The sequence below is a fragment of the Jaculus jaculus genome, chromosome 4, assembly GCF_020740685.1.
Source record: "Jaculus jaculus isolate mJacJac1 chromosome 4, mJacJac1.mat.Y.cur, whole genome shotgun sequence".
In the NCBI taxonomy this organism is placed as follows: Eukaryota; Metazoa; Chordata; class Mammalia; order Rodentia; family Dipodidae; genus Jaculus; species Jaculus jaculus.
In genome coordinates this window covers 121,863,725-122,007,903 of record NC_059105.1, presented here as the reverse complement: position 1 = coordinate 122,007,903, position 144,179 = coordinate 121,863,725, and the positions used below count along the sequence as shown (strand labels likewise).

General features: G+C 40.1%; 2 protein-coding genes and 1 non-coding gene across 4 annotated transcripts; 2 read left to right on the top strand and 1 right to left on the bottom strand.

Moving 5' to 3' along the window:
- Nucleotides 1-38,365: 38,365 nt before the first annotated feature.
- Nucleotides 38,366-47,077, top strand: Il1a (interleukin 1 alpha). The gene is made up of 6 exons (XM_004669769.1): nucleotides 38,366-38,412; nucleotides 40,238-40,286; nucleotides 40,587-40,815; nucleotides 42,221-42,388; nucleotides 43,966-44,087; nucleotides 46,889-47,077. The coding sequence occupies exons 1-6, from the start codon at nucleotides 38,366-38,368 to the stop codon at nucleotides 47,075-47,077; spliced, it is 804 nt and encodes a 267-aa protein (XP_004669826.1).
- A 31,684-nt stretch (nucleotides 47,078-78,761) lies between these two features.
- Nucleotides 78,762-142,638, top strand: Ckap2l (cytoskeleton associated protein 2 like). Of its 2 annotated transcripts, XM_004669770.2 has the most exons (9): nucleotides 78,762-78,865; nucleotides 80,927-80,990; nucleotides 82,563-82,614; nucleotides 94,482-95,671; nucleotides 101,358-101,565; nucleotides 112,455-112,610; nucleotides 116,719-116,782; nucleotides 140,580-140,766; nucleotides 142,123-142,638. In XM_004669770.2, exons 1-9 carry the CDS (start codon nucleotides 78,829-78,831, stop codon nucleotides 142,343-142,345), a joined length of 2,181 nt encoding a protein of 726 aa, XP_004669827.2. In that variant the 5' UTR covers nucleotides 78,762-78,828; the 3' UTR covers nucleotides 142,346-142,638. The 2 variants fall into 2 exon arrangements, with proteins under 2 accessions (XP_004669827.2, XP_045004040.1); XM_045148105.1 differs by lacking the exon at nucleotides 78,762-78,865 and having other exon boundaries at nucleotides 80,969-81,093.
- LOC123460351 lies at nucleotides 84,527-84,633 on the bottom strand. The gene has a single exon (XR_006636916.1). It is a non-coding gene; the product is annotated as a U6 spliceosomal RNA (small nuclear RNA).
- Nucleotides 142,639-144,179: the final 1,541 nt, after the last annotated feature.

The window sequence follows — 144,179 nt, the reverse complement described above, 5'->3', positions numbered from 1 at the left end:
AACACAGGAAACCAGCTTAATGAAATAAAGAGATCATTACAAGACATGAGTAAGGAAATAGAAATACTGAAGAAAAAATAGGCTGAAATCCTGGCTCTGAAGAATACAGTCAATGAAATTAAAAAGAAAAAAAAAAAAAACTCTGGAAAGTATCTCCAGCAGAATGGATGAAGGAGAGAACAGAATATGTAAACTAGAAGACCAGGTGGCAGATCTAATATAGTCCAACAAAGAGAAAGACAAACTAATAAGAAGTTATGAATGTGTGAATTTCAAGATATCCAGGACACTATGAAAAGATCAAACATAAGAATTCAGGGTATAATAGGAGAAGAATTTCAATCCAGAGGCTTAGTGGGTGTTCTCAACAAAATCACAGAAGAAATTTTTCCCCAAATTGGGAAAGAAATGACAGTGCAGAAAGAAGAAGGTTTTAGAACACCAAACAGACAAAATCTGAAAAGAACCTCTCCTCACCATGTTATAATTAAACTACTAAACATACAAACCAAAGAAAATATATTGAAAGCAGTTAGAGAGAAAAAGCAAATCACCTACAAAGGCCAGCCCATCAGAATAACTGCAGATTCCTCAATGCAAACTTTAAAAGCCAAAAGGGCTTGGAATGATGTATTCCAAGTTCTGAAAGATAACAACTGTCAACCAAAATTACTTTATTTTGCAAAGCCATCTATCCAAATTGATGGAGAAATAAGGATATTCCACAACAAAAACAGGCTAAAGGAATTTATAACAACTAAACCAGCTCTACAGAAAATACTTGAAGGAATTCTTTTTTTTTTTCCTTCAGAATTTTTTTTTTATTTTTCCTCAATTTTTATTAACATTTTCCATGATTATTGAAGGAATTCTTAATCCCAAAGATAAAGCAAAACATTCAAGAGGAAATAGAAAAAAAAAATAAACCACATTCAAATAATAGTTAAAACAAACAAGTGAAATGAAAACAGGAAACACTACAAAATAAGAATGGTGAGAAAAAATGCATACCTTTCAATAATAACTCTTTATATCAATGGCCTCAATAAACTATCCAAAAGACACAGGCTTGCAGACTGGATTAAGGCAGGATCCTGCTATTTGTTGCCTCCAGGAAACTCATCTCTCAATGAAAGATAGCTACAGCCTTAGGATGAAAAGATGGAAATGGTATTTCAAGCAAATGGGCCTAGAAAACCAGCAAGGGTAGCTATCCTAATATTTTACAGGAAAGACTTCAAACCAACATAAGTGAGGAAAGATGAGAAGGTCATTTTACACCGATTAAAGGAACACTCCAGCAGGAGGACATTACAATCCTAAGCATATATGCCTAACATGGGGGTTTCCAGTTTCATCAAACAGACACTATTAGACTTAAGATCACAGATAACATCAAACACGATTGTAATGGGAGACTTCAATACCCCACTCTCATCAATTGACAGGTCACCCTGGCAAAAAATAAACAGAGACATCTGAATTAAATGATGTCATGAAAAAAATGGACCCAACAGATAACATAACATTCTATCCAAATGCTAAAGAATATACATATTTCTCAGCAACACATGTAACATTCTCTAAAATAGGCCATATATTAGGACACAAAGCAAAGCTCAACAAATATAGGAAAAGAAATAATCCCTTATACTCTATCTGACCACAGTGGTATTAAACTGCAAATCAGCAACAAGAAAAGCTACAGAGCATACAGAAATTCATGGAGACTAAACAGTACACTATTGAATGATGAATGGCTCATTGAAGAAATAAAAAAGGAAATCAATAAATTCATACAATCAAATGATGATAAAATACAACATAACAAAACCTTTAGGACACAATGAAGACAGTCCTAAGAAGGAAATTTATAGCTCTAAGTGACTATATTAAGAAATTAGGGACTTCACAAATAAACGATTTAATGCTCCTCCTTAAGGCCTTGGAAAAAGAACAAGGCAAACCAAAAATCAATAGACAAGAAGAAATCATAAAGATTAGGGCAGAAATTAATGGAATAGAACCCCCCCCCAAAAATAAAACCAATCCAAAGATCAATGAAACAAAGACTTGATTCTTTGAAAGGATAAACAAAATTGATGAACCCTTAGGAAATTTGACCAGAAGAAAGAGAGAAAAGACAAAAATTAATAAAATTAGAGATGAAAAAGGCACCATTACAACAGATATCAAAGAAATTCAGATGATTTTAAGGACATATTTTAAGGATATATATGCCTCTAAGTTTGAAAATCTGAAAAAGTCTATAAGGGAGGGAGGAGAGGAAAGGTCTTAAGAAGATGGTATTGTATATATGTAAGTAGAAGAACAGGGAGGGAAAGGCATAAGAGAGGTCAGGGGAAGAGATTGTATAAAAGAAGAACAGGGTGGGAAAGGCATAAGAGAGGTCAGGGGAAGAGATTGTATAAAAGAAAGGTGGGGTCAGAGGGTCAATCAAAAGTCAAGATGTTCTTAATAAGATATATGAAAATCTACTTTCTTAAATAATGGCACATCCAGAAGCCATAGATTGTTATTAGAAAATTTCCAGTGAGTTGGCCAAGGAGGTTCCTATTGCCTCCAAAACATTATAGGCTATTGCCAAGGCCCTTGGCTTCCCATGAAAAAGAGACAGTAAGACCCTATTGCTGAAGACTTCTAAGTGGCAAAGTCAAGTTGGTGCTAAGAAAAAACTTTCTCCCTGTAGACCAGCCAACTGAAAGCTTCAAAAAACTGCACTGTATGCAGTCTTATGGGAGACAGAAGTCACCAGTGGTTACAATAGTGGACATTGGAAACCTAAAGTTTGGCCAGACAGGACAAATGACTGAACAAGTGCGATAGTGGCATGTCTGCTCTCGGGGAAACCAACTACTCTCTAATTGGACTGAAGGCCCACTCTATAGAAGGGAATACATGCCTGGTACTGAAAACCTAATCAAAAGCCTATGGCAGAGGATGTCATAAGCCTTAGGGGTATAAAGCCTGTTCTTGTCTGGATAAATACATATATTATTCTCACCAAATTTCCCTGAAAGCACTACACTTAATGTTCATACTCATATATTAGTGCTATCCTCACTTATGGTTACAAAAGCTTCTCTTTTCAGATGGCGATGACCACTGGGATGACCCAAAAGGCAACACAGTGCTGAGAAGAAGGGATGGAGGAGTGTCCAACACTGAAACACCTCACACCCTCCAAGGCTCAGGTTCCATTTCAGAAGAGATGGAGGAAAGAATGTAAGAGCCAAAGGAAGTGGACCACTCCTTACATACAACTGTCTGGACAGAATTTGGCCTCGATATTCAAGACCTCACAGTGCCTAGCAATATGCACACAAGACCCTCATAATAGGTGAAAAAGATTATGACATCCAGTTAAAAGAGAGACTAATAGAGAAAAGGAAGGTATATGACAGAGTGAAGAGTTTTGAAGGGGAAAGTGAGTGAAGGGAGGGAAATCTGTTGTCTGTAAGTATATATACACACACACACATATATATATATGTATATGTATATACACATATATATGTATATGTATATACACATATATGTATATGAATGTGTGTATATATATATGGAGAAAACAAATTTAAATAAATGCTGATGAGGATGCAGATAAAGGGAACCCTTATACACTGTTGGTGGGAATGTAATCTGGCACAGCTATTGTGGAAATCAGTGAAGTTTCCTGAGAAAGCTAAATATAAACTTATCATATTACCCAGATAAATCACTCCTAGGCATATATTCTGAAGATCCATCACATTACTTTGGAGATATTTGCACATCTTTGTTTATTGCTGCTCTATTCACAATAGCTAGGAATGGAACCAGCCTAGATGCCCCTCAACTGATGAATGGATAATGAAGATGTGGTACATTTATACAATGGAGTTATAGTCAGCAGTAAAAAGAATGAATTTATAAAATTTGCAGGGAAATGGGTGGACTTGGAAAGGATTATACTGAGTGAGGTAACCCAGTCCCAGAAAGCCAAGCACCACATCTTCTATCTCATGTGAATCCTACCTACATATGTTTGGATTTATATGTGAGCTGGAATACATCTCAGTAACAGAGACCAGCAAGCTAGAAAGGAGCTAAGAGGGAGGAAGGAGAGGGGTGGACTTAAGGAGATAGTATTGTATATATGTAAGTAAAAGAAGAGATTGCTGGGGTGGAAAGGCCTAAGTGAGGTCAAAGGAAGAGATTGAGTAAAGGTAGGGTGGGGGAGGGTTAACCAAAATCTAAGAGGGTATGAATAAGTCATTTGGAAATCTACTTTTTCAGACAATGCTGTAGCCAGAAGCCATAAACTTTTACCAGAAAATTTTCAGTGCCAAGTGTGGAATACCTTTCAATGATTTTTTTTTTTTTTGGCCAGGGAGGTCCCTGATGTCCCAAAACATTACAGACCATTTCCAAGGCTCTTGGTTTCCCACCAAGAGTAGACATTAAGACCCTATTGCTGAAGACCACATGATTGTGCTGAAAGGTCACTGAGAAATCAAGCTGGAGCTAAGCTGAAGACCTCCTACATAGCTAGAAAAATCTATGCTGCATGCAGCTCCATGAGAGAGAGAGAGAGAAGTAATTAGTGAAGATAACAGTGCACACTGCAAGTCTTAAGTTTAGCCAGCTACATCAAATGAGCTGAGTGCAATAATGACCTAGGTATTATGGTGGAAACCAACTGCTCTCTAATTGGACTGGAGGCACACTCCACAGAAGGTAATACATGTCTGATAATGAAAACCTATGACAGGGGAAGTCATGAGCCCAGGGGTGTAATGCCTGCTGGTGTCTATCAATATTATGCTCACCAAACTGCCTGGTAAGCACTTCTATTAATGTTCATACCCTCATATTAATGCCACTCTCACTTTTGGCTAAAGAAGCTTCTCTTTTCAGATGTCAGTAACCTCTGGGGTGATGCAAAAGTCACCAAAGCACTGAGAAGAAGTGACAGAGGAGTGTTCAGCCCTGAAACATCTCTATCACACCTTCCAAGACTTAGGTTCCATTGAAGAAGAGGTGGAAAGAAAAATGGAAGACCCAAAGGAAGAGTAGGACTTTTTACAATGCACTCTTTCAGACCCAAGATGACCTCACAGTGCCTGGTACTACCTACACAAGACCCCCATAATAGGAGGAAAAGATAATGACATCAAAATAATAGAGAGACTGATTGAAAGGGGGAGGGGATACAATGGAGAGTGGAGTTGTGAAGGGGAAAGTGTATGTGGGGAGGGTAATTATCATGGTTTATTGTCTACAGTTATAGAAGTTGTCAATAATGAAAAATTTTAATAATAAATAATTCTGGAAATTTTAAGTAGCTTTCTACATCATATCAGATCACAATGCTTTAAAGCTAGAAATTAATAACAAGAGACACATCAGACACCAGCTCCTGGGGACTGAATAACACATTTTTGAACAATGAATGGGTTGTGGAAGAAATCAAAAAAGAAATTGTAAAATTTCTATAAATGAGTGATAATGAAGACACAACTTACTAAAGCTTATGGGACATAATGAAGGCAGTCTTTAGGGTAAAATTAATACAGTAAATACCTTCATAATAAAGATGGGGAGATCCCAGATTAATAACCCAACTGTCTACTTAATGACATTGGAAAAACAAAAAGAATCCAACTCTAAGAGCTCCAGATGGAAATAAATAATCAAGATCAGTGCAGAAATTAATGAATTGGAAACTAAGAATAAATTCAGAAAATCCAAACGAAGGGCTGGGTCATCAAGGAAATTAACAAGGTTGATAAACCCTTGGCCAATTTGATCAAGAAAAAAATGGGAATTCTCAAATTAACAAAATTAGAAATTAAAAAGGAGAGGTCTCAACAGACATCAATGTAATTGAAAAAATCATCAAGACATACTGATAAAACCTCTACTCCACATAATTGGATAATCTGGAAGAAATGGATGAATTCCTAGCTACATATCACCTACCAAAACTAAACTCATGGGGCTAGAGAGATGGCTTAGCAGTTAAGTGTTTGCTTGTGAAGCCTAAGGACCCTGGTTTGAGGCTCATTTCCCCAGGACCCACGTTAGCCAGATGCACAAGGGGGCGCACACGTCTGGAGATCGTTTGCAGTGGCTGGAAGCCCTGGAGTGCCCATTCTCTCCCTCTCTCTCTCTCTCTCTCTCTCTCTCTCTCTCTCTCTCTCTCTCTCTCTTCCTGCCTCTTTCTCTGTGTCTGTCACTTTCAAATAAACAAACAAACAAAACTAAAGTCAGAGCATATTAATGTCCTAAACAACCCTATCACATGCATTGAGATTGAAAAGGTATTAAAAAACCTCCCCCCCCCCAAAAAAAAAGTCCAGAACTGGATGGCTTCTTGGCTGAATTCTTTCAAACCTTCATTGAAGAACTGAAACCAATTTTTCTCAGACTGTTTCACATAATCAGAGAGGAGGGAATGCTCCCCAACTCCTTTTATGAAGCTAGCATCACTCTAATGCCAGAATCAGACAGAGATACAACAAGAAAACTATAGGCCTACATCTCTGATGAATTTAGATGCAAAGATCCTGAACAAACTCCTCACAATCCAAATTCAACAACATATCAAAAACATTATCCACCTTGATCAATGAGGCTTCATCTCAGAGATGTAGGGATGGTTCAACATACAGAAGTCAGTCAACATAATACACCACACAAATAAAATTAACCATAAGAACCACATGATTATCTCAACCAATGCAGAGAAGGCCTTTGACAAAATACAACACTACTTCATAATCAAAACCCTGAAGAGAATAGGTATCCAGGGTTTACATCTCAATACAATAAAGGCTATAAATAAAGTACGAATAGCCCAAATAATATTTAGTGAGGAAAACTCAAGGAGTTCTCATTGAGATTGGGAATAAGATAGGAGTATCCACTCTTACCACTGCTCTTCAACACAGTAGTAGAAGTCCTAGCCCAAGCAACACAACAGGAGAAAGAAATAAAATGGATACAAATTTGAAAGGAAGAAGTCAAGTTAGTCCTATTTGTAGATGACATGATCCTTTACATAAGTGCCCCAAAAGTCTCCAGGTCAAACTTCTGATGGTGATTAGTTCCTTCAGTAAAGTGCAGGATACAAAATCGACACACAAAAATCAGTAGCCTTTCTATATGCAAAGGACAAATATGCAGAGACAGAAAGTAGCAAGACTGTTCCAGTTTCAAGAGCAATATACAGATTTAATGCAAAACCAATAAAAATTCCATCATCATTCTTCACAGAGATAGAACAAAAATGATCTCAAAATTCATAGGATCTCAAAATTCAAAGGAGAAAGTGGGGATGGAGGGAGGGAATTAACATGGGATTTTTTTATAATCATGGAAAATGCTAATAAAAATTTTAAAAAAATTCATATGAAATGGCAACAGGCCTCAAATATCCAAACATATTTTCAGCCAAAGAAATAACTCTGGGGCCTGGAGGGATTGCTTAGTGGCTAAGGCGTTTGCCTGCAAAGCCAAAGGACCCAGGTTCGATCTCCCAGGACCCATATTAACCAGATGCACAAAGGGGCACATGTGTCTAGAGTTTGTTTACAGTGGCTGAAAGCCCTGGAACACCTATTCTCTCTCTTTTTCTCTCTCCCTCTTTCTCTGTCAAATAAATAAATAAAAATATTTTTTAGAAAAAGAAACACCTCTGTATCACCATATCCAATCTAAAGCTGTATTACAAATCCATAGTAACAAAAACTGCATGGTACTGGCATAAAAACAGAAATACAGTCCAACTGAAAAGAACTGAATACCTAGACCTTAGGTCAAAGGTTCAAGTAACACAGACTGGATAAAAGACATACAACAAATGGCATGTGACAAATTGGATAACTACATGTAGAAAAATGAAACTAGACTCACCATACCAAAATTCAAAGCCAAATGGATTAAAGACATCAAATATAAGACCTGAAACTCTTCTACTGGAACTAAAAATAGGAGGAACTCTCAATATAGGAGTACGGAAAGACTTTCTGAACAAAACCCCAGTAACCCAGAAAATTAATCACTCAACCAATAGGATCTCATGAAGCTAAAAAGCTTTTGTACAGACGAACATACCATAAGCAGAACCAATAGACTGCCTGCAAAATGAGAAAAAAAATGTTTGCCAGCTATACCACTGAAAGAGGACTAATATCTAGAATGTACAAAGAATTCAAAAAACCCACTCCAAAAATGGGTACCAACACATGATGTATCCATACAAAATATGTTGTTAATAATAATTTTTTAAAAAGAAAAGAAAATGGAAATAGAGATACAGAACAGGGCAGTGTCTCTTCCTACCACACTAAGATTTGGAAACAAAACATACAAAAGTTCATGCTCAAAAATTCTGACGTGGTCACCTTTCCTGGCTAGTATATCTATGCAGCCATAGTAAACTACCTTGAAGGTAAGATATACCAATACCAGTGTTTCCTTTTTCCTTCCCCAGAAATGAAAATTAGCCACAGGGCATGAAGCTAAGAGCACTAGACTGGGAATCTCAGCTTTTATGCAGACTTGCTGACTGACCTATAACCACTCTTTACTTTTCCTTCCTGTAAAAATGATGGATATGGAATACTTGTAAAAAACAGATGATCTCCTGTCCTGTATCGTATCTATTGCTATTGAAGTCGAGTGTGTCCATTGCTCTGATCTAGTCCTTTAGCCCTTTCCCTAGTGGAATCCAGCACTGAGCTCCTCTCTTTTCCTTTCAAAGTGTCTGCTTTCTTGGTTATTTAAGAAACAAGACAGGTCCTAGGTCACTGGCCCAGAATGACCTGGAGCAATATAAAACAAGTAAACTAGACAGTTACAGTACTAATAACCAATAGTGGAAGGTTGTTTATCTCCCTGTTTATTCTCCCTAAAGATAAATAATTAAAGCACCTTATAATACATCCCACATAGTCACTGTCTAGCTACATTTGTATAGCACTTCACTGCTATTTTTTACACACTTTACATACTAGCCACAGAAGAACCCCCAAGAGTGAGTTCAATTTTTATTCCAGCACCTGAGCTCAGTTCCTGGGAAAGAGCTTAATGAATGTCCCATGAATACATGATCCCAGTTTTAGATTAAGAAATTTAGATCCATGGCTGGGTGTGATAATGCATGCCTTTAACACCAGCACTTGGGAGGCAAAGGTAGGAGGATCACCATGAGTTCAAGGCTACCCTGAGACTACAGAGTGAATTCTAGGTCAGCCTGAGCTAAAGAGAGACTGTACCTCAAGCACCCCCCCCCCCACTCCCAAAAAAGAAAAGAAATTGAGATCTAGGGAGAATAAGCAATATAACTTCTCCTTCCTGGTCAGCTATCTTCTTTTTATCCACAGAATGTGGTAATCTTCTGTGCCCTGAACTTTGCCCTCCTTTTCTTTTGGGGCAGCTTCCTCTGATCCCACCCTGATTCACCACATTGCCTCTCTTGCCTAAGACCTTTATGTTTTAAAGCAGAGTATGTTGAAATAATACACTAGCTCCCTCATTTCCCCAAAATACATTACTGTGGCAGAAATAGTTCATGCTTGTCAAGGAATTCTGTTCCAATAGACAGGTCTCAGCCTTGGACCTCAGCACACAACTGTTCACATGGACAAATGTTGAGTAACATCTGGGAATCAGCATGCAACTCTCCTGGGCTCTAGAACAGGTGCATTATTCAGAGATGGCCTCTAACCACTGCCATCCATCCACAGAAAGTAAGGAATGGTACTCCCCAACACCAATTACATTCCGTGCCCACTGATAAGAAGCTGTGGGATGGTATTATTACAGTCTGTGGAATGTCTATACACTTGGAAGTCATCTGTTTCTAGTGATAATGGCATAAAATAGTCCCATTCCCTACCCTTTCCCAGTGGTGACACCAGGAACACTTAAAGAGACACAGGGCATCAGGGCAGACAATGGATTGAGGACAGTGTCTGAATTCTTTCACCCACAGCTATTTTTTTCTATTGAAATCATAAAAGACGAGTTGACAAATGCATGGAAATTCTGGTTTCTGCTGTTGCGACTGCTAATTGCTACTGAGTAATCAGTGTGAATTTACTTTGTGTCCACAGAACTCTGCCTCCACTTCCTTGGGAATTCCCCAGCATAGAGAATTTTTAATGCTTTGCTAAGCTACTTTGCAATTCCTAAGGCTGGATATGGAATAGTTATAGAACTTCCTTTGTAAGAGGAAATGGTGACTTTAAATTTTTATCAAAAGAGAAGGTAGATGCTATATTAAGGTCCTCTCCACCAGTGTCATCTAGCAGGACTAGGAACCTCCCACATTTAAAGTGACCTCAGCAGAGTCCCTCAGAAACAGCTAGGCAGTGGCTTTGTGGCTGTCTTAGAACACAGCTCCATCCTTCCTTCTCCTTGTACCCATTCTGTCAAGAAACCTTGGACTCCAGTTTTGGAGATCAGTAACCAAAATGACTCATTAATAAAAACTCCGTACTCTTGATCTGAGCCTGCTCCTTAAATATCTCAAGGATGTCACTCCATGTCCCCCAGCTCATTAGCCAAATATTTGTGCCTCCAGCATGAGAAAGGAACATTGTACCTTGCCGCCAAAATGTCTTCCCTGGACTGGAGGCTGCTTCTGGTCAACTGAGGCCCTCCAGCTTCGAATCTGTGTGGTCTATCATTGCTTCCCTTCCACTTCCCCTCCCCTATTCCCTGCCAGTAAGGTCACATCAGAGATCTGTCCACTGACCTCTATATATGAGCTACCTAGTCTCTTTTAATTTTTACAAGATATATGCCCCTCACCCTTGAGCTGGCACATTCTCCTCTGGAGAAGTTTCCCAAGGCAGCTGCTGTAGGTATGATATGGAATTTTGGGGTGTCTTTGAGAGAGAAGGATCATTTCTCAGCTCCTGGTTGGTCTGTAACTCTGAAATTAGGTTACTGGATATTCATGGCCACACAAATCCTCCACTGAGTCAGTGGCCTCCAGGTTTTTCACTTAGGAGTTTTAACTAATGATATCCACTTAAGAGAAAGAGTGAAAGAAAGAAAGAAAGGAAAGAAGGAAGGAAGGGAAAGAGAGAGAGAAAAAGAAGAGAAAGAAAGGAAGGAAGAGTGAGCTCCTGCTATAAGGCAGGAGAGGGCTCCCAGAAATGGGAAAGCTCACCAGGTGACTCTGATTAGGGTCTTTTATGGGAATTTACTGGGTAGGGGCTGAGATGGTCATTCTAGTTCCCATAACAGGTGTCCAGGTGCTTTGTAATCTTATTCATCTCCATACTAATAAGTTGATAGAACTACAAAATAAGAACAAAGTGCTATGGATGGAAAGCAGACAAATTCAAACAACAAAATATATTAAAACTCAGTAAAATAATTAAAAGACAAAAGCTTAGTAAAGTTCCCAGAGAGTAAAGCAAAAGAATCAAGACTTGTTACATAAGTGTATTGACAAGAATATTAGAGGTAAGGTTCTGGAGAGATAGCTCAGTCAGTAAAGTATTGGCTAAACAAGCCCACGGACCTGAGCTCCATTCCCAGAATCCATGTAAAAAAATACTACTCATGATAGCGTGCTCTTCTAATCCCAGCACTGGGGAGGCAAAACAGGTAGATCCCTGGGACTTCCTGCCCAACAAGACCTGCCTACTCCAAGCCAATGAGAGCTCTTATCTAATATTCTTTAGGAAGAATAACACCTGAGGTTGTCCTTTGTCCTCATAAACATAAACATGTGCACCTACACACACATGAAAACACACACAAAAAAGAAGAGTAGAGGCAAGAGTGAAATACACAAAATATTATAATCAATTAATATTTTTCAAAACTTAAAGAAAATCAGAGGTTTTCCAGATTAAGTGGCCTAGTAAAATGAATGAAAAATATATTTATTTTATAATTTAAGAATACTGACAATAATGAAACAAACCTACAACATTTCAGACAGAAAAATAATAGTCACCTAGAAGAATTAGACATGTGAATGGTGTCAGATTTCTCCACAGCCATACCAAAGGTTAGAATGAATGGAGCTATGTCTTCAAAATCATGAAGCAAAATTGTTTCCAACCTAGAATTACATACATTGTCACATACAAGTCCCTTAACAAATGTTTACTTATATGTCTTTTCCTAAGAAGGCACTGAAATAAAGTAGATAAGAATGCATGGAAAGCATGACCCAAGGCAGAGGTTCCCAAAGGAAGAGTCAGGACAAAGATAAGAACAGGAACAAAAAGTCACATTCCAAATTGTGTGAGGTACAAAGCTCTAGGAATTTCCCTAAGATAGAAATAAGGTGCATCATCCAGAAGTCATAGATTGTTAGTAGAAAATTTTCAGTGCCAGTGATAGGATACCTTCCAGTGAGTAACAACCAAATAACTGAATGAGTACAATAGTGGCATGTCTTCTCTGGGGGAGCCAACTGCTCTTTAACTGGGCTGAAGTCCCACTCTATAGGATGGAATACATGCCTAATACTGCAAACATAATCAAAAGCCTATGGCAGGGGAGGTCATGAGCCTTAGGGGTATACAGCCTGCTCTTGTCTGGATAAATACATATATTATTCTCACCAAATTACCCTAAAAGCACTTAATGTTCATATTCATATATTAATGCTACTCTCACTTCTGGTTAGGGAAGCTTCTCTTTTCAGATGGCAATGACCATTGGGATGAACCAAAAAACAACATAGTTCTGAGAAGAAAGGACAGAGGAGTGTCCGGCACTGAAACATCTCACACTCTCCAAGGCTCAGGTTCCATTGCAGAAGAGGTGGAGGAAAGAATGTAAGAGCCAAAGGAAGGGTACCACTCCTTATATACAATTGTCTGGACAGAAATTGGCCTCTATATCCATGACTGCACAGTGCCTAGCAATACCTACACAAGACCTCATAGTAGGAGAAAAAAATAATGACAGCAAATTAAAAGAGAAACTAATAGAGAGAGGGAGGAATATGAAGGAAGCAGAGTAATGAAGGGGAAAGCAATGGAAGGGAGGGAAATACCACGGTTTGTTGTCTGTAGGTGTAGAAATTGTCAATAAATTATATATGTATATTAGATATATAAATATATATATATTATATATATAAATATATTATATATATTTTATTTATTTATGTATATATAATATATATTTTTATATACAAAAATATATTTGTCCCATATAAATTTTGAGATCATTTTTTCTATCTCTGTAAAGAACAATGTTGAAATTTTGATTGGAATTGCATTAAATCTGTATATTGCCTTTACTAGGCTTGCCATTTTCAAAATGTTGATTCTGCCTATTTAGGATCATGGGAGGTCTTAACATTTTCTCAAGTACTCCTCAACTTCTTTTTTCAGTGTTTTTATGTTTTCATTGTATAGCTCTTTCACTTCCTTGGTTATTGTTATTCCAAGGTATTTTATTTTTTTGTGGTTGCTATTGAAAATGGGTCAATGTCACTTATTTCTTTCTCTGTATCTTTGTCATTTGCATATAGTAAGGCTACTGATTTTTGTGCATTGATTTTGTATCCTGCTACTTTGCTATAGGAGTTAATCACCTTCAAAAGTTTTGGGATGGAGGCTCTTGGGTGTCTTAATCATGTCATCTGTGAATAAAGTTAACTTCTTCCTTTCCAAAAGTTATCCCTTTAATTTCTTTCTCCAGTCTTATTGCTTGAGCTAGGACTTCCAGTTCTATATTAAAGAGCAAAGGTGAGAGTGGTCACCCCTTTCTTGTTCCTGATCTCAATGGGAATTCCTTCAATCTCTCTCCATTAAGTATTATTTAGGCTTTAGGAACTTTATTATGTTGTGTTAAGATATAAATAGATCATGCTGATTCTCTCCAATGTTTTGATCATAAAGTGATGTTGTATTTTGTCAAAGGCCTTTTCTGCATCTATCAAAATGATCATGTGGTTTTTGTGTTTAACCTTGTTTATGTGGTGTTTTAAATTGACAGATTTCCATATGTTGAACCACCCCTGCATTCCTGGGATGAATCCCACTTGATAAAGGTGAATAATGGATTTGATGTGTTGTCAGATTCAGTTTTTTCAAGATCTTTGCATCTAAGTTCATCAGGGAAATAGGCTTATAGTTTTCTTTCTTGTGACATCTCTGCCTGGTTTTGGAATTAGTGTGATTCTAGCTTCATAGAAGGAGTTGGGGAGCTTTCCCTGTTCTCCATGTGTGGCACAGTTTGAGAAAGATTTGTTTTGGTTCTTCCATGAAGGTTTGATAGAATTCAGCTGATAAGCCATCTGGTCCTGGACTCTTCTTTTGGGGGAGATTTTTTTGTATTACATTTTTAATTTCATTGGGTGTGATAGGTTTGTTTAGGAGATTAATCTGCTCTGAGTTTAGCCTTGGTAGATCATATGTGTCTAAGAATTTATCCATTTTCTTCATATTATACAGTTTTGTGGAGTAGAGGCTTTTGATGTAATACCTGATGATTCTTCCAATTTCACTTAAGTCCATTGTGATCTCTCCTTTTTCACTTCTAATTTTGTTAATTTGAAATGTCTCTTGTTTCCACTTAATCAAATTGGCCAGGTATTTGTCAATCTTGTTTATTTTTTCAAAGAACTAACTCTTTGTTTCATCAGTTTTCTCAATTGTTCTCTTAGTTTCCAATTCATTAATTTCTGCCGTGCTCTTAATTATTTCTTTCCTTCTGGAGCTTTTTGGGTTGGATTCTTCTTACTTTTCCACTGCTTTTAGGTTCATGGTTAGGTTATTGATTTGGGATCTCTCTGTATTTGATATGAAGGCATTTAGTGCTATGAATTTTCCCTTAAGGACCACATTCATTGTGTCTCATAAGTTTTTGTACAATGTTTTCTCATTGTCATTCATTTCTAGAAAATACGCAATTTCATTTTTCATTTCATCCACTACCCATTTATTGTTTGAAAGTGTGCTGTTCAGTTTCCAAGGGCTGATAAGATTCTTGGTGAGTCTTTTGATGTTAATTTCTAGCAATATATATTGTGATCTTATATCATGCAGGGGGTTATATCAATCTTCCTAAATATATGGAGGCAGGCTTTGTGACCCAGTATAGGATCTATTTTAGAGAAACTTCCATGGCTGAGAAGAATGTGTAGTTTGTGGATTTGAGGTGGAATGTTCTGCTCACACCAGTCTATTTCTTTCTTTTTTTTTTTTTTTTTTTTTTTTTTTGGTTTTTCGAGGTAGGGTCTCACTCTGGTCCAGGCTGACCTGGAATTAACTCTGTCATCTCAGGGTGGCCTTGAACTCATGGCAATCTTCCTACCTCTGCCTCCCAAGTGCTGGGATTAAAGGCGTGCGCCACCACGCCCGGCTATTTCTATGCAATGCAAACCTGCACAAGTTCTCAAAACATGGGCATAACTGCAAGCCTCTCACACAAATTGCTTCTAGCCCAGTCCAGGTGAAGCTCTTTCTTTCCCTAATAAGCCAAACCTCAAGTCCTTAGTTCTTACTGCATTAAGGTCTTTCAACTCTGACCAAAATAGTCTATCAAGCTGTACTTACAGCACTGCAATGCATCTTTTAGGCCAAGGTTTCAAAATACGTTCACATTCCTCCCTCAAATCAGTTCCAATTGGTCAAAGCCACAGTCAGGTTTCCAGCAATATTGGCCCCATTCCTCTGGCACCATATGTTGCATGTATTATTAATCCATTACTTTTTATTGCTGCATATTATCACATTATATGGCTGGGCACTATTTGTTGAAGACTTAAAGAGCTCTTTCCATTTTTAGCAGTGATAAATAACATTGCTATGAATATTCCTATGAAGGTATTTATATAAACATATATGTATACTTTCATTTATTTTCTTTTTTTTTCCCTTGGTTTTACAAAGTAGGGTCTCACTCTAGCTTAGGCTGACCTGGAATTCACTATGAAGTCTCATTGTGGCCTCAAACTCAGGGCAATCCTCCTACCTCTGCCTCCCAAGAGCTGGAATTAAAGGTGTGTGTCACCATGCCTGGCTTCCTTTCATTTCTTTTTAATAAAGACCTTGGAGTAGAAGAGTTGAACACATGGCAGATGTATGTTTAACTTTTTAAGAAACTATCTAGTTGTTTCTCAAGGTTATTGAACCATTTTATATTCCAACCAAAACTGTGAGAAAGAACTGGGTGTGGTGGTGCACACATACTCTTTAGGGCTGGTCAGTCTCAAAATATAATTTGATACAAACTGGTCTCTCTTCATTAGGCTCAAGTGTGCCATGTGTCAGGGAGTTTACACACAAATGTAAAAATAGATTCAAAAACAAAACAAAACATTGAAAAGTAGTTTACAGGAGCTCCTGTTCTGGACCAGCATGTTGTAAATATTAGCTAAGTATCTATGGGAAATTCACTTAACTTCCCAGGGGTTCTGTTCTCTTATCTACATAATGGGAACACTGGGTAGCTAATTTGTTAGAATTGCATAGGTCAATGACATTTCCATAAGAGCACTAAATTTCCAAATATTTTAAAAAATATATGAGATACAAAGAAGCTTAAAGTTTAGCTAATACTGCCTTTCTTACCAAGAAATTGATGTTTGGTTTAAATTTTTTCAACTATCTTGTAAAGAAGATAGAACTATCCCCATTCAGGATGAAAGAAAACTGTAATCTATCTTCCTATGAAGTCTTGGGTTAGTCTTTCTATAATGAGAAATGAAACGAGTTCCCAACAGATGCAATAACCAGCAGGGTCCCACATATGGTTATGCTCCCAAAACTATACGGGATTATTGTCTTTTGTTTGTTTTGTTGGTTGTCTGAGTTTGAGACAGGGTCTTGCAAGGCAACCAAGGATAATCTTAAGCCCTAGATTCTCCTGCCTTGGTCTCCCAAGTGCTGGGATTTCAGGCATGTACCACCATGCTTAGCATGAGTGGTAGCTTGATAATAATCTTGTTTTTATCCTTGATCCACTCTTTAATAACAATGGTGTGGCCAGACTTTGCTTCTGGAGGTAAATATTTATTTTGTGGTAAGTTTCTCTTTCTTTCTTTTTAATATTTTATTTATTTTTCTATTTATTTAAGAAAGGGAGAGAGAGTGAGAATGGGCACCCCAGGGCCTCTACCACTGCAAATCAACTCCAGACACATTCAACGTCTTGTGCACAGGGCTTTAAGTGGGTACTGTGGAATCAAACCTGGGTCCTTTGGTTTTACAGGCAAGTGCCTTAATTGCTAGGCTATCACTCCAGCCCTAGAGGTAAATTATTGAAAATTTAAAGAAAAACAAAATGTATCTCACTCTGGGAGTCACTTTTACTTCATTGGAGAGTAACTAAAATGACATATAGAAAGGCTACCCCATGCTGTTATTCACACCACATTTCATGAGGGCCTTGGAAAACTGAACCTGTCCTGGGGAGAACAACCAAATTCATGAGAGGTCAAAGAAAAGCTCTGTAAGGGGAAGTTTGAGAGGACTCTTGGAGCACAAAGAAATGCCATGAATTTCTAAGGGCTCTCTTGACCTTCTGTGAATCTTTAAGGGTATACCTAGGACAAATAGATGATAGTCACTGAGGACCTCACAGACAATGATTGTGCCAGGAGGAAGAATATTCTATCTAGTACCAGAGCTATCCAGCTGCAGAGTGGGCTGTTTCTCAAAGTAAGATGTTCCCAGCTCTTGAGATACCACCATCTTCAGAAGAACACAGCAGATGTTATTCACTCCTCTGAGGAAGAGGTTGGACTAAGGAAACAGGTTCAAAGTTCTATGAGAAACTATAGACACATACTAGAAGTTTTCCCATGTCTTTGTTTAATGAAGTTTAATATAGGCAAAGTAGGACCCAGTTTTAGAAAGCCCTCTAAACTCAGCATCTGGACTTTGCTTTATCAAGAGTGAGGGACACCTTGGTTGCTGAAGCAAAGCCATAATGTGACACAGAAGCATCTACAGTGATGATCATGACAGATTAACACAAGAAGTGAGTGAAAACTGTGAGATAATCTGCCTTCCAAGAACACAGTGAGGAAAGAGTGGGCAAGGGAAAGCACTGGTGGAACTAGTCACTGGTGCAAAAGAGAATTAGAAGGAATGGATAGTATAGAAGAAGGAACTGATGTGAGGTCACCACAGGATAGCAGAAGCCTCCAAGATGACATCAAGATCTTGAGTTTGGACAGCAGAAATGGAGAAGTCTGGAAGAAAATGATGATTTCTTTTTGGACAATCTGAGTCATCCCCATATAAGTTTAACTGAATAAATGAACACTCCTCACATTTCCCCATTAATTACTTCTGCTTTGCCTGCAGCCTCTGGGAATTTCTGAACCAAACTAGTGACCTTGCAGAGTACAGACAGAAAGAATTCATAGAAACATAGTTGAGAGGGGAAATGGCATACATTCCTCTGAGGAAGGAAATCTGCCCAGATTTCTAACTCACCATCTCTGATTGCCTCAAAGGTTGCCTGAAAAGCAGAAGATCTTATTTCAATGCTAAACTTCCAGAATTTCAAACGAAACCAGATGAAATTATAAGTACATGAAGAGCTTAAGCACAAAAAGTTAAATTGTACAGTCATAAGGAAGCAAAGACAAATCTACAGATAATATTGAGGATGAATTTTTGTAAGTGAATTGCTAAGAGTCTACAGGTATTTTGAATGATTAGAGATTTGGTATCCTATTGACACACTGCCCTGCCTGCCTCCTCAGCCATGTTGCATGCTATGTTGTTCCCTCCACTCTCATTTTCTCTAACACACATGGGTTTCTAGCTTCAGAGCTCTGCATAACTGTTCATGTCACCCAGAATGTGAAAATGTAAATCTCTTTCCCTACATCTATTTGCACCTTCATCTAGCTAGCTCCTTCGCTTGCCCAACATTATATCACATTTTAGGGAGACTTGCTCTGTTCTTTCAGAGAAAAATCAACTTCTCACTACATGTATGTCCCTAGCATCTCATCAATGATCACCTGCTATTGACCAAATGTTTGTATACCCTCAAAATATTCATATATCGGGGCTAAAGAGATGGCTTAGCAGTTAAGGCACTTGCCTGTGAAGCGTTATCAGGTATCATGTAAGCCAGATGTACAGTGATACAAGCATTCAAGGTCACATATGCAGGCAAGGGGCTCATATAGCTGGAGTTTGATTGCAGTGGCTAGAGACCCTGTCACACCAATTCTATCTATCAATCTATCTATCACTCTCACTCTCCATCTCATAAAAAAGGCCAGTCCAGGGGCTAGAGAAATGGCTTAGTGGTTTAAGAGATTCTGAAAAGCCAAATGATCCAGTTTCAATTCCCCAGGACCCAGGTAAGCCAGATGCACAAGGGGGCACATGCATCTAGAGTTTGTTTGCAGTGGCTGAAGGCCCTGGCACACCTATTCATTATTCATTCATTCATATTCCCTCTCTCTCTCTCTCTCTCTCTCTCTCTCTCTCTCTCTCCCTTATTTTAAAAAATAAAGGACAATCCAGAGGCTGGTGAAATACTGCTTAAGGCTCTTGCCTGCAAAGTCAAAGGATCCAGGTTCAATTCCCCAGGATCCTCATTTGCCAGATGCACAAGGGAGTGCATGCATCTATAGTTCATTTGCAGCAACTGGAGGCCCTGGCATATCCACCTCCCCCCCCACCTTTCTCACCCTATTTCTCTCTCTCAAATAAATAAAGGAAAATAAGAAATTTTTAAAAGTCCAGTCCATTGGGCTTGCCTCAAAAAAAATTATAAATTGAATCAAAATCCCAAATTAAGATTTTGATGTAGGTAGGACTCTGAGGGAGATGATCTCTTTCATAAAGACATTACCTCATGTCCTTATAGAAGAAATGCCCAGAGAGCTCTTTTGCACCTTCAACCATGTAAAACTACAAGTGGACTTTCATCAAATATGTCATCAGTTTGTTCTAGAACTGAAAGAAATACATTTCTGTTGTTATAAGCCATCAAGTTAGTGATGTTTTCTTATAGCAGCATTAATGGATTGAGACATCACCCCACTTGTGCACATATATGCAAAATGTGGTTTCTCTGCTAGCAGAGATACTCTGCTAGTTTAGGAACCTTGTTTATTTTATTTACTAATCAGTCTTCAGCTCTAACTATGCTCTTGAATTAAGTATCCCCATCTTCTATGAATGAAGCATGAGTGAGTGAACTGACAACCTTGAATAATGATTACAGCCTATTATATTCACTGTAGACAAGCTTGCCTTCTACTTAGAGTCCCTTTGACTGTAACTTGAATTTTTGCTAGCCACATTTGGCATTGCTCACCGAAAGCCTATAAGGAAGGGTCTGGACTAATGAGTAAAGAAAGAGCTAACTATCACAGGTAGAAGAAGGAGAATAAACTCCACAGGAAAAACACATAGTACCAAGGTTAATGATGGGCAAATATGACATTTTGAGAGAAGAGAAAGGAAACTAACTCAAAATGGAACACTCTCACAAAAGTGATCTCATTTGACCCTTCCAAACCTTGTGAAGTAGGAGTTACTGTCCCAGTTTTACAGATGAGGCAAACAAAGCTCTGAAGGTTAGGCACCTTGCCCACACAGTAGGAGACTTGAAATGCATACCTTAAGCCTTTACTCATCCAATTTCATCAACCAGGAATATTCATTATCCACTATGCAAATCTAATCCTCAAACTAAATCACAGCTAAAGGCAGTCTTGCTGAAGAAGGTAAGGCTGGGTTATCTTCTGTGAGTTTACATCACTCCCTCCACCCATATCTCTGCCTCTATCTCTACTTCAGCCCTTCTAATATTCTGCCTCCATTTTCATCATCTTCGCATGTCTTCCCCACAACTTAAGTGCAAGTGGATTTCTTTGTGACTTCTCTCTCTACAGCTGACATTCAATCACTTGCTAGTAGCAGAGCTGTGAAATAAGCAGTCACCTGGCTGAGCAGATTTGCAGGAATCTGAGCTTCCCTAACCACCTGATTCCCTATCCCCAGTTCCTACTTCTGAGTCTAGCTGTTTCTTCCTCAGGGGAGCCACAACATCTTTGCATAACCTGCATAGGATAGAATGGCTGCTTATGCGCAGCAATAAGATCCCATAAAATGTGAAGAGAGCAGAGGCTGGAGAAATGGCTTAGCAGTAAAGGTGCTTGTCTACAAAGTCTAAGGACCCAGGTTTGATTCCCTAGTACCCACGTAAGCCAGATGCACAAGGTGGTATATGCATCTTGAGTTTGTTTGCAGTGGCTAGAGGCCCTGGTGCACCCATTCTCTCTGTGACTCTTTGCCTCTCTCTCTCTCTCTCCCTCTCTCTCTCTCTTTCTCTCTTTCTCTCTTTCTCTCTTTCACACACACACACACACATACACACACACACACACACAAATAAATATAATTTTAAAAAATAAAGTATAGAAGGGAGTTAAGATCATATTTCTTTCACCTTGGATGCTCATTTTCCAATAAGAACACTCCAAAATTTGTTGAGATCCAAACTTCTGTTTCTTAAGGGTTATAAAGAGTCTAGAGGGTTCTTCATGCATAACAAGCATTCTAAAAAACAAGGCTAGTTAATCAGTCACTCACAGCTGTGGCAAATGACCATTTCCTTCCAATGTATCAGCAACTACTTTATATTTCTATACTAGGAAAGGAATTTATTTCTATTTATACTCAGAGTAACAAATCAAATTTGCCATTGATGTAATTAAGGCAAAAAAGCACAAAAATGTTAGTATGTATCTATTTGAGACCTAATTGTGCATGAAACAAAGAAAAATTCTTTAAGAGTATGATAAAAAGTAAGTATAGTAACAGAACACTATGCAACCAAACACAGTATTTCAGGAGCACAGCATGACCACAGAGGAACAAGGTAATCATGAAGTCTAGAATGGACAAACAAGCCTGGAAGATTCCTCATAATCAAGTCCTATCTCCCTCTATTGATAAGTAAAACCCAGAGAAGTGTGAGATCCAAGACAAGATGAAGATGGAGGTCTTTTGCCTCTCTAGCTACACTCTATGTACACCTGTCAACATCACCCTACGCCACAATTGCTCTAATCAGAGCCAATCTTTACTTGAAGCCAACAGTGTACATCAAAATCCAGAAAAAGAGAATCATACAACTTTTGCTATTGACAGTTTCCATACATAAAAAGAAAGCCTCACATCACATTGGATGCTTATGATTATGTAAAAATCCATAGGGAACCACATAAATGTTAGATTTGTTAAAATTATGTGTCTGGCATGTTAACAGCACTAAATTTATTGTTGGATATCTTGTTTTCACAGTTCATCGGTTGTTATGTTTTTTCTTCACAGCTTATCTTTATATCTGTAATCCAAATCTAAATAAATTGTAAGCATCTTATTAGGTTTTTGATTTGTCTTACTGGAAAATTCTCCTGCCAGAGGACAGAAAATATGGTAAAAAGAATGCTAATCTAGACACAGTTCTGTACAAAAATAAATTGATTATGTGAAAAAAGGAATTTTGAGAAAATATCTATCATCCTCATCTGTGGTAAAGAAAGCAAGGAAAGGCAGACACAGCATTAGTCAGGACAGGTTTGGCTCCACCACAAACAAAACCCCAGTGACTTGCCATAGCTAAAGCTCTGCTTCTCACTCATGCAAAGTCTAATACAGGTATTCTACTCTCATATTTTTGCAGCCATGGCACCTGGAACATATGACTTCCAGAGTTGCTGCATTAGGGAAACTTGAGCATGACAAAGGCCCACACTAGCTCTGGGTTGCATCAACAGAAAAGTGTAACACATCACATATCAGTTACTTCCTGCTCCAAGTACACCATATGTCTTCAAGTCTATCTGCAAAGGAGACCAAGGAATGAAGATAGACATTCAAGCAATCCCAAAGATGAGCAGATAGATATTCAGTGAGCACTATCTACCACATATGTACTCTCCTATATTGCAGGATAACAAATATCAAAGGTTGTTGTGTATCACTATTATTCAAAAACAAATCTATGCAAGCCTTGAAAATAAAAAGAATAAAAATAAATACACAGAAAGAGTAGAAGTAAATTACCTCTAGTCACTAAATTTTTGAATTTCATTTTCTTCTTTGTTTTTAGCATTTCTCTAGCATAGCAGCAAGATTTAATAAAAAATTTTAAATCCAAAGAATATAAAAGTCATTGTTTGAAATTAAGAAACAAGTTCAAACAAGAAATAACTATGTCTCCAATGACTCAAAAGGAAAGAAAATTGATTTAAAAATGCATTTCTGATTAGATAATCACAATTATCCAGGAAGAAGAAAATTAAGAGACAGGCACAAACATGACTGTTGCTACACAGGAAGCTTACTGATGAACTCATTTGTGAAGGGCCTGCAAGGAAGGATGGTAAAGAGAAAGCAAAGCCCCATTACTCAGCATCTCAAGAGAAGAGGGAAAGGAACATTATAAACAAAAAGCTTTCATTAGGAAAAAAGAAGCTGAAGCACAGACAAGGAAGGGGTCAGTGAACTGTACCAGTTCCACAACAGGCTTTGGAATTTCCCCATTTCCTCCTAGACATGACTATCCCTCTGCTCCCAGGTTCCCAGCCCACATACAACCTTGGTCACAGGGGTTTGAGTTAAAGCAGTAAAACTGGTTTGCAAGAAGACTGAAACACTTTGTGGAAATAATTCTCATCTCTTTGTATAATCCCTGCTCTTTGTCTACTGTTTTATTACCTAAAAAAGGTTTACAAATACAGAGGTGTTCATTCAAAAGAATAAAGCTAAAGGGATTTCCCCTTTGGTGGGAAAAAGGCTATTCAAAATTTAAGATGTTTTGAGTAAGCTATATGGAAACATGTTTATTTGGATAATGGAGCACCCAGAAGCAATAGATTGTTACTAGAAAATTTTTAGTGCTGGGGATGGGATACTTTCCAGAGAGTTTGTTGGCCAGGGAGGTCCCTGATGCTCCCAAAACATCATAGGCCAATGCCAAGGCTCTTGGTTTCCCACAAAAGCTAGATGGTAAGACCTTATTACCAAAGACTCCACATGTTTGGGCTGCAGGTCACTGAGAAATCAAGCTGGAGCTAAGCTAGAAATCTCCTGCCTGTATACCAGCTGACAGAGAGCTGGGAAAAACTCTGCTGCATTCAGCCCTATGTGAGAGAGAAGTCATCAAGGGTGATAAACACCAGTAGATATTGTAAGTGTTAAGATTGCCCAGCCAGGCCAAATGTGCCAACTGGTGCAATAGTGGCATGTCTGTTATGGGGGAAAACAACTGCACTCTGATTGAACTGAAGGTCTGCTCCACAGGAGGAAATACATGTCTGATACTGAAAACCTAGTGAAAAGCCTATAGAGGGGGATATCATGAGCCCTAGGGTAGTAACACCTGCTGTTGTCTGGATAAATGTATACATTATGGCCACATAACTGCCCTGTAAGAACTTTTATTAAGGTCCATACCCATATATTAATGCTACTTTTACTTCTGGTTAGAGAAGCTTCTCTTTTCAGATGGCAGTAAACACTGAGAAGACTCAAAAGGCACCATAGAGCTGAGAAGTGACAGTGGAGTGTTCAGCACTGAGACATCTCTATCACACCTTCCAAGGTTCATGGTCCATTGTGGAAGAGGTTATGGAAAGAATATAAGAGCCAAAGGAAGGGCAGGACTGTTTACAATGTAATCTTCCAGGCACAAAATAGCCTGGATATCCATAACCTCCCAATGCCTGGCACTACCTGCACAAGACCCTCATAATAGGAGGAAAAGATGATGACATCAAAATTGAAGAGAGACTAATTGAGAGGAGGAAGGCATATGATGGAGGGTGGATTTGTGAGGGGGGGGAATAGGAGGGGATAATTATCATGATTTATTGGCTATAATTATAGAAGCTGTCAATAAAATAGTTAAGAAATAAGAATAAAGCTATACAGGGGTGCAGCTAAGTGGTAGATAATTCACAGAGTTTACATGAGGTAATGGGTTTAATTTTCAGCACTGACAAAAAAAAAGTAGAAAGCTGATAAAGTTACTAATATACAGAAAACATGAATGTATTCCCACTAATCCTTGAGCAAGTTCTTTCTGAAATCTATACAAGACCTGGCCCATCTGGCTCCTGATGTCTTCCTAGTCTTCATCATGCTAACCATCCTCCTCCACTCTTGAGTTCCAGCCTTCATAAGCTGCCACTGCTTACTTGATCCCCACAAGCATTTGCTCAGCCTTGAATACTCCCTGTGCCATCTCCATGGAAAACCCTGCCCCAGCTCAAGATTAGCACCTATTTCATATGCCTGTAGCACTCATCTCAGTTTGCAATTGACTAGTTGAAGAGAAAGGCCATAACTGTGGCTGCATGGTCAGCTTTCAGAAAAGTAGAGAACAAAATTGCTTCTGCTCAACTGATACAAAGTGAGTGACCAAAACGTCCAGAGTATCTCAATTTTCCTTCATTCTTTGTAACTCCTATTTATAAGTGAAAGGCCCAAGAGAGATTATTTCTGACCTTTGCCTCTGAGCAGTGCTTCTCTAAGCCTGTTTTCTCTTTTAGAAGAATTTAAACTAGATGGTCACCAAAATTCATCCTTCATTGCATATAATTCTAGGATCTGTAGAGACAACACTAAGACAAAGCAGAAGAAGCAAAGTTCCATTGAACAGAGAACCAGAAAAAAAGGAGAAGAGAAGGGCTTGTGCTTGAGGGCAGACTCATGTCTGAATCTCATTGCCACAGTGTGGTCACCTTGCGACTTCAGTCTGATTACTAAATTTCTATAGAACTTGACTTCCTCTTGTATAAAATGTGATAAGATTACCTGACTTATTGGTCCAATGAGAGGGTTAAATGAGATAATATATTATAATACCTAAAAGGCAACAGCTGCTATGTGAAATCCTTTCCTCCTGTCTAACTGTCCTGGAATTAAAAGGCAGATTTGAACTAAGTAGGCATGAATGGAGACAAGGCTCAATTGTCTCTCCATGTGATGATTTATGCCTTCCTGAAAAGACTTGCATTTGTCCCTCAGTGTCCACTGGGGATTAATTAATTTTAGGATACTACCCTTCTGGGCTCCCCCAGCAGGTAGTACTGAGGAAGGACCAGGCCCACTGGTTTCTCCCAAGGGGTTGAGGTGGGTGTTGACATTCAGGAACAAACCACCAAGCCAGGAACTCACTTTATTGTAACAGGCAGGTGCTTATATAGCTTTGAGAACAAGGGTGGGGATTTTAGGATGGGGTGAGATGTCAGGGCCAATAGCATACCACGGCTTTTGAGATGATTGGTTCTAAGCACGCGAGAGAGAACTCCAACTTCCTACATGGAAGTAGCAGGCCTGAGACCATTAGGTGTCCTGCTGAGTCATAGCTGGCCACAGACAGATGGCCAAACTTTAGCTAGGCTCATGAAGTGCCACTAGGCCTCACGTCTGGGCCTCTCAAGGCCCAACATCTCCCCCTTTTGTTTTTGTAAGAGCATTAGTCACCATGGCCCCTGTCTTAGGTTGTCCCCCTCTGGGGATCTTACCTGTCACTGGGTACCATGTGTTTAGCTCACTGAGAACCCACTCCATGGCCTGTCTCAGGTTGTCTCAATCAGTCTGAGATGTTACCCATCATCAGTCACATGGAGGGAAGAGGAGGTGGCAGTGGGTCATCTGAGGAACTTAATTCCTGAGTTGCCAGCCTGTGGCAATGTATCACAACCTCATGGAGTTTTATTGCCTCTAGCCACTGGTGAATGAATTGTGTAATTTTGTTAATTACACAAGGCCTGACAGTGAGGATAAGGGAAAGGAGAAGAGGTCCAAGTAGAGGGAGGAGGTAGGGTAAGAAGCCATGCAGCCCCATCCACAGTGGGTTATCCTGGAGGTCCCGCCATCTCTTTTCCAGGTCCTCTTGAAGTCTTTTGATCTTTTCTTGAATGATTCCCAATCTATCAGCATAGAAACAACATTTTTCTTTTAAAAACAAGCATATACCTCCCTTTTTGGCTATTAATAGGTCTAGTCCCCTCCTGTTTTGTAGGACTACCCCAGCCAGGGAATCTAGCCGTTGTTGGAGATCAAGGATAGTGTTGGACATGGCTTTTATGTCCCTGATCAACTGGAGAGAGAGCTTTCTGTGGAGATGGACTGCCATACCCATCCCGGCTGTTCTAGTGGCCATACCTGTGGCTATTCCCATCCCAATGAGCAATGATATCATTTGTACAGCTCTCTTAGGTCTCCCTATGATATAATCACAAGAGGGCATAGGGAGGGACTCATTTCCAGGAATGGTATCTATATCTGGGATTAAGGTGGCTGGGGCACAAAGGCCCATCCAATTGGTGGGCAGAAAGTCATAGGCCATCCCGCCTCCACAAACATAAACCATTCCAGAAGGTGGGCAGCATTGAGCACTGGGCTTAGTTGTGTTAAAAGCACAGAATGAAGGATGAATGTAACCCACATCTATACTGGAGTTATTAGAGGAAGGTGGGTCCCAAATGCAAGTTCCAGAAGGAGACATTGGGAAAAGCTGGACAAGGATGGGGAAGGTGGCTGAGCAATTTTCAGGGTCATATGGGCAACTGTAGTTGTATCATTGGTGATTACTTCAAGCAGCCAGGGAGGCCCAGATCAGAGGCAAAGCCAGTAGTCCTCCACAAGGGAAGGAGTTGTTTGGTTTAGCAGGGTGAAGACCATTTTAGGAACAGTCCTCATGGGTGGGATACTCCCTGGAGAAGTGATAATCAGTATCCCCTTGTTGGGACAAATATTTTAGGTCTCTCGCTGGTACCCAAGTGGGTCTTTCTTCATCTTGAGGGAAGACACATCCAAACCCTCTCCCTGCTGTGAGGAGTGGGTCTGGTCCTCTCCAGGCCCCAGTCAATGGGTCCCTCCATCTTACCCAAATAGAACTGTAGGTAATGGATGAGGACCAATGTTTTTGAAAAGGGGATAAATGTTTATCTTCTTTAGAAAAATTTAAAATATTTAGGGTAAACAATGCCTTTTTTAGTTGATCCTGTGGGGGTAAGGATTCCCCCTTTTGTTGTTATAATTGAGACTTGAGAGTCTGATTATATCTTTCAATGATAGCCTGGCACCAGGGATTGTATGGGATGCCTGTGGAATGTGAGATTTTCCAGGTCTGGAGAAAATCTACAAAGGCCTTGCTTACGAAGCAGGGGCCATTATCTGTCTTAACTTGGTCAGGTAGTCCAAAGGTGGCAAAGCATTGAAGCATATGACTAATGGCATTTTTAGATTTCTCCCTGGCAGATGCCCAACAGGCACAGGTAAAAAGTATCAACTGATAAGAAAATATATTTAAGTTTTCCAAAAGGGGGAATAATGAGTAACATCTATTTGCCAAAGATGGTTGGGGTGAAGGCCCCAAGGGTTACTCCCGGAAGTTTGGAGGAGGGTAACCTGGAGGAAGGGTTGGCAAGACTTGCATGTCCTAATAATCTTTTTAAGATCTTTATTTGGTATTTGGGGGAATCTTTGTTTAAGGCCTCTCCAGTTGGAGTGGGTTAGTGAATGAAATTGGATAGCCTCTGAAACAGTGTGATGGTGAGCCACAGAGGCCAATTGATTGGCCAAGCTGTTTCCTTCAGATAGGAAATTTGGTAAATTTTGATGGCCTCAAAGGTGTTGTATGAAGATAGGGTGGACTCTCTGAGTAGTGTGCGAGCCTGGATCATTAAGGGGGATATAGGGTTGGAATCAAGTCTAATGTGAGCTTCAATGAGATTGGGTAATAGATTTACCACAGAGAGGCTGTCAGAAAATAAGTTGAACAGCTCTTGAATGGTATCCAGGGCCAGAACAACTGCAAAAAGCTCTTTGTACTGTGCTGACCCCTCTATTTCCTGAGATATAGACTGGATGGGCTCAGGTTTGACCCCCAATTTAAAGGGGGGATACACAACCAGGGAAGACCCTAGGCATCCCCCATATGTACAGGCAATGAGGAAGTCAGGGTTGGGTTGAGGTAGGAAAAGCCTAGGGTGTCTCCACTCCAACCTAGAGAAGGAGCTCATCCACTTATGAGGGCCATAATGTCTGTCTATGGAGCCCAGAAACCCTTCAAGTCCCATAGCAACTCTTATATTATTTCTTTGGAGCCAAGTGAAATCAGTTATCTTATACAGGGTAATGATGGAGTGAGGCTCAGTACCAAAGAGTCTAATGGCAGTTTCCCTTCCTTTAATGAAACAATCAGCTACTTGGTTACTTAAAGAATAGACCCTGGGGGCCCCACCGATCGAGAGGTGAATCCACCAAATAGGTTTGCCCTTTTGAGCCAATGGGGCAATTATCAGGGTCACCCCAGGGAAAAGGTAGTGAGAAAGAAAAGTTAAAGGGAAAGAGGGAGATCAGGGTCAAATCATTTGAGATTGGAGTTATCTGTGGCCTCCTGGACTCTATGGAGGATTTGTCTCTGCCCAGATGTTAGGGTTACTTGGGATGAAAGATCAAGGCCCCTTAGGAGGTCAAACAAGGGGGATAATTCCTCAGTGGTTATAGGTATCCAGGGCCTCATTCAGTTAATTTCTCCCAAGAGTTTCTGAGTTGAGGTAAGGTGTAAGAATCCTGAATATAAAGTTGTGGTTTAACAGGTGAACTTGTATCTAGGGTAAGGATCAAGCCCAAGATCTTAAAGGGAGGCACAGTTTGAACTTTCTTGGGAGCTACTTTAAAGCTGTGAGTATGAAGGACAGTTAAACATTGGTGGGTAAGGTCCTGGAGTGTGGAGGAATCTAGGCACCCAAGAATAATATAATCCATATAAATATAAAACAGAATATTGGGGAGATTTGATAAAAGAAGAGAAAATGGATGACAGGTAAAATATTGACAAATGGGTGGGCTATTAGCCATGCCCTGAGGTAAGACAGTTCACTCAAATCTCCTATCTGGGCCACAAAAATTAACAGCGGGTACAGAGAATTCAAATTTTTCCATGTCTCCTGGATGGAGAGGGATAGAGAAGAAGCAATCTTTAATGTCAATGATAGTAAGATGGTATATATTGGGAATAGCTGGGATCTATGGGAGTCCCCTCTGGGGGGCTTCAAAGGGGAGCATGCATTCATTGATCCTCCTGAAATCATGTAAAAATCTCCAGGATTCATTAGGCTTGTTAATGACAAAGACAGGAGAGTTCCAGGGACTAGTGGAGGGATGGATATGTCCAGCCTCCAACTGTTGATCAATAAGTATGTGGAGTTGGTGTAACTTAGAAAAAGGGAGAGGCCACTGCTCAACCCATATAGGATCCTGCAGTCTGCACTGGATTTTAAACGGGGGGGGGGGGAGGGTTGGGCAGTGGCCCTTAGAATTGGGGGTGTTCATTGGAGTACTTTTGTCTGAGTTACTCAAACTAAGGGTCATCTCTATAATTGGGATGACATTCACTCCTTTCTTCAAACTGTTGTTGATATTTTTCTTCATCTAACAAATCATTATAAAAGGCCTTATGGTCAGTAGTGATGAAGGCCTCAGCATCTCCAAGGATGTTTTGTCCCAGTAAGTTAGCAGTGAGCCCAGTCACCACGAGAAGGCGGACTTCTCCCCTGTCCCCACCTGGATCAGTCCAAGGGAGCCACGTGGCAGTTTCCCAGGAAATGGACTGCCTGTCAACTCCCTGTAGTGGAGGGCCAGGCACAAGCTGCCAGGAGGGGGGCACTTCCTCCTTTCTCAGGACTGTTCGGTTTGCTTCAGTGCCGAGGAGAAGTTTGAATCTTTTATTGCCAATATTTAAAATAATTTTGGGGGCTGGAGAGATGGCTTAGCAGTTAAGCGCTTGCCTGTGAAGCCTAAGGACCCCGGTTCGAGGCTTGGTTCCCCAGGACCCACATTAGCCAGGTGCACAAGGGGGCGCACGCATCTGGAGTTCGTTTGCAGTGGCCTGTAATGGTTTCTTTCCCCTTATTTAACAGAGCTGGGGGGAACCCCAGGAGGAGTTGAAAGGCTTTCCCTGTATGTCAAACTGCAACCAACATTCCCTAGCCCAATGAAACCCCTTCTTGTATTTAGGGCAATGGGTGCGAGGGGTGTTGGTCATCCCCCCAGAGGGAAGAGAAGGGTTTGTTTTGTTGGGGCACTCCTTTTTAAAATGGCCCTCATCCCCACACCTGAAACATGTTAGTTTTTTAGGATTTAACTGTAATGCACAGATCATAGTAGCCAAATCTCTTTGTCTATTTTCCTGAAGGGCAGCAGCCATGGCTCTAGCCTGATGGGAGATAGTGCCAACGTCCTTGGTGGCTACAATCCATCTACTCATGGAGTTGTCCTTGAGGCCTTCACAAGCAAGGCGATAACTGGCCATCATCCCTTCCCAAACTAACATTCTAGTAAACTGATCCTATAATAACCCTGGGGGAAATTTTTTTGGAGACTTTTTTCCACCCTACCTATAAATGTAGCCAAGTCCACAGATGGTTTCTGAGTAATACCCATAAGGGGGGGGTGGTTCAGAGGGTCCCTCATCAAGCTTTTTCCATGTCGTCAAGCCCAGTGCCCTGACTTGGTCCCTATACGAATCAGGTATAGCCACCTGTTGAGTGCCTGTAGCATATTAATCAGAGTAACTAGAGAGCATCCCAAAAGTTATGGGCACAGGGTGCTATTGACTTTGGTTTCACTCTGCCTGTATACGGCACTCGTCTTGAAAAAGAGCACACCATTTAATGAATAGGAGACCCAACAAAATGGCCTTAACTAGATTTTTCCAATCTTGGGTCATACAAGGTTGATGGGCAAGTCTCTGTAACAGGGTCTCAGCCCAAGGAGCATTAGGTCCATCCTCTGAGACTGCCTTTTTAAGCTCCTTAAGTTCCTGAGCTTCCCATGGATACCAGGCAGCAGGGCGATTACCCCTAGGATTTAGATTGACAGAAAATAGAAAAGTAGTTTCATTTTCTGGCAGCTTGGTGGTCGAATAAGAACGGGGGGGGGGGGGGGGCGAAGGGGTCCAGAAAGGATTAGTCGATGGAGAAGGTGGGGGAGGACCCTGGAAGGCCAAGGAACATGCCCAAAGGGATTGAGTGAGGGGTATAAGGATCCACCCATTTCTGTGGTTTTTAAAGCTGCATCTCCAGGAGGAGTAGCCAGATCAGGCTGTATACTATCTTTTCCTTTTTCCTCTGTCTTTTGTTTTTGTTTAGTTGGTCTTGGAGGGAAGTAGCCCTTAAGGGATGAGATTGTAGGGAGGACCCCTAATAGGGGTATCTGACCCTTCTCCACATGTGCCCAATAAACAAGTGCCTCTACCCTGTCCCGAGTGTCCCAATCAAAGAGATTTCCTTCCAGCAGTCATGGCGCCACCTTAAGAAGGCAATCCCAGGTCTGTCAAGCCTGATTATCAGTCAAATCAAGCCCTCTACTCTTCAGGAGTGTCCTGAGAGATTCTAAGGCAGGATTAGATTTAGAGGTATTTAGATTTAGAGATATTTAGAGGTATTATAAAGTCAAGAGAGAAATGTCCATAAAATTAGGGCAATAGCAACACACAGACACATGAGTACAACACAAACACAAGGACCCAAAAGATAGGTAAACATGCTGTAGAATTAAGTTCAGATTTAGATCCATGATGGCCAGAGAAGTCTGTGTCCTTAGGAGACGGCTCAATGATACCAGACACAGTGCGGATGGGAGCAGGTCTCCCCAGCAGATTTGCTTCATCTTCCAGGACAGAGCCCTCACTCAAATGAGGGGGCAATACGCCTTAAGTCTCCTCCAGGTCTGCCCACATGGTGTGTCCACTAGGGACATATGACCCGTTCAGAAATACAAAAGCCACAGATGCAGCTTGCCAGCAAACTGAAAGTGAAAGGAAAGAGAAAGGGAATGAAGAGATGCTGACAAGCAAGTACAAGTTATAGAAGCAAAGTTTAGCACATTAAATATGAAGACTGCCTCATAACTTATGAGGATACACTCATGTGCACACCAATTGACCTCCTCAACGAGAATGCCTCACACGGGGCACCAGTCTGCTGGATTCCTGTAGCCTCATGTTGGACACCAGACTGCTGGGCTTCCCTGGCAGGTAGTACTGAGGAAGGACCAGGCTGGCTGGTTCCTCCCAAGGGGTTGAGAAGGAGGCCAGGAACAAACCACCAAGCTGGGAGTCTTGTCAAAGCAGGAACTCACTTTATTGTAACAGGCAGGTGCTTATATAGCTTTGAGAACAAGGGTGGAGATTTTAGGATGGGGTGAGATGTCAGGGCCAATAGCATACCACAACTTTTGAGATGACTGGTTCTAAGTGCACGAGAGAGAACTCCAACTTCCTATGCAGAAGTAGCAGGCCTGAGGCCATTAGGTGTCCTGCTGAGTCATAGCTGGCCAGAGATAAGTCGCCAAACTTTAGCTAGGCTCAGGAAATTCCATTAGGCCTCATGTCCGGGCCTCTCAAGGCCCAACAGTACCACATCCCTGAAAATACCAAAACCCACAAATGCTCAAATCCCTGTAGGGACTTGAATGTAACCTGTAAATAACCTCTTCTATACCTTAAATCTTCTCTATATCACTTATAATACTTAATGCAGAACTTGGAGATTGCTCAGTAGTTAAAGGCACTTGCTTGGAATACATGATTCCCCAACACCCAGATAAAGCCAGGTGTATAAATTAACACATGTGTCTGGAGTTCATTTGCAATGGCAAAAGGCCCTACTGCACTCATATTCATTCACTCTCTATCTGTCTCTCTCTCCCAAATAAGTAAAATGTTTAAAATAATACCAAATGCAACTTGTCAATAGTTGTTATCAGTATTGTTTATGGAATAATAAAAGAAAAATAATCTGTACATGTTCAGTACAGACACTTCTTTTTTCCTGAAAATTTATTTTTATTTTTTTTATTTACTTATTTGAGAGTGACAGACACAGAGAGAAAGACAGAGGGAGAGAGAGAGAATGGGCGCGCCAGGGCTTCCAGCCTCTGCAAACGAACTCCAGACGCGTGCACCCCCTTGTGCATCTGGCTAACGTGGGACCTGGGGAACCAAGCCTCAAACCAGGGTCCTTAGGCTTTACAGGCAAGTGCTTAACCACTAAGCCATCTCTCCAGCCCTCCTGAAATATTTTAATCTGCAATGGATTGAACCTAGGAATGCAGAGCCCATGGATCTGAAGGACTGAATTTTTCCCAGAAATTTTTCAGGGAAGAGGTGTGTTTTACTTTACCTTCAAGTGATTTCTGCCACACCCAACTATATATGATAATTTTAAAGTTATTTCCAAATATGTTTACAATTTTTTTCTGTCTTCATGGTACAATGGTATGACCATGTCGAGCTGGAATCTACTACCAACTATGTACTCAACCACATCAGCCATCTTCACTATTTTCAGTATATTACAGAATGAAAGATTTCACTGAAAGACAAGAAGGGGAGATATTTCTAATCTTTTCTCAAGTTTTTGGAATGCATGTGTGTGTAGGTACACATGTGTATGCTGATATATGTGCCTGTAGAGGCCATAGGTCAACATCAGATGGCTCCCTCAATCTCTCTCCAGCTTATTATTTGAGGAAGTATTACTGAACCTGGAGCTCACTGATTCTGCTAGACAAACTAGGCATCCCTACTGTCTCCACCTCCCCAGTGCTGGGATTACAAGCATGCACTGCCATGCTTGGCTCTACCTGAGTGATAGGGCTCTAAACTCAGACCCTCGTGCTTGTGGCAAACACTTTATTGACAAAGCTATCTCCCCAGAACCCATTTCTCATTTTTCAATTTTATTCTTTTCAAGATGCTAGAATCCCTGAATGATAGCAGGCTTGAGGTGGGAAAGACCTTAAAGAATATTCATTTTAAACTTGTCATGGGCACTAGTGGTGACAACGGACTCAAAGAAATATATGCTGGAAACAGGTTTGATGTAGAATCTGAAACCTGCACTCAAATACTGGCTGCCAATTTTTGTGAACCTAGGTTGGTCCCTTAATTTCTTCCAAAGTCTTCAGTTATAAAAGGATATAGAGATAGCTACATCTTAGATGTGCAGAGAGACGCCAAAGTGCTCTTTGTGAAACACAGATCAATTGTCACATGAAATATATCACCAAGTGTCTTTGGGTACTTGAGCTGGGCATGGAAGTACAGACTGTGACTTTGATCCTAGCATTCAAGAGGCTGAGGCATAAGGATTAAAAGCCTGAGGCCAGCCTCAGCTGCATAATGTGATCCTATTGGAAGGAAATGAGGGAGAGAGAGGGAAGGAGTGGGAGAATAGAAGGATGGAAGGAAGTAAAGTGGAAGAGGAAACAGGAATGAAGAAAAAGATTCTTTGGAGCTATAATCACTGAACTTATAAAACACATCCACATATCACTCACCCTCTAACACACATCATTTCATTTTCCACACTTAATTGTGAGTCATGAAAGAAAAATGCTTATGTGTTACAAAATCTATGGTGTAGAATATATGCACAATATTTTTTTCCTGAGCTATTTAGTAACAATGAATCAAAAAGACATTTTGCATCCTTCTCACTGAAGAGATTTCCTATCTTTAGCCAGCCGCCTACACACACACACACACACACACACACACACACACACACACACACACATCAGACTCCAGTGAAGCCCTACACATACATTTGTTTTTCCTTTCCTTAGAAGGGGTGGTCTAGTCAACCTTTGTTCATACTCACAGAAAAGTAGGTTACTCCTGATTCCCCACCCAAAGTAATGATCTCTCACTCTCTGGACCCCATCTACTGTTTTTTCCTTTAAACTAGTTTCTGAGAGGGATATGCAAAGGAATAGGTTGAGAGATATACTAGCCCAAATTGGCTATTTCTCAACCAAACTGTCCTTGAGAAATCAAACCACCACATCTGGGGAATTCTCTACAACAGAGGAATGAAGATGGAGCCAGGCTGGGTGTTGCTACAGATGGTAGAACCAAGGGTGTTTTCCTGGATTACCAAAGAGGTATTATGTATTGTTTCCAGAAACCAAGTATCTTCAGTGTTTTAATGGTGACTTTCACCTGAACACTTCTCTGTTGAAGTTTTCAAACCAGTATTTTCATAAAAACTCTTATCTTTTTTTCTTCTGTGAATTAAGGTACTACAAAGATGATTATACAGATGACTGAAACTGTTAAGAGTATTATTATTTTTTTTGTTTAGTTGCATTTCCATAGCAGCCCACATTCACAGTGTGCTTTGCAATTGTTTCTTAGTAACAGTCCTCACAAGATGTCCAGGAGGTAGAAGGGATGACCGGGATTAACATTTCTTTGCTGCCTAAAGAGGAACCAAGGTAAACAGAAATACTCTTAGCTAGCTGCCATCACTACTCATATAAAATCTGTTCTGAGACACTCAAACTCCAGTCCCAACCTGGTGCACTTTTATTTAGCATGTCAGTTACTATTTCCATGACTCTTATTTATAACTATTTAACACAAGAAGTAACAGACTGGGCAACAGAATCAGTCAGAATTTTGCATATGGCATAGACTTCAATGATCTTCTAAACAACTCCATTATCTATAGGATCACAGGAAACATTTCATGCAGTTCCCACAAAGCCACCTTACTCCTAGGACCACACTATTTTAACCCCATGGTTAGTGGTTCATTTTTCTCTTTCCTTATTTTTCTACCCTTATCTTTCTTTATTTACATGGCTCATTTAGATGGCTTAAATTCCAACCAGGAAACCCAAAATATTTATTTGCTAAGAGTCTGCTGTCCTACCACCTGAATTGCACTGGTCTCAGGATCAAAAAAAAAAAAAAAAAAAAAAAGGCACCAGTAAAAAATGACCAGCAGCATTTAAGCCATGTCATAAGTAAGAATTCACCCCATCCTGTCACCAACTCCCCTCCTGATCTCAACACTGTCTTGGCTTGAGCTTTGCTCATCACCCTTCAGGAGTGAGCAGCTATTCTCACCCAATTCTGCTTTATCCTCAAGAACAACAGGCTTGTCTTTAGATGCTTGTATAGGGCCACTATCCTATGACAAGGTTAGAACTGAGACCTGTTTCTCTAGGGACACTGTCACCTCTGTGGTAAGTATGTGGACACCATTCAAAGGATGAAAGAGGATTCAGATTTTTGTGGTCAAATGTCATTTTCCTCTCCTTTTACTCTGACCTAACCAGAAAGTTGTCACTCCAAACTCAGAAAAGTATGTCCCTTTTTCAAGTAAACTTCTGTCTTCTAGTGGCAGGGCAATCATTTTCCTTCAAATGCAACCCCTTAGCTGCCAGTGAGTGCCAACTATCCTGCCAACTCACATTCAGCCCCAGGGCACAATAAACAAATTAACCCCAAACACAAGGTACAACTACTAAGCTCCTCTCCAGTTTCCATCTATAATTTTGTTTTAGGCATTTCTTCTTTCCTCTGCCCCTAAATATTTTTAGAATTTTGATAAGCTTCCTGCTGTTCTTCCTTTTTTCTAAAACTACTTGTTTAGAATTGTATGGAGAAAGCAATAAATAAATGAGCCAAGTCAATAACTCCTGAAATCTTTGCAAGCAACAATACAACCACCTGTCATTATTCTGGCCAGTATTAAGGGGAATGAATATATAAAATACAAAACAAAATTATTTCCTGTAAATTCCCAGTGACGCACTCATGGCCACACCTCCTTGAGGGAGACTATTATAAAAGGCAGAGAAGCCTGACTCAGGCATAAGTCTCCAGGCAGAGAGGGAGTCATCTCATTGGCGCTCACATCAGCAAAGGTAATGTCCTTATCACATCTCTGGCTTTGAAAATGTATTTTGTTTGCTCCTTAACTATCTTCTCTCAAATTGCCTTCTGTAAAGCTCTGCCTATTCCTTCTTTCTTTTCTTATCCTTCCCTGATTTTGTGTGTTGGCTAGAACCACAGTCAGATTTCAGAAAAAAAAATCTCTCTTGTTATACTGATAAGGAACAGGATTCCTGTGATGGAATTCATGTGTCAGCCAAATCTTCCCCTAAAGGGGCACTCTACCACCAAAAACAATTAAGAGAAAGCTGTAGCTATCCAACTCTGTATCTCACTTGTCTCTACATGAGGTAGACACCTCATTCCTGTGGTGTTTGTATCTTAACCTATTCAATTATTTATTGACTACCTGGGAAGCATTAGGTTGGACACACAGAATACCAAGAGAAAGAAAACATTCTAAAAGAAGCCTGCAGACTAGTGGGGGAGAACAAAGCATAAAGCATATTAAAATAATGCAAGGGAGTGAGAAGAATGGCAAAACTGCTGAGTGCAGATTAAGTCACTCATTGAAGTTTCCCAAAAAGTACAAAGCAGAGGTCATTGCCCTGACAGGCTTGTATTCAGAGACAGGATGAGTGACAGCCAGTTGTTCTCTGTCACAGAAATCAAGATGGCCAAAGTTCCTGACTTGTTTGAAGATCTGAGAAACTGTTACAGGTAAGAAACAGAATCTACTTTTCATGACTAAATAATGGGCTTAAAATTCTTCAGAATTTGGCTAGTAGTTATGGTGACCAACTGGGACCAGGTTGTCAGAGGCTATGAGGATTAATGTTGGTCTTGAAGTCAGGGCAGATTCATAGGAGACCAAGCACCCAGTGTGCTGAAATGAGATTATACTGGCCATAAGTGGACATTATGGGGAAAATTTTGGTGTTTTTGAAGTAGGGTTTCCTCTAGCCCAGGCTGACTTAAAATTTACTTTGTAGTCCCAGGCTGGTCTCTAACTCCCAGCCATCTCCCTACTTTTTTCTCTTGAATGCTGAAATTAAAGGCATGTGCCACCACAACAGGCTGGAAAATTATTTTTTGAGGTGTGTTGAGTCCTACATAAGTATCAAGTATATGTTCTAATACAGAACTAGATTTTAATAGACTATTTGATAGAAAATCCATTTCCAGAAGAACTTCATCCCAGTCAGGAGGAAGAAATGGGTCTACAGCAATTTGAGCACATGAAACACACACACAGACACTGACATGTCTTTCATTCTTTCAGGTACAGAAAAAGGATAAATGAACAAAGAGTTAAACTCGTGGAACATTCTAAACTAACTTGATGTTCTCATTACCTATCATAAGTAGTACCTATAATACTAGACTACAAAATGTTTCCTGGAAATTTTGCCAAGTATAAATCATTAAATTTTAGTAAATTCATAAAAATAGCATGTGACAAAAGATCTAGGTGGTGTTTCAAAATTATTTTTAATATATTATTTATTTATTTAACAGAGAGAATGGGCATGCCATCCAGCCACTACAGACAAAGTCCAGACACATGAGCCACCTTATGTATCTGGCTTATGTGAGTACTGGGAATTCAAACCTGGGTCCTTAGGCTTTGCAAACAAGTACCTTAAATGCTAAGCCATCACTCCAGCCCCTCAAAATTATTATTATCATTTTTAACTATTTTATGTATTTATTTATTTGAGAGAGAGTTAGGGAAAGATAGAGAGAGAGAGAGAATGGGTGCATCAGAGCCTCCAGCCACTGCAAACAAACTCCAGATGCATGCACTATCTTGTGCATCTGGATTTACGTGGGTACTAGAGAGTCAAGCCCGGGTCCTCTGGCTTTGCAGGCAAGTTCCTTAACCACTAAGCCATCTCTTCCAGCCCTCAAAATATTTTTAAGAAGTCTAATGTTCTTCCTTAAATTCAATTAAAGCACTTCACTTTGTTAAACATGCCCAGTTTTTATAGATAAAGCCTAATGATTACTAATTCAAATTAGTGATATAAGAATAACTGAACATATATATACTTTTTTAAAGATAAGAGTAATGATCCCATGTGACATATTGTTTTCATGTATTCATTAAAACACATTTGATAATTTATACTTGGCAAAAATATCCATAATGCATTGTGTAGCCTCATCAGTATTGTTTGTTGTAATGGGTGCATCATATTTGTTTAAAATGTTCTATACTATACTTTTAACTTTTTTATTTGTCTCTTTTTTGTATTTGAATGATATTAGTGTGTGGGAGTGGTTGTATATACAATCATGTACTCAAGTTGCTGTATAGCCATTTCCTCCTATTAACTTCTGCCAAAAATGGATTGTCTCTGAGTCCCTTAAAACCTGTTACTGTATTAGACATGGGAAGTCAATTTTGATGTGTGTGTGTGTGTGTGTGTGTGTGTGTATGTGTTATGTATGTGTTACCCAAAAACTGATGTATTCATTAAACTGTGATGTCCAGTGATCTTAGTGAAATAACAGAATTAAAATTTCATCAACTTTTTAACAGTGAAAATGAAGAATACAGTTCTGCCATTGACCATCTCAACCTGAATCAGGTAATCACATGGCTATCATGATTATACCTCTCTTTTTCCTTTTACACAGTATGCTTTTCCACTAGAAAAGCACAGATACAAATTGAATATCTATAAGAATGAAGGAGAGAGGGAGGGAGGGAAGGAGAAAGAAGGAAAGGAGGGAGAAAGAAAGGGAGGGTGGGACTGATTAAGCATGAGTTGGTACCCAAGGCCAGAAGGGACAGCACCCTCAGTGAGTCTAAGATATAGCTCCTACTGAAAGAAGTCTCATTTCAAGGTCATAGACAGCCTCTCAGATGCCATTTTCCTTCATCACAGAAATCCTTTTATGATGCAAGCTGTGGCCCACTTCATGAGAACTGCATGAATGAATTTATGTTGCTAAACACCTCTGAAACCTCTAAGACATCCAAATTCACCTTCAAGGAGAGCCTGATGGTGGTGTCAACTACATCAAACAGTGGGAAGATTCTGAAGAAGAGACGACTGAGTTTAAATCAGGCCATTACTGATGATGACTTGGAGGCCATTGCCAATGAGCTAGAAGGTAAGGGGTCAAGTATGATTCAATCCTATGTTTTAGTTTTTAAAAAATGGGGACAATAGAGTATAGGGGAAATAAAACCTGGGGTCAGAATAACAAGAAAGCAACCAGGCATTAGTTTGACATAACAAAGAAAAAATAATTTTCATTCTTTTCCAGTTCAGGGAGATTAACAGTAACCTGAGTGTAGATATTGCTCATGGGCTTATTTCCTGAACATACTATAAAGGTTGTGGTAAGATCTTTAGGAAGAAAGTCACAATCTGCTAGCATATGACCTCTGCGTGCTTCCTTAGTCAGATTACTTAATCTCTCTGGGCTTCAGTTCCCTCTACTGTCAAAAGGAGAAGACAAGAGTTCTGCCTCACTGGTTTTCTATGAAGAGTAAATGAGTCAGTTCTTCCAATTTCTGGACTAGAATGATGTCTGGTGTGCAGTAAGCACTCAAGAAATACCAGCTGTTGTTATTGCTATATTACTTTATAAATAGTGCCAACAATAGCAACTTATTAATGGCTGCACTGTCTCTGAGCCTCAAAACAATCTCACTTAACATATGAGGAAATGAAGCTCACTGGAATAAATAGCCTGCCCAAAGGTCCACAATCCATAAGTAGGAAACTCTTAAATCTATCTAACTTGATCCACTCTGAGTATAAAGACCCTGGGTCTCCTTCTATATCTTTATGGAGAATACTTCCACATGAGGCAAAAACCAAATATTCATATTTTAAGATAACACCTAAAAAAGGTTTTAAAATATAAGAAAATATGCAAAAGAACATTTAAAAACTTAGCCATTTCTGTCACCCAGAATTTACCTCTGCCAATACTGTGACATAGTTTTAATATATTCACTCTTATCTTAGAATATATTCATCTGAAAATACTGATAGTCTCCTTAGTCACTAAGAAACTTGTTGACAAACAAAAATGTGAAAGCTGTCCAAATAGTCTGGGGGTTTTTTGTTGTTGTTGTTGTTGTTTTATTTATTTGAGAGAGAGAAAGAGGCAGAGAGAGGGGGAGAGAGAATGGGCACACTAGAGCATCCAGCTGCTCCAAACGAACTCAGATATATGCACCAACTTGTGCATCTGGCTTATATGGGTCCTGGGAAATCAAACCTGGGTCTTTTGGCTTTTCAGGCAGGCACCTTAACCAGTAAGTAATCTCTCCAGCCCTTTTTTTAATTTTTTTAAACTACTGCTTAATGAATTTGTTTAAAAGAAGCAAATAAGTAAGCAAGAAGACACTCCTAGAATCAAGTCTCCTGCTGGTGATTTCGACTCTGTTTCCTCACCCTGGATAGTGTCCTTTCCAGAGTTACTTCCTATGCTTGTATTAGTATGTGTATAGTATCTGTCCATGTGTATACATTAATCTAAATTTGTGATGCTGATTTTTCAGAAACCATCAAGCCCTGGCCAGCATCTCACATGTTCCAGAGCAATGTGAGATACAAATACATAAGGACTGTCAAACAGGAATTCACTCTGAGTGATTCCCTCAACCAAAGTATATATAAAGATGCAGAATATCTCAAAGCTGCTTCATTACCTGGGGAGAGCAATCAAGGTAACCTGCCAATTTGTCACTCTACCCTCCTTTAATTTATTTCTCTCAAGCTTCCAGTGCATAAACCTCTCTACATCCCTGGCTTTGTCCAACTCTTCTAGAGTACAATGAAGCAAACCACCCCCAGTAACAACAAAAAATTTAAAACTCCCAGGCAAAGACAAAAGTAGCATCCAAATCTGTGAGTTCCACAAAAAAAGAAGGTCCCTAACCTTTGAGAAAACTGAGGGAACCACAGAACTTGCTGATGTACTAGCTCTTTGGTTCTTCTAGCTATTCACATCCTCTAATTTTAAAGAAGAAACAGTAAATGGCTTACTCAAATTCACCCAGAAGGCAATGGGGAGCAGTCACTCTATTAGAAAATGAGCATCAGACCAAGAAAAGCTTTATTGTCTTTGATAATATAATGGTAAGGTAAAGTAGCCAAGAAACTGCAATGTGTTCTGAAGAATGAAATTCAGTGTCCAAAACTTGTCACTTGGGAATTGATTTCTGTAATGAACCTGCTTTAGCTATAAGAGACCTACATTATCAGTATAAAAATTATTTTCAAAGACCCAAAGGGACAACTATGCAATAAACAAGGAGGATTATTTCTGGTTGGAGGCAATGGACACACTTCAGTTAACTCTATGATATTCAAAAATAATTTCATATTCCAGTTCCCTACGTAATATTATCTCACAGATTTCCTTACATATTGACCTAGTATATGTATGGGAGAGTTCTCCAGAATAAAACCCAGGATCTTGTGCATGACCAGCAAGCACTATACTACCCACAGCCCCTGTGTTTGTTGAATTTTCCATTTTTAATGGCACAAGATTAGTCAATAGTTTTGCTAGTTATGCTGTTTCCATGAGTTTTCTTTTTTTGTTATTGTTTGCTTGCTTTTTGTTTTTTATTTCTTTTTTGAGGGACGGTCTCACTCTAGTCCAGGCTGACCTGGAATTCACTATGTAGTCTCAAATTGGCCTTGAACTCATGGAGATTCTCCTACCTCTGCCTCATGAGTGTTGGGATTAAAGGCGAGCACCACCACACCCCCATGAGTTTTCTTTAAGTAGTCTTCTTAAAATTAGATCATAGATGATAGATAGATAAATAGATACATAGATGATAGACACACAGAGAGATATAGCCCTTATTAAATACTGTTCTCTAAGAAAGAGTGAACTACTTTTCCAGTATCAGCTGTCTAAGTCCTTCATTTTTAGATACTATGAGCTCATAAAGTAACAAATTTCAAGGTCTTATCTCACTAATGTAACCACAAGAGATTCAACAAATATTTTTAACCTCTAAATATTCTGTCAGGATAGAAAATTCTAAAAGTGTAAGTTACCTGCCTAGAAAATGTTGTCAACATTTTAATGAAGACAGTGACATATAGAATCCATTCTTGCTCTCCATGTTTTTATTTACACCACACTTAAGGAGCTAATTTTATACACACACACACACACACACACACACACACACACACACACACGCATACATGCACACACATAGACTTTCATAAACACTTGATTATATACAATGAATTTACTTTTTTCTGGTTCTTTCTTTGACAGTGAAATTTGACATGAATGCCTACTCATCGGGAGATGATTCTAAATATCCTGTGACACTAAGAATCTCAAACACTCAACTATTTGTCAGTGCCCAAGATGAAAACCAGCCTGTGTTGCTAAAGGTCAGCTGTGTTCCATCTCTAATTTGCCCTCATTTATCTCCCATTGCTTGTAAACAATTCCAATAAGCAGATGTCCCTCATAGGAAGGGATAATCCTCTTCACTTCTTACCACCTGCCTACCTCACTGCCAACTTACCGCCAACTTACCTATCCTCAAAAGCAGTCCTAGGGCTGGAGAGATGGCTTAGCAGTTAAGCGCTTGCCTGTGAAGCCTAAGGACCCCGGTTCGAGGCTCGGTTCCCCAGGTCCCACGTTAGCCAGATGCACAAGGGGGCGCATGCGTCTGGAGTTCGTTTGCAGAGGCTGGAAGCCCTGGCGCGCCCATTCTCTCTCTCTCCCTCTATCTGTCTTTCTCTCTGTGTCTGTCGCTCTCAAATAAATAAATAAAAAATCTTAAAAAAAAAAAAAGCAGTCCTAGGAAGGATTTATGAGAAAGGACACTGAAAAGTATAGAAGAAAATAGATAAATGGCTGTCTTCCCTTTTCCTTTCTTAACTGCCCCTGTTCACTTTCCATCCCAAGACAACCATTTACTGCATTGACCTTTACAGACATCTGCTATCTGACTTCCATGATACTAGGCATTAAGGCAAAGAGGTCATTCTCCAAGAAACCTAAGATCAGAGAGGACTGGCCACCTGATGATGCTCAGGAAGCAAAAAGCTAGGGGGTCAAGGCTCAAATGCTTGACTTCTCACCTCAGTACCTCTTTAATGCTATCATTATCTTTCATCCAGGCTTCATATTCTCTTCTGTCATCCATCTGAACACACACAGCCTTGGATTTTTCTCCATTGATAGGTAGATGATTTTTATTCAGTAAATATATAATCCAATGTGTCCCACCTCCAACAAGAATTTATGTGAGTGTACCAATTTTTCCATCTGAATCAAGTAAAATCAAGTTAAATACAGAGTAGGGCAATAGCTTCATTCATAAATTCATTCAATATGGATTACTTATATAAAACCTTCAATTTTTCAAGTTTAGTGCCAATAGCAATGGAGATAGCAGTAACTCAACATCCCTAGCCTTATAAAACTTAGTGCTATGGAACCACAGACAATAGGCAAGCCAATCAAATAGAGTGTGAGTGCACAAAACACCAACAAGGATTGGGACTAGAAAGAAGGCTTAACAGTTAAAGTGTTTGTCTATAAAGCCTAATGACCTGGGTTTGATTCCCCCATACCCATATAAAGCCAGATTCACAAAGTAATGAATGCATGCAGAGTTTGTTTGCAGTGGCTGGAGGCCCTGATACACCTTGTACATATGTCTGTCTCCTTCTCTCTCTCTCTCTCTCTCTCTCTCTCTCTCTCTCTCTCTCTCTCCCTCCCTCCCTCCCTCCCTCCCTCCCTCCCTCCCTCCGTCCCTCCTTCCTTCCCTCCCTTACTCTTTCTCTCTGCTTGCAAATAAATAGATAACATTTTTTTAAACTAACAGGGATCTAAGGGAGCAAAATGGCAGTGTTATTTAGAAGGAGAGATAATAAGACCAGAGCTTCCTGAGAGATAAGAGTTGCTAATAAGAGATGGAGTAGGGCATCCTAAACAGAGGGATCTGGGTACACTCAGCCCTTAGAGCTTCATGAGCCAAAAGGCCAGCCATGAAGATGAATACTCTTGATGCTGGGGCATTATAAGGATGAAAGATAGGCACATGCTAGTGATGGTATTTATATTTCATTTGAAATGTAGTGGAAAGCCACTAAAGGGTTTCAGACACTGCAGTGTGCTGCTGGCATCACTTATATCTTAAATGGAGAGTTGACCAGAAGGAAGGTAATAGAGAAAGCAAGAAGTCCAATTGGGAGCATATGGGTGTAGCCTGACAGTATAAGGAAAAAGGGTAGAAAGAAATAAGGTTGAATTATCATTTGTACATAGAACCAGTAGGAAGAAAAGGAAATGAGAAAATCTAGAAGAAACAGGTTTTGGAGGTAAAATCCTTGATGACATTGAAAACCCAAGGAAAATGTATAAGGATACTTACTTTCAGATTTAAAAGAATAGGAAGAAGCAGGGCATGGTGGTACACACCTTTAATCTCAGCACGTGGGAAGTAGAGATAGGAGGATTGCCATGAGTTTGAGGACACCCTCAGACTACATAGTAAATTCCAGGTCAGCCTGGGCTACAGCAGGTCCCTACCAAAAAAAAAAAGAAGAAGAATACATCTCCACACAAACATGAAATTTATTTTTTATGAGAGTTTTGTTAGATTCTATCACTCTTAAAATGTTAATTTTAAAGTGTTCACCTACTAATAGATCAGGAAAGTGGGGAGGAGTTGATTTGTTTTTTGAGGGTGACGGACGCCTGTGTGTATGCTTACTTTCAACTTTTGACTTAAGAATGGAGATACATGGCATGTAAATGCTACACTGTTTTCCCAAAGATAATTTGCACACTTAGAAATCAAAATATTTAGAGATCTTAGAAGTACCAGTGTTCAGATGCAAAATGGCATATGCTAAAATTACAGACAAGACAAAGATAGTGTTTCACTCCACCTGCCTGTATACAATAAGACACTAGTGTTATTGACAATCTTCATGATTTAGATTTCTCCCTGATTAACTATGGAAATTCACTCTTATGAGTAGGCTGGACCATGCATCTAATAGGCATTCATTTAGTAAATGCTTGTTGAATGAATTAATGGAGAACTTGTATCTCATCAGAGCCATACTCCTAAAGTGCTTTTTCTCACAAAGGCCAACTGCCAAGGGGTTGTGCTGAAGTTCTCTTTTCTAACAGCCTCCTGTCCTCTAACAGAATTATCTTCCTGTCACAGGAGCTACCTGACATACCAAAAGTCATCACAGGTAGCGAGACCAACCTCATCTTCTTCTGGAAAGCTGTGGGGACTAAGAACTACTTCCTATCAGCTGCCTATCCAGAGCTGTTTATTGCCACAAAGGAACAAAGTCCAGTGCATATGGCAAGGGGGCTACCTTCTGTGACAGATTTTCAGATATCGTAAAACCAGCTTTATTTATAAAGTCTGCTTACTTGTGAAGTGCTGACAATCTGTATGTACCATGTACAGGAAGAAATTGAATTCTTTACCCTTAGTCATTTGCTGATCATGCTGAGCCTTTGTAATTGTAAATGAATGTTTACCCTCTTTGTAAGAGAAGAGTAAGGCCTAATGGGATCTACACTGACATATAGTGTCATTTGGTTTTTAAGGAACACCCTATACTTTGTACAACACCTATCATTTTAATTATTATTATTCATACTATTCTTAGGAGGACTGTGGCTACTGGCTGTGGTGATCAAAAAGACTCTACCCATAGTATAGATAGATTATCTAAAATATAAGAAAACCAAAAAGCACATATAGTAAGGACCAGAATTCCATTTCACTGTGAGCCTTCTGACTCCAAGTTGCTGATAGACTCTTAATCAAACAGGGCATGTTTCTGGGACATCAGTTTCAGCATTTTCAAAGGGAAGGGGATAATAGCTACATCTTTCCTACTTCAGTGGGTTTTTTATGCCAATCAGTGAGGCCATTTCTGGTACAATGCCTCCTAAAGCCAAACCTCAAGAAGACAGACCACAGAATGTTATTTTTAAATTATTTTATATATGTATTTATAAATATATTTATGATAATTATATTATTATATTTATGGAACCTCCTTGCATCCTCTGAGGGGAAGTAGCATCCTTAACAACAGCAGAGTTTTCTGGGCTAAGTTAGTCATAGTTACACCAGGACCCTGCACTACAAGTTGTGCTTTCACCATAGCCATGAAGCTGTGTGTTCTAATGCTTGGGAGCCCTGTACTTATTATAGTAATTTTATATTATTTACTTTGTTCACTTGAACATGTAATTGAGTCAGTCTTTCATTCTTCTACCCTTAAAGTTATCTCAGCACTCTTAAGTCATTCAACTTCATCTAACTTGTGACCACAGGATCACTGTTACCTAGTTTTTTGGGTTTTTTTCCAGAATGCAGTAAATATTTTTTTCTGAATGCTAAAACCTGTTGTATAATAATATAATATAAGAATAATGTCAACAGTCATGGCTAATATAGTATTATAATTGAATAAAACAATACGTTTGATCTTCCACAGTTAACTGTCTATTTTATTTGAGTTTTAGAGGTGGATTTTGTTCTTTATTTGTTGTATTATGAAAGAATTGTTTTGCTATTTGTTGTTTGGTTGTTTTATTCATTATTTATTGCATGGGATTAGGGACAAATAATAGAAATTCACATTAATAACTGTACTTAGTGTTACTTTACAAAGCTAATCCAAGATTTTTCTCCTTTTTGTTAGGTGCCAGTATATAAAAATAGCATTAAGAACTATAAGATTCAAGGTTCATGTAAAGCTCCCATTACACTTATATCGCAGGCATATGAATGCCCATAAAAACTCTTACATAAAAATGGGGCAATGTATGAAAAACCAAAGTGGCTTTAAGGAAACATGGCAAACTAGAAGCTGCCTCTCTGTGAGAAAAGTAAGAGTCAGAATAAGAAAAAAATAGAGTCATTCAAAGAGAGGAAAGATTTTGAAAATTCACACAGACAGTGATAGGACAACTGAACCATTTGGAGAAAAAGAGTGACACAGTGAAAAGAAGTAAGCCAAGCTGAGCAGTCTTCCAATCACGTGGTTCCCTGCCCAGAAAAAAGAAGCCTCACCCTAAAGGTAAGCCAGACTGCAGCTGGGGAGGAAGACTGCCCTAAAGACAGGATCCCCGCCCTCACAAGCCACCAATCCAAGCTTTGCTGAGACACTGACTCCTTGCATGGATGGGTCAACAGGGAACAGGAATCTCATTCTGTCACTAGATGTGACTCAGAGGACAATGGCTAGGTCACATCTTGAGAGGGAACTTATTATTTTATACTGATCTACCTGGAGGGCCTGGAACAGGGAATAACCACAAATCAGGGAGCCTGAGTTTAATCTGCCACAGCCACAGGGCAAGACACAACGTGGAAAGGTAGTTGTGAAAAGTGGGAGGGCCAGATATTAACCAGTCAGTGCAGGTGATAAGAAGTTGTGCTCACCACTGAAGTACACAGGGAAAGATGGTCCCACCCTTGATGAGTAGGAACAGACCTCATCCACTGAGAATAACCTTGAAGGCTGATCTACTTGAGCCTGAGATCAAGGATGGATCCCATATGCCATTCATGCTAACAACCCAAGAACTCTAAAGCCCCAGTGGAATGCTTAACATCCACAGCTGCATCCCTCCAGCTTGGGGATCAGCCCTTAGGGAGATTGTGGAAATGGAAAAAGGCAGATCCTCTGTCTGTAGAGATCTCAGTGCTGTTGTTATTTCTTCCACTTTCCATGCACTTAAGACAAAAGCACAGCTCAAACATTAATCAAACCAGTGATACCATCCTGGAAGTCTGATAGAAGTGGGAGAACCTGTTTAGTATGTAGACTTCAAAGTTCAGTGTGGCCAGTAGAGGTCCCTGGCATACACAAAAAGGAAGTAACTGAAAGTGAGAAAAGCTCTGGTGAACATCAGACACTTGTCCAATATAATCTTAGCACCAGCATAAACAATAGGAAAGACAAGAGTCCATAGGTGCAACTAGCACTCTTCTCCCTCCTTCCCCATCATATCGCCGGTATATGAGGACCAAGAAGCAAGCTGCTCAGCATTTCATTGCTAGCGTGTGCTCCTCTCTCATTCTCTCTCGCTCTCTCTCCTTGTTTTCTTCTAACTATACTTAGTATTATTTTTCCGTCAACATGCTTTTTTATCCTGACTAATACAATTTCAGTACCATTTGACTTTATCTTTGGTTTCTTTCTGTATGAGCTCTTGTGTGTTCATTTGTTACTCTAATTATTTATCTAATTTTGTTGTTGAACTTTCTTATTCTTGGGAAAATTTTTTGTTCTATTTTTTATAAAGTATTATTTCTTTATTTAAAAGAGATAGAGGGGCAGAGAGAATGGATGCACCATGGCCTCCAGACACATGTGCCACCTTGTGCATCTGCTTATGTAGGTCCTGAGGAATTGAACCTGGGCTTTGAGGGCAAGTGCTAAGCCATCTCTTCAACCCCTTATTCTATTTTAATCTCTTATTCTTTTCCCTTACTCTCCAAACATTCTTCACTATTCCTCGCCATTTTTTTCCTTTCATTTCATTTACTATCTGGATGTGTTTTTTAAGGCATTTCCAGAGATGATTAGACATGAGACCTCTGAATATGGTGACATCATTGGAAGCTGATGGAAAGTAAAGGTGGGGATGGTTGAATAAAGTTAATCATTGGATGTGTCATTCTGGGTTAAGTCTTATACAGACATCTTCCTCTGTTTCCTGTATGCCAGGAGATGAAGAACTGCCTCAGCCATGCATTCCCTCTTACAGTGTTCTGCCTAAGTGCAGAGAGCAAAGCAACCACAACATGAATGACCTTTGAAACCATGAACCACAGCCACATTTTCCCTTAAGTTCTTTCTGGCAGGTATTTGGTCACAGCAATGAAAAAAAAAAAAAAAACTAAGGGGACTTCCAGTCAAGATGGCATCTATCTAACCACACTGCACCTCCCCAGGCAGGGAAGGCAAGACATTTAGGGTTCATTGGTTCTTCTAGGGGTGAACAAACTCTAACAGACCTCCGGTGGGAGGGCGCGGAGGAGCAAAGCAGGGAATCCACTGATTCCCACACTCTTGGGTAGACCACCAGTCCCACAATCCTCTCAAACAGCTGTCCTGGCCATAGTCCCAGCCACAGGTTCCTCCTACATGAACTGCAAGTAAGGGAGCCCAGTCCAGCAGGCCAGCATAGTTCCATGCATGCCTCCAAGATCCTGTCCCACTCACTGCCGCCCCCTACCCCCTGTAGGGACCCAAACCAGCAGGCTAGCACTCCCCTGGGGAGACCTCCATGCTCCACCTCCATTCCACTCACCACCACCACCCAACCCAGTGCACTGACCCAGGCCAGCAGGCCAGCGTTCCCCCAGGGGACCTCCAAGCTGGAATGCATTCCCACCTGCCACCACTCCCCCATGCCAGTGTGCAGACCCATACCAGCAGGCTAGCATTCCCTGAGAATGCCTTCCCACTCACCATCCCCCCCACCTCCCTATGCAGACCATGTGTGCAGGCTAGTACTCCCACAACTACCATGGACCTCCACATGCCGCTGCCCCTCTGTATGTTGATCCAGGCCAGCAGGCTAGGATTCCCCCCTCCCTAGGCTCTCCCACCACAAGGGACCTCTACACACACACACCCCTCGCATGTCACCTGACAAATAGCAGTCCCATATCCCCACCCTGCCCTGTGTCACAAGAGCCAGAAGTCCCATCCACCCCCTGCTACAGGGTCCCAAAGGACCCACTGCCAATCCCTTTACCTTTCAGCATGGGGGAACCACCATGCATTCCCATACTTTCCCCCTTCCACAGCCCAGCTGCAACACCAATCTTCTTTGTCCCATTCCTTCCCCCAGCCCCTGCCCCTCAGACCACCTGACCATGCAGTGTCATACCCTGAATCACAGAACAAGTCCCTTCACCAGGTCCCATGGCCCCCACCAGAGCCTCACAGACCAGTTCCTTCTGAGCAGGCAGGCCCAGTTGCCTTCAGAAGCCTAGTGAAAGCAAACATAAAAGGGAATAATCACTGAAGACACTTCAAGGGTACACTTCAGCTTCCTGCTGAATTAAATAAGGTTCCTACCCTGTGATAAGTAGACCATAGTGCAAAAGGTGTAACATGAAAAATCAATGCAAGTAAATCCAATAAGATTGCCCAGTCCCACAATGGATGTCTCTAATCAAAACATAGAAGAGACAATATGATCAGAATGCCAAAATGAAGATACAAACTATGCAACCCTGACCAAGCAAATAACAGAACTTGCATAAAAGCAACATAGGGCCTATAATCATATGAATGCTTCCCTCACTAGATTAGACCTAGTAGATAAGAACCAGAAAGGGTTCCAAAGACAGTTAAATGATCTGAAGGAGAGTGAAAAAAAAGAGGACCTCAATAACCAGCTGGCTAAGCTCAATGAAGACATAAAGAAGTGCAAGGATGAATTTCAAGAAGAATTAAGAAAATCAAAAAATGATGTGAAAAGGGAATTCAACAAAGGGATGGAAACTATACATTAAAAGAAAGTAGAAAAGGGCTGGAGAGATGGCTTAGCGGTTAAGCGCTTGCCTGTGAAGCCTAAGGACCCCGGTTCGAGGCTCGGTTCCCCAGGTCCCACGTTAGCCAGATGCACAAGGGGGCGCACGCGTCTGGAGTTCGTTTGCAGAGGCTGGAAGCCCTGGCGCGCCCATTCTCTCTCTCTCCCTCTATCTGTCTTTCTCTCTGTGTCTGTCACTCTCAAGTAAATAAATAAAAATTTTAAAAAAAAATAATAAATAAATAAAAATAAAAATAAGAAAGTAGAAAATACAAAACAAATTTAACAACCCCCAAACTCTACAGAAGTTCTCAAAAATGTAAAGGATAGAAACTCAGAATTGGAAGACAAAACAGAAGAAACAGTTTGTGAGTCCAAAAGTTTTAAGAAGTTCAAAAAATTTTGTGAACAGAACATGAGGGAAATGTGGGATACCCTTAAATGTCACAATATTCAGATCATGGGAATACCAGAAGGGGAAGAAATTCAGACCAAAGGCATGGAGACCTTATTCAACAAAATTAATGAAGAAAACTTTCCCACTCTCTCAAAAGAAAGGCCCATCAAGTTACAAGAAGCTAACAGAACTCCAAATAGATGGGACCAAAGGAGAAATTCTCCAACACATAGCATTAAAACTCTAAACATCGATACCAAAGAGAAAGTCCTAAAAGCAGATAGGGAGAAACCACACAATATATATAAAGGCAACCCCATCAGAACTATTTCAGACATCTCAATGGAAACCCTGAAAGCCAGAAGGGCTTGGAATGGAACACTTCAAAGTATAAGAACCTATGGCTTCCAGCCCAAACTACGCTACTCAGCAAAAGTATCCCTCATAATAGATGGGGAAAGAAAAATTTTCCATGCCAAAACTCAGCTTTACAACTATATGAACACAAAACCACATTCTTCTCACAGCCCATGGAACCTTCTCTAAAATAGATCATATACTGGGTCACAAAGTCTGCCTCCATATATTTAGGAAGATTGACTTAATTTTCTGCATGATATCAGATCACAATGCTGTGTTTCTAGAAATTAACAAAAAAGATGCACCAGGAATTCCATCAACTCCTGGAAACTAAACAACAAACTTTTAAACAATAAATGGGTAGTGGACAAGGTAAAAAATGAAATTGCAAAATTTCTAGAAATTAATGAAATGAGAATACATTGTACAAAAACTTATGGGATACAATGAAGGTGGTCCTCAGGGGAAAATTCATAGCACTAAATGCCTTCATAACAAAGACAGAGAGATCCCAAATCATTAACCTCTAAAGGTACTGACTGGAAAAGCAAGAATGATTCAACCCAGAAAGCTCCAGAAGGAAAGAAATAATTAAGATCAGAGTAGAAATTAATGATAAGAAAACAAGAAAATTGATGAAACATAGACATAATTCTATGAAAAAATAAATAAAATTGGCAAACCTCTGCCCAATCTGATCAAGTGAAAAAAAAAGATGCTTCAAATTAACAAAATTAGAAATGAAAAAGGAGACATCACAACAGACATAAGTGAAATTGGGAGAATCATCAGGACTTGTTTCAAAAACCTCTACTCCACAAAGCTGGATAATATGGAGGAAATGTATGAATTCCTGGACATATACCACCTACCAAAGCTAAGCTCAAAGCAGATTAATCGCCTAAAGAAACCTATCACACCCATTGAGATTGAAAAGGTAATCAAAAACCTCCCCAAAAAGAAGAGTGTCTAGGACCAGATGGCTTCTCAGCTAAATTCTATGAAACCTTCATGGAGAACTGAAACTAATTTTTCTCAAACTGTGCCACACAATAGGAGAACAGGGAAAGCTCCCCAACTCCTTTTTTGAAGCTAGTTTTGCCCTAATACCAACACCAGGCAGAGAGATGCCACAAGAAAAGAAAACTATAGGCCAATTTCCCTGATGAACTTGGATGCAAAAATCCTGAACAAAATCCCTGCAAACCAAATCCAACAATACATCAAAAGCATTATCCACCTTGATCAAGTAGACTTCATCCCAGGAACACAGGAGTGGTTCAGCATATGGAAATATATCAATGTAATATAACACATAAATAAGCTTAAACACAAAAACCACATTATCATTTTGATAGATGCAGAAAAGACCTTTGACAAAATACAACATCTCTTCATGATCAAAACATTGGAGAGAATAGGCATAGACAGTTTATACCTCAACATAAAAAAGCTCCTAAATCCCAAATAGTACTTAATGGGGAGAGATTGAAGGTATTCCCATTGAGATCAGGAACAAGACAGGGGTCTCCACTCTCACCTCTTCTCTTCAACATAGTAGTGGAAGTCCTAGCTCAAGCAATAAGACAGAAGAAAGAAAAAAAAAGGATGCTTCTTCCTAGAAGTTAAGTCAGCCACATTCACAGAATACATGATTTTATACATAAGAGATGCAAGAACCTCCATCTCAAAACTCTTAAAGGTGATTAACTCCTTCAGCAAAGTAGCAGTAAACAAAATCAATGCACAAAAATCAGTAGCCTTTCTAAGCAACATTGTCCCATTTTCAATAGCAACTAAAAAAATAATAAAATGCCTTGGAATAACACAAACTAAGGATATGAAAGACCTATACAATGAAAACATTAAAACACTCAATAAAGAAATTGAGGAGAAGCCGGTCATGGTGGCGCATGCCTTTAATCCCAGCACTCAGGAGGCAGAGGTAGGAGGATTGCCATGAGTTTGAGGCCACCCTGAGACTCCATAGTGAATTCCAGGTCAGCCTGAGCTAGAGTGAGAACCTACCTCGAAAAACCAAAAGAAAAAAAAAAGAAGAAAAAAGAAATTGAGGAGGACTTGAGGAAATGGAAAGACCTCCCATGCTTCTGGATAGGCAGGATTAACATTGTGAAGATGGCAATCTTACCAAAGGCAATATACAGATTTAATGTAATACCAATCAAAATCCCAACATTTTTCTTCACAGAGATAGAATAAATGATCTCAAAATGCATATAGAATGGCAGAAGGCCTCAGATGCCCCAGCATATCCTCAGCAAAAGAAACACCTCTAGAGGCATGACCATACCTGATCTAAACCTATATTACAAAACCATTGTAATAAAAACAACATGGTACTGGAATAAAAAGAGGATTATAGACCAATGGAAAAGAATCAAGGACCCAGACAAGTAATTACAGCTACTTGATCTTTGACAAAGGCCCTCACAATGTAGACTGGAAAAAAGACAGCATCTTCAACAAATGGTACTGGACAAACTGGATAACTATATGCAATAAAATGAAACTTGATCCACACATCTTACCATGTACAAAAAAATCAAGACCAAATGGGTCAAAGACCTCACTATAAGACTAGAAACTCGGCTACTACTAGAAGAAAAACTAGGAGGCACTTTCTATGATATAGGAATGGGAAAAGACTTCCTGACCAAAACCCAAATAGTACAGTAACTTAAATAATCACTAAACCATTGGGATCGCATAAAGCTGAAAAGTTTCTTCCAGACAAACATACAATAAGCAGAGCCACAGATTACCCACAGAATAGAAGAAAATTTTTGCCAGCTATACAACTGATAGAGGCCTAACTTCTAGAATCTACAAAGAGCTCAAAAACCTCAACAATAAAAGTCAAACAACCCACTCACAAAATGAAACAAAGAACTGGACAGGGAGTTATCAGAGAAAGAATTATAAATGGATAACACACACTTAAGAAAATGTTCATCATCCCTAAATTCCTCCTTATCCCAGTAAGGACAGCAAACATGAAAAAAAAAAAAATCAAATGAAAACAAATGATGGCAAAGATGTGGAGAAACAAGAACCCTCATTCACTGTTGGTGGGACTGTAAGAAGGTACAACCACTATGGAAAGCAATATGGAGACTCATAAAAAGGTTGACTATAGAGTTACCAACAGACCCAGTTATTCCCTTACTGGACATTTATCCTAAGGTCTCTATGCCTCATGCCAGAGAGATTTGCTCAACCATGTTTATAGCTGCTCAATTTATAATAGCTAAGAGCTGGAATCAACCCAGATGTCCATCATTAGACAAATGGATAACCAAGATGTGGTATATCTACATGATGGAATTCTACAAAACAGTAAGGAAAAAATGACACAGTGAAATTTGAATAAAAATGGACAAACCTGGAACAGATCATTCTCAGTTAACTCACCCAATCACAGAAATATATAGTCACATGGTCCCACTCATCTGTAGCTCCTAACCTTAGCCTGAGATGCTGACATACCTAATAAACATCTCGAGGACCAGACAGGAGGGGAGGGTAAGGATAGGGGTGAAGACACAAAACTGGACCCAAATGGCAATGGTACCATAAAATCCTATTCCACCACCTGGCAAGAATGAGATCCTTTACCATTGTTTTAAGAAATATTTAAGAAATCTTTTAATGTGTCTTAATATTTTTAAAAAATAGAAAATATTTTTAAACACTGAACAAAGAACACAAATTAAAGAAATCTTTTTTTTTTTTTAAGTAGCTATTCAGTCTCTGATCAGTAGAAATACTGATTCATTATAGAAATGGCCTCAGAGTGGTATTCTCCCAAACTAGCTCTCTATTTCCTCTACTCCAATCTCCCTCACTGCCTAAGTACTAAGAAGGTCACCATCATAAGGTTTGACAGTCTGAGAATGAACTTCATAAAGTTGATTTCATTTATTTTATTTATTATAGTCAATTTCCAAATTTACCTGAACAAAGCCAAATCCCTACCTTTATGCTTTATTCCCATTGAGTCACCTCCCCTGACATTTCAAAATACCCACATTTGAATTTTTAGGTGTGACGGAATTGTTGGGATAGCAATAATTATTGTGATGAATATAAAAGATGTTTGTGCCTCTATAGCTATTCTTTAGTTATGTGGTGGTTTTCACCCACTCATTTGTTGAAATCATCCTAATGTGTCTTGTCCAATGCCAGTTTATCAATATCTTTTGTAAAATTTGTTGTCCAAAATTAGTATAGTACTTAAGATGTGATCAGCACAGACTTGAGTGGAATTGTCTCTTTCTTTCTCACACTAAGTACCAAGCTTTTATCCAGGCAGCCTATGCATTAGGCTTTTTGTTGGTTTTATTTTTTTAAACAAAGTCATGTTCTTGATTCATGTGGTCTTTATAAGCAACTAAAATCTATAGGCCTTCAATCTAAGTTCAAAACTTTAAGTTATCCTTATTAAATTTAATCATGTTAATTTGGTGCTAAGATTTTTCAGGATTTTTCTCAAGTTTTTGATGTTTGTTTGTTGTTTTTAAATGTTTTTATTTGAAAGAAAGTGATAGAAAGACAGATAAAGAGAACGAGTATGGGCATGCAAGGGCCTCCTGCCACTGCAAATGAATTTCAGACACATGTACCACTCTATATCTGATATACCCTTTTAACCCCAGAGTCCTCATTGGCTCTGGCCACTACATCTGGTTGTTAAGCATCCAGGGGAAAAAATGAGAATATAGAGTATGTCTGTACCTTTTGTCTTTAATAAAACAGATATTTTTTTAAAATTTTAACATTTTGTAATAACATTTAACTTCTGTTATCTCATGACATGGTAAGTCATATCTGAAACATAGAAAACATATATATTATTTAACATTTGTAAGCACAGACAAAGCATATTAACAGTCCTGGAGGCAATTTCTATTAACAAAAATATAAATATTAACTCTGACTTTCATTTAGTTTTAGTGCCCTGGTGAGAGCCATCAATTTTGTTCCTACATTGAAGGATCTAACCTTGAGTATAAGACAAATAACAATGGCTTTTGTCATTAACAGTAAACTGAACTCAAAAATTGAGGAAGTATACAGTTATCAGAAAATGGGGAGACTTCCTTGTCTCCCTAATAATAAAAGTTACAATGAATGATGTTAGGTTACATCACTTATAAAACCTGTGTTATAAATAGAATGACTATTTAGTAAAATTAGTTTTATAAAAGAAAAATCAGTAACTAATAATAAATAAATCTTAATCTTATTAAGAATCAACTTTTTTTGTAGTTAAAACTTTAACATAGAAACATTGCCAACTTAATTAATCACTTGAAAGCAGGTTTTATAACTGTTAGCATGAGCAAAACAATATCCGTGAAACAAATTTTAGACTTCATATCCTGTGGATTTGAGACTTTTCTTTTTATAATCCTATGAAACATATTTTAAAACATGGATTTATAAATGCAGGTAAAACTTGATAACTGCCATGGGGATAATATAAGACATCTGGAAATGGTTTGATTAATAATATAGCAAATTAAGGTTACCTGTTTATATTGTTAAATCACTAAAATTATAACTTACTGTAAAGCCTAGTTAGATCTGGTTGTTGCTTGTTACGTTTATTTTAGTCCTAAGAACTGTATTATAACAAGGCTTTAGTGATCTTAGACAAGAGAGAAACTGACAGAGAACCAAAATTATATGCTGCTTGATATTTTTCCCTTTCCTCAAACTGGCAATAGGCCAGTTTGCCTAAGGACAAGGTATGGATGACACATGATTTTAAATGTGCTTGGGGTCTGAGTTAATGGGGCCAACCCATTTTTCAGAATCTAGCTTACCATGAATTTAAATAGCATATCACAATTAATGTAATTTACATTACATTGAAGTAGAAACAACCATTAACAAGTGTCTCTAAATGCTAAACAAACCTACCAAACCCTAGGTCTCTGGATTTTAGCCTCTATCTGGCAGACTTTAGGACCCAACTTGTTTGAGCCTTAGTGTCTGGCTGTGCCATGGGGTCTCTCTGTCACCATCCTGTTGTTTGTCATCTAGCATGGATCACAGCCTTGTTGTGTTTGCACATCCTACACACAGCATATCTCCATATGCAGAGTGCCACATGGAGTCTCATCAGCATGACTGTGCAAGCTATTTCAATCTATGTCCCACAGCACTACAGCAGACACAAACCAGCACTGCCAGACTCTGTATATCCCCACAGATTAGCATGGTCACTAGTATCTGAAATTCAGCTTCATGTTCAATCTCACATTGACACATAATCATTCTGAGTTTAAAACATTTGTTTCCAAGTTATTCCCATTAATTTCTGTTTTATCTAAATGGGATCAGTCTCACATTGGCTAGAAGAATCTGATGAGTAGGGCAAACATAGCAGAGAGGATAGGCATGTAGAGCAAAACTGTTTACATATGGGGAGTTTTGGACACCTTGTCTGTGTAGTGGCAGAAGTCATTTAAATCAGTAAGAATTTGGAAATCAAAGTATTGTTTTCAGGCCATAATGGACCCATTGTCCAATTTATATTGAGGCCAGGCCATGTTGTAATAAAAGATTAAATGGCAAGGTTGCACACGATCTCAGGAGGGGGAGAGAGAGAAGGAAGGAGGCACGAATGTATGCATGTATGTATGTATGTAAGTATGTATGTACGTACGTACGTATGTAAAATGGTTTTGGTGGCTGCAGTCACAGCTAGGCCAGGCCAGGGGCTCACAGATCAGAGCACCTTGGGAGACCAAGCCAGGGATGTGTAAATCAGAGTGCCTCAATGCCACTAGTGGAAAAGGCAGTCGGGGGCTCAGAACAGAGGCCAGTTGCACCATGAAACAGCAGCAGAGGTGCACTCTATCAGCTAAGAGTAGTTGAGGAAGCTCAGTGGGGAGAAGGAGGAAGAGAGGTAAGAAGAACAGTATCCCAAAGCTGGAAAACCAAGCCAAAAAGAGCCCCTTGGGGCTCAGTGGATCAGACAGAGGGAAAGCCCCAAGGAGTCACAAATGTGTCTTTCTTGAGACCTGGAGAGCCCAGAAGTGGGTGAAGGGTGTGGCCTGGTGTACTGGTATGACATAGATGAGAGAGAGAGAGATTCCCTGAGAGCAGGCCAACTCATGAGGGACTGAGGAGGAGAGGATGAGGGAAGGAGAAGTAAAGCCAAATTGTGGTGAGTGAGGAGCCTGCACCTGGCAGATGGTCCAAGGTCTTCAGAGGGTCAATGGCAGCTCAGTGGTCTGGTCAGGGGGAAAAGGAGCTTCAGCCACCCAAGGATGCAACCAGGAGCCTCCTATCTGAGTCACAGCACCAAATGTAAAGGTCATGAATGACCAGACCTCACAAGCCCAAGCCCACTCTGAGGCAGGAAAAGAGCTATTTAATGGGGCCCAAGCTGCTGGTATGCCTCACAGGAGGGAGAAAGAGTACAGCAGGTGTAAATCTAGATTGCTTGGGTTTTCATAGAGTTCCCCCCCCCCCCCGCCCACTTTGGGAGGTGGTACAAAGAACAAAGGACTGAAGAATTCAAGGGACAGCAGGTACCAAAAAGAGAAGCTAATTAATCGGGGGGACAGAGACCAAACAGAGGAGGTAATTAATCAGAGAATGAGTTACTGTAAGACCCCCAAATCGAGGACCCCACGCTCTGCCCAAATATGGCGACACCCCAAATCACTCACAAGAAGCGGTCTTGATGCAAACTGCAAGAGGATTTTATTCCAAGTGCGCTGGAGCCCACAGTCGTACACCGCACAGGGGTAGAGGACTGCAGAGCCCCGAATGCAGGAATGGGACAGTTTTTATAGGGTTTCTAACAAAGCCTGTGCATTAGACCAATCAGTCTCCTATGACCTTGGTGGTCAGCATTTGTGCAGGTCCTTGGGTGGGAGTAGCAGAGTGTGGTATCAGTCTCCTATGACCTTGGAGGTCAGCATTTGCGCAGGTCCTTGGGTGGGAGTAGCAGAGTGTGGTATCAGTCTCCTATGACCTTGTTGGTCTGAGGCAGGCTGCTACAGCTTATGGTACAAGCTACTAAGGCTTACAGTATGGGCTATTAAGGCTTATGGTGCAGGCTATTTACAGAAACCAAATAAGTGGTTCACTTCATTACTCATTTCCCATCCTTGAGGGCTATCTCATGCCCTTTTTACCTAGTTTTATATTAGGAGCGGGCTCTGATATAATGAGAAGAGGGATTCTTTACTTGCTTTCAACAGAGAGTAAAGCCTGGAGTTTGAGGTATGCCGGGGCCCGCTTAAGCTCCCTTTGGAGTGTGATAGTATTTCTGGGCTTCTGAATTCTTGGGCCCTTCATTACCATCAGAAAAGGAGACAGGTGGTCTCAAAGATAAGTTTAGCGGGAAAACTGTAGCTGAGGCCATTGTTAAGTCAGGAGAATAAGGGTTAGGCAATGTAAACATCTAAAGTTGCATCAGTCAGGCTTCTGTCATTCTCTTCCTTTATCTCGATTCCATTTTGGGACTCTTCACCTACCTAACATTTATATTAAAAAAGAAGGCTATGGAAGGGTATGGACCTTATCTCTAAGTAATTGAATGATTTATAAATTTCATGATTTTCCTGATTTTTAAGCAAATACATGATGCAACGAATATGAAGAAGAAAGCATGTGGGACTTTATCTTAACAGATACTGTTTATTGAAGCACAGCAAGGGGCCACAGCCTTCCTATGGGGTGGATGCTGAAGCCCTGAGCAAGGAAGGGGTCAAGCAGTGAAATGATTGCAAACCTCTTCTCAGGCTTGAGGCTGCAATGGAACATTTATAGCTGAGCAGACTTTTATACAAAATGAGGGGTGAGAAGAGCATAAGCAAGGATGTGTGTCGGAGAAAACAAGATAGGAACAAGGCCATTTCCCTTGTTGATGAGACAGTTAACAGTGGCTTTTCATTAAAAAGGTATTTGTTTCTTTTTCAGGCCGAAAGTCTAGGAAAATGTTATTACCAAGGAATTTGACCTTCATTCCCAAGCCTCTGTTTTAGAGCGGGCTTGTCTCAGCAACTTTAGAATTTTATTAACCCTTCACATGACTCACTGACAAATGTATAATTACATTACAAATGCATCAGTTTATACAAAATCTTTGTTTAAACAGCCTCATTGAGCTATCCCTACAATACATGAATTTTAATGTATATAAGCAAAAAGAGTCTTTTTTAAAAGTTCATAAAAGAGTGAGCACACGTCCTGTGAGATAATGTTCGCCCTCTGGCTGATTCAAGGAAGTGAGCTCATTTCCTATTCCTATGGGACAAGGCTCCACCTCTGCCAGCCATTTGCGTGAATTCACCTCCTACAGGACAAGGCTCTGCCTCTATGCCAGTCCAATGAAATCATCTTCTATGTGACAAGGCCCCACCTCTGCTCACTAGTCCATTTTCTGTGGGACAAGACTGTGCCTGTGCTATTCAAGTGAGTTCATCTCCTGCGTGACCAGGGCCCTTCCTCTGCCCATCCGTGGCCCATAATGTCAGCACCCTCCCTGGGTTTCACCCCATCCACAAATAAGCTTCAATCTTCTAAGGCCGAACTTCCTGGTCCAGGGGCTCCTTCCCTAGATTACTGAAAAACAAAAATAAATGTGGAGACCTGTGGCCTGAGCAGGAGTATTGATTTTCTTCCCCTTCTTTGTTATCATTTGGTTTGTTAGTTGGTTGGTTAGATTATGTTTGCATATTTTCATTATATTTTTGTTTGATCTTCTATGGGATGCAGCACATGTTACTGCTTTTGTCTTTCTAACATTTTAGTAGCTTAATTTCTTTTTCTACTTGGCTATTTTTATAACTACTTGCAACTCTGTATGATGTTAACCCACTGTATTTGAGCCTATGCCTTATCAAAATAGACCTGCATAACTGTCTCTCACTTTTATATACCAACTGTTATAGTCAGGTTTGCATTGCTAGCAGAAATCACCCAACCAAGAGCAGCTTGTTGGGGGAAAAAAAGGTTTATTTCAGCTTATAGACTTGAGGGGAAGCTCCAGGATGGCAGGGAAAATGATGACATGAGCAGAGGATGGACATCACCTCTTGGCCAACCTAAGATAGACAATAGCAATAGGAGAGTATACCAAGCACTGACAAGGGAAAGCTGGCTATTATACCCATAAGCCTGACCCCAACAATACACTTCCTCCAGGAGGCATTACCTCCCAAATCTTCATCAGCTGAGGGAACACCTGAATCAAACCACCACACCAACTTCAATCTTCTATGCTATATTTCTATATCTAAAATAGTCTCAATACTACTTCTCATACCTCCAATCCACATATTTTCCACTTTCTACTGTACTCCCCCTTTCCTCTTTTCCTCACTCATTCCATTTTACTATTTCCCTACTGATAGTCTTTACTCTGAAAAATGCATCTTTTCCAACTGAGTCCAATACTACCGTCTTTAAAATATAAAAGTGTCACAACTATAATGCAAAGAGATCTCTTACAACTTGGCAAAGCCAAACTAATAGATAAATGAGTGGAAAGAACCACTGTGACACCCCTGACCCCTGAAAATAACTGCAGGAAATACAATGCCTAGAGAAGTGAATTGTAGGTGCACTCACAAAATAAAAAATAAATTAAATAGAGTTGGAGGAAGGATGGAGAGATGACTCAGCAGTTAAGGTGCTTGTCTGTGAAGCCTCAGGGCCCATGTTCAATTCTCCAGATCCCCTATAAGCCAGATGCACAAATGTGAGGCACACACTAGATTGCACATGCCCACTAGGTGGCATAGTGTCTTGAGTTTGACTGCAGTGGCTGAGGCCATGGCATGCCCATTCTCTCTCCCTCACTCTCTATCTTTCTCTGTCATAAAAAATAGAGTTAGAAAAAACACTAGAAGTTAAATTTGAAAAATGTATCCATTCTAACAGATGTGTAAAACTCAACAAAGAAACACAAGAAATATGAGACAATTCACTACAAAACATTCCCAACCTCTCAATTCCCCTATAATGGAAGCTGAAATCACCAAGATAGGTGAAATTTCAGAAAAAGGATTCAGAATGATACTTTTAAAAGAACAATGACCATATGGAAGACTCAAATAAGCAGATGAAATAACTAAGGAAGTATATCCAAGACTTTGACAAAACAGTCTCCAAAATGAATGAAATGGACAAATGGAAGTCAGAACATGGAAGACAAATTCAGCAAAGAAATTGACACACTGGAAAATAATCCAATGGGATCAATAAAATAAGATGCACCAGACAACATCACTGACAGACAAGACCATGCAGAAAAACAAATTTCAGGAATGGAGGACACTGGCAAGACAATACTATACATGAAATATAAAGAAAAAAAAAAAAACTCAAGGAACATGACCAACACTTCCAAGCAATGTGGAGCACATCCAAGCAACCAGTCATGGGGTAAAAGAAGGAACTGAGACAACCAAGAGGCATAAGTGATTTAGTAACATCATAGCATAAAACTTCCCAAATCTAGAAAAAGAAGTTGGCAATCATACATAAAAGGCATTTAGCACCCAAAACATACACAACCAGAAAAGGACCTGTAATAGTCAATATGTCAAGAACACAAAGTAGGGCTGGAGAGATGGCTTGGTGGTTAAGGCATTTGCCTGCAGAACCAAAGGACCCAGGTTTGATTCACCAGGACCCACATAAGCCAGATGCACAAGGGGTGCATGCTTCTGGTGTTCGTTTGCAGCTGCTGAAGGCCCTGGCATGCCCATTCTCTCTTTCTCTCTCTCTCTTCTTCTCTCTTTCCCTCTCTCTCTCTCTCTCTCTCTCTCTCTCTCTCTCTCTCTCTCTCGTGTGTGTGTGTGATATAAATAAATAAAATATAAAAAAGAATACAAAGTAAAGAAACAATATATAAAGGCAGGAATAGCAAAACGGCTTTAGATCTTTCCTTGCTAACCCTAAAAGCTGGAAAAGCTTAGGACAATATATCTCAATACCTGAAAGTAAAAAATCTGCCAATCAAGAGTGCTGAACCTGGGGCTGGAGAGATTGCTTAGTGGTTATGGCATTTGCCTGCGAGGCCAAAGGACCTAGGTTCAATTCCTCCAGGACCCACATGAGCCAGGGGCACATGCGCCTGGAAATTCCCTGGCTAGAGGCCCTGGTGTGCCAATTCTCTCTCTCTCTCTCTCTCTCTCTCTCTCTCTCTCTCTCTCTCCCTCTTCTCTCTATCTCTCTTTGCTTGAAAATAAATACATAATTTAAAAAAAGAAAAGAGTGCTGAACCCAGCAAAGTTATCTTTCAAAATTGATGGAGGGCTGGAGAGATGACTCAGTGGTTAAGGCATTTGCTTGCAATGCCTGACAAGCCAGGTTTGACTCTCCAGCACCCATGTAAGTCCAGATGTACAAAGTGACGCATTCATCTGGAGTTAATTTGCAGTGGCAAGAGGCCCTGGTGCACCCATTTGCTGTCTCTCTGTGTTTGCAAATGAATAAATGAAATATTTTTTTTAAAAAAACTGATGGAGTGGTCTGGAGAGATGACTTAGCATTAAGGTGCTTGCCTGTGAAGACAAAAGATCCAGGTTCAATTTCCCAATGATCATGTAAACCAGATGCACAAGGTGGTGCATGTGTCTGGAGTTTGTTTGCAAAATGGCTAGAGAACCTGGTATGCCCATATTCATTCATTCTCTCTCTCTCTCTCTCTCTCTCTCTCTCTCTCTCTCTCTCTCTTAAATAAATAAATGACAAAAATGTAAAAAAAGTAGAAATATTTAATATTTTTTTAAAAAAATTGATGAAAAAATAATATTTCAAGGCAAGCACAAAATAAGCAAATAATGGTAACCAAACCAGTACTACAGAAAATTCCTAAAGGACTACTATGTAGGAAAGAGGAAGAAAAACAGTCTCAGATCTAGGGAGATGGTTTAGTGCATAAATCACTTGATATACAACTTATAGATCAGAAATTTGGACCCAGCATCTGTGTAAATACTGGATGGATATGGAAGCTGCCTGTGACTCCCATACCCAGGAGGTGGAGACAGAGGACCTCCAAGCAAGCTAACTAAATAGACCGGCTCAAGTGGTGAAATTTGGGCTCAAGTGAGAGACCTTAGATAAGTAGATAAAGAGAACAATCCAGACACCCAAGGTCAACCTCTAGCTTCCACATGCATACACACACATGTGGACCCACACTTATATGAACATGCATACAGACATGTACACAAACCACACACACACACATATGTAAGAAAGAAAAAAGTCTCAACTACAAGAACACATGAGAGTATGCATCATGAAAGAAGCACATTAACAAGTAAAAACTGTAAAAGAATCATGCCCTGTTGTGTTTAACAAACTCCCAAAACTAACAAGACAGGATGAAAAGGAGTACCAACAACCTAGCCAACTACAGTATCACCTAACAAAATCATATAAAAGTCCCTTGTAATAATAACTTTAAATATAAATGGCTTTAATAAAAAGACACAGACTAACTGACTGGATCAAAATACAAAAAGTAACTATTATCTGTTGTCTCTAAGAAAAAAAACAACTACCTATCAAAGACATCCAAAATCTGAATACCAGAGGATGAAAACCCACCAAGCAAACAGAAATTGTAAATAAGTAAGTATGGCTTATTCTTATATCTGACAATGAAAACTTGAAACCAAAATTACTGAGAGGATACAGAAGGCCTGTAAATAGTAATAAAAGGAACAGTTAATCAAGAAGACATAACTATTGTAAACATTTATGAAACAAATATTGGGGCCCCAGTTTTATAAAACAAGCACTAAAAGGCACAAATGGTCACATAGGTCTTAAAACACAGTAATAGTGGGAGACTTTAATATTTCACTCACATATTTAGATATGTCCTCCAAAGTAAATATCAGCAAAGATACTTCAGAGCTACAATATATCATACACCAACTAGTATCAACAGATACAGAATATCCCAGCTAAGAGATGGGAATACACATTATTCTTAGTGGTACAAGGGACTAGCTCCAAAATTTAACATACCATGGGCCACAAACCAAGCCATAACAAACAAAAGATAGAAATGCAAAAATCTAGAAATTAGTGCAAGAGAACATTCAGAGAAACTATACAAATATTTGGAGACTAAACAATACAGTATTGAATGGATAGTATGTCAGTAGAGAAATCAGGAAGGAAAATTTTTAATTCTAGAAACAATAATACAACCTACCAGAGATACAACCAAAGTGTCCCTAAGAAGAAAGTTTATAGCCATTAATGCTCACATTTTAAAAAATGCAGAGAGATAAGAGGCTGGAGAGATTGCTTAGTGGTTAAGGTGCTTGCCTGAAAAGGCTAGGGACCCAGATCCAATTCCACAGAACCCACATAAGACAGATACACATGGTGGGACATAAAAATTGTTTGCAGTGGCTAGAGGCCATGGCATCTCCCTCTCTCTTTCTCTCTCTCTCTCTCTCTCTCTCAAATAAATTATTTAAAATTTAAAAAAGAACAGGGAAATAAATGCCACATGTTCTCTCCTATGTTTGCATCCTAATTTCAAATGTTTAGACTTTTATGTGAGTTGGAGTAAGTTAGTAGTACAGGCCAGGAAGCAAGAATGGGGCCATAAGGGAGGGAGCAGAGGGGAGGGCTTAAGGGGAGAATATAGTAAATATGTAAGCAGAGGAAAAGACTACTTGGGGTAGAAATAGTCTAAGCAGAGTCGGGAAGAAGATGGAAGAGAAAAGGGGTGGGAGGAGGGTTAATCAAAATTTTAGATGTTGGAATATAATGCTGGAACTGAAATGGAAACTGGCTCCCTCCTGGCTAGCCCTCATAGTGCTAGAGAGCCCTATTGGAACTGCTAGAGGACAATGCTTACCAACAGCATGAATAAGCAAGGGCCCTGCAGACTACAAAATCAACCAGCTGGACAAGAAGTACACATATGTGCAATAGTGTCATGTAACCTCTACAGGTAACCAACTGTTCTGTGATTGGACACTGGCCCTCTCAATGGAAGGGAACTCATCTCTGCACCTGGAAATGAAAGTCAGCATCCCATGGTTAGGAAAGAGTGGCCTGACACACCTGTGGTGGTTTGATTCAGGCATCCTGCCATAAACTTAGTAGTTCCGGATGCTAGGTTCCCAGCTGATGGAGATTTGGTAATTAACACCTTCTGGAGGTAGTGTATTGTTGGGGGCAGGCTTATGGGTGTTATAGCCAGTTCCCCTATGCCAGTGTTTAGCACACTCTCCTGTTGCTATGGTCCACCTTATGTTGGCCAGGGGGTAATGTCCGCCCTCTGCTCATGTGTTCATTTTTCCTGTCATTATGGAGCTTCCCCTTCGAGCCTGTAAGCCAAAACAAACCTCTTTTTTCCCACAAGCTGCTCTTGGTTGGGTGATTTCTACCAGCAATGCAGACCTGACAGCAACAGTAAACTGGTACTGAGGAGGGGGATTGCTGCTAGATACCTGACTATGTGGCTTTGGCCTTTTGGAGCTGATTTTCAAGAGGAATGTGGAAGGATTTGAAACCTTGGCCTAAGAGACAATTTGCAGGGCTGTAAGTACAGCTTGATAGACTATTCTGGTCAGAGTTGAAAGACCTGAACACAGTAAGAACTATGGACTGTGAGGTTTGGCTTGTGAGGGTGAGAAAGAGCTTTGCTTGGACTGGGCTAGCAGTTTGTGTGAGAAGCTTGTTGTTATGCCCATGTCCTGAGAGGTTGTGCAGGGTTGCTTTGCATAGAAATGAACTGGAGTGAGCAGAGGGATATGGCATAGAAAGAAAAATCTTTAGGTGAACTGCTGCCTGTTCAGCTGCAACTGAGAAATTACAACCTTGGAGACTGGGCCAGCTGACCTGCACTGGGGCAACAGGAAGAATGTAGACTCTTTTGAAGAGGTCTGAGTGCTCAAGGAGTGTCCTGTTCTTCAAAGTCTGCTTTATTCCGCCCTGGATTAACAAATTGGCACCCTGCCTGGTATTGTGGAGCATAAGAAATTCAGGAAAGAGAGGGTTATTGAGTTTACAACATGGTCTTGTGTTTTGGAAATGGCCATGGACAGTGTGAAGCAAGTTTGCTAGATGCCTGCATGGAGACCACATGGGGCCATAAGGATGAACTGTGATTTGCAATGGAGACCCAGTGGAGATGTTATGAATTAGCCCAATAAAAACTACTTCTTCACTAGCTAATAATATATATGTTAAAAAGAGAGAGTTTGGACAGAGGTGTCCTGTGGAAGTAGACAATATCATGTCCAGAAGCCACAGATTATTATTACAAAATTGTCAGTGCCAGGGATAGGATATGTTCCAACGGCTTGTTAGCTGATGCCCCCAAAACATTACAGGCTATTGCCAAGTCTATGGATTGCCCTCCAGAGCCAGATGGTAACACTCTATTGCTGAAGGCCACATACTTGAGTTACAGAACATTGAGAAATCAAGATGGAGCTGAGCTGCAAGCCTCCTTGCTATTGATTAGCTATTCAGGATGCTGGAAATGCTTATGCAGCCTGCTATGGCAGAAAAGTCATCAATAGTCTTAGCCAGAAGTGGACCCTACAAGCTTAATGGCTGGTTATCCAGGTCAAATGAACCCATTGGTGCAATGGTGGCATGTCTTTTATGGGGGAAACCATCTGCTTTCTGATTGGACTAGAGGCCCACTCCACTGGAGGGAAATCCTGCCTGGTACTAAAAACCTAATTAAAAGCCTATGGAAAGTACTACTGATGTTTGGCAAAATGGATGGATTACACCCACAAAACTGTTCTCTAAATAGTTGTATTTATGCCCATATATTAGTGCTAATCTCACTTTTGGTTAGTGAAGCTTCTCTTTTCAGATGGCATCAACCACTGGGGTGATTCAAACCTCACCAAAGTCCTAAGAAGTGTCATGTGTGTGTACAGCACTGAGACATCACTATCACATCTCCCAAAGTTCAGGGACCATAATGGAAGAGGTGGGAGAGAGGATGTAAGTGCCAAAGGAAGGGTAGGAGTGCTTACAATACTGTTTTGTATACACAAACTGGCCTTGATAATCATGACCTCACAATGGTTGATGGTACTGCTCAAGACCTACATAAGAGGAAGGGGGAAATTATGACATCAAAATAAAAGAGTAGTTGGAAAGAAGGGATTCAGTCGGGCATAATGGCACATGCCTTTAATCCCAGCACTCAGGAAGCAGAGATAAGAGGATCATCAGTAGTTCAAGGCCACCCTGAGACTACATAGTGAAATCCAGGTCAGCCTGAGCTACAGTGAGATCTTATCTTGAAAAACAAAAAAAGGAGGGGTGCTGGGGATTCAGCAGAGGGCAGACAGGAAGGAGAAAAGAGAAGGTAGAAGGAGAAGATTGTAATCACAGTATATTGTTTATATATATGGAGGTTATCAGGGAAGATTTTTTTTTAATTCAGGAATATCTCAAACAACCAACAACATACATTAAAACTCATGGGGCAGGGGAGAAGACAATTCCAAACCCAGTAGATGACAAAAAATAATAAAACATAGGGCAAAAAATAACTAAAAATATAGACTAAAAGAACAATCAATATACAGAATCAAAGAGCTTATTCTCTGAATAAGTTAAAAATATTGACAAACCTATAGCCAAATTAATCAAAAAAATAGAAGACCCAAATATATAAGATTTGAGATTTTTTTTAAAACAGGGATTTGATACAACAGAACCAATGAAATCTAGACAATCTTTAGGAAATGCTATGAAAACAGATTTCAAAAGGCTGGAAAATCTAGGTAAAATACATAAATTTCATTTTTTAATTTTAAAATATTTTATTTATTTATTTCTATGGAGGGGGGAGAGAGAGAGAATATAGGAACATCAGTGCTTCTAGATGCTGCAAGTGAATTCCAGATGCATGTACCACTTTGTGCACCTGGCTTTATGTGGTGTTGCAGTAAGGTTCACATTGCTGTCAGAAAATACCCAACCAAGAGCAGCTTGTGGGAAAAGGGGTTTATTTTGGCTTACAGACTCAAGGGGGAGCTTCATGATGGCAGAGGAACACAATGTCATGAGCAGAGAATGGACATCACCTCCTGGCTAACATCCATTGGACAACAACAGTAGAATATACCAAACACTGGCAAGAAGCTGGCTACAACACCCATAAGCCCACCCCCAACAATACACTGCCTCCAGGAGGATTCAATGCCCAAATTGCCATTTACTGGGACCTAGCATTCAGAACACATAAGTTTATGGGGGACACCTGAATAAAACCACCACATCCTGCCTCTAGCCACCATAAGCTGATAACAATACATGATGCAAAATGTAATGCATCCATCCAACTTTTAAAAGTTGCCATAGTTTTTATTAATCCAAATGATGTTCAAACATCCCCATAGCCCAAGGTCTTTTAACTGAGCCATAACACCAAAAAACAAATAAACCATAATGGGACAAAATAAGCAGTCTCACTGCAAAAGATATCATTGGGCATAGATAGCAAAGAAATATTCAACCAATACAAGACTTAAATAGGGAAAACATCAAACACTATAGCTCCAAGTCCAACAGCTCTAGTGAAAAGTCTCCAAGTCCAATAACTCTAACCAGTGACAAGTCTCTGGAGTTCCAGTTCACCCTACAGCTAGGCTACTTATCATCTCAAGAAAACTTCATACAGTGCTAGCAAGTCTCCCTGACAGCTATCCCATGGTCCTGGCATCTCCATTGGATCTCCACTGCAACCCATAGCTCATCCTCATGGCTCCATTGGGCTCAACATAAGCAATTCAACAAGCCTGCTTCGCACTGCCCATGCCAGTTCCAAAATACAAAACCATGTTTCAAATTAAATGACCCTCTCTTTCCTGCATGTGTTATGCTCCATAATACCAGATGGGCTACCAACTTGTTAATCCAAGGGTGCATAAAGCAGACTTTGAAGAACAAGACACTTCTTTGGCATTCAGGCCCCTTCAAAAGTTCTGTATTCTTCCTGTTGTCCCAATGCAGATTAACTGTCCCAGTCTAAAAGGTTGTAATTTCCCATACAATTGCAGCTGAAAAGGCAGAAGTTATGACCCAAAGATTTCATTTTTTTTCTGTGCCATATCCCTCTGTTCATACCAGTCCATTTCTATGCAATGCAACCCTACAAAAGTTATCAGGACATGGTCATAATAGCAACCTTCTTACACAGACTGCTTCTACCCAGTCCAGGCAAAGCTCTTTCTCACCCTCATAAGCCAAACCTCACAGTCTATAGTTTTTATTGCATTCAGGTCTTTCAACTCTGACCAGAATAGTCCACCAAGCTGTACTTATAGCACTTCAAGTAATCGCTTGGGCCAAAATTTTACATTTGTCCACATTCCTCCTGAAAAACAGTTCCAAAAGGCCAAAGCCATGGAATCAGGTTTCTAGCAGCATTGATCCCACTTCTCAGTATCAACTTTACTGTTGCAGTCAGGATTGCATTGCTGGCAGAAAACACCCAACAAAGAGCAGCTTGCGTGAAAAGGGTTTTCTTTGGCTTACAAACTCAAGGAGAACCTCCATGATGGCTGGGGTAAACAATGGCATGAACAGTGGGTGGACATCAGCTCCTGGCTAACATCTGGTGGGCAACAGCAACAGGAGAGTGTGCCAAACACTGGCAAGAGGAAGCTGACTATAACACCCATAAGCCCACCCCTGACAATACACTGCTTCCAGGAGGATTCAATTCCAAAATTACCATTAGTGGGTACTGGGGACTCAAACCTGGGTTATTAGGCTTTTTGGGCAAGTACCTTAATGGCTGAGCCAGCTTTCCAGCCTGAAATGCATAAATTTCTAAGTGCATATGTCCTATGTACATTAATGCTGGAATATATAAATAATTATTGCAGACCTATAGGGAACAATGAGACTGGAGCAATAATTAAAAGTCTCCTCATAAATAAAAGCCCAGTACCAGATAGATTCACTGTTGAATTCTGTCTAACTTTTTTTAAATTTATTTTTATTTGAGAGAGAGGGAGAATGGGGCAGAGAGAAGGAGGTCAAGAGAGAGAGAATGGGGACACCAGGGCCTCTAGCCATTGCAAATAACTCCAGACATATGCACCAGCTTGTGCATCTGGTTTATGTGGGTACTAAGGAATCAAACCTGGGTCCTTAGGATTTGCAAGCAAGCACATTAACCAGGAAGCCATCTCTCCCATCTGAATTCTGTCAAACTTTTAAGGAAGATCTAAATTCAACACTTCATAAACTGTTCCACAAAATATAATGGGAAGGAACAATGCTAAATTATTTTTATCAAGCCTATTATTCTTTTACCAAAACTGGATAAAGACAAAACAATAAAAGAAAACTACAGACCAATTTCTCTGATGAATATTGATGTAAAAATTCTCAATAAAATGCTCACAAACCCAATTCAAGAAAACATTAAAAACATCAAACATCATGACTTACAGGTTTCACACAGGGATCTGAGGTTGGTTTAAAATATAGAAATCAATAAATATAATGTTTAATATAACAAATTATATAATAATATAATACAATTGTTAAATATAATATAATAATAAATATAATATAGTATAACATAAAATAATAATAATATAATAAATATTTATAGTATAATATAAGAATATAAATAAACTTAAAGACAGAAATGACATGGTCAAGTCAGTAGATGCAGAAAAGGCATTTTACAAAGTCCAACATACCCTCATCATAAAAGTTCAACATACCCATCATAAAAGGGAAATTAGTAATAGAAGGAACTTGCCTCAAAGCAAAAGAGTTATATATGATAATAAACCTATAACCAACATTGTACTAAGTGGAAAAGCACTTGAAAGCTCAGAACAAGACAAGTGTGCCCACATCTCCATTCATATTTAATATAGGCTTGAAATCTTAGAGCAATAAGACATGAGAAAGGTCTGAAAAGGATACAAATAGAAAAGGAAGTAATGATGCTATATGTGATGCCAGTCCATTTCTATGCAATGCAACCCTGCCCAATTTCCCAGGACATAAGCAGGCAGAAGGTAGCAAGGCGTTCACACAAACTGCTTCTAGAACAATCCCAACAAAGTTCTTTCTCACCCTCATAAGCCAAACTTCATAGTCCATAGTTCTTACCGCATTCAGGTCTTTCAACTCTGACCAGAATAGTCCATCAAGCTGCACTACAGCACTGCAAGGCATCTCTTATGCCAAGGTTTCAAATTTGTCCACATTCCTCCTGCACATCAGCTTCAAAAGGCCAAAAGCTACACAGTCAAATTTCTAGCAGCAATGACCCCACTTCTCAGTACCAACTTTACTGTTGCAGTCAACTCCTTGTTGGTACTTTACTGTTGCAGTCAACTCCTTGTTGCTGGCAGAAAGCACCTATCCAAAAGCAGCTTGTAGGAGGAAAGGGTTTATTTCACCTTACAGACTCAAGGGGATGCTTCATGATGGCAAGAGAAAATATGGCATGAGCAGAGTCTGGACATCACCACCTGGCTAACATCAGGTGGACAACAGCAGAATGAGAGTGTGCCAAAATACTGGGGGAAGCTGGCTATAACACCTATAGTCCCACCCCCACCAACAGTCCTCCAGCAAGGTTCCAATTCCAAAACTGCCATCAGCTGGGGATCAAACATTCAGAACACATAAGTTTATGCAGGACACCTGAATCAAACCACTACATCAAGACATCAGGCATTGCTTCCCTCCACCCCTGCCCCCACCACCACCATTTGAGACCAAAGCGAAGACCTACTGCAGTGAGTTATGTGTTTCTGATTACCCAGCTGGTAAAGTGAACTAAAAAACAGAGATCCAAACATGATTCACATCCATTTATATTTAAGTTTGCCTCTAGTTTCAGCTATTCTTGAGTTCCAAAAAGAACTCAGAGAAATGCTCTTGGCATGAAAGGATAAGGAAAATGTAATATTTATTTATAAATGGCTATTTTTCAGCCTTAAAATGAAGAAATTCTGATAGACTATATACTACAGATGAATCTTGAAAACATTATGCTAGGTGAAGATGTAGCCAGAATACCTGAGCTTGTGCCACCTGTCCCCACTGTAGCAAGAGAGACACTTTCCCGGTACCCTAATTCAAATAACTTCACAAAAAAAGAAGATGTGGTGCACCTTGGGATTCAGGACAACTAGGCCTATCCTCTGCCATTTCAGTTGATGAGGCCAAATTAAATCCATGTTAAAAAGGAGCTACCTTACAAACAGTATGGCAGTCACTCTAAAACCTAAAAATAGAATTACCACATGATTCCACAATGACAGTGCTTGCTAAATACCCAAGTGAATTGAAGAATTGAGAGTGTTATGGTTGTGATAATAAATATCCCCACTAGCTCATCTGCTGCTTTCTTGGTCCATATTTTATGACACTATTTTGAGAGATTTTGGAAACTGTAAGAGGTAGGAGGAAGCTGGTTGTTGGAGGCATGCCTTTGAGCATTGCAACTGGCTCCCATAACCTTCCTTGTTGGAAAAATTCCTCCACAGCATGCTTCTGCCACTCTGATGTTCTACCCACATGCATGAGGCCAAGAAACCATGGGATGAACCTCTGAACCTGTAAGCAAAGTGAATCTTTCCTCCTTAGGTTGCTTTCTCAAGTATTTTGGTTTATGCATAAGTAATTATTACAGAATGTAGTTGTTTGATGTCTCCTATAGACTCGTGTTTGAATACTTAATCCCTAATTGGTGGGGCTCTTTAGGAAAGCTATGGAACCTTAAATTTACAGAGACTTGCTGGAGGAAGTGAGTCATTAGTAGAGGACCTTGAGTTGTTAGATCCCAGTGTTGATTACTCTTGCTAATTCTTCCCTGCTAGTATGAAGATAGGACAGAGGTTGTCTGCTCCTAACCTTAACCCTTCCCTGCCATGAAGAAACTTCTCAAAAACTGTAATCCAAAATAAACCCTAAGTTGCTTCTGGATGTTTGTTGTTGTTGTTGTTGCCAACAATAAGAAAGAAATTGAGGAGGACTTGAGAAAATGGAAAGATTCCCCGTGCTCCTGGATAGACAGAATTAACACTGTGAAATGGCAATCTTACCAAAAGCAATATACAGATTTAATGCAATGCCAACAGAGATAGAAACAATGATCTCAAAATTCATGTAGAATGGCAGAAGGCTTTGGACATCCAAACATATCCTCAGCCAAAGAAACACCTCTGGAGGCATCATCAGACATGATCTAAAACTATATTGAAAGTAATTGATACACTGAAGGTATATCAACAGTGGTCATACATAGTATGACTAGCCACAGGATGAAAGCAAGCTTTATGTCCATTTATATTTAAGTTTGCCTCCAGTTTCAGCTCTTCTTGAATTTCACAAAGAACTCAGAGAAATACTCTTGGCATGGAAGGATAAGGAAAATGTAGTATTTACTTACAAATGGCTATTATTCAGCCTTAAAATGAAGAAAATTCTGATAGGCTATATACCACAGATGAACCTTGGAAATATTATGCTAGGTGAAGTTGTAGCCAGAATACCTGAGCTTGTTCCACCTGTCCCCACAGTGGCAAGAGGGACTAGAATTGAATCTTTGGGCTGAAGAGATGGCTTAGCAGTTAAGGTACTTGCCTGCAAAACCTAATGACCTGAGTTCAATTCCCAATACCCATGTAAAGCCAGATGCACAAGGTGGCACATGCAGATGGAGTTCCTTTGCAGTGGCTAGAGGCCCTGGCATGCCCATTCTCTTTATCTGTCTCTCTTCTCTCTTATCTTTCTCTGCTTACAAATAAATAAATAAAAATAAAGAATTGAATCTTTGAGTTGTACTTTATTCAGAGAGATGGCACTCTGAAAAGGCAGATGATTAACACCCCCAAAATTGCCTTACAGATGACTTATGATGATTATGGGGAGGGGATGAAGACAGTTAAGTCCTACCTCTTTCTTCAGATGATCAGTCAGCCACATTTCTGAGACTTATATAGTGTTGTGATATTTGTGGTATTCCTTTCTTTAGGTGGGGAGAAGCTGTGGGAGTCTTGAGGCAGAGTATCACTCTAGCCCAGGTTGGCCTCAAACTCACCGTGATCCTCCGACCTCAGCCTCCCCAGTGCTGGGATTAAAGGCGTGCATCACCATGACTGGCTGTTTGTGCTTCTCTTGTCATCACTAGCTTCCCTCATTCTGTGGGTGTCTGGGTCCAGACACTTTTTGAAACACTGAGTTTAGTTAATTTCTGTCTGTATCTACCTTTCATTCTTCCAGGAGCATCTGAACTGGAGTGTGGGGACAGAAGTAACTCAGGATAAACAAACCATTAACAGTGGATATGTGTTTTTAATAGCATACAAATGCAGATTACTTTCCCTAACATGGAGTACAATGCGTCTTTAAATTACAGAATGTAAAAGTGCCCCTATTCACATCCTTTCTGTCCTCTATCAAAATGAACTAGTCACAAAAAGATAAAATGCTATGAAATTCCACTTATTTGAGGTACTTAGACTACTAAATTCGGAGATAGAAAGTAAAATGGTGGTTCCCAAGGGCTGCAAAATAAAGGTATAGGGAGTTATGAGTTTAATAGGGATAGTTTCAGTTTGGGGGAAAAAATGAGTTCTGGAAATAGTGGTGATGGTGGTACAGTCGAATGTACTTATTGCCATGGAATTGGACACTTTAAAACATGCAAAACTTAGGGACTGGAAAGATTACTCAGTGGTTAAGGTACTTACCTGCAAAGCCTAAAGACAGAAGAGGAGTTATTCAATTCCCCAGTACCCACGTAAAGCCAAATGCACAAACTGGTGTATGCATTTGAAGCCCTAGTAATCCCATTCGCCCTTTCCAGCTCTTGTCTTGGTGTCTCTGTCTCTATCTCTCTCCTTGGAAATAAAAACATCAAATATTTTAAAAATTACCAAAATATGTGACACTACTTAAAAATGACTAAAATCGGGCTGGAGAGATGGCTCAGTGGTTAAAGGCATTTGCTTGCAAAGCCTGAGGTCCTGGGTTCAATTCCCCAGTACCTACATAAGCCAGATGTGCATGAGTGTGGAGTTCATTTGTAATGGCAGTAACGACCTGGCACACCAATGATTTTTCTTTCTCTCTGCTTGAAAATAAATAAACAAAAATATTTTTTTAAAAAACGTCAAGATGACAAATTTCAATATTTATATTTTACCATAATTAAAATAAAAAGGAGTCACCCCCAAGTACTAAGTAACAGTCTAGATTGATAGAGTCCTTTACAAGTTGAAGCTATATGAGCACCTAGTTTATCCCATTAGGGACAGGAAGTTCTTGCTTATTTATTTATTTATTTGTTTATTTTTGGTTTGTCTGGAGACAGCCTCTGTACCTCAGGATGGCCTGGAACACGCCCGGGTTTTGAACCTGAGGGTCTGAGGAGAGGGAGTCAGGGGCGTCACCGTCAGTCTAGGAAGGCGGCCCTGACGTTTGCTGGAGCCTCCGGCCAGGATCCGAGACAACCACAGCTCAGCCGCCCTCGGGGCCTGATAGCTGAGGTGACCGCTTCCGCAGCTTCCAGGGGGCCGCAGGGGCGCGGCCCGGCAGGCCAAAGAGAGCCGCCTCCTACCCTGAGCGCGGCAAGTTTTTCCAATCAGAGGGCTCCGGGGAGGAATTCTGTGGGCCAGAACCAACCGCAAAGCGCTGATTTCCTGTTGTCCCGCCCTCCACAGCTTCCGACGGGTGCGTTTCAAACTTACAGCAGCCAATGAGAGCGCACCGGCGCGTGGCGCTGCGGCCGTGCCTCCCGGCCTTTGAAGAGAAACTGTCGCTGTGGAGTGATGGTGGGGCCAGACCACTCTACCGCCGCCGCCGCGGGTGAGTATGATCGCTGGCCTTGGCTTCTTGCAGGCGTTGGAAGTCACCGAGCGAGGCCTTCCTGCAGACTTTGCCCGTCTGCTTCCTGCCGTGGAGCCCATGCTCCGGGCCCTAGTGAGACAAATGGCCCCGGGATGGCGAAGGCTGTGCATGGGCCAAAGGCCTGACAGCATTTCCTATAAGCAGCCCTGCAAATCGATGTCCTTGTCATCACGTTGAGAAAAGCCACGACTGCTTATCCAGGGTCACACCACCATTAGGAAGGTACAGGTTTGGTACTGGCAGTACTGGATGTGGCTGTCTATACCCTGGGTCTGAATTTTAACCAGGAACCAAGGGGCGGGATCTGACCTGAATCCTAGTCTTAGGCTGAATTTTTACTCTACACCTCCAACCCCCATTCCAGACTGGAGGTTCAGTGATTAAGTCTGCTGCAGGACTAAGGATCGTGCAGTCCCTTATCCCTTAGGTATGCCTAGAGCACTTTCCTGCCCTTCAGTATGCTCCCACCCAAATGTTACCTTCACTAAGATGCACACTGTCTCCTTGACTGATAACTACGCTTGCTGATGCCTACTAGGTTCTGGGCACTGTCCTAGGCACTTTACGTAACAACCGTTCAAGATGAGCTTTGTCATTCCTGCTTTATAGGTTCGGCAGTAGCAAGGTTTGCTGCTAACTTGCTGGAAGTAAGTTACTGTTACTGCAGTCCCCCATATGTCATCATAGCCTTTGTTCTGTTCACTGCATGTTATGGACCTAAATATTGTGTTTCTCAGAACTTTCTGATAAAGACAAAGCAAAATCAAAGAGCAAAACTCAGGGTAACTCAATTTATATGTCGCTAAGGGTCGTTTTGCACACCTGTAGTTTTTTGTTTTAGTCGTTGTATAATTTTAGTCTTTTCCAATAACCTCTCCTTGCCTTTCTCCACTTATAGACACCCATAAATTTTTCCTTTGGCCTCTTCTGGCACCTAGATTTCCCATTCTTTCATTGTAAATTTTGTTTTTGTTGTTGTTTGTTTTTCGAGGTAGAGTCTCACTGTAGCTCAGACTGACCTGGAATTCACTATGTAGTCTCAGGGTGGCCCCAAACTCTTGGCTCTCCTCCTACCTCTGCCTCCCAAGTGCTGGAACTAAAGGCATGTACCTGACATGTTATGTTTGTTTTATCTACACTTCTAAATTTGCAAGACTCTCCCTTATTTGAAATACTTGTGACTAGAGGTGTTTCAAATTTCAGACTTTTTTTTTCAGATTTTGAAATATTTGTATACATCATAAGAGACTGAGGGTAAGACCTAAGTCCATACATAATATTCATTTAGATTTCGTATACATGTTATACATATAACCTGGAGGTAATTTTACACAATATTGGCAATACACTTGTATTTTGACTGTGACCAGTCACTTAAGGTCCAGGATATAATTTTCTACTTGTGCTGTGTTGACCTTCAACAAGTTTTTGAAGCTTTCTGGATTAGAGGTAGCCTACATTGACATTTCATCCTCTCACAAATGCTTTGCATAGTCACCATGTTGATGTTTGCCAATAAGCCCCTTCATTTGACCAATAGAGAAATAGGTAGGAGTTTATGGGTTAAAAATCAACCTTTTCAGGAAAAAAAAAAAATTAAAACAGATACAGTTCACCAGCTCAGGTAGACCAATAAGAATATTTTCATGTAAAGCATGGTATATAGTAGCTGAGAACAATGGCTTGATCAGAGATCTGAGAGGTTAGATAATCCTGGTTTAAATTCTGGCTTTGGTGCATATATACTTCATAATTTTAAGCATGTCATTTACTCTGTCTGAATTAAACAGCAAAATACCTCAGGATTATTTTTAAATTAAATGTACATGCAAAGAGCTTAATGTAGCACTTACCATATAAATGATAATGATGATGCTGATATTAGTTTGAAGGCAAACTTACAAGACAGGGGACTTGATCACATTATATTGCAAAGTCAGACTCAGTACATAAAAGTGTCATATATTAGGATGTAAAAAGCTTAAAATTCTGTTGTTTGTTTACTTCCATGTTGTGCAGAACGACAGAGAAAGCTCCAGGAGTACCTGGCAGCTAAAGGAAAATTGAAGGACCAAAACACCAAGTGAGTTTGTCTAACCAGTTGTGCCAGTTTTGTTGTACTCACTGCTAATAACAATGAATGTAAAGCCCACCCCTGTTTCTGCAGCCTATGCAGCCTCCATTGTGTAAGTACTGCCTGTTAGCCAATTGTACCGCTTGAGCCTACACTGGGATCCTAAAATAAAAAGAGCATATCAGTCCAGACATGACAAAAACCACTGGCCAATGCTTAGTCTGTTGTAAGAGGTTTGAGCATTATGTTTGTGACAGTCACCAAAACTAAAAAAGAAAGGATTTACAATATTGCCTGCCACACAGAAAACTTTTCTTGTCCCTTCTTTTCCTGGGAAAGTTGATGCTTGTGAAGGCATTCTTTGATCAAGGAGTTGAATACTCTGATTCTGGTGTTGCTTGCTAATGCAGGACAGCTTGTTACAGTTATTGCATAATAGTGGCACACCGGCAAACTGGCATTCTCCAGCCTGTGGATGTCCTTTGATCATTCTTTTAATATTTGCATTTTTGGTTTTTCTGCATATGTGTTTGTATATAGGCATGTGTGATTGTGAAGACCAGAAGTCAACAAGTGTCTCTTCCTCAGTCACTTGCCATCTCATTCTTTGATACAGGGTCTCTCACTGAACATAAAGCTCACAATTCAAGTAGAGTAGCTAGCCAGTGAGCCCCAGGGACTCCCTGCCTGTACCTCTCAAGAGCTGGGCTTACAAACACATGCCACCATACCCAGTGTTTTTATATGGGTACTGAGTATCCAAACTCAGGTCCGGTGTGCAAGCATTTTACCCCCTGAGCCATTTTATTTTACTTTTTACAATTTCATACATATATATAATAAATATTGATTGTAGTCATCTCCCTTTGCCCTCTCTTATCCCCCTCCCACTCGGCTAAACTTCTTTTTGTTCCCAATTAATCCTTTTCCTACTTTCATGGGTTTCTTTATGATGCACTGAGTTAAATTAGAATTACTTGCATGAGCATAGGAGGGAGGTTTTTTACTAGAGTATGGGTAATTTACTAATGGCTTTTACTTTTGAGGTGGACAGACCATAACCACTTCATGCATACCTTTGTCAATATCTTGCCAGCTTTGTACTGTCATTTCTTCCTCTTGCTTAACTATATATGTTCTTTCCTCTGAGGTTGCTCAGTTTTTGTTTAAAAGTTGATTTATACAAAGTTAATTTTCATTCTTAACTTACCTTGGGTTTTTCTTACCTCTACTTTCTTAAGTAAAGTTTCCTAAAGAAACAATTAGTTGTCTAATCCCTAGTGTCTGGCACATCAGTGTATTCAAGGATTGATGTTTGGATAAATATGAAGGAACCACATATATTTCATTAATATTGTTGGAATGTTATGTTTATGAATAAGATGCCTATGAAAGAATCACAAAAGAGCAGTTATGGTCTTTGAGGAGAAGACAGGACCAATGAAAGCATAAGAAGAAACTTTGTATTGAATATAGTTTTGAATTATTTACCCTATATAGAAATTGTATTGATTTTAAATTGTAATCATAATTTTAATCACTTCTCAAGCTTTGCTGATAATTTTGTTTTGTCTTTCATCGGCCTTATCTAAAAGCCAAGAATAACTGTCCAAATCCACCACCTGCTAGATCAGTAAGTAAATATTTTAGAAATATCCATTTTGGAGATAATTTTTGTTTTGTTTTGTTTTTATTAGGTGGGAACTTTGTATGGACATGTCATGTATTGGTACCGACTTTTCCCTCCTCCCTGTTGCTGGTATTCACCATGGGGTTGTGGGTTATGAGTTGTGAGAGCAGAAGTCAAGTCATTGGGTTATGGGAGGGACAATGCCTCTGGATAGTCCCTCCTGCTCTGTGGCTCTTACAATCTTTCCCACACCCTCTTCTGCAAACTTCCCTGAGCCATGGTGGGTGTATTTTTGTTTGTTTGCTTTTGTTTTTCAAGGTAGTGTTTCACTCTAGCCCAGGCTGACCTGGAATTCACTATAGTCTCAGGGTGGCCTCGAACTCACAGCGATCTTCCTATCTCTGCCTCCCAAGTGCTGAGATTAAAGGCATGCACCACCACGCCTGTCATGTATTTTTAAATCTACTTTAGTGTTGAGCTCTCACCAGTTTCTGGACTTCTGCTTTGGTACATTTTGACTGTCCTCAGTGTTTGTCTCCATCACCCTGGCACAAGTTGTCAGACTTGCCATGGAAGCAGCACCCTTACTCATCTGGTGCCAATTCCTCTGGTTTCACCTGGGCCCTGGCAGCAATAGGATCTTATCTTTTACCTCAGGCAAGTAATCACATGCTTTAACAGATGCTTGTCTTTTTGGAGGGACCTTGTAGGTCTCTCCAATCAACTGATGATTATAACTGATTTCGGGCACCGGGAGTGACTAGCCAGAGCCAAAATGTAATGGGGTTCTCAGAGTCCAGGAAAGTCCTTGAACCCCAAACCTTAAGTTTGTTTCTAATTTTAATCAAAGAATTTGTTTTAAAAAATGACTGAGAAAGATAATTATTAAATTACTAGTTTTTTAAGTTTTATTTATTTGAGAGAGTCAGAGATTAATAGACAGACAGAATGGGTACCCCAGGACCTCCAGCCAGTGCAAACGAACTCCAGACACATGTGCCACCTTGTGCATCTGGCTTTTGTGGGTCCTGGGGAATTGAACCAGGGTCCTTTGGTTTTGCAGGCAAATGCCTTAACTGCTAAGCCATCCCTCCAGCCTAAACTACTATATTTTTTGAGGGAAGTACAGAACCAAGGAAAGACACCCACATGGCTAGAGGAGGGCCTGGGAAAACCATGGAAAGAAAGAAAGTAAGTTCAAGGAGTTCCTGCCATATGGGGAACTGAAGGGGATAAAGAACCCATGAGGAAGCCAGGCATGGTGGCACATGCCTTTAATCCCAGCACTCAAGAGGCAGAGGTAGGAGGATCACCATGAGTTCAAGGCTGCTCTGAGACTACATAGTGAATTCCAGGTCAGCCTGGGCTAGATTAGAACCCATGTGGAGAACAAGGGCTAGGAGAAACTCCCAACTAGGCCTGGACTGAACCAGCCCAGGCTCAGCCAAGGGAAAAATTCACCCACAGCTGGAAGTTCCTAAGTGGTCAGAGAGCCTGCCCTCCCCTTGCAAATGTATTTATAACCTTATAGTGGTGGGCTCAGGTGAATCAGAGGGACAGCTGGTTGGTTACGGCTAAGGGCTGTCTCAGGAAGAGGTTAACCCTGACACCAAGTCCCAAGGGCTGAACTTGATCAACCACAATGTTTAAAATCTGATGAAAGACCTACCCCCGCCCCCTGCCCATCCTGAAAGGGTTCTGGTTGTTTGTGGAGAAACGGGTCTAGGGAACTAGACAAGAGGTAAGAAGTCAGATCATCTTTGATTTCTATCGAGTGCAGACTTTCTTGCCTTTTTTACCTTCTAGGGTATAGTCACCTTAACTGTACCCCCCTCTCAAAATCCATTTCAGGGTTAGTCTTCATCTACCCTCTCCAGGGCCCTTCTTACCAGATAATCCCTCATTTTCTTTTCTTTAAAATATGGAACGCTTCACGAATTTGCATGTCATCCTTGCGCAGGGGCCATGCTAATCTTCTCTGTATCGTTCCAATTTTAGTATATGTGCTGCCGAAGCGAGCACTGATCCCTCATTTTCTGTTGAGGGTTATAACTTTTAGCTTCCTATCCAGGAGGAATGTTTATATGGTACCAATTCATTTTGGATTTAGTTTATGTGTATCTTCCTGTCCCTTCCCCCCCCACCCCGCAAACCTTTCCATCCCTATTATTTGACCCTCAAGTTGCCTGTCAGGTATGTCTGCAATGTGTACCAGGTTAATAACCACAGATGAGGGAGAACATGTGCTGTTTGTCTTTCTGTGCTTGTGTGAGTTCACTTAGTATGATCTGTTCAAGATCCTACCATTTTCCTACAAATTTCATTATATCAATTTTTCCTTACTGCTGAGAGAAATTCCATAGCCTATGTGTACCGCATCTTCACTATCCAACTGTCAAATGATGGACATCTGGGTTGATTCCAGTTCTTAGTTATTGTGAATTGAGCTCCTATAAACATGGTTGAACAAATACTCTGCAGTGAAGAGTGGAGTCTTTAGGGTAGATGCCCAGTAGAGGAATAGCTAGCTGGGTCAGTTGGTTAGCTCTATTTTCATCTTTTTCAGGAGTTTCCATATTGACTTAACTTCCCTAATGGCTGTACAAGTTTTCACTCCCACCAGCAGTGAATGAGAGTTCCCCTTTTTCTGTATCCTCACCAATGTGGGTTCCTGGGTCCTTCCTCCAGGGCCGGCCACAGTTCCCCCTAAGGTGTCCCAGGCAACCGTGGTGGTGAGCATGGGAAACTAGTGAAAGTAAAGACTCTTGGAGACAGTTTCCATGAACAGCTCTCGGTTTATTATCAGGGAAATGGGTTTATAAGCAGTTGAGAGTGGGAAGATGGTCCTACCTAAGTAGGTTGAATGCACAATGTTTAAAAAATGTATACAAGTCAAAATTACCATGCAGTAATAAGAACAATAGGTGAGTACTTGGTTAAAATTCTACTTTGGGCAGATTGCACCAATGTAGGATGCAAGTCAGAAAAGAACACTCTGCTAAGAAGGACCCTTACTCAGAATTCCCAGAAGCTTCTCTAACAATAATGACTAGTAAATCTTAAATGAGGGTAGCACTTAACTTTATCTGCCCTATAAAGTTGTGAAGATAAAGTGGGGAAAGAAATTTCAGAATTTAGGAGAAACTAAAAAGACCTTGCAAATAACCAGGCAAGTTAGCACACATTTGTAATCCCAGTGCTTCTAAAAGTAGGAAGATTGTTAATAGTCAGAGGCCAGAAAGGGCTACATAGTGGACCCTGTTACAAACAAACAAAAGTCAGTGAAAAACAATAAATACTTGTTACATGTTTATAATACATACTTTTATATAACTTATTTAGGGGGTTGCAGAGATGGCTCAGTGGCCAACAGTTTGTAAAGTGTGGTGGCCTGGATTCAATTTCCAGTACCTATGTAAAGCCAAACACAAAGTGAAACATATATCTGGAGTTTGTTTGCAGGGGCAGGAAATCCTGACATGTCCATTCTCTTTCTTCCTCTCTCTTTCTCTCTCTCTCTCTCTCAAATAAATAAACATATTTTTAAAAGCATATTTAGAATATAATAACAGTTAACATTTGAGTGCTTACCATCATTCAAACACTTAGCAAGACTACTTTGCATTTTCTTGGTATTAAAAAAAAAAATCTTCTTGGCAGCCCATTCATCACTCATGAACCTCCAGGTTCTAGTGAGTGTTTCCCCTCATCTCAGCTCTGACCCCTACTTCCTACATGGGTTCTTTACCCCCTCCTGCCCTCCACATGTCTTGAGCTCTTTATAGTTTCTTTCTTCTTCTCTCTCTTTATATTTCTTCCAGACCTACCACATGGGCTCTCATACCACATGGCTGTATTCATTTTCCTTCTCTTGGTTTTGTACTTCCCTAAATAAATGTAATAATTTAATATTTTTTTAAATTTCATAAGAAAGTTGGTTGTGTGATTTAATGTTCAAACCAGAGCACCTGAGAGAGAAAATGAAGTCCTGGACCAAAAAGCCCAAGTCAAAATTATCTTGTGAAAACCAGGTCATATGACTAAGGCTCAGAGAGGTTAAGTACTTGGCCAAATAATACAACCAGTAGGGATCACATACTTTTTCATTCTAGCAATAAATCATATTAAATACATGAACTAATTGTGGGATATAAACTTATGGAAATTATTCTAGATGTGTATGAACACAAATGTTTGAAAACCATTCATAAAGAATGTGCTAATATCCCATACAACCCTATTTTGGTGGTTTGATTCAGCTGTCCCCCATAAACGTAGGTATTCTGAATGCTAGATTCCCAGCTGATGGAGATTTGGGAATTAATGCCTCCTGGAGGCAGTGTTATTTTGGGGGTCAGGTTTATTCGTATTATAGCCAGTTTCTCCTTGCCAGTGTTTGACATACTTTCCTGTTGCTGTTGTCCACCTGATGCTAGCAAAGAGGTGATATCCACCCTCTGCTCATGCCATCATTTTCCTCTGCCCTCATGGAGTTTTCCCTTGAGTCTGTAAGCCAAAATAAACCCTTTTTTGTCCATAAGCTGCTCTTGCGTGGTGTTTTCTGCCAGCAATGCAAACCTGACTGCAACATAAAGTTGGTATCTGAGAGTGCTGTCGTTACTGCTAGAAACCTGGTTCTGTAGGTTTTGGCCTTTTGGAGCTGATTTTAGAGAGGAATGTGGAAGGATTTGAAATCGTGGCCTGAGAGATGCCTTGCAGTGCTGTTAAATACAGCTTGATGGACTATTCTGGTAAGAGATGGAAGACTTGAATGCAGTAAGAACTATGAACTGTGAGGTTTGGCTTGTGAAAGTGAGAAAGAGCCTGGAATGGGCAAGAAGCGATTTGTGTGAGAGGCTTACTGTTATGCCTGTGTCTTGAGAATTTGTGCAGGGTTTCATTGCATAGAAATGGACTGGTGTGAGCAAACAGATGTGGCACAGAAAAAGTCTTTGGGCTGAAGCTTCTTCCCTTTCAGCTGCAATTATATGAGAGGTTACAACCATTGAGATTGGGCCAGCTGACCTACAATGGGATAACAAAAAAAAAAAAAAAAGCAGTGTTTTTTAAGGGGCTTGAATGCTGAAGGAGTGTCCTGTTCTTTAAAGTCTGCTTTATTCCCCCCTGGATTAACAAATTGGCACCCCACCTGGTATTATGGAGTATAAAAAATGTAGAAAAGAGAGGGTCATTGAATTTGCAACACAGTCTTGTGTTTTGAAAACAGCCATGGGTAGTGTGAAGCAATATTGCCTGCATGCAGACCCAATGGAACCATGAGGATGGACCGTGGGTTGCAGTGGAGACCTGCTGAAGATGCCAGGACCACCAGATGGCTGCTAAGGAGAGATGCCAGCTACAGATGAAGTTTTCCAGGACTGTGAGTTGCCTAGCTTGTGGAGTGGAATTGGAACTCCAGAGACTTGTTGCTGGTTAAGATTATTGGATTTGGAGATTTGTCACTGACTACAGTTGTTGCACTTGGAGCTACAGAGTTTGATGTTTGCCCTGTTTAAGTTGAATATTTCTTTGTTATGCCCAATGTCATCTTCTGCAGTGTAAGTGTTATTCTGTGCTATTATGGGTTTTTTGGAAGTTTGATTGTTTTTTGGTATTATGGCTCAGTTAAAAGACCTTGGATTATGAAGATGTTTGAACATCAATGGGATTGATAAAAAAAACTATGGGGACTTTTAAAGTTGGATGAATGTGTTGCATTTTATCATTTTATGGAGGCCAGGAGTGAAATGTGGTGGTTTGATTCAAGTGTTCCTCATAAACGCAGGTATTCTGAATGCTAGGTTCCCAACTGATGGAGATTTGGAAATTAACACCTCCTAGAGGCAGTGTATTGTTGGGAGCTGGCTTATGGGTGTTATAGCCAGTTTCCCCTGCAGTGTTTAACACACTCTCCTGTTGCTGTGGTCCACCTTATGTTGGTGAGGAGGTAATGTCCACTCTCTGCTCATGCCATCATTTACCCCTGTCATCATGGAGTTTCCCCTCGAGTCTGCAAACTAAAATAAACCTGTTTTTTCTTTCCCACAAACTGCTCTTGCTCTGGTGTTTTCTGCCAGCAATTCAAACCTGACTGCAACACTTATGATACCCTTGCTTCATTGTATCATTCTTTTCCTGTGCTTATATCTTTTCTACTAGAGGTCTCAGGAGCAAGTGTAATCTCATTTTTGTGCCCTCTAGTCTAGCATAGTACCTTTTATCTAGTTAGTATTCAGTAAATCTCTCTTTATTTAAATCATAGTTACAAGCTTTCTTCATATGGCCAGAATGAAAAGAGGAAATTCAGCTTGAAACAATTATTCCTTCTTATACATTCATTCCTTTTGTTTTGTTTTGTGTTTCAACTTGACCTGTCATTACAAAGGTGGGGTGAAAGAGATCAAGAGTCAGAGACTGAAGTTCTAAATCTAACCCAGCTTTTAATGCTCTGTGTGGCCTTAGGCAGCTTGAAGGACTTGAAATTTAGTAATCACTAAAATCTCTTCCTATTCTAATAGTCTGTATTTGCATATTAGTAGTTGGGCTGATAGCTCTTCTAAAGCCCAGTTTTTATTTTTCACTAGAGTGGTTGAAACGGCTTGACCAGTTCTTCCACCTATAATGTGTTAGCCAATTCAGACTGATCTATGATCAAGATTCTAGCAAAATGTACAGAGAAAATATTTGCAAGTCATATATCTGTTAAGGCTCTTGTATCCAGGACATATGATTCTTACAACTTAACAATTAAAAGACACATGACCCAATTTTAAAATGGGATGAAATCTGAATAAACATTTCTCAACAAAAAGATAAAGACATGTGCTGGGCATGGTGGCACACACCTTTAATCCCAGCACTCTGGAGGCAGAGGTAGGAAGATCACTGAGAGCTCAAGGTCACCCTGAGACTACTACAGAGTGAATTCCAGGTCAGCCTGAGCCAGAGTGAGACAAAAACAAAACAACAACAACAAAAAAAAGAGATAAAAACATGAAAAAATGCTCAGCAATATTAACATCAAAGAAATAAAATTAAAATGGCAACAAGAACCAGGCTTGGAGTTACAATGCACTAATCTCACTTGGGAGTCTGAGATGGAAGGTTGAAGAACTCAAGGCCAGCCTAGTTTAACTTAGTGAGACTCTAGCTCAATATTAAAAAAAAAAAAAAAAGCACAAATAGGTCTGGGAATATAGTTCAGTAGAAGAATGTTTGTCTAACATGCTCCAGGCCCTAGATACAATCTCCAGTACCAAAAAAAAAAAAAAAAAAAAAAAATCATACACACTCACTAGGCTATATTCAAAAGAACATTCAGAAAAGTGTTGAGGAAAATGCAAAAAAAGACAATGGGGCTGAAGAGATGGCTCAGTGGTTAAAGGCACTTACTTGCAAAGCCTGACAGCCTGAGTTTGATACCCCAATACCCATGTAAAAAGCCAGATGTACAAAGTAGCACATGTATCTGGAGTCCTTTTGCAATGACAAGAAGCCTTGGTGTGCCCATCCTTCCCCCTACTCCTACCCCTGCTGTTATTTTTTTATTTATTCATTTTTTCAAGGTAGTATTACACTCTAGCTCAGGCTGACCTGGAATTAACTATGTAGTCTCAGGGTGGCCTCGAACTCACGGCAATCCTCCTACCTCTGCCTCCCGAGTGCTTAGATTAATGGTGTGCACCACCATGCCCTGCTTCTGCTTTTAAATAAATAAAAATTGTTTTTTAAAAATTGTAAGGAGAGATGGCTTAGCAGTTAAGCGTTTGCCTGTGAAGCCTAAGGATCCCGGTTCAAGGCCTGACTCCCCAGGACCCACGTTAGCCAGATGCAGAAGAGGGCACACGCATCTGGAATTCGTTTGCAGTGGCTGGAGGCCCTGGCATGTCCATTCTCTCTCTCTCTATCTGTCTCTTTCTCTCTGTCTATCGCTCTCAAATAAATAAAAATAAGCAAAAAAATTTTTTTTTAATTTGTAACCCTCAAATATTGCAGGTAGGAATATAAACTGATGCAGCTACTTTGGTAACAGTTTGGCAGTTCCTCAAAGGTTAAATTTAGAATTTCCATATGCTGCAACAAATCTGCCTCTGGGTATATATTTTTAAAAGTTGAAATATATGCTCACATAGAAACTTGTACACAGATATTCATAGCAGCATTATTTATAAAACCTCAAATGGGAATATTTTAATTATTACTCAGATGTTCTTCAATTAATGAAAAATGGCACATATACAAATATTATGCATAAATATATGATGTAATATTGTTCAACTCTAAAATTTATTACTTGTAAACAGTACTGGGTTATTTTATTTAATTTTTATTTATTTAGTTATTTGAAAGAGAAAAGGAAAAGGCAAAGAGAGAATGGATGTACCAGGGCCTCCAGCCACTTCAAACAATCTCTAGACACAAGTGCTACCTTTTGCATCTGGCTTATGTTGGTCCTGGGGAAGGGAGCCTTAGTCCTTTGGCTTTGCAGACAAGCACTTTAACTGCTAAGCCATCTCTCCAGCCCAAGTATCATGTTTTTCTATGAGCTTAAAAACCTCTCTAAAAGATAAATTTTTCTGATTTTTTTTTTTCAAAGTTATAAAGTCAGGCTGGAGAAATGGATCCGTGATTAGAAGCTTGCTTGAAAGCTTGATGGCCTAAGTTTGATTCCCCAGGACCCACATAAAGCCAGATGCACAAAGTGATATGTGCATGTGGAGTTCATTTCCAATGCAAGAAGCATTCTTTCTCTGTTTTCTTCTCACTCTCTCGTTGCCAATAAATAATCAACATATATGGGAGGGGGTTCAAGGTAGGGTCTCACTCTTATTACAGGCTGACCCAGGACTTTGTAGTCTTAGACTGGCCTTGAACTCATGGTGATCCTTCTACCTCAGCTTCTCAAATGCTGGGATTAAAGGTATATGCCACCAAGCCCATGGGAACAAAGTATCTTTATTTGAGAAAGTTACAGAGTACTGATATATGGCACAACACGAGTGAATCTTGAAAATGTTTTGCTAACTGACAGGAGCCAGACACAAAAAAAATATAATTACAATCATTCCACTTACTCTTAACAGGTCCGTCTGCAGATAAAGAAAGAGAATGAGTCAGTGATTGCCAAGAGAAATGGAGGATAACTACTAACACGTACCAGATTTCCTTCTAGGGTGATGAAATGTTCTGATATTAGATAATAATGATTGTTGTAGACAGTCTACAGTCAACTGAATGGTGTGCCTTTAAATGATCATTTTGAGGCTTGGAGAAGATGGCTTAATAGTTAAGGCATTTGGGCTGGAGAGATGGCTTAGCGGTTAAGCGCTTGCCTGTGAAGCCTAAGGACCCCGGTTCGAGGCTCGGTTCCCCAGGTCCCACGTTAGCCAGATGCACAAGGGGGCGCACGCGTCTGGAGTTCGTTTGCAGAGGCTGGATGCCCTGGCGCGCCCATTTTCTCTCTCTCCCTCTATCTGTCTTTCTCTCTGTGTCTGTCGCTCTCAAATAAATACATTAAAAAAAAAATTAAAAAAAAAATAGTTAAGGCATTTGCCTGCAAAGCCAAAGGACCCCATTTTGATTCCTGACGTAAGCCAGATGCACAAGGAGGCGCATGCATCTGGAGTTCATTTGCAGTGGCCAGAGGCCCTGGTGTGCCCATTCTCATTTTCTCTCTTTCTCCTTCTTTCTCTCTCTCTCTCTCAAATAAATAAATAAATAAAATATATATTTTAAAAATGATCATTCTGTGGTATGAATTAGACCTCAAGTTGTTAAATGTATATGAAAAATATATAACACATATTTGGAAGTTTTCACATTAATATTCTTTTTCAGTAAACAGTGATATAGATATTTGAAGTACATGTAAATTCTGGGTTCAAATAGAAACCCAGATACAGCCATGTGAGTAACCATCCATCTCTCTGCCTCTCACTCCCAACCTTCCCTCACCCTTCCTCTAATAACACCAGATTTCTCTTTGCCCTAATGGCATGTGATTATGGTGATAGACTTTCTTTAAGTACTTGCCAAGTAAGTAACTGTTCACAGGATTGCCAAGGGAATGGTGACGAGCATTTCCATGTATTCCCTTTGGAAACATATTGTTCTTAAGTTGTTCTTTCTGAATTAATGGTTTGTTTATCCCTATTATTGATCATATTTGTTCTGCCCTGCCTCCCTAGTTTTGTTTTGTTTTTTTTTAGTTTCCTGTAATCTTGTTCTCCTTTCCTTACTAAAAATTAAATCACATGACTAAAACATTTGCTTACTAATAGAAAAAAAAAAATGACCTTACAATTCTATCCTAACTTCACAATTAGTGTTGTGCCAAGACCCCTGACCAGGAGCCAAGACCCCCCAGTCACCTAGGAGTCATCCAGAGAACCGCCAAGAAGCCAAGACACTTGAATGTAAAAGCAGCAGGTTTCTTTATTGCAAGCCTAGGCCTGGGCTCTGTCCGCACAGTCCGGCACAGCGGTAGTCGGAGAGAGAGCCCAGACCCTCAGAGGAAAGGGGTTTATAAAGGAAAAGTTACAGCATATTGTGACTTTTTAAAGTGATTGGTTCTAAGAGGGTGCGCGTGGGAACTCCAGCCTACTTATCTTAGGTAGTAACTTGTTTGCAGAACCTATTGCAAGAGCTGTTTGCAGAACTTATCTTTTGCAAGAGGCCAGAGCCTTGGTGGCTAGGTATCTCTGGAATGTCCTTGAAGTGTAGGCTTCCCAGGAATTGGGGGTGGGGGCTAGCTAAGCAAGCATGGATACAGAAGCAAAAATAGCACGTTAGTCAGCTAGTTCCTCATCTGAATCAAAATGGCTGTCTGATTTTAAATGGCAGCACCACTGTCCAGCCACTAAGCGAGGTCACAGAAGCCGGATGCAGCACATTTACTTCTCCTTGGTCTCTCATTAGGACTTTCTACCAAGATGTTAGATACTTACTAAGAACTGAACTACATTATTGCAGGCCTCCCAGCCTCTTTCACCAGTCTGTCTCCTCATTACTGATCTCCAGTGATAAGAAGTTCTTAACTGATGCTGGGATATTTACAAAAGCAGTACTTCAAAGAAAAAAATGTATAGTGTAACTGTACAAAGTACCAGGAAGAATTTGTAGAGATCCCCTCAGTTGTTTTGGTATTGTTGATGAATCTCTCCAGGGTCTGCAGGAATTCATTGGAATATAATGGGCACTTGACAAGTATTGCTTAATATAGGCAAATTCTTTTTCGAAAAAAGTGTTTTGTTTTTGGTATATTCACTGAACCTCCACTTAATTCTGTCACGCTAAAAAGACTAGTGTGTTTCTAATAGGAACCCAGGTTATAAAAGTCATGTATTGGGGGCTTGCAGAGATGGCTTAGTGGTTAAGTGCTTGCCTGTGAAGCCTAAGGTCCCCGGTTCGAGGCTCAGTTCCCCAGGACCCACATTAGACAGATGCATAAGGGGGCGCACACGTTTGGAGTTCGTTTGCAGTGGCTGGAGGCCCTGGCACGCCCATTCTCTCTCTCTGTGTCTGTCGCTCTCAAATAAATAAAAAATAAACAAAAAAATTTTAAAGTCACCTATTAGTAAAATAAGCCTTTCTCAGGCAGCTTTTCTTAAATGAAATTTTAAATATTTTTTCTAGCATGTATTGGTTATTGTTGTATTTTTAAAAATAAGCAGTTATGCCAGGTGTGATGGCACACACTTTAATCCCAGCACTTGGGATGCAGACGTAGGAGGACTTCAGTGAGGTCAAGGCCACCCTGAGAATACAAAGTGAATTCCAGGTCAGCCTAGGCTACAGTGAGACCCTAGTTCAAAAAAAAATTTTTTAAAGCAGTTGTGAACATTTAAATATATTTTTCTTTGTCTTTTCAGACTATTGGACCCAAAAAGGATGTTACCAGCCATGCTATTTTGCCTGTCAAAGTTACAAGGCCAGTGAACATTAAACTCCAGTCCAAAACAGCTAATATCACAGGGCCCCAGAAGCCAAAGTTGGAGCCAGAAAAACTTCCAGGAAAAAAATTGGCTTCAAGATCTGTTCCTTCTAACCCAAACTATAAACCACCCAACAAGAGTAGAACTGGATCGTCCACTGCAGGAACACTGTCCAGAAAACTCACAAAGTCCCCTAGTGAGACAACAGGGTGGAAGAAAGCAGATCAAGGAAATACTTTATGTACAGACTCTGTGATGAACACTCAGATTGAAAATAAACCTTCAAATGGCTTTCTAAAAGAGATAAACAAAGAAAACTTGTCCCAAACCTTGTTAGAACCTGAGAGAAAGACAGACTCTGAACTGTATACCATCAGTAAGCCAAAGACTAGCTGTTACGTTCAAACCAGGGGCAGTTTAGCTCCTAAACAAGTCTTCAGCAAAAGTTCTCTTACTATTGCTGTTCTGAAAGACAGGGGTGGAAAAACACATATCAGGACTCTACCAGTAAGGTCACAGCAACTCTCTAGAGTTGCAGATTTTGCCAGACCAAAAGAAAAAACCCCAAGAACAGTTCCTTCTCACTTTATTCAGACTGTTAGTAGGACTCAAGCATCAATGAAGCCAGTGGCCAAGGACATGAAAGTTAACAAGAATGGAAGAACAAATGAAACAAAGTTACAAACATATGCTGTCACTGAACAGAAAGTAAAACACACCAAAACTCCCCATTTGCTTCAGGAAAGCTCTAACAACAGATGTGCAGCCATCAGGCCAGATCAAAAGACTGTGCTTCCATGTCTTAGACCCCAGACATCATGTGTTTTGCAAAGATCAAGAGCCATAATCCAGAAGCCTATTTTGTCAGGTGATAGGTGCAATTCAGTCATTCCAAGCACCCCTAGGATACGAGAAATTACAACCAACAATAAGTACAATAACATCTTTCAACAAAAACCACAAACTTTGGACTCCAAGTTCAAAAAGGCTCTTCCTCACAACCATTTTCTGAACAAAACAGCTCCCAAATCTCAAGCAGGTATCACTACTATAAATAAGAAAGCACCCCCAAGTGGTACCCAGACTCACCCAAATATTAATAAGAAGACCACAGCAGAAGACCGGAGGTACATAGCTTTAAGTCCAACATTTTGTAACTTAAGATAATTAGGCAGGTTAACCATCAAGTTTACTTCACCAAGAAATAGCTCCTAAGTAAATTTTTAGCTATAACCTGGAATAACAACAAAAAAAAGTAACAAATAAAATAGTAAAGTTAATAGAGCTAGGCAACCCATCAATGTGTTATAAAGAATTCTCTGTAATTATCCATATGTAAAAATAGGTTGAAGCAAAATGGATGAGCAAAAATCAGGGTTGTAGATATAGATTAGTCTCAAGAAGTGCCCTATAGGGACTGAACAACAGAGCAGAGCAATTAGAAGGAGCCAGAATAGTGAACACATAGCTAGGAAGTTGGAAGATGCTACTTTCTTCTGGAACAGGCCAGTGAGTTTGGTAAAATTATCAGGGGGAAGAAACAGGAAGCTTCGATGAGCATGAGTGGACCAAGTTTTGGAAAGTAAGCGAAAACAGAGAAGCAGTTGTTAAATATAAAGTATAGATGGTAGGAATAAGGATCTCGTGTTTCTGTGGCTCTGTAGTATAAATGATACGTGAAGCTGAGCCAAAGGAGTTTGTATACTTTCTGCCCAGGCCCAGACACAGTTCAGAATACAGGTGAACTTCCCAAGAGGTGCACTTGTTTGTATTTCTGGTTAGAGCAAAGAATAAAGTGATTCCTGGCCAGGGTAAAAGGAGCATGTAAAATCAGGTGATAACTAGAAGGTACAAGAGGAGGAGGTGAGGCAGGATTTAGTGTCAGGATATAGCCCTAGTGCCTTCATACATGGTCAGAAAACAACTTAATGTATGATTGAGAGAATAGAGTCAGAATGGCCAATGTGGTTTTTTGTTTTAAACTTTTTGTTAAAAAAAATACACACACACACACACATATACATACATACATACACACACATATATATATATATATTATTTTATTTATTTATTTGAGAGATAAAGAGGATGAGCGCACCAGAACTTCCAACTACTGCAAACAAACTCCAGATGCATGTGCCATCTTGTGCATCTGGGTTATATGTGGGTCCTGGGGAATCAAATCTGGGTCCTTTTTAAACTTTTAATTGACAACCTCCATTCATGTACACAGTGTACCCTGATCATAATCCCCTCCCACCACTTCATTTGCCCCATCACCCTCCACTGAACCCCTTCTTTCCAACTAGTCTATCTACTATTTTGATTGGGGGTTTTTTTGTGCCCTCATATTATTCAGGTCTTCTGTAGTAACATCAGCCACTGAGAGGTCATGAATACAACAGCTACGTAGTGTCTGGAAGGGGGTATTCCAAAGAACTCCCATTCATTTGTCTGTAACATTCTCCCCTCCACCTCTTCCATAGTGGTCCCTGAGGCTTGGAGGGTATGATAGAGAGATGTCTCATTTAGTACTGAGTGCTCAACTATCACTTCTTACCAGCACTTTGATGAGTTTTGAGTCTCCTGGGTAGTCACTGACATCTGAGAAGAGAAGCTTCTCTAATCAAAAGTGAAATTAGGGGCTGGAAAGATGGCTTAGCTATTGAGGTCCTTGTCTACAAAACCTAACAACTCAGTTCAGTTCCCCAGTACTTACCTAAAGCCAGAGACACAAAGTGGCAGCTGCATCTAGTGTTTGTTTGCAGTGGCTAGATGCCCTGGCATGCCCATTCTATTCTGTCTGTCTATCTCTCTCTGCTTGCAAATAAATAAATGAAATTTTTTAGAAGAGTAGCATTAATATGTGGGCATAGCCAGGTGTGGTGGCGCATACCTTTAATCCCAGCTCTCAGGAGGCAGAGGTAGGAGGATCACCACAAGTTCAAGGCTACCCTGAGGCTACATAATGAATTCCAGGTCAGCCTGAGCTAGAGTGAGACCCTATCTCGGGGGAAAAAAAATGTGGCATGAACATTAGTATTCAGAGGACAAGTTATTTGGTGGGCATACTAATAAATACATTTAGCCAAACAATAGCAGTAGCTTCCCCTCAGGGCTTATGACCTCCTAAGCCATAGGCTTTTGATTAGGTTTTCAGTACCAGGCATGAATCCCTTCTGTGGAGTGAGTCTCAAATCCAATCATAACACAAATGCTACCATTGTACCAGTTGGCACATTTTGCCTCATGGCCATGCATGTAGCCTACAGGTCCACAGGGTTAACACCATCGATAACTTTTCTCCCCCAAAGACTACATGGGTCTTTCTAGCACTATGACAGTTAGTCAACAAGGGGGAGCCTCCAGTTTGATTTCTCAGTGTCCTGTAGCCCAAACATGTGGACTCTTCAACAACAAGGTCTTATCATGTAGTTCTAGTGGGCATCCAAGAACCAAGCAAAGCCTGGATTGATTTTGAAGGTATCAGGGCCCTCCCTGACCAACAGTTAATTGAAAAGTATCCTGTCCCTGGCACTGAAATTTTCTTGTAATAATCTATGGCTCCTGGGGATAGCATTATCTTTCTCCACAGGGTACTTCTGCCCAAACTCTCTTTTTTAACATATCATTAGCTAGCAAAGAAGTAGGTTTCCATGTGGCTTATTTGTAACATCTTAATTTTGATTAACTTCCTTCATCCCTTTCCCTGACACCACTTAGACCATTTTTCCCCCAGTATACTACCCCTCTACTTACATATCTACTATATCCTCCCCTAAAGCCCTACCCTCTCTTTCCTGCCTCTAGTACTATCTCTTACTCCAATTTACCAGGACAGCCAATTTAGATAGAAGGGTCAGAAGATGGAATTTCAACATTGATGTCTCAGTTACAACTTAAAGCTGACTAAAGGAAGGATGAGCCTTCTTAGTAGAAAGAAGGGTATAAAAACCCCCAGCTGGTGAATAGTGAATAAGGAAGTCAGGGTTACCCTAGAAATTCCAATTAGCATGAGAGCATTTGGGGCATGTTGGGCCAGTCTTATATCTACATTGTAGTTTTAGTTAAAATGGTTCAGAGTCATATACTTCAGAAAGGTAAATTTTATAGTATGTCCTTGGATGCTGTGTATGCCAGGCATTGTGCTAGGCACTGTTCATACAATTCTGTCTTTGTAGAGGTTGCATCCTAGTGGAGGAAACAGTCTACACATAGATTACAGACAGAATAGTTACAGATCACTGCTCCTTAAGGAGGGGTCATTTGAGCAGAGGACTATAGATGCAAGACCCTGAGGCAGGAAAGAGCCTGAAGGATGCCAGAGCTCCAGAGGAGTAGCAAGGAAGAAGGGAGAGTGGTATGGTATGAGGCTGGAATGGGGGTCATGGGGGAAATTATGTTGTACACTTCAGACATAAAGAACATTTTGAATTTTATTCCAACAACTATGGAAAGTAGATGCAATCTATTTTACACCAGCTACTGTGGGCAGAGTGAATTTGACAAGTGTTAGAGTGGACACAGGGAGATTAAATAGGCTGCCACAGCATTTCAAACAGATGACATGATGTGGCTCAGCGTGGTGGTTGTTTGGATAGAAGCAATCCTACATGATGATGTGTCAGGTATGAGAGAAAGTGACTACTCAAGGACCACTGTTGGTTTTAGGCCCCCAAAACTGGGTTACTATGGATGAAGATAAGGAAAATTATAAGCCAATTTAGGAGATGAAAATCAAGAGCTTTGGTTTGGACAGCATGAAGTTGAAATACTTGACAAACATCAAATGCAAGTTACAGACTAGGAAGTAGAGTCTAAATACATTGGGGTTCCAGAGGGTGATCTGGGCTGAAATGTGTACTTGCGGGTCATTAATTCATAGGTATAATTTTACAAAGCTCAAATACCTACTTTTAACGATCTTGGTGTATTCAGACTTTGCTTCCTCCAAAAAAGTATTAGGAATAGAAAACATTAACAGTGGAGGAGAGCCAGGATTAGGACTTGGCACTGTCACAGACCAGATGCTTAAGAGCCATAAAATTATTGACCTAGCTAATGAAAGAATGGGAGCCATGTGAGGGGAGAGAGCTAAGGAACTGAGTGAAGTGGTCAGTGAGCACCAAGAAAGACCCTGCTGAGGGTAGAATGCAGATTTAGTGGGTCTGATTGTATGACAGAAAGCTTCTGGTGGCAAAAATGGAGTGCTAAGTCAGTGATCTCAGAAACAGGAAAATCTGGAGCAGCTAGTGTCTAAAGTTACATGCAGAAAAATGAAACTATTTATTGTAGAGAAAAATACTGAAATGTAATGAAGTAAAGGTATGTAAGACATGTTCTCCCATGTGTAATTATTGCAATTCTCTGCCTTCTGACTCTGGGTAAGATCAACCCAGCACTGTCATTGTCCATTTATAAGGGTATTGTTGTTTTGCTTGGTGTCGTGTGGTCGTGGTGATGGTGTGGAAGGAGGGGATAGTGTGTGCCCCTGTACATGCCTTTCACTTATACATGGTGACTGGTATCGTGCTTCAGTGTTCTTCCTCCCATTCTTGTTTGAGCCAGTCCCTACTGATCCTGGAGCTTGCCACTTTTTCACAGCTCTGGCGATTCCTAAGTTCTTGCTCCCCTGTGAGATTGAGGTTACAGGTGCATAGTCATGCCCAGTTATTTTTTTTTAGTTAAAGTTTTTTGTTTATATTTTTGTATTGCCAGCTTCCATAATTATAGGCAACAGATCATGATAATTCTCCCCAGCCCCCACTTTCCCCTTCACAAATCCACTCTCCATCATATCCCCTCCCCCTCTCCATTAGTCTCTCTTTTAATTTGATGTCATCATCTGTGCCTCCTATTATGAGGTTCTTGTAAAGGTTGTGCTAAGTACTGAGAGGTCATGGACATAGAGGCCAATTTCTGTCTATAAACAATTGCATTGTAAGCAGCCCTACCCTTCCTTTTGCTCTTAAGTTCTTTCTGCACCCTCTTCTGAGCCTTGGAAGGTGTGACAGAGATATTTCAGTGCTGGATAGTCTGTCACTTCTCAGCACTGCGGTGCCCTTTGAGTCATCCCAGTAGTCACCATCATCTAAACGTTGCCCTTTGGATCATCCCAATGGTCACCACCATCTGAAAAGAGAAGCTTCTCTAACCAAAAGTAAGAGTAGCATTAATATATGGGTATGAACGTTAAGAAAAGTGCTTCCAGGGCAGTTTGGTGAACATAATATATGCATTTAGCCAGACAAGAACAGGCATTACACTCCTAGGGTTCATGGCCTCCTCCATCATAGACTTTTGATTAGGTTTTCAGTACCAGGCATGTATTCTATCCTATGGAGCAGGCCTGCAGTCCAATTAGCAGTTCCCCCAAAACAAACATGCCACTATTGCACCCATTCAGTCATTTGGCCTAACTGGCCAAACTTAAGGCTTGCAATATCCTCTGTTTTCACTGCTCATGACTTCTGTCTCCCATAGGGCTGCATGCAGTGAAGCCTTTTCCAGCTTTATGTTAGCTAGTCTACAGGGAGGAGGTTTTCCATGCCCAGTTATTTAACTAATGTGGGCTTGAGAGATTTGAACTTTGATGATCTCAGGTCCTTATGCTTGTTCAGGAAGTATACTTAACTACTGAGCCATCACTCCAGCTATCTATATTCTTTTTCAGTTCCATTCTCCTGATTTGATATCTATTGTTGAAAATTTAGTCATACCTAACCCCTACCTATGTGTCTTAGAAGCAGACTATCTCTTTTGTTTTTTGGCTTATTAGTTTTTTTAATTATTTTCCTTCTAATTGCATTACAGGAAACAACTCGAAGAATGGCAGAAATCTAAGGGGAAAATTTATAAACGACCTCCTATGGAAGTTAAAGCAAAAAGAAAAATAATAGAAGAAATGAATATTTCATTCTGGAAAAGCATTGAAAAAGAAGAAGAAGAAAAAAAAGCACAGTTGGAACTGTCCAATAAAATTAACAACACTCTGACAGAATGCTTGCAGCTCATTGAAGAGGTAAGTAAGAAAAATGAGCTCTCAGAACTTTCGTCCAGAATCTTGGGGGTTTAAAATATTTTTCTTAAATATAGTGCAGAGGAAATAACCTTCACCTAAGTAGAAATTTAGATACTCTTTCATATAGAGTAACAATAGTAAGAGTAGCAATAATAATGGTGAGATGCACTTAAAAAGTGGCTCAGAAAAATTAAGACACTGACCCATACTATCTGCCTCCAGAAAGATAAAACTTTCAATATCAGGGTCCAAAGAGTAAATATTTAGAATTTGGATATAAAATTGAAACCAATGGCAAGGTTATATCAAATTGAAATGTCCTAAGTACTGATAGTAGCTAGAAAAAATAGGATTGAAGTTGTGTCTTAGATTCTATGTATCAGGGTAAGTAAGTAGGTAGGAAGCAAAGGGTATGAGCCTTAGATTTCCCAAATACAAAATACAACAATGTGATAGACATCTATGGAAAAATCCTTCCCAAAAGCAAAAATGGCCCATTCTGGTGTGAGAGCATCAGCAGAAAAAAAAAGGCGGGGGGGGGGGGGGGCGCGGTAGGGGAACCAGCAGTTTAATATTTTCACAGCACTCAAATGTTCACATTAATGCCTATGTGGAATTAAACTAAAGAGGTTTATTTGCTTGCTTGATCTGCTTGTTTTTTTCTTTTTTTTTTTTTTTTGAGTCTTACTCTTCTTTTCATTATTTTTTTTAAATGCATGAGAGCATTTTTATTAAGATGATTTCAAACAATACTGTGGATTAATAACCAAGCCCCCACTCACACACATTTATTCATCCTAACTTGCTCCCCAAAGGTGGTGGCCAACCATTCCCAGTTATACCTTCAGCTTTTACATATGTACATACACTATAGGAACATAGAGAAATGAGCAGACTGTTTTGTGTTACAAGTTGCAATTATTTTGTCTCACCTTTTTTTTCACATTTTTATGTTTGATTGTCATCTTACATTTTCCTACTCTCAACCAATGAGTTGGGTATTGATACAGTTGCAGACAAGAGATCTCTCTGGCAAACAAAATTGTCTTTGAGCTGTGACAGGGCATAAACTCCAGGCAGAGAACCATACAGCCCAGAGGGCACTTGTCCTTTATTAGGAAAACTATATCTGTTCATTTTCAAGATTATTGGTGAAGGTTCAAAAAGCAGTAGCTAATTAAGGAACTTGAAGTGAGTATATCTCAGGAAGTACATCTCTGTCAGCTTTTATTTTCTATTTTTCTACTGTGAAGGCTATGGCAATATAATTAGGGAGCTTAAGGAAAGTAAAATTGGGGATTGTTTCTAAAAGTAATCATCGGGCTGAATAGATGGCTTAGTGTTTAAGGCACTTGCCTCCAAAGCCTAATAAGGACCTAGGTTCGACTCCCCAGAACCCGTGTCAGCCAGATGCACATGGTAGTGCATGTATCCAGAGTTCGTTTGCAGTGGTTAGAGACTGAGGCACACCCATGTTCTCTCTCTCTCTCATAAACAAGAAAATTAATCAGCAATTATAACTAAAAGCTAATCATCAAAGAAGTTTATCTTGAAAGAGAGTATGGACTTACCCTCTGTAGAGAAGGAGCAGAAAGGAGCTATGAGTTAGAGTTGTCAGTCGTATGTGCAGGGGAGACAAGAAAAATATGCAAATATGCCAGCAATGTTAAATAGAATAGAACAGCAGAGAACATATTAAGATAGCATATAAAATATTAATGAAATGTATCTATTGCTGGGGATTAGCCCTGTGCCAGCAAGACAGGTACGGAGTAGATTAGGTTAGCCTTCGAATCACAAAGGGTATTTTCCTTTTTTCCCCTGTATGCTAAATAGTTTGTATATCTTTTCGAGTTTTTCTGTGATTATTGATGTACTTAAGTTTTGTATTTCTTAAGTAACCTTGTGAATTTTTTAAAAATCGGACTTACTGCATATGGGAAGCTAAGGCAAGTATACCACAAGTTCAAGGCCAGCCTGAGGTGCATAGTAAGTTCAAAGCACATAGTTAGCTTCTTTCTCAAGAAACTGAAAGGTGGGGAGAGTCAGAATGCCAAAGACTGCCCTGTCATCTTTTTAAAATGGTAAGTTGGTATCTATTGGATTTTAATTTTTTCTACTTTTGACATCATTTTCATGCATATGATTAGTTTGATCCCCACATATAACAATTGATCTCTTATCCCTGTCTGCACCTCTCATTAACACCTTCTTCCTACTGATATTCATCTTACTTTCATGCTTTGTTTTTAACCCCCTGAATTAAATTATGGTTGCTTGCATGATCATGGATGGAAGGTTATTTATGTGGTTAAGGTTATTGCTGTGGAATGGCAACTTACCGGTCACCACACCACTGATGAGCCTGATCCCCCTCAGCAACCATTAGCTACTCTAGGGGATCTGGAGTCTCATATACCCAAACCCTATCAGTGGTGAAATATTGACAGGCTCATATCTTTTGTAGGAAAAACCATAGATGCTATGAGTTCATAGTTTTAACAACCATGTCCTATCCACAAGACAGAATTTCACAGCCCTCCTCCCTATCCTCCTGCTCCTACATTCTGTCTGTCCTCTTCCTTGAAGTTTCCTGAGCCTTGGAGGAAGCGGTCTGTATATGTCCTTGCCTGACTCTGGCCAATGGCTCCCACAGGTTGCTCCTTCTCGCAGCAGGTATCAACACAAAGAGGAATGTGGAGTCTGTCTCTGAGTTGAGTGACAGTGTTCTGAGCTTTTGCTGGGGTTTTTATACCCATTTATTCCCTCAGTCCCTTTAGCTGCCAATAGCTACCTTAGGGTGAGCTCATTTGCATATTGGCACACAGCTGGCCCTGGTTGTGGCCCCCCATTGCCATGGTGATGTCATTATTGCTGGGTGAGTGCCTCCATTTTTTACTTACTATTACTAGTGCTCCTAACATCCCACTCCCTGATGTCTCAAGCCTATGAAGGGGTAAAGGGACATCACAATTCTCAAAAAAAAAAAAAGGCCAAAACATAACTCACTGCAAATCAATTAATAGCAAAATTGAAAAACACAGCAAACAATAACATCATAACAACAATTCAAAACAACTCAATATACCATATTATGAGGGTGTGGCAACAGTCTATATTGGATAAAAGACTGTTGGTACAATTTCCAAGTCAAATTAAGCAGGAAGTTGAAACAAAACTTAGCAAAAGGTCGTACCAGTGCTCTCAGTCAATACTCCTCCAAAGATCTAACAGGAATTGCTGGGTTCTTATCAGTAGGTTTCATAGATCTTTAAGAGAAATTTAGCATAATGGCAATAGAATCAGAGTCACGTCTAATCATCTGTTGAATCATGGCAGGATACATATAATGTGTGTTACAGACGTACAAGGCTACCAAAAATCCAACCATCACAATAGGCACTTGTTTGCACCATTGGTCAATATGTATTGCCAAATTGTGGTGAAGGATATGGCACAAAAATGGAGCAAAGAAGCAATCATTTTGTTCATGCCTGATACCAATCTGACCATCTCCGTTTACAAAAGTAGCAAGTAGATGGTGGGGTGTATCCCACAAATCAATGCAATCTATGTCTAGTCTCATAGTCCAAGCAATGTCTCCAACATTCTATAAAAAAAATCTGTCTCCCAAATGGATAGGGTAAAACCTGCATTTGGAAAGATATTTCATATTAGGCATGTTCCAGTGGGGGTTTTATAGACCAGCTGGTTTTATCAGTGGTGTTGCACTATACCCTCTGCAAAAGAAAAACAATACTCAAAAACAAACAATTAGCATACCAATGCAAGCGCACGCATAGAGAAGTTGTTTGAACCAGTGAAGTGGGTTTCTAGTCCAAATACATGTTATGTCCAGATGTGCCAATCTTCTAAGTGTGTCCAAAAAGGTACACACTGTAGAGATCCAAGCCAGAGTGTTGGTCTGTAAAACATGCCCAAATGACACACATGATTGACCTGTTTGTCATATTTGTGGAAGTATTGTTTGATACTATTGTCCATGTTGATAATCAGCTTCTGGTTGTGCTGTAGAAGGTCTGTTAACTTTTGTATAGAGGCTTCTGCTTCCCTGTAGTACCTGGTGGCATTGAATTTGCTAGTTTTGTATGTTGTGGAGTCAAAGACATAAGATTGTGGTATTATTATTGTGGAAATTTGAGTCATGGAATTGGCTGAGAAGTTGGCGATCACCTTATATGTGTTAGAAGCCAAATAGCATCCTTCAGGTAACTGCCATAAGGATGATAAGTATTCTCAAGATATAATGTTGAAACAATAAGTGGTAAGGTTAAATGACATAGTTCCATAAATTGAGAATACAAAGTTACCTAGATGATTCCCGGTGTCATAAAAAATGGTCAACGAGACTCCTGAAATCTGTACTTCAGTAAACAGAGGTTTAGTGGCTATGTAGATGCAAAGTATCATCAAAAGGATAGTACTGGGGTTTGTTAGAAATGTTTGCCCAGAGGTTTGATTGTATAGGTTGGAATAACACGTTACCTAGCTTCCATGGTAATGGTACACTCAGGTATGCAGGTACTGCTCTGTCCAAAAAGACCTGTAGGTAATTGATTTCACATATACCATTTTCTCAATATGAAGTTTTGTGGCCATCCAAAATAGTTTTGAATGTTGGTGTTTCTGCACCCATTCCAGTAGCAAACGAAGTGTTCAATTCCATTTCTAGCCTATTCATAAGTAATTGAAATTGCATGCATTGTTGCATGGATCTGGTGTCTTTAATGAGTGTCAATAAGTGTCTAGGGAATCATGAGTGGACTTCACATATGACTTCATAGATTCCTGTAATAGTTGTACCTCGTTCTGCACTTGGGTGACTAAAGCATGAGTAGTCTGCAGAGCATCTGACAATGCTATAATTGCTTGTGCCTGTTCCTGTGTCAGGTATTTAATATCCTTGATATCTGCTTTGTATGGGTGCCATCATGGCTGTGTGTTTCTGGAGCAGACATCAATCTTGCATGTGCATGACATAAATTGCGGAAGCTGACATGACTTGGTGCCAGAGTTCAATACTGGGTCAATGTAATATATTTTCATCATGAATATTCGTTTGCTCCATTACTTTTAGAGAAGCTCTCTTGGGCTATGCTGGGCAGTTAACTTTTTGTACTGTTCACAGTAAGAATAGTACACGTGGTGGCCCACATGTAGGCACCAGGTATACTTAGCCCAAAAGGAACATCTTGCATATGTAACATTGAAGCCAATATGGTAATGGTTCCAATAGTGTGGGACCAAACCCTCAGGGTCCTGTAACTCTGGATGGGGTTTAGTTGGTATTACTGGTGATGCCATTGTGGGGGTGATGGTGTTGGTGATGGTGTTACTGCCAACAGCCCACTCACCATGAATGATAACAACAATAATATAATGGGCCACTACCTTCATCCTCCTGGAGCATCTTGTTCCAGGCTCCATATATCATTGTGTAAAGGTGTCTATAATACAGAGAGTATAATTGGTTACCCATGTATGGGTCCACTGAGTGGTCTCATTATATTTCCTGCTACTACAGAAAAAATAGTGCCCCAGCAGCAGGATCACTACTATCAGTGTACATACTATGCCTGTGGCCCAGCTAATTAGTCCCACTATTTTCATGTTGAATGCTGTCCAGTGATATCTTTTAATTTTGTCTTGTGTAGATTGCCCTTTCTCCCTGTTGTCCAAACTGTGTTACTATCACCAGGCGCAACAATTTCCTGCAATGTCACTTGGTCTGTGGGTGGCGTTTGGGTTAGTCCTCCACCTTCTGCTCCGCTCCATGCAAGACTCCCGCCAATGACTCCCACAGACTCCTTCTTACCATCAGTATCAACACAAAGAGGGACGTGGAATCTGTCTCTCTGAGTTGAGTGACAGTGTTCTGAGCTTTTGCTGGGGTTTTTATAGCTGCCGATAGCCACCTTAGGTTTAGCTCATTCACATATGGGCATGCAGCTGGTCTCTGGTCATGGCCCCTGGTTGCCATAGTGATGCTAGGTGAGTTCCACTTTTTGCTTTCTATTACTAGTGCTTCTGACAACCACTCTGGCAGAGCCCAGCAGAGAGCTGCTGTCAAGCAGGAAGTCTTATCTGAGTTGTACCTCCAGCATCACAATGCAGGAGAGGAGAGAAAGTGGGCTTGGAGCCAAGAGTTAAAATAACTTCTGTATTATTAACTAATAACCAACCTATGTTCTCATCGCAATTCATTTCTAAATGATTTGAAATTTCCATTTTAAGTTTAAAAGTCATCTTAGACGAGTATCTTTTAATTTCCAGATTTATAAGTTTTTTTTTCTTACTGTTACTGATTTCTAATTGAATTGTGGTTGATAAAGCGGCCTTTCACGTATTATGCTGGGTAGAATTTGTTGAAATTTCTTAGTGTTCTTAATGACTGATCATTTTTAGTATATGTTACTAAAGCATTTTGCAAATGATAAGGGTTCTATTTGTTTGCAAATTTGCTCCTTTCTAAAATAATGATGCAAAATCTATTCTAGAACTATATTAGTCATTATCAATTTATATCTGTCAGTTTTTATTTTCCATTTTTTCTTTTTTGGGTTCCCCCGCCCCTCAGGGAGGAGTCTCACTATAGCCTAGGCAGCTAACCTGGAATTCACTATGTAGTATCAGGCTGACCTTGAACTCATGGCGATACTCCTAACTCTGCCCCCCCAAGTGCTGGAATTAAAGGTGTGCACCACCAAACCCACTATTTTCCATTTTTCAAAGCTATATATTATGTACATAAAGATTATTGGTGTGCTTTGATTTCTCCTTTCTGATATTAATATTCCTATACTTGTTTGTTTGTTTGTTTGTTTGTTTGTTTGTTCTTATTGCTGCTAGAATTTGTCTGCTAGGTCTTTTTCTTTTTTAACATAAAAATCAATTTTTATTCCAAATATCATTTATTTTCTTAATTTTTTTTATTAATTAGTTTTGTATTCAGCAAATACAGTCAGTTTGGTACCATTATTAGGCTCATCAGTGACCTATCCCCTCCCCATTGGCTCCTCCTTGTTGAGGTTTATGGGTCGTGCATTGTGGAGTTAGCCCACAGTTATGGGTAAGATAAATGTCTCTGTATATCATGACCCAACATGTGGCTCTGACATTCTTTCCGCCCCCTCTTCCACAAAATTTCCCTGAACCATGTTGGGTTCATTTTTGTGGTGCTTCAGTGATAAGGTATTGGGGGCCTCTGAGGCTCTGGCTCTCTGATTTGGTAAGAGTTGATTTTTCTCTGTGTTGGTTTCCTTCCCCCTTGTGCTGGTATCCGGTTCACCAGGAAAACAGTACCCTTGCTTGTTTCACCAATTTTTCTTAGTTTCGGCTGGGGCCCTTTTGAGGTATGATGGGGTGGCTATCTCCTTAGGATCTACATCTATGTGAAAAAGAGCAGCAGATTCTCCAGTGGAGAGTAAGTTAGTTCCAGGACAAATGAGATAACCCTTATTTTTTTATAGAGAATTTAATAGGTATAGGCCTTCTTGTAGCCCATGATTGGTGGTACCTTGATATTGGCGAGTGGGCTAATGTTTGGATATGGTTCTGACTTGTTTCCCAGCTCCAGCTATGGGTCCCATACCACTGAGGGGATCAGTTAGCCAAATCAAGAGCATTTGGTTCCCCACCATGGCTGTGTGCCACTATTGAACTTGTGTGGGCATCACAACAGGTTATTTGCTGCTAAGTAGGTTAGACCATGAGTTGCTTGGACAGATATTGGTCATTTTCCCCCAGTCGCCTAGGTAGCACCTTCTGGCACTAGACGCGCTGACTGTCTGGGGACTGACTCTCTTCTAGCTTCCAGCCATGCCATTCCATTTTATGTGTCAACTGCATATGGTGACTTCAGCAGGAGGGTCTTACCACTAACCTTTGGTGGGTCATCAAGTACTCTGATAATCTGTCTCTTTTAGGAAACCTTGTAGGTCTCTCTGATCAAAAGCTCATTGTGGATGATAGCCCCATGCTGGTGCTGGGAGTTACAGGTCAGTGCTCACTAAGAAAAGGAGGAAAAAGATAACTAATATACAAGAGTTAGAGAGAAGAGAGAGAGAGAGAGAAAGAGGGGGGGAGGGAGGGAGGGAGAGAAGGGGAGGGAGGGAGGGAGGTAAGATGTAGAAGATTAAGGTTAGCCTTGATCCTACCCTCTCCAGTGTCTTGTGGTTCAGGTGTTCCATGTAAGGGCCTGGTGAAGGTTCAGCCATTTAGTCTGCTTTTAGGAAGTAGAATTTTCTATCCCTTTAGTTAAAAAAAAAAAAAAACAAAACAAAAAAAAAAAAAAAACCTTCTTAAGTTGATTCATTTTAGGAATGTCTCATGAATGTGTATAGGTCAATTTTTTTAGCCAAATCTGAAGCTTATGATTTTAAAAACCAAATCTTCTCTCCCTCTCTCTCTCTCTTTCTCCCTGCTTGCAAATAAATAAAAATATTTTTTAAAAAACAAATCTAGCTTCTATACATTTATTATGATTGCTCATATGTCTTAACTTATCCCTGATGGTTTATTTTGTAATTTAGTTACATGAATTCTTTTGTGTTTATTTTTCTTTACTCTGTGTTCAATATAGTTTTCTGTATTTCCTAAAGAAAGTACTAGTTGAGGGGCTGGAGAAAATGCCCCAGCAGTTAATGGCACTTGTGTGTAAAGCCTGACAGCCCTGGTTCTATTCCCCAATATCCACATAAAGCCAGACACACAAAGTGACACGTGTGTCTAGAGTTTGTTTGCAGTGGCAGGAGGCCTGGCACACCCATTCTGTCCCTTTCTGTCTCTCTCTGCTTGCAAATAAATAATCAATAAAAATATTTTTGTAAAAGAATACTAATTGACAAAAAATAAAATGGCACATGTGAATTCAAACATGTTTGTAAGCCATATTTGCATACTTTCTGAGTCCATATGCTTGTGAAAATTGCCTTCATTATTCTAGTCATAGTTTGGGAATAATTTCTAACTGCAAATTATTTTCTCTAAAATTTTTGGAATTTTTGCTCTATTTTCTTTCTTGCATCTGGAATTGTTGCTTTATTAAAGTCTCATGTCAGTCTGAGTTTCAATCCTATATTGGTAGTCCTTCTTTCCCTTTCTGGAAGCTTTTAAAGTTGTCATTTTATGCTTAGTTCTCAAAATATGATTTTGCTTTTTCATTTGTTCTACTTAACTCTCCAATAACCCTTCAATATGAACATTTTTAATTCTTAATTTTTTTCTTGTCGCTGCTTTGAGTATGTGTTCAACTTTGCTCCTAGTTCTTTCTAGAAATTTTTTAGATGGATATTGAAATCACTGAGCAATAGATATGACTTCTGGAATTCAACAGTTTTGTTTCAGGAAGAATTCCTTGTAGCCCACTCTAGTTCTATGAATACAATATTCTCTTACCACTGTGATAATACTGACTGTAGTTGTCTTCAAGTTTACTGCTCTTTTCTTCCTCACTTTTTTGCTCCTATGTTCATTCTTGTTTATTGACTTGTAGGCACCCCAGTTGTGAGTGTACCTTTGTGTCTCCTGCATCTCCAGAGGAACAGGCTGTATTGCTCGTTGGAATGTACCACCACCTGGGCTTCTGGCTTTGGTAGCTCCCCTTCCTCCTGGTCCATATCACTGCCCTGCCATGGGCATAAGCCAGAAGCCATTTCAAAGTTCCTTTGTGTGAAATTCAACTCTCATATACACCTGCATGAATCCTCAACATAGACATACCTCCCCTGTCTTTTGTATACTTCTACCATCCTTCATAGAATCATTTGGAAATTCTGACTGTTACTCACTAAACATGTTATTTTTGAATATGTAGCATTTGGGATATGTAACAACTGTTTATTACTCAAGTTTAGTCTGGCTTGGTTTTTGTAACCTGTAACAATGTGTGGGATATATTCCTTCTGCTATGGTAAATATTTTACTGTCCATTTGGTCTCATGTAACTCGTAAAGTTTAATAATCACTGTCAAAAAAATCACTGAGATATGCAATTAAATGGAGACACGGAGCTAGAGAGATGGCTTAAGTGGTTAAAGTACTTGACTGCAAAGCCTAAAGATCCAGGTTCTATTCCCCAGTACCCACATAAGCCAGATGCCCAAGGTGTTGTTTTCAGTGGCTAGAGGCCCTGGCGCACCCATTCTTTCTCACTCCCTCTTTCTGTCCCTCTCTCTCTCTCTCTCTCTCTCTCTGTCTCTCTCTCTCTCTCTCTCTCTCTCTCAAATAAGTAAATAAACTATTTTTTTAATGGAGTCATGGGCTGGAGAGATGGCTCAGTGGTTAAAGGCACTTCCTTGTAAAGCCTAACAGCCCAAATTCAGTTACACAGTACACATGTAAACCTAGATGCACAAAGTGGCACATGCTTCTGGAGTTCATGTGCAGTGGCAGGAGTCCCTGACTCACCCTATTTATTCTCATTCCCCCCGCCACCTGCTTCTGATTCCCCTCTTTCTCAAGTAAAATATTTTTTAAATGGATACATTTTTTAATTTATTATCATTTATTTATTTGAGAGAAATAGAGAGGAGAGAGAGAGAAAGAAAGAGAGAGAATGGGCATGCCAGGGCCTCCAGCCACTGCAAACAAACTCCTGACGCATGCACCCCCTTGTACATCTGGCTAACCTGGGTCCTGGGGAATCAAGCCTTGAACTGGGGTCCTCAGGCTTCACAGGCAAGCACTTAACTGCTAAGCCATCTCTCCATCCCTAAATGGATACATTTTATGAAGTGTATTATACCTCATTTTAAGCTCAGAAAAATTAATGATAAAGTTGAGGTGTACTTATCTTCTGTGAGATGCATTTGGAGTGCAATGGAAAAGGAAATGGTAATAATTAGATCTGGGTATTTTCTTTTTTGCAGGGGGTACTTTCTAGTGAGATATTTACCATATTGTCCAGTATTCCTGAGGCTGAAAAGTTTGCTAAGTTCTGGATCTGCAAAGCAAAGTTATTGGCAAGTAAAGGTACATTTGATGTTATTGGACTCTATGAGGAGGCCATTAAAAATGGAGCAACTGTGAGTATCTGTCTTGAATGGATAACTTCTTGAAATTCTCTTTCCTGTGGTTTCTGTATTGCTTGCAACAAGATGGTTATACAGTTCAGTGTTAAACTTCTCGTTGGGGGCAAGAAAGGGCAATATGGCCCATATGATCAAAGTGATTATATACATGTATAAAAATATACTAAAACCTATTGCTTTCATCACTTCTTGGCATTTAGCTAAGATCAAATGAAACCTTTTGTTTTATGTGATTAATACCCACTAACAAAAACTTCTAATTTATTTCAGAAAGTTGCATTTAAACCAATAGAATCACTTTTCTTGTCAAGTAACTGACTAGTCAGATAGTTCTATAAGTTTCATTCAGTAAGACCTCATTTATTCCCCTTCCCTTTCTTACTTCCCAGAGCAAACTGATCTATCTTTACCTCTGTACTTCCAGAAAACATGTTGATGCTTCTGTTTATTAAGTTTTCCTTTAGACATACTTTATGAACTTTCAGGTGAGGAGGAGGACTTACACTCTTTTATATGCACACTCCCAGATCTACACACACACACACACACACACACACCACCCTGTCTGTCCTCCTTGTGGCCCTTTGCCATATCCTTCATGCTTCCATTCATGCCATATGGAAGATCTGGTCACTAGTATTGACATTATTATGAATAGTAAGGATTTAGGGAGTAGAGAGATAGATAGCTCAGTGAGTGAAGTACTTGGTTTGCAAGCATGAAGGCCTGAATTTGATCCAAGAACCCATGTAAAAATGCCAGGCATAGTGGTGCATGCTTGCAATACCAGCACTGTGGAGGCAAAGACAGGAAGATCCCTGAGGCTTGCTGGCTGCTAGTCTAGCATTCTCCTGGGCAATGAGAGACCCTGTCTCAAAAATAAGGTAAATGGTGTTCCTGAGAAGTGATGCCCAAGGTTGTCCTCTGGCCTCCCCACACACATTTAAGAAAAGAGACATGAGGCTGGAGAGATGGCTTAGCAGTTAAGGCACTTACCTGCGAAGCTTAAGAACCCAGGTTCAAATACCCAGTACACACGTAAGCCAGATGCACAAGGTAGCATATGCATCTGGAGCTCATTTTACATGGCTAGCGACCCTAGCACATCCATTCTCACTTTCTATTACTCTCTCTCTCTCTTCTTGCCTCTTTCTCTCTCAAATAAACAAATTAATTAGAGACATAAATATATTAAGCCATGGTATATATACTATGATTATTTTGCCTTTCAAGGACAACTTCTACTTTGCTAGCATTAATTATTTTCCTTTTTTTTTGAGAGAGAGAGAGAGAAGCAGATAGAGAGAATGGGCACACCAGGGCCTCTAGCCACTGCAAACAAATTCCAGACACATGCGCCACCTTGTTCATCTAGTTTATGTGGGTACTCAGGAATCAAACCTAGGTCCTTAGGTGTCACAGCTTAACTGCTAAAGCATCTCTGCAGCCCTATATTATTTAATTTTCTAAATTTCTAAATGCTTTTAACACATCAAATCTACTGAGTTCATGTGTGTGTGTGTGTGTGTGTGTGTGTGTGTGTGTGTGTGCACGCGCGCACGTGCGTGCATGTGTGCGCACACACGCATACTCACATGTGCATGCGCATGCCATGGTGTGCATGTGGAGGTCAGAAGACAATCTCAGGGTGTCATTCTTCTCCTCCCACTTTGAGATAGTCTCTTGTTTTTTGTGCTGCCATGAACATCAGACTGGCTGGCCTATGAGTTTTGGGATTATTCTGACTCTGCCTCCCATTAATGTAAACACATTAAGATTTTAGATGTGTGCATTACTTGCATCTAATTTTACATGGGTTTTGGGGGATCTGAAGTCAGGCTTCTCAGCAAGCACTTGGAATCACTGAGCTATCCCCCAGCCTCTCCTTTTCTTAAGAGACCGTTCTAGCTTGTTCCAGGCTACACAAGTTGCTCTTTACTTCCATATTCACCAGCTGTCATTCTGGATCACACTTCTCCATTGCCCCAAAGCACTTGCCTGTGAAGCCTAAGGACCCAGGATTGATTCCCTAGTACATACATAAACAAGATGCATAAGGTGGCACATGCGTCTGGAGTTCATTTGCGCTGGCTAGAGGCCCTGTCATGCCCATTCTTTCTCTTTCTCCCTCTCTCTCTCTCTCTCTCTCTCTCTCTCTCTCTCTCTCTGTGTGTGTGTGTGTGTGTGTGTGTGTGTGTGTGTGTGTGTGCGTCTGCTTCTCTCACTCTAAAATAAAAAAAGAAAATAAAGTTGGGCATGGTAGCACACGCCTTTATTCCTAGCACTTAGGAAGCAGAGGTAGAAGACTCATTGTGAGTTCAAGGCCAGCCTGGGACTACAGAATGAATTCTAAGTCAGCGTGGGCTAGAATGAGACCCTACCTTGAAAAAAAGATAAATAAAACAAAATAGCCGGGCGTGGTGGCGCACGCCTTTAATCCCAGCACTTGGGAGGCAGAGGTAGGAGGATTGCCGTGAGTTCGAGGCCACCCTGAGACTCCATAGTGAATTCCAGGTCAGCCTGGGCTAGAGCGAGACCCTACCTCAAAAAAATTCAAAAAATAAAATAAATAAATAAATAAATATACTTGATTAAAGTATTTTATAATTCAGACTCTGCAGTATAGCCTATACGCTTATTCCCATTTCAGTGAAAGCATAATTTGCTTTTAGATTTTTTTAAAAATATGGAAATCTTTGTTCTATGCTCTTTTCAGTAAATATCTGTTATTAATTTGATATAGAATTCAAGTCAGGAAGAAAACCTGAAAATATAATGTTGCTATGAAAAAATATACATCACTGTATCAAAAAGGTGAGCCCCACCTTTTTTGAGAGGATCTCACTTGGCTACCCTAATCTGAAGATCCTCCTGCCTCACCACCTTAGAGCATAACTTCTACTATTATTATTTTTGAAAGAAAGAAAATGGCCATGCCTGGACCTTTATCCTGCTGGGAATGAAATCCAGATGTGTGTACCCGCTTGTGGTACATGCGTGACATTACACACTTGCATCTGGCTACATGGGACCTGGAAATTTGAACATGAGTTCTTAGGTTTTGCAGGCCTTAACCGCTAAGCCATCTCTCCAGCCCTAGAGTGTTACTTTTTATAGCAGTGAATATATCTCAGTGGTAGAGTACTTCCCTGCTGCAAGTGAAAAAGAAAATTGCTTTTTCTATGAAGTTTGAATTGTTGTTTGGTTGATAGGTTGGTCTTGTTTCTCTAAGATACATTGTTTTTATAAATAAGGGAAAGAAAGAAGGAAGGGTGAGAGAAACAGATAGAGGAAGAACTGGGGAAAATTGCTCAAAATGATAACAAAGTTTGTATTTGAATAATGAGATTATGCATAAAAGTCTTTGTCAAGTTTAACATATTGCTAAATCTTTCTGGAATGTTGTATACAACCCTTATGATGAAAATCAGAACTAAACTGACAATAGTAATACAGAATTCATTTTTTTTTTTAATTTGAGAGCGACAGACACAGAGAGAAAGACAGATCGAGGGAGAGAGAGAGAATGGGCGCGCCAGGGCTTCCAGCCTCTGCAAACGAACTCCAGACGCATGCACCCCCTTGTGCATCTGGCTAACATGGGACCTGGGGAACCGAGCCTCGAACCGGGGTCCTTAGGCTTCACAGGCAAGCGCTTAACCGCTAAGCCATCTCTCCAGCCCCAGAATTCATTTTCTATATCTTAAGTTTTATGTCTTTGTACCAGAACATTGTCATGGGAACACATCTTCAATATGTATTCAATATAATACAAATTAATAGAAAGATAGAATTTGATTTAGAGAAATTTCATTCTAGATAACTTTAAATACATCTCTTCAATAAAATACCAGCATTTACCCAATATTTTCTGTTTCTTTATTTTTTTTTTAACTTTTATTAACATTTTCCATGATTTGTTTCTTTATTTTTTTCATGAATCTTTTAAGATGAAAACTTTATAAACAACTTTTTTAGCTGGAGAAGAAATTTAAAAATAAAATATTTTTATTGTGGAAAGTTTATTGATGCTAAACAAAGCTCCTTACCTCATTTTTTCCAGGAATTCTTTAATAATAATTGTTTATTTTCTTCCTTTCAGCCAATACTGGAATTACGGGAAGTTGTTCTTAACATTTTACAAGATCCAAGCAGAACCACAGAAGGTACTATGATTTTTGCATTTGAATTCATTTCCTCTAGTCATGCAAGTAAAATCCATCCAGAAACAAGTAGGGGATAAAAGAATGATCAATCTGTCAAAACACCTTTCACCTACTGGTTGTCATGGCCTGGCCTTTTCAATCATTGTCATCAACTTATTTATTTCTATTCTTGCAAGCAAATATATGTCCAATACTGAACAAAGGTTGTGTTTCCAGAGCAACCAAAAGTGTTCTGCCTTCCTGGAGTCCTGGGTAGAAGACAAATGGCTGTTATTAAAAAAAAAAGGACTGAGAATAAAGGAAGAGACACCTTGGTTCCAGTTACATGTTTAATCATAAACCCATAACTCACTCATGTAAATTCATATCATCACTTAGAATAGCCATCTCTAGAGTCTGCATTCAGTTAGCCATTACTGCCTTTAGTCAAAACCTTTAGAGGATTTTTTTTGGTTTTGGTTTTGGTTTTGGTTTTGGTTTTGGTTTTGGTTTTGGTTTTTTGGAGGGTAGGGACTTACTCTAACCCTGGCTGACCTGGAATTTACCATGTAGTCTCAGGCTGACCTCAGACTCACAGTGATTTTCCTATATCTGTCTCCTGAATGCTGGGATTAAAGGCTTGCACCACCACACCTGGCTAGAGGATTTTTTTGTGGTAACATACCAAACTCAGTGACATATAGTAATTGTTTATGTGTTATGTTTTGTTATGTGAATGAAAAGAAAAAAAAATGGGCTATCTTTAAAAAATATAATAGAAGGTTTAAGAGATGACTTAGCAGTTAAAGGCAACTGCTTGCAAAGCCTAAAGGCCTGGGTTTGATTGCCTCGTACCCATTTAAAGCCAGATGCATAGGTTGGCAAATGCATCTGGAGTTTGTTTGTAGTGGTAAGAGGCCGTGTCACACCCATCCTCTCCCCTCTCCTGTAAGAAAAGTGTAAAAGAAAAGCAAAAGAGAACATCAGGCTTGATCTCCACAGACAGACTGTTTATTGTAAGGGGCAACAAACTTCCTGCAGAATAAAGGCTGAAGCCCCGGGCAAGGCTGGGGTGCAAGCTTATAAGGAGGATCCTAAGAAAAACAACTGTACCAGCTGCAGGTCCAAGGGAAAGTAGATAAGGAACTACAGTTATTTGTGTCCTTGCTCAGAATAAGTTGTTTAAGCCAAATTGTCTAGAGAGGATATCCCACTGGACGGTTTCTTTTCTCTCAAAGTTTTCTGAGTTAAGGGAAGTTTATCAATCAGGAGTAGCCTGTCAAGACTACATGTCTCTGTGAGTTCTTTATTGCCTACTAGTTTTAGCCAGAATTATTAATTCTTTAGTTCCTTCTAGTTTTTAGGGAAGGCTATTAACCAGTTGAAGAGAACGGGGGATGATTGGGGCATTTAGGGATGGGCTGCAGGGTCAGGAGTGGAGGTGACATCAGATCCTTTGGTTACTTCCTGCTAGGGGGCAGTAGATCTCTCAGGGTGTCCCACGCAGTCCTGTGGAAGTTGGATGTTCAGGGATATTCAGGATGATATTCAGTGGCCATGAAGAATTCAGTGACTCACTATGAAGTAAAGGCAAGGATTCTGTCTTGGAGGAGTTCAGTGAGGCATCTGAGTATGCAAGGACCAAAAAAGAGGATGAATATTATCATAATCGGGGGAATACAGTACATGTCAGAAACAGAATAGGTTTAACTTGAAGGGAGTAGAGCTATGAGATTTTTTTTTTTTAACTTATTGCAATAGATATCTTGCTTGGGCACAGAGAGATGTCAGGTCACATGTAGAGAAATAATATTATTGGCCATTAAAAAGGCTAATATAGCCCAAAATATTATTGGCTCTGGATTGGTAACATTTACCTCTCCACAATGATTGTAGTCCATCACTGAAGTCTTAGTCACACAGGTGTGGCTTTGGGGAGTTTCAGCTTGTAGTCTCCCATTTGCCAAACCTCACCTGCAGTTTGTGTACAGAGTGGGCTATTATCCCGTGTTGCTCTTATGAACAGGCAAGGAGGGAGCTCTTCAGGAGAGTGTTGGTTATCAGAGACATTAGGAAAGAAACACCTAGATCATGTCAAATTTATTAGCTGTTATGATTTGGTTACTATCCATGTATGAGTTTTCTTGCATGTGACATAACATTTACAGATGACATGAACATCATATTTAAGGAGAAAAAGAATAGTAATATAGAAGATAAGTAAGGAAGAAGGAGTTGATAACTTAGATGGGAAGTTAATTGGAATTTGTAGAAATATGATAGATATTAAGAAGTTAACTAATTCTAAAGTTTAGGATTAAAGGTTTCTTTTTGTGTAAGTCTTCAATATAGAAGGTTTATGGCTTTTACTTTCTTGATCCAAAGACCAAAAAGTCTTATCTTTCTGAGAACTAATGAAAGTATGCTAAGCTGAAATACTAAAACTTTGATTATTCTTGGTAATTTGTTATTATCAGTTGTTTATCTTATAAACATAATAATATTATGCTTTATATAATTATATTGGTTATATAATATAATGAAATATATTTTTATGTAATTAGGACTAGTTTTATTTATTAGAATAAGTTTATAGCAAATAAATAAGTGTTACCCAATAGAAAACATAAGAGTGGAACACTTAAGAAACCTATTGTTGTCAACAAGTGTCCTGTGTAACAAAATAAAGGCTTGGTCTTGATTTTTTATGTCACATTTAGATACAGTTTAAATAAACAGACAGAACTAGTTAAAATATTTTGATCTTGGGCTGGAAGAATGGCTTAGTGTTTAAGGCCTGCAAAGCCAAAGGACCCAGGTTTGATTCCCTAGGACCCACGTTAGCCAGATGCCCAAGGGGACACACCCATCTGGAGTTCATTTGCAATGGCTGGAGGCCCTTGGCACACCCATTCTCTCATTTTCTCTCCCTCCTTCTCTGTCAAATAAATAAATAAAAATAAAATAATTTAAAGTATTTTAAAATATTTTGATCTCTTTAACCTTTATATTGATATGGGAAAGTAAGGCTTACAGAACCAGCACCAGAAACAGGGTGGAGAATCAATCTATTTTTACATCAGTGTGAGTCCAGAGGAGTCTCTTCCAAAGCCTAAAAAAAATGGTTAATTACTTGAGAGATATCTGTAACTGTGTTGTGGAGTTAAGAAACAAAGATAATATTAGTACTAGCCAGAAGCTGTAATACAAACCATGGCCTTAAAACAGAACAAAAACTATAGTGTCAGTACAAAAGGCTATGTAATATAGGACATAATTAGTATCAAAGTTTATTATAGTACAGGACATAACTTAGGGCCAGAGGCCTTTAACTTTTATTGTAATAGAGGTGTGACATTATGAATAAACTTATCACTTTATTATAGAGAATAGAGTTTGAAGTATGTAAACAATTAAGGCAAAAGCAATACAGAGAAACAGCTTTTTTTTGTAGGCATATCTTACTCTTTAAATATGTAATAGTTATAAATACAGGCAGAACATGTCAAGTAAGACAGCATAAAGTTTTGCCATTTGTATTTGATAACATCTTTAATTAGTTTAGATACCTGTGTGGGTACCAGTTACTCTACAAGTTGGTAGCAGAACAGCAGCAGTTAAGATCATTTTCCTAGAACAGGGAACATGTTTAAAATTTCAATTTAAGCTGGGCGTGGTGGCGCATGCCTTTAATCCCAGCACTTGGGAGGCAGAGGTAGGAGGATCACTGTGAGTTCGAGGCCACCCTGAGACTCCATAGTGAATTCCAGGTCAGCCTGGGCTAGAGTGAAACCTTACCTCGAAAAACCAAAAAAAAAAAATCAATTTATTCTTAAGCAGTGAGCTTAAAATACCTGAAATGAGACAATTACTTAAGTAAAACTTTGACTGAGACTGAATATACACAGCTCAAAAATAAAGCCAAATCTCATTGCTGAGCTAAATTAGTCTGATTTTAACATACATTAGGACATTATGATAGACATAAAGTGATTTTTTATCAACTACCTTTAATCATTGAACCATTTTCAAGTTTAACATAAGGCAATATTTATGACTAGCAGAATATATAAAGCCTAGACAAACTATATTAATATTGTTTTTGTATATTGCATGCTTTCCTAGGACAAGAGAACTTTCCTCAGTTTTCCCTACACAAAGTCACAATGACTAAATTACCTTTTATAAGACTTAGACAATAATCTCAATGATAATCATGTAGTAAATAGCATGAACAAGACAGGAACCATCTTAAGGTTACAGTGGATTGTTTTTTCAAAGAGTAAAGTCTGAAGTATATGAACAATTAAGGTGAGAAAAAATATGAAAAATGAAAACTTTTACCATTTTACCATAGGCAACCCAAACCCTTTTCAGTTTAAGTCCCACAACCTTTCCATGTTATTTTAATATCCTTTTAATAACATACCTTACAATAATCTTTTATTTTATAAAGTCTTTTCTGATCCTAAAACACATCCCTTTCTGTAGAAGCAAGATTAGAATTTTATATACAAATATGTCTATTGTTGTAGTAAGCATGAATAAGCACATTGTCAAAAACATAGAGGTTAATTACTTTAAATGTATTATAAACCTGCTTTTAATAATTTAACATCATCTTAAAATATATGAGAATCAGAATATTTAATGACCATAAGCATTGGAACAATTAATAACCATAATTTAGGCATATATAAGGACAGACTACATGAAACATAGAACATATGATTTGACGTGGTTGGCCAACATTAGACATGACAACATGAAACAAGGAAAGACATCCTTTTAAGGTTTTATTTATGTTTTAAATTGCTGAGGACTTAATCTTAACAGGGCAGCAGCTAGTAATTTGAATTTTAAGTTGACTTTTTTTTTTATTAATTAGTTTTATATTCAGCAAATACAGTCAGTTTAGTACCATCCATGACCTAACCCCGCCCCTTGGCCCCTCCTTATTGAGGTATATTGGTCATGCATTGTGGAGTTAGCCCACAGTTATGAGTAAGATAAATGTCTCTGCATATCATGACCCAACATGTGGCCCTGACATTCTTTCCACCCCCTCTTCCGCAAAATTTTCCTAAGCCATTTTGCATTCATTTTTGCTCTGCTTCAGTGATGAGGTGTTGGAGGCTTCTGGGGCTCTGGCTCTCTGATTTGGTAGGAGTTGATTTTTCTCTGTGTTGATCTCCTTCCGCCTTGTGCTGGTATCCAGTTCATCAGGAAAGCAGCACCCTTGCTTGTTTCACCAATTTTTATTAGTTTCAGCCAGGACCCTATTGAGGTATGATGGGGTGGCTCTCTCCTTAGGATCTACATCGATCTGAAAAAGGAGAGTAAGTTAGCACCAGGACAAATGAGATAACCCTTGCTTTTTTTATAGAGAATTTAATAGGTAAATTTAGAAATTTAATATGATTGATGGTAGCTTGATAATGGAGAATGGGCTTATGTTTGGATATGGTTCTAACTTGTTTCCCAGCTCCAGCTATGTGTCCCATACCACTGAGGGGATCAGTTAGCCAAATCAAGAGCAGCTGGTTCTCCACCATGGCAGTGTGCCACTATTGCACTTGTGTGGGCATCCCAACAGGTTATTTGCTGCTAAGTAGGTTAGAGCATGAGTTGCTTGGACAGATATTGGTCATTTTCCCCCAGTCGCCCATGTAGCACCCTCCGGCACTAGACACGATGACTGTCTGGGGACTGACTCTCTTCCAGCTTCAGGCATTTCACTCTGTGTTATGTGTCAACCACATAAGGTGTCTTCAGCAGTAAGGTTTTACCACTAACCTTTGGTGGGTCATCAAGGACTCTGACAGAAATCTGTCTGTCTTTTAGGAAACCTTGTAGGTCTCTCTGATCAAATGCTCATTGTGGATGATAGCCACATGCTGGTGCTGGGAGTTACAGGTCAGTGCCCACTAAGAAAAGGAAGAAAAAGATAACTAATAAACAAGAGTTAGAGAGAACAGAGAGAGGGAGCAGGAGAAGGGGAGGGAAGATGTAGAAGATTAAGGTAAGTCTTCATCATACCCTCTCCAGTGTCTTGTAGTTCAGATGTTCCCTGTAAGGGCCTGGTAAAGGTTCAGCCATTTGTTCTGCCTTTTAGGGAGTAGAATTTTATGATACCATTGCCGTTTGGGTCTAGATTTGTGTTTCCCAGCCCTCCATTGCCCTCCCCTCCTTCCCCACCCATCCTATTGTCTAGTCCATGAGATGCTTGCTGGGTATGTAGGCATCTTAGGTAGATTCAGGTTAGGTGCTATAGATGAGTGAGACTATGTTGTCTAGTCCATGAGATGCTTGCTGGGTATGTAAGACATCTTGGGTAGATTCAGGATAGGTGCTGTAGATGAGTGAGACTATGTGGCGATTTTCTTTCTGTGATTGGGTAATTCACTGAGAATGATCTGTTCCAGGTTCAACCATTTTTCCTCAAATTTCAGTGTGTCATTTTTTCTTGCTGCTATGTTGAATTCCATTGTGCAATTATACCACATCTTAGTTATCCATTCTTCTAGTGGTGGACATCTGGATTGATTCCAGCTCTTAGCCACTACAAACATGGTTGAGCAAATCTCTCTGGCCTGTGGTTTGAAGGTTTTAGAGTAGATGCCCAGTAAGGGAATAACTGGGTCTGTTGGTATCTCTATAGTCAGCTTTGTCAGGAGTCTCCAAATTGCTTTCCAAAGTGGTTGTACCATCCTACATTCCCACTAACAGTGAATGGGTATTTCTACTTCTCCACATCCTCACCAGCATTTAATTTCATTTGATGTTTACTATCCTTATTGGGGTAAGGTGGAATCTCATAGTTGGTGTAATTTGCATTTCTTTGATGATTAGGGATGATGAACATTTTCTTAAGTGTGTGTTTGCTATTTGTATTTCTTCCTCTGTGAACTGCCTGTTCAGCTCTTTGCCCCATTTTGTGAGTGGGGTGTTTGACTTCTTAGTGTTTAGATTTTGAGTTCTTTGTAGATTCTAGAGATTAGGCCTCTATCAGTTGGATATCCCGCCAATATTTTCTCCCATTCTGTGGGTAATCTATTGGCTTTGCTTATTGTATGCTTGTCTGTAAAGAAACTCTTCAGTTTCATGAGATCCCATTGGTTGAGTGACTGTTTAGATCATGTGCTACTGGGGTTTTGTTCAGGAAGTCATTTTCCATTCCTATATCATAGAAAGTACTTCCTAAATTTCTTCCAGTAGTATTCGAGGTTCTGGTCTTATGTTGAGGTCTTTGATCCATTTGGACTTGAGTGTAGTGCATGGTAAAATGTGTGGATCAAGTTTCAGTTTCCTGCATATGTTTATCGAATTTGTCTAGCACCATTTGTTGAAGATGCGGTCTTTTTTCTGGCCTATATTGTTAGGGCCTTGTCGAATATTAAGTATCTGTAGTTGTTTGACCCAAAGTCTGGCTTTCAAGTCTATTCCATTGGTCTATACTCCTGTTTTTATGTCAGTACCGTGCTGTTTTTATTACTATGGCTTTGTAATATAGCTTTAGATCAGGTATGGTGATGCATCCAGAGGTATTTATTTTGCTGAGGATATGTTTGGATATGCGAGGCCTTCTGCCTTTCCATATGAAATTTGAGATCATTTTTTTCTATCTCTGTGAAGAACAGTGTAGGGATTTTAATTGGAATTGCATTAAATCTGTATATTGCCTTTGGTAGGATTGTCATCTTTACAATGTTAATTCTGCCTATCCAGGAGCATGGGAGGTCTTCCCATTTTCTCAAGTCCTTCTCAATTTCTTTTTTGAGTGTTTCTGTGTTTTCGTTATATAGGTCTTTCACTTTCTTGGTTAACGTTATTCCAAGGTATTTTTGTTGTTGTTGTTGTTGCTATAGAAAATGGGACTGTGTCCCTTATGTCTTTCTCTGTATCTTTGTCATTTGCATATGGAAAGGCTACTGAGTTTTGTGCATTGATTTTTGTATCCTAGTTTGCTATAGGAGTTAATCACCTTCAGGAGTTTTGGAATGGAGTCTCTCAGGTCTCTTACATATACAACATGTCATCAGCGAATAGAGCTAACTTAACTTCTTCCTTTCCTAATTGTATATCCCTTTTATTTCCTTCCCCTGTCTTATTGCTTGAGCTAGGACTTCCAGTACTATATTGAAAAGCAGAGGTAAGAGTGGGTAACCCTGTCTTGTTCCTGATCTTAATGGGAATTCCTCCAATCTCTCTCCATTAAGTATTATTTGGGCCTCCAGAGCTTTGGATATTGCCTTCATTGTGTTAAGATGTGCACCAACTATGCCAATTCTCTCCAATATTTTGATCATGAAGTGATTTTGTATCTTGTCAAAGGCCTTTTCTGCACCTATCGAAATGATCATGTGGTTTTTATGTTTCACCTTGTTTATGTGGTCTATTACATTGACAGATTTACATATGTTGAACCACCCCTGTGTTCTTGGGATGAATCCCACTTGGTCAAGTTGGATAATGCATTTGATGTGTTGTTGGATTCGGTATGTGAGGATTTTGTTTAGGATCTTTACATCTAAGTTCATCAGAGAAATAGGCTGGTAGTTTTCTTTTCTTGTGGCATCTCCCTGGTTTTGGAATTAGAGTAATACTAGCTTCATAAAAGAAGTTGGGTAGCTTTCCCTGTTCTCCAACTGTGTGGCATAGTTTGAGGAAGATTGGTTTGAGTTCTTCCATGTAGGTTTGTTAGAATTCAGCTGAGAAGCCATCTCGTCCTGGACTTTTCTTTTGGGGAAGGTTTTTGATTACTTTGTCAATCTCCATGAGTGTGATGGGTTCACTGAGGTGAGCTTTGATAGATGGTATGCATCCAGGAATTTTTCCATCTTCTCCACATTATCCAGTTTTGTGGAGTAGAGGTTTTGAAAATAAGTCCTGATGATTCTCCCATTTCACTTATGTCTATTGTGATCTCTCCTTTTTCATTGTGAATTTTGTTAATTTGAAGCTTCTCCTTTTTTGCTTGATCAAATTGGCCAGGGGCTTGTCAATCTTGTCTATTTTTTCAAAGAACCAGCTCTTTGTTTTGTCAATTGTCTTAATTGTTTCCTTGGTTTCCAATTCATTAATATCTGCTCTGATTTTAATTATTTCTTTCCTGCTGCAGCTCTTTGGGTTGGATTTTTCTTGTTTTTCCAGTGCCTTTATGTGGAGGGTTAGGTTATTGATTTGGGATCTTTCTGTCCTTTTTTATGAAGGCGTTGAGTGCTATGAATTTTCCCCTGAGACCTGCCTTCATTGTGTCCCATAAGTTTTGGTAAGATGTGTTCTCATTGTCATTCATTTCCAAAAATTTTGCAATTTCATTTTTTATTTCATCTACTATCCATTTATTGTTTAAATGTGTGCTGTTCAGTTTCCAGGTGCCATTGGATTGTTGGTGGGTCTTTTGTTATTGATTTCTAGCAATTTAGCATTGTGATCTGATATCATGCAGGGAATTATGTCAATCTTCCTAAATATGTGGAGGCAGTCTTTGTGACCCAGTATATGGTCTATTTTAGAAAATGTTCATGGGCTGCTGAGAAGAATGTGTAGTCTGTGGGTTTGGGATGAAAAGTTCTGTAGATGTCCATTAGGTGTAAGTGATCTATGATTTTGATGAGCTCTCTTACTTCCCTGTTGAGCTTCTGTTTGGATGATCTGTCTATTACTGATAATGGTGTATTGAAGTCCCCAGCCATGATGGTGTTGGTGGTTATTTCTGTTTCATTGTCAAGTAGATTTTGTTTTATGAACTGTGGTGCCCCTGTGTTTGGTACATATAGATTTATGATTGTAATATCCTCTTGATGGATTGTTCCCTTGATAAGTAGGAAGTGGCCTTCTTTGTCTTTTTTCATTATTTTTGGTTGGAAGTCTATTTTATCCGATATTAATATAGCTGCTTATAGGCATTTGAGTTTGGTTATTTATTTCTTCTCTGTGGAGAATTTCTTCTCATTCTGGTATTCCAATGATCCTGATATTAGGATGTTTAAGTGTATTCCACAGTTCCCTCATGTTCTGTTCACAGGAACTTTTTTTTTTTTTTTTAATTTTTATTAACATTTTCCATGATTATAAAATATATCCCATGGTAATTCCCTCCCTCCCCACCCCCACACTTTCCAGTTTGAAATTCTATTCTCCATCATATTACCTCCCCATTACAAGCATTGTAATTACATATATACAATATCAACCTATTAAGTATCCTCCTCCCTTCCTTTCTCCACCCTTTATGTCTCCTTTTCAACTTACTGGCCTCTGCTACTAAGTATTTTCATTCTCACGCAGAAGCCCAGTCATCTGTAGCTAGGATCCACATATGAGAGAGAACATGTGGCACTTGGCTTTCTGGGCCTGGGTTACCTGACTTAGTATAATACTTTCCAGGTCCATCCATTTTTCTGCAAATTTCATAACTTCATTTTTCTTTTTTTTTTTTTTTTTTTTGTTGTTGTTGCTATAATTTTTTTTTTTAAATTTAATTTATTAGTTTTCTTTTCAGTAAATACAGGCAGTTTGGTACCATTATTTAGGCTCATCTGTGATCTACCCCCTCCCATTAGACCCTCCTTATTATTGAAAATGGGTCGTGCATTGTGGAGTTAGCCCCCAGTTATTAGTATGATAAATGTCTCTGAAAATCATGACCCAACATGTAACTCTGACATTCTTTCCGCCCCCTCTTCCGCAAGATTTCCCTGAGCCATGTTGGGTTCATTTTTGGTCTGCTTCAGTGCTGAGGTGTTGGGGGCCTCTGAGGCTCTGGCTCTCTGATTTGGTAGGAGTTGATTTTTCTCTGAATTGATCTCCTTCCCCTTTGTGCTGGTATCCAGTTCACAGGAAAACATCACCCTTGCTTATTTCGCCAGTTGTCCTTAGTTTCAGTTGGGCCCCTTCTGAGGTATGTTGGGGCAGCTCTCTTCTTAGGATCAGCATCTATCTGGAAAAGAGAAGCAGATTCTCCAACGGAGAGTGAGTTAGCACCCAGAAAATTGAGATAACACTTACTTTTTTGATAGACAGTTTGATAGGTGTAGGCCCTCTTATACCCCGTGATTGATGGTAGCTTGATATTGTAGAGTGGGCTTGTGTTTGGGTATGGTTCTGACTTGTTTCCCAGCTCCAGCTAAGGGTCTAGTACCACTGAGTGGATCAGTTAGCCAAATCAAGAGCAATTGATTCCTCACCATGGCTGTGTACCACTATTGCACTTGTATGGGTATCACATCCGGTTAATTGTTGCTACTTAGGTTAAACAATGTGTTTCTTGGACAGATCTTGGTCACTTCCCCCAGTCGCCTATGTAGCACCTTCTGGCACTAGACACGCTGACTGTCTGGGGACTGACTCTCTCCTGGCTTCCAGCCATGTCATTCCATTTTACGTGTCAGCTGCGTATGGAGTCTTCAGCAATAGGGTCTTACCACTGGCCTTTGGTGGGTCATCAATTACTCTGACAGAAGTCTGTCATTGTTTTGGGAAACCTTGTAGGTTTCTTTGATCAAAAGCTCATTGTGGATTGTAGGCCCAAGCTGGAAGTGGGGGTTACAGGTCAGTGTGCACTAAGAAATTGAGGAAAAAGATAACTAATATACAAGAGTTAGAGAGAAGAGAGATAGAGGGGAGAGGGGGAGAGGGAGGGAGGGAAGATGTAGGAGATTTAGGTCAGTCTTGATCCTACCCTCTCCAGTGTCTTGTGGTTCAGGTGTTTCCTGTAAGGGACTAGTGAAGGTTCAGTCATTTGGTCTGTCTTTTAGGAAGTAGAATTTTATGGTACCATTGCCGTTTGGGTCCGGATTACTGTTTTCCACCCTTTGATTCCCTCCCCGCCCTCCCATCCATCTTACTGCAAATTTCATAACTTCATTTTTCTTTACCGCTGAGTAGAACTCCATTGTATAAATGTACCACATCTTCATTATCCACTCATCTGTTGAGGGACATCTAGGCTGGTTCCATTTCCCAGCTATTATAAATTGAGCAGCAATAAACATGGTTGAGCATGTACTTCTAAGGAAATGAGATGAGTCCTTTGGATATATGCCTAGGAGCGCTATAGCTGGGTCATATGGTAGATCATTCTCTAGCTGATTTAGGAACCTCCACACTGTTTTCCACAATGGCTGGACCAGATTGCATTCCCACCAGCAGTGCAGAAGGGTTCCTTTTTTTCTACATCCCCGCCAACATTTATGATCATTTGTTTTCATGATGGTGGCCAATCTGACAGGAGTGAAATGGATTCTCAATGTAGTTTTAATCTGCATTTCCCTGATGACTAGTGATGTAGAACATTTTTTTAGATGCTTATATGCCATTCGTATTTCTTCCTTTGAGAACTCTCTATTTAGCTCCATAGCCCATTTTTTGATTGGCTTGTTTGATTCCTTATTATTTAACTTTTTGGGTTCTTTGTATATCCTAGATATTAAACCTCTATCAGATATATAGCTGGCGAAGATTTTTTCCCATTCTGTAGGTTGCCTCTTTGCTTTTTTCACTGTGTCCTTTGTGGTGCAAAATCTTTGTAATTTCATTAGATCCCAGTGGTTAATCTGTGGTTTTATTGCCTGAGCAATTGGGGTTGTATTCAGAAAGTCTTGGCCAAGACCAATATGTTGAAGGGTTTCCCCTACTTTTTCCTCTAGCAGTTTCAAAGTTTCCGGTCTGATGTTAAGGTCTTTAATCCATTTGGACTTAATTCTTGTGCATGGCGAGAGAGAAGAATCTATTTTCATCCTTCTGCAGATATTTATCCAGTTTTCAAAACACCATTTGCTGAAGAGGCTGTCTCTTCTCCAATGAGTATTTTTGGCATTTTTATCGAATATCAGGTGGCTATAGCTACTTGGGCTTACATCTGGGTCCTCTATTCTGTTCCACTGATCTACATGTCTGTTTTTGTGCCAGTACCATGCTGTTTTTGTTACTATGGCTCTGTAGTATAGGTTAAAATCAGGTATGGTGATACCACCAGCCTCTTTTTTGTTGCTCAGTATTATTTTAGATATTCTAGGTTTTTTGTGATTCCAAATGAATTTTTGGACTGTTTTTTCTATTTCCATGAAGAAAGCCTTTGGGATTTTGATAGGGATTGCATTAAATGTGTAGATTGCTTTAGGTAAGATTGCCATTTTCACGATATTGATTCTTCCAATCCAGGAACAAGGGATGTTTCTCCACTTTCTAGTGTCTTCTGCAATTTCTCGCTTGAGTGTTTTAAAGTTCTCATTGTATAGATTCTTTACTTCCTTGGTTAGGTTTATTCCATGGTACTTTATTTTTTTTTTTTTTTGATGCAATTGTGAATGGGAGTGATTCTCTGATTTCATCCTCTGTGTGTTTGTTGTTAGCATATATGAAGGCTACTGATTTCTGTGTATTTATTTTGTATCCTGCTACATTGCTGTAGGTTTTGATCAGCTCTAACAGCTTGCTAGTAGAGTCTTTAGGGTCCTTTATGTATAGAATCATGTCATCTGCAAATAATGATAACTTGATTTCTTCCTTTCCAATTTGTATCCCTTTTATGTGTGTCTCTTGCCTTATTGCTATGGCTAAAACTTCCAAAACTATATTAAATAGAAGTGGGGACAGTGGACACCCTTGTCTTGTTCCTGATTTTAGTGGAAAAGCTTCCAGTTTTTCCCCATTTAGTAATATGTTGGCTGTAGGCTTGTCATAAATAGCCTTTATTATATTGAGATATGTTCCTTCTATTCCCAGTCTCTGTAGGACTTTTATCATGAAGGGATGTTGGATTTTGTCAAATGCTTTCTCTGCATCTAATGAGATGATCATGTGATTTTTGTCCTTCAACCCATTTATGTAATGTATTACATTTATAGATTTGCGTATGTTGAACCATCCCTGCATCTCTGGGATAAAGCCTACTTGGTCAGGGTGAATGATCTTTTTGATATACTCTTGTATTCTATTTGCCAATATTTTATTGAGAATTTTTGCATCTATGTTCATGAGGGAGATTGGTCTGTAATTTTCTTTTTTTGTTCTATCTTTGCCTGGTTTTGGTATCAGGGTGATGCTGGCCTCATAGAAGGAGTTTGGTAGAATTCCTTCTTTTTCTATTTCCTGGAAAAGCTTAAGAAGCAATGGTGTTAGCTCTTCCTTAAAAGTCTGGTAAAGGGCTGGAGAGATGGCATAGCGGTTAAGCGCTTGCCTGTGAAGCCTAAGGACCCCGGTTCGAGGCTCGGTTCCCCAGGTCCCATGTTAGCCAGATGCACAAGGGGGCGCATGCGTCTGGAGTTTGTTTGCAGTGGCTGGAAGCCCTGGCGCGCCCATTCTCTCTCTCTCCCTCTATCTGTCTTTCTCTCTGTGTCTGTCGCTCTCAAATAAATAAATAAAAAATGAAAAAAAAAAAAAAAGGCTGGTAAAATTCAGCAGTTAATCCATCCGGGCCTGGGCTTTTTTTAGTTGGGAGATTATTGATAACTGTTCGGATCTCCATGTTTGTTATAGGTCTATTTAAGTGATTAATCTCATTTTGATTTAATTTAGGTAGGTCATATAGATCAAGGAAATCATCCATTTCTTTCAGATTTTCATTCTTTGTGGAGTATATGCTTTTATAGTATGTCCCTATGATTTTTTGAATTTCTCTGGAATCTGTTGTGATGTTACCTTATTCATCTCTGATTTTATTTATTTGTGTCTCTTCTCTCTTTCTTTTGGTCAGATTTGCTAAGGGTTTATCAATCTTGTTTATCCTTTCAAAGAACCAACTCTTTGTTTCATTAATTCTTTGGATTGTTCTTTTTGTTTCTATTTCATTAATTTCTGCCCTAATCTTTATTATTTCTTCCCGTCTACTACTTTTTGGTTTGCCTTGTTCTTCTTTTTCCAAGGCTTTAAGGCGAAGCATTAGGTCGTTTACTTGCGACCTTTCTAATTTCTTAATATAGGCACTTAAGGCTATAAATTTACCTCTTAGAACTGCCTTCATTGTGTCCCAGAGATTTTGGTATGTTGTGTTCTCATTATCATTTGACTCTATAAATTTTTTGATTTCCTTTTTGATTTCTTCATTGACCCACTCCTCATTTAGTAGTGTATTGTTTAGTTTCCATGATTTTGTGTATGCTCTATAGCCTTTCTTGCTACTGATTTGTAGTTTAATTCCATTGTGGTCAGATAGAATGCAAGGTATTATTTCAATTTTCCTGAATTTGTTAAGATTTGCTTTGTGTCCTAATATATGGTCTATTTTAGAGAATGTTCCATGTGCTGCTGAAAAGAATGTATATTCTGCAGCCTTTGGATGAAATGTCCTGTATATATCTGTTAGGTCCATTTCTTCTATGACCTCATTTAGTCCAGATGCCTCTCTGTTTATTCTTTCCCTGGATGACCTGTCAATTGATGAGAGTGGGGTGTTAAAGTCACGCACCACCACTGTGTTTGGTATTATCTGTGACCTTAGTTCTAATAGTGTTTGTTTGACGAATTTGGGAGCCCCCATGTTAGGTGCATATATGTTTAGGATTGTAATGTCCTCCTGTTGGAGTGTGCCCTTAATCAATATAAAGTGACCTTCCTTATCTTTCTTGACTAACGTCGGACTAAAGTCTACCCTGTCTGATATTAGGATAGCAACCCCTGCTTGTTTTCTAGGCCCATTTGCTTGAAACACCGTCTTCCAACCTTTCACCCTAAGATAATGTCTATCCTTTGTAGAAAGGTGAGTTTCTTGGAGACAACAAATTGTAGGATCCTGCTTTTTAACCCAGTCTGCAAATCTATGTCTTTTCATTGGGGCATTGAGACCGTTGATATTAAGAGATATTATTGAAAGGTGTGTATTTATGTTTGCCATTTTTGTGTGTGTGTGTGTGTTACTGGTTCTACCTGTGCTCTCTTCTGTTAACTGGTATTTGAGTATAGCTTGTTTTTTCTAAGTTCCTTATATGTGTGCTTTTCCTTTTGTTCAGCATGGAGGATTCTATCAAGTATTTTCTGTAGAGCTGGTTTTGTCTTCAAATACTCCATTAACCTGCTTTTGTCATGGAATGTCTTTATTTCTCCATCTATTTGAATGGATAACTTTGCAGGATAAAGTAACCTTGGTTGACAGTTGTTATCTTTCAGAACTTGGAATATATCACTCCAAGCCCTTCTGGCTTTAAAAGTTTGTGTTGAATAATCTGCTGTAATCCTGATAGGCTTGCTTTTGTAGGTAACTTGATTTTTCTCTCTAACTGCTTTCAATATTTTTTCTTTGGTTTGTGTGTTTGGAAGTTTGATTATAATATGGCGAGGAGAGGTTCTTTCTGGGTTTTGTCTGGCTGGGGTTCTAAAGGCTTCCTGTAACTGTATTGGCACCTCTTTCCCAATTTGGGGGAAATTTTCCTCTATGATTTTGTTGAAGATGCCTACTATGCCTCTGGAGTGGAGTTCTTCTCCTTCTACTATGCCCTGAATTCTTATATTGGATCTTTTCATAGTGTCCCGAATATCTTGAAATTCCCACTCATACTTTTCTATAAGTTTGTCTTTCTCTTTGTTGGACTGCATTAGGTCTGCCACCTGGTCTTCTAGCTTAGATATTCTGTCCTCTCCCTCATCCATCCTACTGGTGAGATTTTCTACAGAGTTTTTTATTTCATTAACTGTGTTCTTCATTGCTAGTAATTCTGACTGGTTTTTCTTTATTATTTCTATTTCCCTATTTATGTCTTGTATTGCCTTCTTTATTTCATTAAATTGGTGTCCTGCCTCTTCTTTGATTCCTTTGATTTCCTCTTTGATTTCCTCTTTGATTTCTTCTTTGATTTCTTCTTTGATTGTTTTCATGTGTTCTTTGACCTCTTTGAACATATTTATAATTATTCTTTTGAACTCTTTCTCAGGCATTTCCTCTAACTCTTTCTCACTGGAGGACATTTCTGATGCATTAATACTTTTAGGTGGATTTATATCATCTTGCTTTTTAGTGTTTCTTGTGTTATAATGTATATATTTTTGCATCTTGGATTAAGTTAATGCTTGGATTTTCTAGCTAGCTGTGTATTCTTAGCTGTATCAATTGATTTGATGTAATATATTTTCAGGGTAGGACCTTAAGGTATTAGGTGTGGCTCTTAAGACTCTCAGAGTATCTACAAAGATATTCTTAGGGGTTGAGTTTCCCTGCTATAGGAGTATTCAAGCAGGCTGAGTGGAATAAAATACAGGTAGATTCTAAAATTTAACTAAACACTGTACACATTCAATCAAAAACAGCCCCAAGTGTGTATGCAAGAGTAGTTATTATAATGACCAGATCCTCTATCAACAAAGAGGTTTAGATTTCTGGTCTGTTGAGGGATCCAAGTCAGCTTGTGACCAAGTGAGACCCTTCCCTGGTGCAGTCCCAGTTACTTTGGGTGATTTTGATCTCAGTCAAGTTGCTGCCTGGGTCGTCGGGCTGCTGTTCTGATTTCTGGAGCTGGGCACTTGCTTTTCCTACGGGGCAAACCGAGCCACTGCTGCTGCCGTAGCTGCCACCACCAGAGCCACCACCGCTGCTGAAGCTGCCGCTGCCGTGTCCACCGCCGCTGCTCCCCCCGCAGCCGCTGCTGCAGGATCTGCCTCCGCTGCCGCACCTGGGTCCGCTGCTGCTGGGGCCGCTGGTACCAGTGCTGGAGCCGCTGAAGTTGCTGCCGAACTCTGCTCCTGCTTGGGTCCCGCTGTCAGCCCAAGTTGGCATGGCCGGGTCCCGGGCCGCTGCTGTGTTCGCTGGAGCTGGGTTCAGGCGTTGGGGGAGGGGAGGGAGCCACGGCTGCTCTGGTTGTCTCGCTGCTCCACGTGTTCTTCTACCTCGCGGTCTGCTCCTCTGCTGCTCGCTGCCGCTCTCCCCTCACGTTTCCCGAGTTGCAGAGAGCGCGGTGTGAGGGGAAAATCCCGCACCTGGCTTTTCCTGCGGCTCGAGCCGAGAGTCTGGCGGCTTTCTGCTGCGCCGCGGCTGCGGCGGTTGGCCGAGCTGCCGGAGCCGGTTTTCCTGCCTGTGCAGGCTCTGGATGCTCTATAACTCTTCTACTTCTCCACTGCTGCCTCAATTTCCTATACACCTCACTTTTTAGTAAAAGTGTGTATTTTGCTGAGTTTTTTTGGTTTTTCCCCCCCTAGGCAGCTTTGGCGTGGTACCTACGCCGCCATCTTAACCGGAAGTCTGTCACAGGAACTTTTGAACTTACTTTAACTTTTGAAATCTCAAACTGTTTCTTCCATCTTGTCTTTCAGATCAGAGTTTCTATCCTCCACTTGCTGACTTTATTCTTGAGAGCTTCTAGAGAGTTGTAGACTTGTTCAATTAAGTGTGCATTTTCTACTACCTTTGTATGTATCATTTCCATCCCTCTGTCAAGCTCCCTTTTCACATCATTTTCTGATTTTCTTGATGCTTCTTGGAATTCATCCTTGCATTTCTTTATGTCTTCTTTTAGCATCACCAGCTGATTTTTGAGGTCCTCTTTTTTCAGTCTCCTTCATATCTTGTAACTGTCTTTGAACTCCTTCCATTTTCTTATCTATTAGGTCTAGTCTAGTGATGGCAGCATCCACACGATTATCGGTCCTTTGTTGCTTTTCTGCAGGTTCTATCAGTAGCTTGGTCAGGTTGCATTGCTCATAGCTTTATTTTGGTGTTTTGATCCTAAGGACTGTTCTGTGTTTTGATTAGAGGTGTTCATTGTAGGACTGAGTGATCTAACTGGATTTTCTTGTATTTGACTTTTCATGTTATTTCTTTTATACTGTGGTCTGCCCATCACAGTGTATGGGCAGGGAGAGTAGGACTGTGGTCTCCATGGCGGGAGTAGTGGTGCCTCTTGGGGAGATGCCTGGGCTAGTCAGTAGGCAAGCAAATGGGGTGAATGGTCTTGAGCCAACACGTAGGTTGGTGGATCAGCCTGAGCTCAAGCATGTTATTTCATTTGCACTGTGGTCTGCCCATGACAGTGTATGGACACGTAGGTGGGTGGATCAGCCTGGGCTCAAGCACGGTGGAAATCTGAGGCAGCCTGGGGCAGTTGCCAAGCAGCCTGGGCTTTGGCTGTCACTTGCCAAAGCCACCTGATCCACTGCCTGGCAGGGGTGGCAAAGTTGCCTGAATTCTCAAGCAGTAATGTGCCAAAGCTGCCTGTGTTCGAGCTAGGAGGGACACTGAGGCACCAAGCACTGAAGCAGTCCAAACTCTGGCTGGGAACACTGGGACCCGGAAGCAGTCTGCGCTCCCCCACCACAGGACAATGGTGGACAGCCACCTCGCAGACAGGTAGGGGATGGCACCTGGGCTGGTGCAAGCAAGGGGCACAGTCTGAGCTTGTGTGGCAGTTGCTGTGGGACTGGGCTTTCTGAACGTGCTGCGGCCGGAGCAGTAAGAGGGCAAGTGGGAGGAGTAGTCTAATCTTCTGCACGCAGGCATCTGCGCACAGTGGCTCCGTGGGTACGGCAGCTACTTGGAGGAAGGTGGGCTACCCGTCCACAAGGGAATAAGTGCTTCCCTGTTATTGCCAGGATTCGCTGAACATGCGGGGATCGGAGCAGTATGTGGGCAAGTGGGCAGAGCAGTCTATAAGTTTCCACATACAGGGGTCAATTGGTGTTTGGCGGCCCCATGGATATGGCAGCTATTTGGGGCAGGGTTGGTCTACCCTCCCACGAGGGGATCAGTGATTCCCTGTTTTCCCTCCTCCCCCCCCCCCCGCCCTCCCACTGACAATCTACTGGAGATTTCTCTCCCCTAAAAGACCCAGTGAACCCTTAATGTCTTGCCTTTCTTTCCCCGGGATTTACAGCGCAGCTAGGCAGTCACCATCTTGGCCAGAAGTCACCACTTAAGTTGTCTTTTTTTTTCTTTGGTGGCTTGTAATGAAAAGAAGGGGGAAAGGGAAAAAAAAGAAAAAAAACCTCTAGAAGCTGTTCAATGATTTTAATTTTTAGCAAGGAAAGCAAAATTAGACATCCATATGTAGAAAATGTTAGAGACCCAGTAAAGACAGGAGTTTCTTTAAGAAGACAGGATTTGTATTTGATTTAGTGAGATGGTTTGAATTTAGTGCTAAGGGGAGAGACCCTGGCAAGCCATAGACCATGGCAGAACTATGTGTGAGAGATAAAGTTTTAGAAGGGGCAGAATGTCAGAGGGTTTTTGATGAGAGAGGAATTTGGTAGGTAGAACCAAAAGTACAAAGGGAAGGGTGGGAACTGAGGTAAAAAAAGCCCTGAAGGTAATGAACCTGGGACCACTTGCCATGTTTTCTAAGGAAGTTATCAAGAATTCAGAATATTAAAATCAAAAGTACCAAATTCAGGTCAGTGGTGGCCATTATCTAAGGATATTGTAGCCAAATTTGAACAGAGAGATAGAGTAATTTGGCAGTCAGGAGTTTAGTAAGTTTGAGTTCCTTTAAACTAGCCTTGACACATGCCAACAGAGTGTCTTTTGGAACAAATAATTTAGAGCCCATTTTGGATAACAAGGACTAGAGTGGCCAATCCTGCCACCAGGGATGTTTCCCAGACTTAGGGAGGGCAAATGAAACCCAAGGATTAGGAGGGAGCATCCTAGCTCTCATAATGCTTGGGGTGTATGCCAGAACAATACATGGGAGTGTTCTAGAGTCTCTGATTGTTCACAGACCAAAGTGAGAAATTAACAGTTTCTAAGGTCTGGGGTGGGGTGCCTCTGCCACAAACCAAGAATGAATACTTTATCCTGAAGTTGTAATTTGATGAGGGTGTGGATACAATGGATCACATGGCAAGAGGCCTCTAGTCTAGAATTCAAAAGTCCAGTGGGAGAAGCTGAAAAGAAGAAAAGGAAGAAGCCCCCAGTTATCAAGCAGGAGAGTGTGGAGGTTTCATGTCACAGGTGGCTGGTTAGAGTAGTGAGCACAGTGAGGTTTTGTGCTCCTGAGGGAATAAAACATTGGCAGGGAAGTTGAGGAGAGAGAAAGAGAAAGGGAGGGCACAGCCCAAAAGCCCCAGAGGGCTCTGATTCAAGTCACAGCACCAAAGTATAAGGAAAGTGAAAGAAAAGCAAAAGAGAACACCAGACTTGATCTCTACAGACTGTTTATTGAGAGAAACAGCGAGGGGCAGCAAACTTCCTGCAGAATGAAGGCTGAAGCCCTAGGCGAAGCTGGGGTGCAAGTTTATGAGGAGGATCCTAAGAAAAACAACTGTATCAGCTGCAGGTCCAAGGGAAAGTAGATAAGGAACTGTAATTATTTGTGTCCTTGCTTTTTTAGCCAAATTGTCTAGGGAGGATATCCCACCAGATGGTTTCTTTTCTCTCAAGGTTTTCTGAGCTAAGGGAAGTTTATCAATCAGGAGTACCCTGTCAAGGCTACATGTCTCTGTGACTTCTTTATTGCCTGCTAGTTTTAGGGAGAGTTATTAACTCTTTAGTTCCCTAGTTTTTAGGAAAGGCTATTAACCCTTCACCTCCCCTTGCAAATAAACTGTGTATTTCTTCTTATCTTATGTGACAAATCTTTTTTTTTTTTTTAATTTGACAGCGACAGGCAGGGAGAGAAAAAGGCAGAGAGAGAGAGAGAGAATGGGTGCACCAGGGCTTCCAGCCACTGCAAACGAACTCCAGATGCATGCGCCCACTCATACATCTGGGTAACATGGGTCCTGGGGAATTGAGCCTTGAACCGGGGTCCTTAGGCTTCACAGGCAAGCTCTTAACTGCTAAGCCATCTCTCCAGCCCTTATGTGACAATTTTTTTTTTTCCTTAAGAATAGATGTTGTGAGCCAGGCATGGTGGCACATGCCTTTAATCCCAGCACTCAGAAGGCAGAGGTGGGAGGATTGCCATGAGTTCAAGGCCACCCTGAGACTACATAGTGAATTCCAGGTCAGCCTGTACCAAAGTGAGACCCTATCTCGGGGGGGGCAGGGGGAAGAGAGAGAGAGAGAAGGAAAGGAAAGGAAAAGGAAAGAAGAAAAGACAAGAAAGAGGGAGGGCTGGGAGCGCTGACTTAACAGTTAAGGTGTTTGTCTGTGAAGCCTAAGGACACATGTTCAACTCTCTGTGTCCCACGTAAGCCAGACACACAATGATGCAAGTGCACAAGGTCACACATATGCACAAGCATCTGGAGTTCGACTGCAGTGGCTGGAGGCCCTAGTGTGCCAATTCTTTCACTCTTTCTCCTTCTCCCCCTCCCTCCCTCCCTCTCCCTCTCTGTCTCTTTCTGTCTCTCGCTCTCTCTCTCCCTCTCCCTCTCCCTCTCCCTCTCTCTCTCTCTCTCTCTCTCTCTCTCACACACACACACACACACACACACACACACACACACATTTTTAAAAAGGCCAGTCTGTTGGGCTTCCCTCAACAAAAAGAGGGTTGGAGAGATGGCTCAGCAATTAAGGTGCTTGCCTGCAAAACCTAAAGACCTAGTTTCAATTCCCCAGTATCCCTGTAAAATCAGATGCAGTGTGGCACATGTATCTGGAGTTCCTTTGCAGTGGCCGCAGACCCTATTGCACCCATTCTTTCTTCTATCTGTCTCTCTTCTATCTCTCTCTGCTTGCAAATAAATAAATAAGAATATTTTTTTAAAGACAGAGGCTGGAGATAAACTGTAAAGGCACTTGCTTGCAAAAACTATGGAGCCATGTTTGACTCTTCAGATCCTATGTAAGCCAGATACACAGGTGATACAAGCTTACAAGGTTGCTCACACACACAAAAGACATGGCACACATGTCTAAAGTTCGATTACAGTGGCTGGAGACCCTGGTACATCAATTCTCTCTACATAAAAATTTTTTTAAAGTCTAAATAAAATAAATAAAAAGAAAGACAGGCTAGAGAGATGGCTTAGCAGTTAAGGCACTTGCTTGAAAAGCCAAGGACCTAGATTTGATTCCCCAGGACTCACATAAGCCAGAGACACAAGGTGGAGCATGCATCTGGAGTTCCTTTGCAGCAGCTAGAGGCCCTGGTGCACCCATCTCTCACACACATGCATAGATAAATAAATAAATGAAATTTAAATTTTTTAACAAGAAAGAAGGAAAGAAAAAATAAAATATACATTTAGCTGGGAAAGAATGAAGTTATAAGGAATTACAGCTAAGTAGCATACTGCTTTAAGGAATAGTCATGCAGAACATATTCTGGAAATACTACTACAAGTTTTCAGCTTGCCACATATGTATATTCAATGTGGCAGTGTTCCTCGAAGTGGTGAGAAGAGGAAAGGGGAATACATGCCTTTGTGCTCATTGGCCCCATGACCTCTGTTAAGGTCACAGCCTCTAGATTCAGTGTTTGCCCAGCTCAGTCTAACTTACTTCCTTTAATATTTTGATGGTTGTGATAGAACTATCATGAAAATTATGTTAAGGCATTTTTTTCACTCCCTACCCAAGGTGATACCTGGAAGTTATCCCTGGGTGGGAAGGGGATTGAGAAATTTAATGAGTGAATCCTAATAATGTCAAGAGTTATTCGTGGTGTAGTGAAAGGGAAGCAGGTCAGTGATTTGTCTCTAAAAGAGCTCTCTTAGGAGGAATTAGAAGATCAGGGTTGTGGTCAGTGTTGAGAGGTGTCCAGGATCCATCTTTAAGCAGCAAAGAGGCCCAAAGGCTGGCTGAAGTAGGGTGACCTGAAGTCCTACAGCATTGCTGTAGAGCTTAACAGGAAATACAATACCAATTCAAATCATGTCTTTATTTAATTAATGGAGACCATGAAATTCACTGGGAAATCATTGGTATTACATTTTTGTTTTACTGATTTTTGGCATAAGTGTTAAATTGCTGAATCTTGCTTCCTTTCTGACTTTGTGTATACAGGAATTTCCTCTAGCTCTTTAGCTGATGAAACTAATATTGTATTAATGGAAGAGTTGGCCAGGAGTGTGGAATCTGTGCACTCCTGTCGTCCTCTAAAAGAAAGGGAGCAGGTTGCAGCAATACCTCAAATAACCACAACAGAACAGGATAACCCTGGCATCAAATTGCAGATCACCCCAATTCCTAGGTAAGCAAACTCTAAAGCAAGTTTTGTGATCACAGACCTCCAAGTTCCATTCTTAGTTTCTTCGCCACACATCCAGAGTTTCAGCCTTTCTAAGACACCTCTGTTGCACATAAGATCCAGGTGGACTAGTTTGACTTTGGCATTCAAGAAGGAGCCAAGAGTGAGAGGAGGTTGGAACCATTGACAGGAGGGTCTGAGTCTTCTGTGTACACATACCAGCCCCCTACTGCCACCCCATGAGACATGACCTGCAGTTAGGAAGGTGCTGCAATCATAAGAAGTGTGTTAGAATGGGTTCACCCCACCCTTCTCCATTCAGTCTTATCTCTTCATTTTTGTTCTGCACCTGGAGGTCCTTCCTACCCTTCCTGCCGACCTGGTACCCTTAAAAGAAAGGAACAGGCCAGTACTAAGTCCCAATCAGGGAAACCTCTGGAGCTATGGGAGAGAAAAAGTAGTGGATAGTCCTATATGAATAGGGAAGGCAGCTGAGTGTGTACTAGTTGGGCTGTTCAGAGCATTCTCTTACTCTTGTACACTTGACAGGAGCCCATAGTCATTTTAAGAAGTTGTGTCATTATCTAAACAACAAGTATAATTTGGTCTACTAATGATCTTAAAGGAATGTTAAAGGAGCACCAAGATTATAGTCCTCTGTCTTAGTTCCCTGAAAAACACAGCTGGACCCCACAGTTCCAGACTCTTCCTAGATATATCATGTTCCCACTACTGTCAGCTTATACATGGATGAAAGCAGCCAATTGATCCAAAATTCACCCCTACCACCTCCATAATTATTGTAAAAGATTTTTAGCAGACTATTGCATTCAGTTTTGTGATTTGTGAAGCAGACTGCATGAAAAGGTCCCTGAATCCTGCCCTCCAGGCTGCTGCTTCTCTAAATGTTTTTTACATGTATACAAGGAAGAAATTCAAGTTGTTCCTATTTTAATTTGTGGTTTGGTACAGCATCTTGAATGGTTTTTGAGTAGTTAACTGACAAAACTAGAAAGAGTCTTAGAATTGATCAGTGAAACCAAGTTTGGTGTCCAGCCCACTTTCCTTAAAACCTGTAAACTCTTGAAAGTTTATGAGATAAACAAGCAACAACCGTAAGCAAATGGCTTAAATAAAAACTGCCCTTCACACTATACTCATTAAATGCCTGTGTTTACACCATCCAAGAGCAGGTGAACACATCCATACTGTAAGTTAGGAACTACTCTAGACTTACCTCCTATGTCAACTTACATTGAAGTATATGTTATATTTTATTATACTGTAAGGAACAAAAAATGACAAGTGAAAGTTGTTTGTAGTTATAAGGTTTTGAATAGATCTTTTGCTACTTTTCAGAATAAGTGGGATGCCAGAAGTACAGGACATGAAGCTTATTACTCCCGTACGGCGCTCGGCAAGGATCAAGCAAGCAGTGTCTCACTACCCAGAAATGCTTCAGGAGCATGACTTGGTAGTAGCTTCTCTGGATGAACTACTAGAAGTAGAAACAGAGTGCTTTCTAGTCCGGAAAAATGAGGCTTTGCCTGTGATGTTAGGTTTTAAGGTCCTTGAATCATAATCTCTTGATGCATTTTTCTTTTTTTATAGTGAGAGTATTTCAGGGCTTCCAAGAACTAAGAACTAGCCCTTGTCTAGATGGCTTGAAATTATGTATATGAAGACATCATGGATTCAGACTGTAGCCTTTTGGGACTGAGGAAATAGTGAGCTGGGTTTACTCTAAAATTTGTTCTCCCCATGGGAAAGCCTTTGGTTTATATGTTTGTGGCAGTTTATAACATACAGAATTTTCAAAGTATCAAATATTAATTTCTCTTGTACATGTTGAAAATTTTGCACTTTGTTGATCTACTTTAGTCTCATTGAATTATTTTATATAGATAGAGAGCTGATGCTGTGGTGTGGTGAGCTTTGAGTATCCACTCTAGCAAAGAGGACAGGTTCTTAATGCAGGAGGAGCTAAGCTGTGAAACCACACAGCTAAGCCCCTCATATTACAGGGGACTTTGTGCCTTTACTCAGATGTCACAAATGACATTTATGGTGTTATTGACTTTCATTATACTGTCCCTGTAGATGAGGAGTAATTCTTGTATTTGTGCAGGTCTCCTTTATGGAACACAATCCAGGATAGGAGTGGCCATGTAGCTTTATATATATAAACCTAATTTTGTATTTGTTATTCAGAAACATTTCTAGTAAAACAAAAGTAGGGAGAAATGGGAGTGGCTATACACACTTTTAATCCCAGAACTCTAGAGGCAGAGGTAAGAGGATCACTGTGAGTTTGAATACAGCATGGGACTACAGAGTGAGTTCCAGGTCAGCTTGGGCTAGAATGAGGTCCAAACTTGATAAAACACACACACACACACACACATACACACACACACACACACACACACACACAAGGTATTGCAGTCAGGTTTGCACTGCTGGCAAAAAACACCCAACCAAGAACAGCTTGTAGGTAAAAAGGGAGGTTTATTTTGGCTTATAGACTCAAAGGGAAGTTCCATGATAGCAGGGTAAAATAATGGCATGAGCAGAGGGTGGGCATAACCTCCTGGCCCACATCAGATGGACAACAATAGGACAGTATGGCAAACACTGGCAAGAAGAAGCTGGCTATAATACCCATAAGCACACACCCCCAACAATACACTGTCTCCAGGAGGCTTTAATTACAAATTGCCATCAGCTAGGGACCTAGCATTCAGAATACATAAATATATGGGGGACACCTGAATCAAACCACCACATTCCACCCCTGGACTCCATAAACTGAACCATACATGATGTAAAATATAATACAATTCAATCTAACTTTAAAGTCCCCATAGGTTTTATTAATCCCAGTGCTGTTCAAACATCCTCATAGCCCAAGGTCTTTTAACTGAGCCACAATATCAAAATAAAAAATAAAGAAAAGGGACTTCTGGCCAAGATGGCAACCACCTAGCTGCGCTGCAAATCCTGGGGAAAGAAAGGCAAGACATTAAGGGTACACTGGGGCTTTTAGGGGAGAGCAATCTCCAACAGATGGTCAGTGAGAGGGCATAGAGGGCGGGAAAGCAGGGAACCACAGATCCCCTCACAGGGAAGTAGCCCAACACTCCCCCCAAATAGCAGCCGTATCTGCCGCGTGCCGATCAATCCCTGCATGCGGAGTTTAGACTGCTCCGCACACTCGCCCATTTTCTGCTCCAGTCACCACGCGTTCAGTGACTTCTGGCAATAACAAGGAATCCCTGATTCCCTCAAGAACGGGTAGCCCACCCCTCCCCACACACAGCACAGCCGCCCGTAGATCAATCCCTGCACGTGGAAGTTTAGACTGCTCTGCCCACTCGCTCACATACTGCTCCTGCCGTTGCACGCTCAGCAAGCCC

Bases quoted from the DNA above. Each gene is read 5' to 3' on its own strand.
- Il1a (XM_004669769.1), top strand. From the start codon at position 38,366: ATGGCCAAAGTTCCTGACTTGTTTGAAGATCTGAGAAACTGTTACAG. The intron at 40,287-40,586 runs GTAATCACATGG...CCTTCATCACAG, and splicing joins ACCATCTCAACCTGAATCAG to AAATCCTTTTATGATGCAAG. The intron at 40,816-42,220 runs GTAAGGGGTCAA...CTGATTTTTCAG, and splicing joins CATTGCCAATGAGCTAGAAG to AAACCATCAAGCCCTGGCCA.
- Ckap2l (XM_004669770.2), top strand. From the start codon at position 78,829: ATGGTGGGGCCAGACCACTCTACCGCCGCCGCCGCGG. The intron at 80,991-82,562 runs GTGAGTTTGTCT...TGTCTTTCATCG, and splicing joins TTGAAGGACCAAAACACCAA to GCCTTATCTAAAAGCCAAGA. The intron at 112,611-116,718 runs GTGAGTATCTGT...TCTTCCTTTCAG, and splicing joins CCATTAAAAATGGAGCAACT to CCAATACTGGAATTACGGGA.